Source organism: Heptranchias perlo, unplaced genomic scaffold (assembly GCF_035084215.1).
Source record: "Heptranchias perlo isolate sHepPer1 unplaced genomic scaffold, sHepPer1.hap1 HAP1_SCAFFOLD_56, whole genome shotgun sequence".
Lineage (NCBI taxonomy): Eukaryota > Metazoa > Chordata > Chondrichthyes > Hexanchiformes > Hexanchidae > Heptranchias > Heptranchias perlo.
The window spans coordinates 4,094,239-4,238,417 of NW_027139581.1; the positions used below are offsets into that span (position 1 = coordinate 4,094,239).

At 47.0% G+C, this 144,179-nt stretch overlaps 2 protein-coding genes, 1 long non-coding RNA gene, 2 other non-coding genes and 1 gene segment (V, D, J or C); 1 reads left to right on the plus strand and 5 right to left on the minus strand.

The window, feature by feature from the left end:
• Positions 1–31,807: 31,807 nt before the first annotated feature.
• On the plus strand, positions 31,808–76,545 carry LOC137315764 (zinc finger protein 271-like; the record flags this gene model as incomplete). The annotated part of the gene is made up of 4 exons (XM_067980255.1): positions 31,808–33,313; positions 55,255–55,508; positions 56,377–56,869; positions 76,153–76,545. Coding segments are annotated over 4 exons (2,646 nt in total), but the record flags the coding sequence as incomplete, so codon positions are not given.
• Positions 41,767–44,398, minus strand: LOC137315702 (zinc finger protein 551-like). 2 transcript variants are annotated; one of them, XM_067980216.1, is made up of 2 exons: positions 44,119–44,398; positions 41,767–42,854 (listed from the first exon to the last, which is right to left on the minus strand). In XM_067980216.1, the coding sequence occupies exon 2, from the start codon at positions 42,743–42,745 to the stop codon at positions 41,960–41,962; it is 786 nt and encodes a 261-aa protein (XP_067836317.1). In that variant the 5' UTR covers positions 42,746–42,854; positions 44,119–44,398; the 3' UTR covers positions 41,767–41,959. The 2 variants fall into 2 exon arrangements, with proteins under 2 accessions (XP_067836317.1, XP_067836316.1); XM_067980215.1 differs by having other exon boundaries at positions 43,476–44,398.
• trnat-cgu (transfer RNA threonine (anticodon CGU)) lies at positions 51,479–51,550 on the minus strand. Its single transcript has one exon. It is a non-coding gene; the product is annotated as a tRNA-Thr (tRNA).
• A 36,413-nt stretch (positions 76,546–112,958) lies between the features above and the next one.
• trnaf-gaa (transfer RNA phenylalanine (anticodon GAA)) lies at positions 112,959–113,041 on the minus strand. The gene has a single exon. It is a non-coding gene; the product is annotated as a tRNA-Phe (tRNA).
• Positions 113,042–119,683: 6,642 nt separating this feature from the next.
• Positions 119,684–120,538, minus strand: LOC137315707 (uncharacterized). The gene is made up of 2 exons (XR_010961458.1): positions 120,326–120,538; positions 119,684–120,186 (listed from the first exon to the last, which is right to left on the minus strand). It is a non-coding gene; the product is annotated as an uncharacterized lncRNA (long non-coding RNA).
• Positions 120,539–122,335: 1,797 nt separating this feature from the next.
• LOC137315706 (Ig heavy chain C region-like) lies at positions 122,336–141,019 on the minus strand. The segment is given in 7 exon segments: positions 122,336–122,786; positions 130,298–130,606; positions 131,617–131,937; positions 132,051–132,359; positions 139,001–139,050; positions 140,290–140,620; positions 140,911–141,019. Coding segments are annotated over 7 exon segments (1,758 nt in total).
• Between the last annotated feature and the right edge of the window lie 3,160 nt (positions 141,020–144,179).

Consider the following 144,179-nt stretch of genomic DNA (forward strand, 5'->3'; position numbering starts at 1 on the left):
GCTGTACCTGCCCCGGGAGTGTTTGATGGGACAGTGCAGAGGGAGCTTTACTCTGTATCTCACCCGTGCTGTCCCTGCCCCGGGAGTGTTTGATGGGACAGTGCAGAGGGAGCTTTACTCTGTATCTAACCCTGTACCTGCCCTGGGAGTGTTTGATGAGACAGTGTCGAGGGAGCTTTACTCTGCATCTAACCCTGTACCTGCCCTGGGAGTATTTGATGAGACAGTGTAGAGGGAGCTTTCCTCTGTATCTAACCCTGTACCTGCCCTAGGAGTGTTTGATGGGACAGTGTAGAGGGAGCTTTACTCTGTATCTAACCTGTGCTGTACCTGCCCTGGGAGTGTTTGATGGGACAGTGTCGAGGGAGCTTTACTCTGTATCTAACCCGTGCTGTACCTGCCCCGGGAGTGTTTGATGGGACAGTGCAGAGGGAGCTTTACTCTGTATCGAACCCGTGCTGTCCCTGCCCCGGGAGTGTTTGATGGGACAGTGCAGAGGGAGCTTTACTCTGTATCTAACCCTGTACCTGCCCTGGGAGTGTTTGATGAGACAGTGTAGAGGGAGCTTTACTCTGTATCTAACCCTGTACCTGCCCTGGGAGTGTTTGATGAGACAGTGTAGAGGGAGCTTTACTCTGTATCTGACCCGTGCTGTACCTGCCCTGGGAGTGTTTGATGGGACAGTGTGGAGGGAGCTTGACTCTGTATCTAACCCGTGCTGTACCTGCCCCGGGAGTGTTTGATGGGACAGTGAAGAGGGAGCTTTACTCTGTATCGAACCCGTGCTGTACCTGCCCCGGGAGTGTTTGATGGGACAGTGTAGAGGGAGCTTTACTCTGTATCTAACCCGTGCTGTACCTGCCCTGGGAGTGTTTGATGGGACAGTGCAGAGGGAGCTTTACTCTGTATCTAACCCGTGCTGCACCTGCCCCGGGAGTGTTTGATGGGACAGTGCAGAGGGAGCTTTACTCTGTATCGAACCCGTGCTGTACCTGCCCTGGGAGTGTTTGATGGGACAGTGTAGAGGGAGCTTTACTCTGTATCTGACCCGTGCTGTACCTGCCCTGGGAGTGTTTGATGGGACAGTGTAGAGGGAGCTTTACTCTGTATCTAACCCGTGCTGTACCTGCCCCGGGAGTGTTTGATGGGACAGTGTAGAGGGAGCTTTACTCTGTATCTAACCCGTGCTGTACCTGCCCCGGGAGTGTTTGATGGGACAGTGCAGAGGGAGCTTTACTCTGTATCTAACCCGTGCTGTACCTGCCCCGGGAGTGTTTGATGGGACAGTGTAGAGGGAGCTTTACTCTGTATCTAACCCGTGCTGTACCTGTCCTGTGAGTGTTTGATGGGACAGTGCAGAGGGAGCTTTACTCTGTATCTAACCCGTGCTGTACCTGCCCCGGGAGTGTTTGATGGGACAGTGTAGAGGGAGCTTTACTCTGTATCTAACCCGTGCTGTACCTGTCCTGTGAGTGTTTGATGGGACAGTGCAGAGGGAGCTTTACTCTGTATCTAACCCGTGCTGTACCTGCCCTGGGAGTGTTTGATGGGACAGTGCAGAGGGAGCTTTACTCTGTATCTAACCCGTGCTGTACCTGCCCTGGGAGTGTTTGATGGGACAGTGTCGAGGGAGCTTTACTCTGTATCTAACCCGTGCTGTACCTGCCCTGGGAGTGTTTGGGACAGTGTGGAGGGAGCTTTACTCTGTATCTAACCCGTGCTGTACCTGCCCTGGGAGTGTTTGATGGGACAGTGCAGAGGGAGCTTTACTCTGTATCTAACCCGTGCTGTACCTGCCCTGGGAGTGTTTGATGGGACAGTGTCGAGGGAGCTTTACTCTGTATCTAACCCGTGCTGTACCTGCCCTGGGAGTGTTTGGGACAGTGTGGAGGGAGCTTTACTCTGTATCTAACCCGTGCTGTACCTGCCCTGGGAGTGTTTGGGACAGTGTACAGCAATCAATAACCAATGATTAACACTATTCACCCCTATTTATTAAAATCTGGGATATAGTTTCTGAACAGCTTTATCAACGGAGCCTCTCACTTTTCCTCTCCCCAAAATGTATCACTTCACATTTCTCTGCATCAAATTTCATCTGCCATCTATCTGTCCAATTTATTATCCAGTGTCCGTGACACTGAAGTCACTTCCAGTCCTCTTCACAGTTCCCCACACTCCCTATCTTGGTGGCATTTGAATTATCTGGAGATTTTCATCTTGTGCCCTATGTTCCCGAGCCCAGTTCATTTCCCTGCATTGAGAAGAGCAATGGTCCCAACACTGATCCTGGGGGACACCACTGTTTACATCCCTCCAGTCTGAACAATATCCATTATCCACGACTCTCTGTTTTCTGCCCTTTCCCCATCTTCCTGTCCACGCTGCCCCACTCCCTTCAATTCCGTGAGCCTTAATTTTATCAACAAGCCTCCTGTGCGGCACCTTCTCAAACACCTTTAGACAATCCATCTACACAACACCCACTGCATTCCCTTTATCACCACACTGTGTTATTCCTCAAATAATCCCTGCTGTCTGTCCTGAATTCATCCATTTTACTAACAAATGTTGAAATGTTTGCTCCACCCCACAGGGTTCCATCTGTTTAAAGCCACACAGAGAGAGGTGGGAGAGGCCCATTGTTGGACAGTGTGAGCTGAGGGGTGGGAGAGGCCCATTGTTGGACAGTGTGAGCTGAGGGGTGGGAGAGGCCCATTGTTGGACAGTGTGAGCTGAGGGGTGGGAGAGGCCCATTGTTGGACAGTGTGAGCTGAGGGGTGGGAGAGGCCCATTGTTGGACAGTGTGAGCTGAGGGGTGGGAGAGGCCCATTGTTGGACAGTGTGAGCTGAGGGGTGGGAGAGGCCCATTGTTGGACAGTGTGAGCTGAGCAGGCGCAGGAGACGCAGACTTGCGAAAACACCGAGTGCCGCCCCAGACCCCAATATAAAACAGTGAACATTATCCCCCAGACCCCAATATAAAACAGTGAACATTATCCCCTCAGACCCCAATATAAAACAGTGAACATTATCCCCCCCAGACCCCAATATAAAACAGTGAACATTATCCCCCCCAGACCCCAATATAAAACAGTGAACATTATCCCCCCAGACCCCAATATAAAACAGTGAACATTATCCCCCCCAGACCCCAATATAAAACAGTGAACATTATCCCCCCCAGACCCCAATATAAAGCAGTGAACATTATCCCCCCAGACCCCAATATAAAACAGTGAACATTATCCCCCCAGACCCCAATATAAAACAGTGAACATTATCCCCCCCAGACCCCAATATAAAACAGTGAACATTATCCCCCCCAGACCCCAATATAAAACAGTGAACATTATCCACAGACCCCAAAAAAAACAGTGAACATTGTCCCCCCAGACCCCAATATAAAACAGTGAACATTATCCCCCCAGACCCCAATATAATACAGTGAACATTATCCACAGACCCCAAAAAAAACAGTGAATATTATCCCCCCCAGACCCCAATATAAAACAGTGAACATTATCCACAGACCCCAAAAAAAACAGTGAACATTATCCCCCCCAGACCCCAATAGAAAACAGTGAACATTATCCCCCCAGACCCCAATATAAAACAGTGAACATTATCCCCCCCAGACCCCAATATAAAACAGTGAACATTATTCCCCCCAGACCCCAATATAAAACAGTGAACATTATCCCCCCAGACCCCAAAAAAACAGCGAACATTATCCCCCAGACCCCAATATAAAACAGTGAACATTATCCCCCCCAGACCCCAATATAAAACAGTGAACATTATCCCTCCCAGACCCCAATAGAAAACAGTGAACATTATCCCCCCCAGACCCCAATATGAAACAGTGAACATTATCCCTCCCAGACCCCAACATAAAACAGTGAACATTATCCCCCCCAGACCCCAACATAAAACAGTGAACATTATCCCCAGACCCCAATATAAAACACTGAACATTAACCCCCCCAGACCCCAATATAAAACAGTGAACATTATCACCCCCAGACCCCAAAATAAAACAGTGAATATTATACCCCCCAGACCCCAATATAAAACAGTGAACATTATCCCCAGACCTCAATATAAAACATTGAACATTATCCCCCCCAGACCCCAATATAGAACAGTGAACATTATCCCCCCCAGACCCCAATAAAAAACAGTGAACATTATCCCCCCAGACCCCAAAAAAAACAGTGAACATTATCCCCCCAGACCCCAATAGAAAACAGTGAACATTATCCCCCCAGACCCCAATATAAAACAGTGAACATTGTCCCCCCAGACCCCAAAAGAAAACAGTGAACATTATCCCCCCAGACCCCAATATAAAACAGTGAACATTATCCCCCCCAGACCCCAATATAAAACAGTGAACATTATCCCCACCAGACCCCAATATAAAACAGTGAACATTATCCACAGACCCCAATATAAAACAGTGAACATTGTCCCCCCAGACCCCAATAGAAAACAGTGAACATTATCCCCCCAGACCCCAATATAAAACAGTGAACATTATCCCCCCAGACCCCAATATAAAACAGTGAACATTATCCCCCCAGACCCCAATATAAAACAGTGAACATTATCCCCCCCAGACCCCAATATAAAACAGTGAACATTAACCCCCCAGACCCCAAAAAAAACAGCGAACATTATCCCCCAGACCCCAATATAAAACAGTGAACATTATCCCCCCCAGACCCCAATAGAAAACAGTGAACATTATCCCCCCAGACCCCAAAAAAAACAGTGAACATTATCCCCCCAGACCCCAATATAAAACAGTGAACATTATCCCCCCCAGACCCCAAAATAAAACAGTGAACATTATCCCCCCCAGACCCCAATATAAAACAGTGAACATTATCCCCCAGACCCCAATATAAAACAGTGAACATTATCCCCCCAGTCCCCAATATAAAACAGTGAACATTATCCCCCAGACCCCAATATAAAACAGTGAACATTATCCCTCCAGACCCCAATATAAAACAGTGAACATTATCCCCCCCAGACCCCAATATAAAACAGTGAACATTATCCCCCCCAGACCCCAATATAAAACAGTGAACATTATCCACAGACCCCAAAAAAAAGTGAACATTATCCCCCCCAGACCCCAATAGAAAACAGTGAACATTATCCCCCCCAGACCCCAATATAAAACAGTGAACATTATCCCCCCCAGACCCCAATATGAAACAGTGAACATTGTCCCCCCAGACCCCAATAGAAAACAGTGAACATTATCCCCCCAGACCCCAATATAAAACAGAGAACATTATCCCCCCCAGACCCCAATATAAAACAGTGAACATTATTCCCCCCAGACCCCAAGATAAAACAGTGAACATTATCCCCCCCAGACCCCAAAAAAACAGCGAACATTATCCCCCAGACCCCAATATAAAACAGTGAACATTATCCCCCCCAGACCCGAATATAAAACAGTGAACATTATCCCTCCCAGACCCCAATAGAAAACAGTGAACATTATCCCCCCCAGACCCCAATAGAAAACAGTGAACATTATCCCCCCCAGACCCCAAGATAAAACAGTGAACATTATCCCCCCCAGACCCCAATATAAAACAGTGAATATTATCCCCCCAGACCCCAATATAAAACAGTGAACATTATCCCCCAGACCCCAATATAAAACAGTGAACATTATCCCCCCAGACCCCAATATAAAACAGTGAACATTATCCCCCCCAGACCCCAATATAAAACAGTGAACATTATCCCCCCCAGACCCCAATATAAAACAGTGAACATTATCCACAGACCCCAAAAAAAACAGTGAACATTGTCCCCCCAGACCCCAATATCAAACAGTGAACATTATCCCCCCAGACCCCAATATAATACAGTGAACATTATCCACAGACCCCAAAAAAAACAGTGAATATTATCCCCCCCAGACCCCAATATAAAACAGTGAACATTATCCACAGACCCCAAAAAAAACAGTGAACATTATCCCCCCCAGACCCCAATAGAAAACAGTGAACATTATCCCCCCAGACCCCAATACAAAACAGTGAACATTATCCCCCCCAGACCCCAATATAAAACAGTGAACATTATCCCCCCCAGACTCCAAGAGAAACAGTGAACATTATCCCCCCCAGACCCCAATATAAAACAGTGAACATTATCCCCCCCAGACCCCAATATAAAACCGTGAACATTATCCCCCCCAGACCCCAATATAAAACAGTGAACATTGTTCCCCCCAGACCCCAATATAAAACAGTGAACATTATCCCCCCAGACCCCAATATAAAACAGTGAACATTATCCCCCCAGACCCCAATATAAAACAGTGAACATTATCCCCCCCAGACCCCAATATAAAACAGTGAACATTATCCCCCCAGACCCCAATATAAAACAGTGAACATTATCCACAGACCCCAAAAAAAACAGTGAACATTGTCCCCCCAGACCCCAATATAAAACAGTGAACATTATCCCCCCAGACCCCAATACAATACAGTGAACATTATCCACAGACCCCAAAAAAAACAGTGAATATTATCCCCCCCAGACCCCAATATAAAACAGTGAACATTATCCACAGACCCCAAAAAAAACAGTGAACATTATCCCCCCCAGACCCCAATAGAAAACAGTGAACATTATCCCCCCAGACCCCAATATAAAACAGTGAACATTATCCCCCCCAGACCCCAATATAAAACAGTGAACATTATTCCCCCCAGACCCCAATATAAAACAGTGAACATTATCCCCCCAGACCCCAAAAAAACAGCGAACATTATCCCCCAGACCCCAATATAAAACAGTGAACATTATCCCCCCCAGACCCCAATATAAAACAGTGAACATTATCCCTCCCAGACACCAATATAAAACAGTGAACATTATCCCCCCAGACCCCAATAGAAAACAGTGAACATTATCCCCCCAGACCCCAATATAAAACAGTGAACATTGTCCCCCCAGACCCCAATATAAAACAGTGAACATTATCCCCACCAGACCCCAATATAAAACAGTGAACATTATCCACAGACCCCAATATAAAACAGTGAACATTGTCCCCCCAGACCCCAATAGAAAACAGTGAACATTATCCCCCCAGACCCCAATATAAAACAGTGAACATTATCCCCCCAGACCCCAATATAAAACAGTGAACATTATCCCCCCCAGACCCCAATATAAAACAGTGAACATTAACCCCCCAGACCCCAAAAAAAACAGCGAACATTATCCCCCAGACCCCAATATAAAACAGTGAACATTATCCCCCCAGACCCCAATATAAAACAGTGAACATTATCCACAGACCCCAAAAAAAAGTGAACATTATCCCCCCCAGACCCCAATAGAAAACAGTGAACATTATCCCCCCCAGACCCCAATATAAAACAGTGAACATTATCCCCCCCAGACCCCAATATGAAACAGTGAACATTGTCCCCCCAGACCCCAATAGAAAACAGTGAACATTATCCCCCCAGACCCCAATATAAAACAGAGAACATTATCCCCCCCAGACCCCAATATAAAACAGTGAACATTATTCCCCCCAGACCCCAAGATAAAACAGTGAACATTATCCCCCCCAGACCCCAAAAAAACAGCGAACATTATCCCCCAGACCCCAATATAAAACAGTGAACATTATCCCCCCCAGACCCGAATATAAAACAGTGAACATTATCCCTCCCAGACCCCAATAGAAAACAGTGAACATTATCCCCCCCAGACCCCAATAGAAAACAGTGAACATTATCCCCCCCAGACCCCAAGATAAAACAGTGAACATTATCCCCCCCAGACCCCAATATAAAACAGTGAATATGATCCCCCCAGACCCCAATATAAAACAGTGAACATTATCCCCCAGACCCCAATATAAAACAGTGAACATTATCCCCCCAGACCCCAATATAAAACAGTGAACATTATCCCCCCCAGACCCCAATATAAAACAGTGAACATTATCCCCCCCAGACCCCAATATAAAACAGTGAACATTATCCACAGACCCCAAAAAAAACAGTGAACATTGTCCCCCCAGACCCCAATATCAAACAGTGAACATTATCCCCCCAGACCCCAATATAATACAGTGAACATTATCCACAGACCCCAAAAAAAACAGTGAATATTATCCCCCCCAGACCCCAATATAAAACAGTGAACATTATCCACAGACCCCAAAAAAAACAGTGAACATTATCCCCCCCAGACCCCAATAGAAAACAGTGAACATTATCCCCCCAGACCCCAATACAAAACAGTGAACATTATCCCCCCCAGACCCCAATATAAAACAGTGAACATTATCCCCCCCAGACTCCAAGAGAAACAGTGAACATTATCCCCCCCAGACCCCAATATAAAACAGTGAACATTATCCCCCCCAGACCCCAATATAAAACAGTGAACATTATCCCCCCCAGACCCCAATATAAAACAGTGAACATTGTTCCCCCCAGACCCCAATATAAAACAGTGAACATTATCCCCCCAGACCCCAATATAAAACAGTGAACATTATCCCCCCCAGACCCCAATATAAAACAGTGCACATTATCCCCCCCAGACCCCAATATAAAACAGTGAACATTATCCCCCCAGACCCCAATATAAAACAGTGAACATTATCCACAGACCCCAAAAAAAACAGTGAACATTGTCCCCCCAGACCCCAATATAAAACAGTGAACATTATCCCCCCAGACCCCAATACAATACAGTGAACATTATCCACAGACCCCAAAAAAAACAGTGAATATTATCCCCCCCAGACCCCAATATAAAACAGTGAACATTATCCACAGACCCCAAAAAAAACAGTGAACATTATCCCCCCCAGACCCCAATAGAAAACAGTGAACATTATCCCCCCAGACCCCAATATAAAACAGTGAACATTATCCCCCCCAGACCCCAATATAAAACAGTGAACATTATTCCCCCCAGACCCCAATATAAAACAGTGAACATTATCCCCCCAGACCCCAAAAAAACAGCGAACATTATCCCCCAGACCCCAATATAAAACAGTGAACATTATCCCCCCCAGACCCCAATATAAAACAGTGAACATTATCCCTCCCAGACCCCAATAGAAAACAGTGAACATTATCCCCCCCAGACCCCAATAGAAAACAGTGAACATTATCCCCCCCAGACCCCAATAGAAAACAGTGAACATTATCCCCCCCAGACCCCAATATAAAACAGTGAACATTATCCCTCCCAGACCCCAACATAAAACAGTGAACATTATCCCCCCCAGACCCCAACATAAAACAGTGAACATTATCCCCAGACCCCAATATAAAACACTGAACATTAACCCCCCCAGACCCCAATATAAAACAGTGAACATTATCACCCCCAGACCCCAAAATAAAACAGTGAATATTATACCCCCCAGACCCCAATATAAAACAGTGAACATTATACCCAGACCTCAATATAAAACATTGAACATTATCCCCCCCAGACCCCAATATAGAACAGTGAACATTATCCCCCCCAGACCCCAATAAAAAACAGTGAACATTATCCCCCCAGACCCCAATATAAAACAGTGAACATTATCCCCCCAGACCCCAATAGAAAACAGTGAACATTATCCCCCCAGACCCCAATATAAAACAGTGAACATTGTCCCCCCAGACCCCAAAAGAAAACAGTGAACATTATCCCCCCAGACCCCAATATAAAACAGAGAACATTATCCCCCCCAGACCCCAATATAAAACAGTGAACATTATTCCCCCCAGACCCCAAGATAAAACAGTGAACATTATCCCCCCCAGACCCCAAAAAAACAGCGAACATTATCCCCCAGACCCCAATATAAAACAGTGAACATTATCCCCCCCAGACCCGAATATAAAACAGTGAACATTATCCCTCCCAGACCCCAATAGAAAACAGTGAACATTATCCCCCCCAGACCCCAATAGAAAACAGTGAACATTATCCCCCCCAGACCCCAAGATAAAACAGTGAACATTATCCCCCCCAGACCCCAATATAAAACAGTGAATATTATCCCCCCAGACCCCAATATAAAACAGTGAACATTATCCCCCAGACCCCAATATAAAACAGTGAACATTATCCCCCCAGACCCCAATATAAAACAGTGAACATTATCCCCCCCAGACCCCAATATAAAACAGTGAACATTATCCCCCCCAGACCCCAATATAAAACAGTGAACATTATCCACAGACCCCAAAAAAAACAGTGAACATTGTCCCCCCAGACCCCAATATCAAACAGTGAACATTATCCCCCCAGACCCCAATATAATACAGTGAACATTATCCACAGACCCCAAAAAAAACAGTGAATATTATCCCCCCCAGACCCCAATATAAAACAGTGAACATTATCCACAGACCCCAAAAAAAACAGTGAACATTATCCCCCCCAGACCCCAATAGAAAACAGTGAACATTATCCCCCCAGACCCCAATACAAAACAGTGAACATTATCCCCCCCAGACCCCAATATAAAACAGTGAACATTATCCCCCCCAGACTCCAAGAGAAACAGTGAACATTATCCCCCCCAGACCCCAATATAAAACAGTGAACATTATCCCCCCAGACCCCAATATAAAACAGTGAACATTATCCCCCCCAGACCCCAATATAAAACAGTGAACATTGTTCCCCCCAGACCCCAATATAAAACAGTGAACATTATCCCCCCAGACCCCAATATAAAACAGTGAACATTATCCCCCCCAGACCCCAATATAAAACAGTGAACATTATCCCCCCCAGACCCCAATATAAAACAGTGAACATTATCCCCCCAGACCCCAATATAAAACAGTGAACATTATCCACAGACCCCAATATAAAACAGTGAACATTGTCCCCCCAGACCCCAATATAAAACAGTGAACATTATCCCCCCAGACCCCAATACAATACAGTGAACATTATCCACAGACCCCAAAAAAAACAGTGAATATTATCCCCCCCAGACCCCAATATAAAACAGTGAACATTATCCCCCCAGACCCCAATATAAAACAGTGAACATTATCCCCCCCAGACCCCAATATAAAACAGTGAACATTATTCCCCCCAGACCCCAATATAAAACAGTGAACATTATCCCCCCAGACCCCAAAAAAACAGCGAACATTATCCCCCAGACCCCAATATAAAACAGTGAACATTATCCCCCCCAGTCCCCAATATAAAACAGTGAACATTATCCCTCCCAGACCCCAATAGAAAACAGTGAACATTATCCCCCCCAGACCCCAATAGAAAACAGTGAACATTATCCCCCCCAGACCCCAATAAAAAACAGTGAACATTATCCCCCCCAGACCCCAATATAAAACAGTGAACATTATCCCTCCCAGACCCCAACATAAAACAGTGAACATTATCCCCCCCAGACCCCAACATAAAACAGTGAACATTATCCCCAGACCCCAATATAAAACACTGAACATTAACCCCCCCAGACCCCAATATAAAACAGTGAACATTATCACCCCCAGACCCCAAAATAAAACAGTGAATATTATACCCCCCAGACCCCAATATAAAACAGTGAACATTATACCCAGACCTCAATATAAAACATTGAACATTATCCCCCCCAGACCCCAATATAGAACAGTGAACATTATCCCCCCCAGACCCCAATAAAAAACAGTGAACATTATCCCCCCAGACCCCACTATAAAACAGTGAACATTATCCCCCCAGACCCCAATAGAAAACAGTGAACATTATCCCCCCAGACCCCAATATAAAACAGTGAACATTGTCCCCCCAGACCCCAAAAGAAAACAGTGAACATTATCCCCCCAAACCCCAATATAAAACAGTGAACATTATCCCCCCCAGACCCCAATATAAAACAGTGAACATTATCCCCCCCAGACCCCAATATAAAACAGTGAACATTATCCACAGACCCCAATATAAAACAGTGAACATTGTCCCCCCAGACCCCAATCGAAAACAGTGAACATTATCCCCCCAGACCCCAATATAAAACAGTGAACATTATCCCCCCAGACCCCAATATAAAACAGTGAACATTATCCCCCCAGACCCCCAAAAAAACATCGAATATTATCCCCCAGACCCCAATATAAAACAGTGAACATTATCCCCCCCAGACCCCAATAGAAAACAGTGAACATTATCCCCCCAGACCCCAATATAAAACAGTGAACATTATCCCCCCAGACCCCAATATAAAACAGTGAACATTATCCCCCCCAGACCCCAATATAAAACAGTGAACATTAACCCCCCAGACCCCAAAAAAAACGGCGAACATTATCCCCCAGACCCCAATATAAAACAGTGAACATTATCCCCCCAGACCCCAAAAAAAACAGTGAACATTATCCCCCCAGACCCCAATATAAAACAGTGAACATTATCCCCCCCAGACCCCAAAATAAAACAGTGAACATTATCCCCCCCAGACCCCAATATAAAACAGTGAACATTATCCCCCAGACCCCAATATAAAACAGTGAACATTATCCCCCCAGACCCCAATATAAAACAGTGAACATTATCCCCCAGACCCCAATATAAAACAGTGAACATTATCCCTCCAGACCCCAATATAAAACAGTGAACATTATCCCCCCCAGACCCCAATATAAAACAGTGAACATTATCCACAGACCCCAAAAAAAACAGTGAACATTATCCCCCCCAGACCCCAATATAAAACAGTGAACATTATCCTCCCCAGACCCCAATATGAAACAGTGAACATTGTCCCCCCAGACCCCAATCGAAAACAGTGAACATTATCCCCCCAGACCCCAATATAAAACAGAGAACATTATCCCCCCCAGACCCCAATATAAAACAGTGAACATTATTCCCCCCAGACCCCAAGATAAAACAGTGAACATTATCCCCCCAGACCCCAAAAAAACAGCGAACATTATCCCCCAGACCCCAATATAAAACAGTGAACATTATCCCCCCCAGACCCCAATATAAAACAGTGAACATTATCCCCCCCAGACCCCAATATAAAACAGTGAACATTATCCCCCCCAGACCCCAATATAAAACAGTGAACATTATCCACAGACCCCAATATAAAACAGTGAACATTATCCCCCCCAGACCCCAATATAAAACAGTGAACATTAACCCACCAGACCCCAAAAAAAACAGCGAACATTATCCCCCAGACCCCAATATAAAACAGTGAACATTATCCCCCCAGACCCCAAAAAAAACAGTGAACATTATCCCCCCAGACCCCAATATAAAACAGTGAACATTATCCCCCCCAGACCCCAAAATAAAACAGTGAACATTATCCCCCCCAGACCCCAATATAAAACAGTGAACATTATCCCCCCAGACCCCAATATAAAACAGTGAACATTATCCCCCAGACCCCAATATAAAACAGTGAACATTATCCCTCCAGACCCCAATATAAAACAGTGAACATTATCCCCCCCAGACCCCAATATAAAACAGTGAACATTATCCACAGACCCCAAAAAAAACAGTGAACATTATCCCCCCCAGACCCCAATATAAAACAGTGAACATTATCCTCCCCAGACCCCAATATGAAACAGTGAACATTGTCCCCCCAGACCCCAATCGAAAACAGTGAACATTATCCCCCCAGACCCCAATATAAAACAGAGAACATTATCCCCCCCAGACCCCAATATAAAACAGTGAACATTATTCCCCCCAGACCCCAAGATAAAACAGTGAACATTATCCCCCCAGACCCCAAAAAAACAGCGAACATTATCCCCCAGACCCCAATATAAAACAGTGAACATTATCCCCCCCAGACCCCAATATAAAACAGTGAACATTATCCCCCCCAGACCCCAATATAAAACAGTGAACATTATCCCCCCCAGACCCCAATATAAAACAGTGAACATTATCCACAGACCCCAATATAAAACAGTGAACATTGTCCCCCCAGACCCCAATCGAAAACAGTGAACATTATCCCCCCAGACCCCAATATAAAACAGTGAACATTATCCCCCCAGACCCCAATATAAAACAGTGAACATTATCCCCCCAGACCCCCAAAAAAACATCGAATATTATCCCCCAGACCCCAATATAAAACAGTGAACATTATCCCCCCCAGACCCCAATAGAAAACAGTGAACATTATCCCCCCAGACCCCAATATAAAACAGTGAACATTATCCCCCCCAGACCCCAATATAAAACAGTGAACATTAACCCCCCAGACCCCAAAAAAAACAGCGAACATTATCCCCCCAGACTCCAAAATAAAACAGTGAACATTATCCCCCCCAGACCCCAATATAAAACAGTGAACATTATCCCCCAGACCCCAATATAAAACAGTGAACATTATCCCCCCAGACCCCAATATAAAACAGTGAACATTATCCCCCAGACCCCAATATAAAACAGTGAACATTATCCCTCCAGACCCCAATATAAAACAGTGAACATTATCCCCCCCAGACCCCAATATAAAACAGTGAACATTATCCACAGACCCCAAAAAAAACAGTGAACATTATCCCCCCCAGACCCCAATATAAAACAGTGAACATTATCCCCCCCAGACCCCAATATGAAACAGTGAACATTGTCCCCCCAGACCCCAATCGAAAACAGTGAACATTATCCCCCCAGACCCCAATATAAAACAGAGAACATTATCCCCCCCAGACCCCAATATAAAACAGTGAACATTATTCCCCCCAGACCCCAAGATAAAACAGTGAACATTATCCCCCCAGACCCCAAAAAAACAGCGAACATTATCCCCCAGACCCCAATATAAAACAGTGAACATTATCCCCCCCAGACCCCAATATAAAACAGTGAACATTATCCCTCCCAGACCCCAATAGAAAACAGTGAACATTATCCCCCCCAGACCCCAATAGAAAACAGTGAACATTATCCCCCCCAGACCCCAATATAAAACAGTGAACATTATCCCCCCCAGACCCCAATATCAAACAGTTAATATTATCCCCCCAGACCCCAATATAAAACAGTGAACATTATCCCCCAGACCCCAATATAAAACAGTGAACATTATCCCCCCAGACCCCAATATAAAACAGTGAACATTATCCCTCCCAGACCCCAATAGAAAACAGTGAACATTATCCCCCCCAGACCCCAATAGAAAACAGTGAACATTATCCCCCCCAGACCCCAATATAAAACAGTGAACATTATCCCCCCCAGACCCCAATATAAAACAGTTAATATTATCCCCCCAGACCCCAATATAAAACAGTGAACATTATCCCCCAGACCCCAATATAAAACAGTGAACATTATCCCCCCAGACCCCAATATAAAACAGTGAACATTATCCCCCCCAGACCCCAATATAAAACAGTGAACATTATCCCCCCCAGACCCCAATATAAAACAGTGAACATTATCCACAGACCCCAAAAAAAACAGTGAACATTGTCCCCCCAGACCCCAATATCTAACAGTGAACATTATCCCCCCAGACCCCAATATAATACAGTGAACATTATCCACAGACCCCAAAAAAAACAGTGAATATTATCCCCCCCAGACCCCAATATAAAACAGTGAACATTATCCACAGACCCCAAAAAAAACAGTGAACATTATCCCCCCCAGACCCCAATAGAAAACAGTGAACATTATCCCCCCAGACCCCAATACAAAACAGTGAACATTATCCCCCCCAGACCCCAATATAAAACAGTGAACATTATCCCCCCCAGACTCCAAGAGAAACAGTGAACATTATCCCCCACAGACCCCAATATAAAACAGTGAACATTATCCCCCCCAGACCCCAATATAAAACAGTGAACATTATCCCCCCCAGACCCCAATATAAAACAGTGAACATTGTTCCCCCCAGACCCCAATATAAAACAGTGAACATTATCCCCCCAGACCCCAAAAAAACAGCGAACATTATCCCCCAGACCCCAATATAAAACAGTGAACATTATCCCCCCCAGACCCCAATATAAAACAGTGAACATTATCCCTCCCAGACCCCAATCGAAAACAGTGAACATTATCCCCCCCAGACCCCAATAGAAAACAGTGAACATTATCCCCCCCAGACCCCAATAGAAAACAGTGAACATTATCCCCCCCAGACCCCAATATAAAACAGTGAACATTATCCCTCCCAGACCCCAACATAAAACAGTGAACATTATCCCCCCCAGACCCCAACATAAAACAGTGAACATCATCCCCAGACCCCAATATAAAACACTGAACATTAACCCCCCCAGACCCCAATATAAAACAGTGAACATTATCACCCCCAGACCCCAAAATAAAACAGTGAATATTATACCCCCCAGACCCCAATATAAAACAGTGAACATTATCCCCAGACCTCAATATAAAACATTGAACATTATCCCCCCCAGACCCCAATATAGAACAGTGAACATTATCCCCCCCAGACCCCAATAAAAAACAGTGAACATTATCCCCCCAGACCCCAATATAAAACAGTGAACATTATCCCCCCAGACCCCAATAGAAAACAGTGAACATTATCCCCCCAGACCCCAATATAAAACAGTGAACATTATCCCCCCAGACCCCAATATAAAACAGTGAACATTATCCCCCCCAGACCCCAATATAAAACAGTGAACATTATCCACAGACCCCAATAGAAAACAGTGAACATTGTCCCCCCAGACCCCAATAGAAAACAGTGAACATTATCCCCCCAGACCCCAATAGAAAACAGTGAACATTATCCCCCCAGACCCCAATATAAAACAGTGAACATTATCCCCCCAGACCCCAATATAAAACAGTGAACATTATCCCCCCAGACCCCAAAAAAAACATCGAATATTATCCCCCAGACCCCAATAGAAAACAGTGAACATTATCCCCCCCAGACCCCAACAGAAAACAGTGAACATTATCCCCCCAGACCCCAATATAAAACAGTGAACATTATCCCCCCCAGACCCCAATATAAAACAGTGAACATGAACCCCCCAGACCCCAAAAAAAACAGCGAACATTATCCCCCAGACCCCAATATAAAACAGTGAACATTATCCCCCCCAGACCCCAATAGAAAACAGTGAACATTATCCCCCCAGACCCCAAAAAAAACAGTGAACATTATCCCCCCAGACCCCAATATGAAACAGTGAACATTATCCCCCCCAGACCCCAATATAAAACAGTGAACATTATCCCCCCAGACCCCAATATAAAACAGAGAACATTATCCCCCCCAGACCCCAATGTAAAACAGTGAACATTATCCCCCCCAGACCCCAATATAAAACAGTGAACATTATCCCCCCCAGACCCCAATATAAAACAGTTAATATTATCCCCCCAGACCCCAATATAAAACAGTGAACATTATCCCCCAGACCCCAATATAAAACAGTGAACATTATCCCCCCAGACCCCAATATAAAACAGTGAACATTATCCCCCCCAGACCCCAATATAAAACAGTGAACATTATCCCCCCCAGACCCCAATATAAAACAGTGAACATTATCCACAGACCCCAAAAAAAACAGTGAACATTGTCCCCCCAGACCCCAATATCAAACAGTGAACATTATCCCCCCAGACCCCAATATAATACAGTGAACATTATCCACAGACCCCAAAAAAAACAGTGAATATTATCCCCCCCAGACCCCAATATAAAACAGTGAACATTATCCACAGACCCCAAAAAAAACAGTGAACATTATCCCCCCCAGACCCCAATAGAAAACAGTGAACATTATCCCCCCAGACCCCAATACAAAACAGTGAACATTATCCCCCCCAGACCCCAATATAAAACAGTGAACATTATCCCACCCAGACTCCAAGAGAAACAGTGAACATTATCCCCCACAGACCCCAATATAAAACAGTGAACATTATCCCCCCCAGACCCCAATATAAAACAGTGAACATTATCCCCCCCAGACCCCAATATAAAACAGTGAACATTGTTCCCCCCAGACCCCAATATAAAACAGTGAACATTATCCCCCCAGACCCCAAAAAAACAGCGAACATTATCCCCCAGACCCCAATATAAAACAGTGAACATTATCCCCCCCAGACCCCAATATAAAACAGTGAACATTATCCCTCCCAGACCCCAATCGAAAACAGTGAACATTATCCCCCCCAGACCCCAATAGAAAACAGTGAACATTATCCCCCCCAGACCCCAATAGAAAACAGTGAACATTATCCCCCCCAGACCCCAATATAAAACAGTGAACATTATCCCTCCCAGACCCCAACATAAAACAGTGAACATTATCCCCCCCAGACCCCAACATAAAACAGTGAACATTATCCCCAGACCCCAATATAAAACACTGAACATTAACCCCCCCAGACCCCAATATAAAACATTGAACATTATCACCCCCAGACCCCAAAATAAAACAGTGAATATTATACCCCCCAGACCCCAATATAAAACAGTGAACATTATCCCCAGACCTCAATATAAAACATTGAACATTATCCCCCCCAGACCCCAATATAGAACAGTGAACATTATCCCCCCCAGACCCCAATAAAAAACAGTGAACATTATCCCCCCAGACCCCAATATAAAACAGTGAACATTATCCCCCCAGACCCCAATAGAAAACAGTGAACATTATCCCCCCAGACCCCAATATAAAACAGTGAACATTATCCCCCCAGACCCCAATATAAAACAGTGAACATTATCCCCCCCAGACCCCAATATAAAACAGTGAACATTATCCACAGACCCCAATAGAAAACAGTGAACATTGTCCCCCCAGACCCCAATAGAAAACAGTGAACATTATCCCCCCAGACCCCAATAGAAAACAGTGAACATTATCCCCCCAGACCCCAATATAAAACAGTGAACATTATCCCCCCAGACCCCAATATAAAACAGTGAACATTATCCCCCCAGACCCCAAAAAAAACATTGAATATTATCCCCCAGACCCCAATAGAAAACAGTGAACATTATCCCCCCCAGACCCCAACAGAAAACAGTGAACATTATCCCCCCAGACCCCAATATAAAACAGTGAACATTATCCCCCCCAGACCCCAACATAAAACAGTGAACATTAACCCCCCAGACCCCAAAAAAAACAGCGAACATTATCCCCCAGACCCCAATATAAAACAGTGAACATTATCCCCCCCAGACCCCAATAGAAAACAGTGAACATTATCCCCCCAGACCCCAAAAAAAACAGTGAACATTATCCCCCCAGACCCCAATATAAAACAGTGAACATTATCCCCCCCAGACCCCAATATAAAACAGTGAACATTATCCCCCCAGACCCCAATATAAAACAGAGAACATTATCCCCCCCAGACCCCAATATAAAACAGTGAACATTATTCCCCCCAGACCCCAATATAAAACAGTGAACATTATCCCCCCAGACCCCAAAAAAACAGCGAACATTATCCCCCAGACCTCAATATAAAACAGTGAACATTATCCCCAGACCTCAAAATAAAACAGTGAACATTATCCCCCCCAGACCCCAATATGGAACAGTGAACATTATCCCCCCCAGACCCCAATATAAAACAGTGAACATTATCCCCCCAGACCCCAATAGAAAACAGTGAACATTATCCCCCCAGACCCCAATATCAAACAGTGAACATTGTCCCCCCAGACCCCAATAGAAAACAGTGAACATTATTCCCCCAGACCCCAATATAAAACAGTGAACATTATCCCCCCAGACCCCAATAGAAAACAGTGAACATTATCCCCCCAGACCCCAATATAAAACAGTGAACATTGTCCCCCCAGACCCCAATATAAAACAGTGAACATTATCCCCCCAGACCCCAAAAAAAACAGCGAATATTATCCCCCAGACCCCAATATAAAACAGTGAACATTATCCCCCCCAGACCCCAATATAAAACAGTGAACATTATCCCCCCCAGATCCCAATATAAATCAGTGAACATTATCCACAGACCCCAATATAAAACAGTGAACATTGTCCCCCCAGACCCCAATATAAAACAGTAAACATTATCCCCCCCAGACCCCAATATAAAACAGTGAACATTATCCCCCCCAGACCCCAATATAAAACAGTGAACATTAACCCCCCAGACCCCAAAAAAAACAGCGAACATTATCCCCCAGACCCCAATATAAAGCAGTGAACATTATCCCTCCCAGACCCCAATATAAAACAGTGAACATTATCCCCCCCAGATCCCAATATAAATCAGTGAACATTATCCACAGACCCCAATATAAAACAGTGAACATTGTCCCCCCAGACCCCAATATAAAACAGTGAACATTATCCCCCCCAGACCCCAATATAAAACAGTGAACATTATCCCTCCCAGACCTCAATATAATACAGTGAACATTATCCACAGACCCCAAAAAAAACAGTGAATATTATCCCCCCCAGACCCCAATATAAAACAGTGAACATTATCCACAGACCCCAAAAAAAACAGTGAACATTATCCCCCCCAGACCCCAATAGAAAACAGTGAACATTATCCCCCCAGACCCCAATATAAAACAGTTAACATTATCCCCCCCAGACCCCAATATAAAACAGTGAACATTATCCCCCCCAGACTCCAAGAGAAACAGTGAACATTATCCCCCACAGACCCCAATATAAAACAGTGAACATTATCCCCCCCAGACCCCAATATAAAACAGTGAACATTATCCCCCCCAGACCCCAATATAAAACAGTGAACATTGTTCCCCCCAGACCCCAATATAAAACAGTGAACATTATCCCCCCAGACCCCAAAAAAACAGCGAACATTATCCCCCAGACCCCAATATAAAACAGTGAACATTATCCCCCCCAGACCCCAATATAAAACAGTGAACATTATCCCTCCCAGACCCCAATCGAAAACAGTGAACATTATCCCCCCCAGACCCCAATAGAAAACAGTGAACATTATCCCCCCCAGACCCCAATAGAAAACAGTGAACATTATCCCCCCCAGACCCCAATATAAAACAGTGAACATTATCCCTCCCAGACCCCAACATAAAACAGTGAACATTATCCCCCCCAGACCCCAACATAAAACAGTGAACATTATCCCCAGACCCCAATATAAAACACTGAACATTAACCCCCCCAGACCCCAATATAAAACAGTGAACATTATCCCCCCAGACCCCAATATAAAACAGTGAACATTATCCCCCCCAGACCCCAATATAAAACAGTGAACATTATCCACAGACCCCAATAGAAAACAGTGAACATTATCCCCCCAGACCCCAAAAAAAACATCGAATATTATCCCCCAGACCCCAATAGAAAACAGTGAACATTATCCCCCCCAGACCCCAACAGAAAACAGTGAACATTATCCCCCCAGACCCCAATATAAAACAGTGAACATTATCCCCCCCAGACCCCAATATAAAACAGTGAACATTAACCCCCCAGACCCCAATATAAAACAGAGAACATTATCCCCCCCAGACCCCAATGTAAAACAGTGAACATTATCCCCCCCAGACCCCAATATAAAACAGTGAACATTATCCCCCCCAGACCCCAATATAAAACAGTTAATATTATCCCCCCAGACCCCAATATAAAACAGTGAACATTATCCCCCAGACCCCAATATAAAACAGTGAACATTATCCCCCCAGACCCCAATATAAAACAGTGAACATTATCCCCCCCAGACCCCAATATAAAACAGTGAACATTATCCCCCCCAGACCCCAATATAAAACAGTGAACATTATCCACAGACCCCAATAAAAAACAGTGAACATTGTCCCCCCAGACCCCAATATCAAACAGTGAACATTATCCCCCCAGACCCCAATATAATACAGTGAACATTATCCACAGACCCCAAAAAAAACAGTGAATATTATCCCCCCCAGACCCCAATATAAAACAGTGAACATTATCCACAGACCCCAAAAAAAACAGTGAACATTATCCCCCCCAGACCCCAATAGAAAACAGTGAACATTATCCCCCCAGACCCCAATAGAAAACAGTGAACATTATCCCCCCCAGACCCCAATATAAAACAGTGAACATTATCCCACCCAGACTCCAAGAGAAACAGTGAACATTATCCCCCCCAGACCCCAATATAAAACAGTGAACATTATCCCCCCCAGACCCCAATATAAAACAGTGAACATTGTTCCCCCCAGACCCCAATATAAAACAGTGAACATTATCCCCCCAGACCCCAAAAAACAGCGAACATTATCCCCCAGACCCCAATATAAAACAGTGAACATTATCCCCCCCAGACCCCAATATAAAACAGTGAACATTATCCCTCCCAGACCCCAATCGAAAACAGTGAACATTATCCCCCCCAGACCCCAATAGAAAACAGTGAACATTATCCCCCCCAGACCCCAATAGAAAACAGTGAACATTATCCCCCCCAGACCCCAATATAAAACAGTGAACATTATCCCTCCCAGACCCCAACATAAAACAGTGAACATTATCCCCCCCAGACCCCAACATAAAACAGTGAACATTATCCCCAGACCCCAATATAAAACACTGAACATTAACCCCCCCAGACCCCAATATAAAACAGTGAACATTATCACCCCCAGACCCCAAAATAAAACAGTGAATATTATACCCCCCAGACCCCAATATAAAACAGTGAACATTATCCCCAGACCTCAATATAAAACATTGAACATTATCCCCCCCAGACCCCAATATAGAACAGTGAACATTATCCCCCCCAGACCCCAATAAAAAACAGTGAACATTATCCCCCCAGACCCCAATATAAAACAGTGAACATTATCCCCCCAGACCCCAATAGAAAACAGTGAACATTATCCCCCCAGACCCCAATATAAAACAGTGAACATTATCCCCCCAGACCCCAATATAAAACAGTGAACATTATCCCCCCCAGACCCCAATATAAAACAGTGAACATTATCCACAGACCCCAATAGAAAACAGTGAACATTGTCCCCCCAGACCCCAATAGAAAACAGTGAACATTATCCCCCCAGACCCCAATAGAAAACAGTGAACATTATCCCCCCAGACCCCAATATAAAACAGTGAACATTATCCCCCCAGACCCCAATATAAAACAGTGAACATTATCCCCCCAGACCCCAAAAAAAACATTGAATATTATCCCCCAGACCCCAATAGAAAACAGTGAACATTATCCCCCCCAGACCCCAACAGAAAACAGTGAACATTATCCCCCCAGACCCCAATATAAAACAGTGAACATTATCCCCCCCAGACCCCAATATAAAACAGTGAACATTAACCCCCCAGACCCCAAAAAAAACAGTGAACATTATCCCCCCCAGACCCCAATATAAAACAGTGAACATTATCCCCCCCAGACCCCAATAGAAAACAGTGAACATTATCCCCCCAGACCCCAAAAAAAACAGTGAACATTATCCCCCCAGACCCCAATATAAAACAGTGAACATTATCCCCCCCAGACCCCAATATAAAACAGTGAACATTATCCCCCCAGACCCCAATATAAAACAGAGAACATTATCCCCCCCAGACCCCAATATAAAACAGTGAACATTATTCCCCCCAGACCCCAATATAAAACAGTGAACATTATCCCCCCAGACCCCAAAAAAACAGCGAACATTATCCCCCAGACCCCAATAGAAAACAGTGAACATTATCCCCAGACCTCAAAATAAAACAGTGAACATTATCCCCCCAGACCCCAATAGAAAACAGTGAACATTATCCCCCCAGACCCCAATATAAAACAGTGAACATTGTCCCCCCAGACCCCAATATAAAACAGTGAACATTATCCCCCCAGACCCCAAAAAAAACAGCGAATATTATCCCCCAGACCCCAATATAAAACAGTGAACATTATCCCCCCCAGACCCCAATATAAAACAGTGAACATTATCCCGCCCAGACCCCAATATAAAACAGTGAACATTATCCCCCCCAGATCCCAATATAAATCAGTGAACATTATCCACAGACCCCAATATAAAACAGTGAACATTGTCCCCCCAGACCCCAATATAAAACAGTGAACATTATCCCCCCCAGACCCCAATATAAAACAGTGAACATTATCCCCCCCAGACCCCAATATAAAACAGTGAACATTAACCCCCCAGACCCCAAAAAAAACAGCGAACATTATCCCCCAGACCCCAATATAAAGCAGTGAACATTATCCCTCCCAGACCCCAATAGAAAACAGTGAACATTATCCCCCCAGACCCCAATATAAAACAGTGAACATTATCCCCCCCAGACCCCAACAGAAAACAGTGAACATTATCCCCCCCAGACCCCAATATAAAGCAGTGAACATTATCCCTCCCAGACCCCAATAGAAAACAGTGAACATTATCCCCCCCAGACCCCAATATAAAACAGTGAACATTATCCCTCCCAGACCCCAACATATAACAGTGAACATTATCCCCCCCAGACCCCAATAGAAAACAGTGAACATTATCCCCCCCAGACCCCAATATAAAACAGTGAACATTATCCCCCCAGACCCCAATATAAAACATGAACATTATCCCCCCAGACCCCAAAATAAAACAGTGAACATTATCCCCCCCAGACCCCAATAGAAAACAGTGAACATTATCCCCAGACCTCAATATAAAACAGTGAACATTAACCCCCCCACACCCCAATATAACACAGTGAACATTATACCCCCCAGACCCCAATATAAAACAGTGAACATTATCCTCCCAGACCCCAATATAAAACAGTGAACATTATCCCCAGACCTCAATATAAAACAGTGAACATTATCCACCCCAGACCACAATAGAAAACAGTGAACATTATCCCCCCAGACCCCAATATAAAACAGTGAACATTATCCCCCCCAGACCCCAACAGAAAACAGTGAACATTATCCCCCCAGACCCCAATATAAAACAGTGAACATTATCCCCCCAGACCACAAAATAAAACAGTGAACATTATCCCCCCCAGACCCCAATATAAAACAGTGAACATTATCCCTCCCAGACCCGAATATAAAACAGTGAACATTATCCCCCCAGACCCCAATAGAAAACAGTGAACATTATCCCCCCAGACCACAATATAAAACAGTGAACATTATCCCCCCAGACCCCAATAGAAAACAGTGAACATTATCCCCCCAGACCCCAATAGAAAACAGTGAACATTATCCCCCCAGACCACAATATAAAACAGTGAACATTATCCCCCCGAGACCCCAATAGAAAACAGTGAACATTATCCCCCCAGACCCCAATATAAAACAGTGAACATTATCCCCCCAGACCACAATATAAAACAGTGAACATTATCCCCCCCAGACCCCAATATAAAACAGTGAACATTATCCCTCCCAGACCCTAATATAAAACAGTGAACATTATCCCCCCCAGACCCCAATATAAAACAGTGAACATTATCCCCCCCAGACCCCAATATAAAACAGTGAACATTATCCCCCCAGACCCCAATATAAAACAGTGAACATATCCCCCCCAGACCCCAATATAAAACAGCGAACATTATCCCCCAGACCCCAATATAAAACAGTGAACATTATCCCCCCCAGATCCCAATATAAAACAGTGAACATTATCCCCCCCAGACCCCAATATAAAACAGTGAACATTATCCCCCCCAGACCCCAATATAAAACAGTGAACGTTATCCCCCCCAGACCCCAACATAAAACAGTGAACATTATCCACAGACCCCAATATAAAACAGTGAACATTATCCCCCCAGACCCCAATATAAAACAGTGAACATTATCCCCCCAGACCCCAACAGAAAACAGTGAACATTATTCCCCCAGACCACAATATAAAACAGTGAACATTATCCCCCCCAGACCCCAATATAAAACAGTGAACATTATCCCCCCCAGACCCCAATATAAAACAGTGAACATTATCCCCCCAGACCCCAATATAAAGCAGTGAACATTATCCCCCCCAGACCCCAATATAAAACAGTGAACATTATCCCCCCCAGACCCCAATATTAAACAGTGAACATTATCCCCCCCAGACCACAATATAAAACAGTGAACATTATCCCCCCCAGACCCCAACATAAAACAGTGAACATTATCCCCCCCAGACCCCAATATAAAACAGTGAACATTATCCCCCCCAGACACCAATATAAAACAGTGAACATTATCCCCCAGACCCCAATATAAAACAGTGAACATTATCCCCCAGACCCCAATGTAAAACAGTGAACATTGTCCCCCCAGACCCCAATGTAAAACAGTGAACATTATTCCCCCCAGACCCCAATATAAAACAGTGAACATTATCCCCCCCAGACTCCAATATAAAACAGTGAACATTATCCCCCCAGACCCCAATATAAAACAGTGAACATTATCCCCCCAGACCCCAATATAAAACAGTGAACATTATCCCCCAGACCCCAATATAATACAGTGAACATTATCCCCCAGACCCCAATATAAAACAGTGAACATTATCCCCCCAGACCCCAATATAAAACAGTGAACATTATCCCCCCAGACCACAATATAAAACAGTGAACATTATCCCCCCAGACCCCAACAGAAAACAGTGAACATTATCCCCCCAGACCCCAATATAAAACAGCGAACATTATCCCCCCCAGACCCCAATATAAAACAGTGAACATTATCCCCCCCAGACCCCAATATAAAACAGTGAACATGATCCCCCAGACCCCAATATAAAACAGTGAACATTATCACCCCCAGTCCCCAATATAAAACAGTGAACATTATCCCCCCCAGACCCCAATATAAAGCAGTGAACATTATCCCCCACAGAGCCCAATATGAAACAGTGAACATTATCCCCCCCAGACCCCAATATAAAACAGTGAACATTATCCCCCCCCAGACCTCAATATAAAACAGTGAACAATATCCCCCCCAGACCCCAATATAAAACAGTGAACATTATCCCCCCCAGACCCCAATATAAAACAGTGAACATTATCCCCCCCAGACCCCAATATAAAACAGTGAACATTATCCCCAGACCCCAATATAAAACAGTGAACATTATCCCCCCCAGACCCCAATATAAAACAGTGAACATTGTCCCCCAGACCCCAATATAAAACAGTGAACATTATCCCCCCCCCAGACCTCAATATAAAACAGTGAACATGATCCCCCCCAGACCCCAATATAAAACCGTGAACATTATCCCCCCCAGACCCCAATATAAAACAGTGAACATTATCCCCCCCAGACTCCAATATAAAACAGTGAACAGCATCCCCCCCAGACCCCAATATAAAACAGTGAACATTATCCCCCCCAGACCCCAATATAAAACAGTGAACATTATCCCCCCCAGACCCCAATATAAAACAGTGAACATTATCCCCCCCAGACCCCAATATAAAACAGTGAACATTATCACCCCCAGACCCCAATATAAAACAGTGAACATTATCCCCCCCCCAGACCTCAATATAAAACAGTGAACATTATCCCCCCCAGACCCCGATATAAAACAGTGAACATTATCCCCCCCAGACCCCAATATAAAACAGTGAACATTATCCCCCCCAGACCCCAATATAAAACAGTGAACATTATCCCCAGACCCCAATATAAAACGGTGAACATTATCCCCCCCAGACCCCAATATAAAACAGTGAACATTATCCCCCCCAGACCACAATATAAAACAGTGAACATTATCCCCCCCAGACCCCAATATAAAACAGTGAACATTATCTCCCCCAGACCCCAATATAAAACAGTGAACATTATCCCTCCCAGACCCCAATATAAAACAGTGAACATTATCCACAGACCCCAATATAAAACAGTGAACATTATCCCCCCAGACCCCAATATAAAACAGTGAACATTATCCCCCCAGACCCCAACAGAAAACAGTGAACATTATCCCCCCAGACCACAATATAAAACAGTGAACATTATCCCCCCCAGACCCCAATATAAACCAGTGAACATTATCCCCCCCAGACCCCAATATAAAACAGTGAACATTATCCCCCCAGACCCCAATATAAAGCAGTGAACATTATCCCCCCCAGACCACAATATAAAACAGTGAACATTATCCCCCCCAGATCCCAATATTAAACAGTGAACATTATCCCCCCCAGACCACAATATAAAACAGTGAACATTATCCCCCCCAGACCCCAATATAAAACAGTGAACATTATCCCCCCCAGACCCCAATATAAAACAGTGAACATTATCCCCCCCAGACCCCAATATAAAACAGTGAACATTATCCCCCCCAGACACCAATATAAAACAGTGAACATTATCCCCCAGACCCCAATATAAAACAGTGAACATTATCCTCCAGACCCCAATATAAAACAGTGAACATTATCCCCCCCAGACCTCAATATAAAACAGTGAACATTATCCCCCCCAGACCCCAATATAAAACAGTGAACATTATCCCCCAGACCCCAACATAAAACAGTGAACATTATCCCCCCCCCAGACCTCAATATAAAACAGTGAACATTATCCCCCCCAGACCCCAATATAAAACCGTGAACATTATCCCCCCCAGACCCCAATATAAAACAGTGAACATTATCCCCCCCAGACTCCAATATAAAACAGTGAACATTATCCCCCCCAGACCCCAATATAAAACAGTGAACATTATCCCCCCCAGACCCCAATATAAAACAGTGAACATTATCCCCCCCAGACCCCAATAAAAAACAGTGAACATTATCCCCCCCAGACCCCAATATAAAACAGTGAACATTATCCCCCGCCCAGACCTCAATATAAAACAGTGAACATTATCCCCCCCAGACCCCGATATAAAACAGTGAACATTATCCCCCCCAGACCCCAATATAAAACAGTGAACATTATCGCCCCCAGACCCCAATATAAAACAGTGAACATTATCCCCAGACCCCAATATAAAACAGTGAACATTATCCCCCCCAGACCCCAATATAAAACAGTGAACATTATCCCCCCAGACCACAATATAAAACAGTGAACATTATCCCCCCCAGACCCCAATATAAAACAGTGAACATTATCTCCCCCAGACCCCAATATAAAACAGTGAACATTATCCCTCCCAGACCCCAATATAAAACAGTGAACATTATCCACAGACCCCAATATAAAACAGTGAACATTATCTCCCCAGACCCCAATATAAAACAGTGAACATTATCCCCCCAGACCCCAACAGAAAACAGTGAACATTATCCCCCCAGACCACAATATAAAACAGTGAACATTATCCCCCCCAGACCCCAATATAAAACAGTGAACATTATCCCCCCCAGACCCCAATATAAAACAGTGAACATTATCCCCCCAGACCCCAATATAAAGCAGTGAACATTATCCCCCCCAGACCACAATATAAAACAGTGAACATTATCCCCCCCAGATCCCAATATTAAACAGTGAACATTATCCCCCCCCCAGACCTCAATATAAAACAGTGAACATTATCCCCCCCAGACCCTGATATAAAACAGTGAACATTATCCCCAGACCCCAATATAAAACAGTGAACATTATCCCCCCCAGACCCCAATATAAAACAGTGAACATTATCCCCCCAGACCACAATATAAAACAGTGAACATTATCCCCCCCAGACCCCAATATAAAACAGTGAACATCATCTCCCCCAGACCCCAATATAAAACAGTGAACATTATCCCCCCCAGACCCCAATATAAAACAGTGAACATTATCCCCCCCAGACCCCAATAGAAAACAGTGAACATTATCCCCCCCAGACCCCAATAGAAAACAGTGAACATTATCCCTCCCAGACCCCAATATAAAACAGTGAACATTATCCCCCAAACCCCAATATAAAACAGTGAACATTATCCCCCCCAGACCCCAATATAAAACAGTGAACATTATCCCCCAGACCCCAATATAAAACAGTGAACATTATCCCCCAGACCCCAATATAAAACAGTGAACATTATCCCCCCAGACCCCAATATAAAACAGTGAACATTATCCCCCCAGACCCCAATATAAAACAGTGAACATTATCCTCCCCAGACCCCAATATAAAACACTGAACATTATCCCCCAGACCCCAATATAAAACAGTGAACATGATCCTCCCCAGACCCCAATATAAAACAGTGAACATTATCCCCCAGACCCCAATATAAAACAGTGAACATTATCCCCCCCAGACCCCAATATAAAACAGTGAACATTATCCCCCAGACCCCAATATAAAACAGTGAACATTATCCCCCCAGACCCCAATATAAAACAGTGAACATTATCCTCCCCAGACCCCAATATAAAACACTGAACATTATCCCCCCCAGACCCCAATATAAAACAGTGAACATGATCCTCCCCAGACCCCAATATAAAACAGTGAACATTATCCCCCCCAGACCCCAATATAAAACAGTGAACATTATCCCCCCCAGACCCCAATATAAAACAGTGAACATTATCCCCAGACCCCAATATAAAACAGTGAACATTATCTCTTTCCTCCTCCCCCCCCCCCCCCCCCACCGCCCCCCCGCACCTGCTCAAAACCAGACCTGAATGATGATGGATCAGGGAACGTCTGTCAAGGAAGTAGAAATGTTTACGGGTCACAGAGCGTCTCATTCAAAGAAAAATTGGGATGTGTTCGTGAGCGTTTGTATAAGAGGGAGAATTGGAGATGGGTCAAGGAGAGCCCATCACCAAAATTGGGAGATGTTGCAGATGGGCAGTATATAGGGAGGGACAGAGTGTTGGGAAGAGGGGGAGAGAGCACGTGCACACAGACAGAGTCAGTAACTTCAGGGGAGGAGAGAGAGGGGAACCAGTGAGTGCAGAACTGAACCCAGTCAGAGTCAGCACCTTCAGGGGTGGAGAGAGAGGGGAACCAGTGAGTGCAGAACTGAACCCAGTCAGAGTCAGCACCTTCAGGGGAGGAGAGTGAGGGGAACCAGTGAGTGCAGAACTGAACCCAGTCAGAGTCAGCACCTTCAGGGGAGGAGAGAGAGGGGAACCAGTGAGTGTGGAACGGAACCCAGTCAGAGTCAGCACCTTCAGGGGAGGAGAGAGAGAGGAACCACTGGGTGTGGAACTGAACCCAGTCAGAGTCAGCACCTTCAGGGGATGAGAGAGAGAGGAACCAGTGGGTGCAGATCAGAACCCAGCCAGAGTCAGCACCTTCAGCGGGAGGGAGAGTTAACTCAGATGGAAGGAAATATGTTGGGGATGGTGCGATGGGTTTGGATTTCAGCACAGGGAGGAGGGAGACTGTGTGGGATTGGGATTTGCAGTCTGCGGGAATGAGCGGGAAGAATATTCTGTAGAAACGAGAATTGTCTGTTCTGAATTTCTATCCTGTATTTACAGTGAGGACTTTTGTAAACTCCTTTTCCAGGGGATTGGAAGGGGAGGATTCACAGACGGGAAACTCAAACCAAACCTCATGTCAATCTGACCGAGTCACTCGATTCATCAGGACCTGAATATCATCGGCCTTTGAATGTGGAAGGAGAAATGTTTGTCTGTTCTGTCTGTGGGAAAAGATTTCAAACATCAGTGTGAGTGGAAAATCACCGAGACTCTCAGACCCGAGTGAGAGTGTTCCAGTGCACTGAGTGTGGAAAGAGCTTTAACCAGTTACACAGCCTGAAAATATATCGCACCATTCACAGCGGGGAGAAACCGTCCACGTGTTCTGTGTGGACGAGGCTTCAACTGATCGTCCAACCTGGAGAGACACAAGGACACCCGGACCACGGAGAAACCGTGGAAATGTGGGGACTGTGGGAAGGGATTCAATTACCCATCCCAGCTGGAAACTCATCGACGCAGTCACACTGGGGAGAGGCCGTTTACCTGCTCCGCATATGGGAAGGGATTCACTCAGTCATCCACCCTGTTGAAACACCAGCGAGTTCACACCAAGGAGAGGCCGTTCACCTGCTCCGTGTGTGGGAAAGGATTCACTTGTTCATCCAGCCTCATTTCACACCAACTTGTTCACAGTGATAGGAGACCTTTTAAATGTTCTGACTGTGAGAAGAGGTTTAAAAGCAGGAATGCTCTACTGAGACATGAACGTACTCACACTGGGGAGAGGCCGATTACCTGCTCCGTGTGTGGGAAGGGATTCACTCAGTCATCCACCCTGCTGATTCACCAGCGAGTTCACACCGGGGAGAGGCCGTTCACCTGCGCAGAGTGTGGGAAGGGATTCGCTCAGTCAGCCGCCCTGCTCATTCACCAGCGAGTTCACACTGGGGAGAGGCCGTTTACCTGCTCCGTGTGTGGGAAGGGATTCGCTCAGTCATCCGCCCTGCTGAGACACCAGCGAGTTCACACCGGGGAGAGGCCGTTCACCTGCTCCGTGTGTGGGAAGGGATTCGCTCATTCAGCCGACCGGCTGAAACACCAGCGAGTTCACACTGGGGAGAGACCGTTCACCTGCTCCGTGTGTGCGAAGGGATTCACTTGTTCATCCAGTCTCATTGAACACCAACTTGTTCACACTGATAAGAGACCTTTTAAATGTTCTGACTGTGAGAAGAGGTTTAAAAGCAGGAATGCTCTACTGAGACACCAATGTACTCGCACTGGGGAGAGGCCGTTTACCTGCTCCGCATGTGGGAAGGGATTCACTCAGTCATCCGCCCTGCTGAGACACCAGCGAGTTCACACCGGGGAGAGGCCGTTCATCTGCGCAGAGTGTGGAAAGGGATTCAATCATTCAGGCGACCGGATGAAACACCAGCGAGTTCACACTGGGGAGAGACCGTTCACCTGCTCCGTGTGTGGGAAGGGATTCACTTGTTCATCCAGTCTCATTGAACACCAACTTGTTCACACTGATAAGAGACCTTTTAAATGTTCTGACTGTGAGAAGAGGTTTAAAAGCAGGAATGCTCTGCTGAGACACCAATGTACTCACACTGGGGAGAGGCCGTTTACCTGCTCCGTGTGTGGGAAGGGATTCACTCAGTCAACCAACCTGCTGATTCACCAGCGAGTTCATACTGGGGAGAGGCCGTTCACCTGCTCCGTTTGTGGGAAGGGATTCACTCAGCCAACCAACCTGCTGATTCACCAGCGAGTTCACACTGGGGAGAGGCCGTTTACCTGCTCCGTGTGTGGGAAGGGATTCACTCAGTCATCCAACCTGCAGTCACACCAGCGAGTTCACATGTTACCACAGGAGTTGGATTCTGTTGTTAATCACATCCAGGACTGAACTATGTTCATTCTGATAGTTGGGGTTGTCGAAAACTTAAACTTAATGTTACCTATTATATACAATGCATTAACTCCCAATCGCTTCATTCAGACAAGCAAGAGTTTATTAAGAAACTTGTACAAGAGGAAGTGTCCCTCAAACACTGGTTCATGATACGTCTTCGCTGAGTTCAAGAAACAGCTCACGTTTATACAGTTCATTAACAACGGCCACCTGTCATGGAATATGGGCGTACACGTACATTCTTTATTGGTTCAGGTAGTTTGTCAATCGAAATAGGAAACCCACCCTCTGGTTCCCATGGCCGTCTGGTGATTTTGGACACAGGCCTGGGAAAGTGCTTTTCCCTCAGAAACTGTCTTTATTATCAGTAAGTCTGTACCGAGTCTCAAGGCTATATGGTCATTCAGTTCTGTTAGTCAGACAGTTATCAGCATGAGAGAGAGCTCAAAGTAATAACACAATTGTGCTTCTGTGTGATTTTCATGAGAAACTATTCTGTGAGCTTTAAATTGAATTAGCTGGTCAGTTAATATGGTCAAATATCCATCATGCATTTCTACATTCGTGGGTTAGGTGTATTAGAGAGAGTTAATATGGTCAGGTATCTTTTATGCATTTCTACAGGGTTTGTTTCTGATAATAACCCCTATAACTGGGCTGGAGTTTAATGTTCGCTATCAGTCTCAAATAAATCAGCTTTCTTTTAAATACAGTGTAGCATTGTTTAAAAAGGGAGAAAGGGATAGACTGAGTAATTACAGGCCAGTCAGCCTAACCTCGGTGGTGGGCAAATGATTGGAAACAATTCTGAGGGACAGAATTAATCGTCATTTAGAAAGGCACGGATTAATCAAGGACAGTCAGCATGGATTTGTTCAGGGAATGTCGTGTCTGACTAACTTGATTGACTCTTATGAGGAGGTAACAAGGAGGGTCGATGAGGGCAACGCGTTTGATGCAGTATACATGGATTTTAACACGTCTTTTGACAAGGTCCCACGTGGCAGACTGGTCAAAAAAGTAAAATCCCTTGGGATCAAAGGGAAAGTGGCTAGTCGGATCCAAAATTGGCTCAGTGGCAAGAAACAAAGGGTGATGGTTGACGGATGTTTTTGCAACTGGAAGGCTGTTTCCAGTGGGGTTCCTCAAGGCTCAGTACTGGGTCCCTTGCTTTTTGTGGTATATATTAATGATTTACACTTGAATGTGGAGGACTTGATCAAGAAGTTTGCAGATGATACATAAATTGGCCGTGTGGTTGGGAGTGAGGAGGAAAGCTGTAGACTGCAGGAAGATAGCAATGCACTGGTCAGGTGGGCAGAAAAGTGGCAAATGGAATTCAATCCAGAGAAGTGTGAGGTAATGCAATTGGGGAGGGCAAACAAGGCAAGCATCTGTCCATGACTGTATTGGTAGGAGTGACCACCGCACAGTCCTTGTGGAGACCAAGTCCCGTCTTCACACTGAGGACACCATCCAACGTGTTGTGTGGCACTGCCATCGTGCTAAATGGGATAGATTCAGAACAGATCTTGCAGCTCAAAACTGGGCATCTGTGAGGCGCTGTGGGCCATCAGCAGCAGCAGAATTGGAATCCAACACAATCTGTAACCTCATGGCGCGGCATATTCCTCACTCGTATGCACATACGAATTAAAAGCAGGAGTAGGCCATTCGGCCCCTCGAGCCTGATCTGTCATTTGATAAGATCATGGCTGATCTGATTGTGACATCAACCCTACTTTCCCGTCTACCTACTATAACATTTGACTCCCTTGATAATCAGGAATCTATCTAACTCAGCCTTAAAAATATTCAATGACCCTGCCTCCCCCGCTCTCTGGGGAAGGGAGTTCCACAGACTCACAACCTTCAGGGAAAAAAATTCTCCTCATCTCCATCTTAAATGGGAGACCCCTTATTTTTAAACTGTGGCCCCTAGTTCTAGTCTCTCCCGCAAGGGGAAACATCCTCTCAACATCTATCCCTTCTCGTCCCCTCAGGATCTTATGTGTTTCAATAAGATCACCTCTCATCCTTCTAAACTCCAATGTGTACAGGCCCAACTTGTCCAACCTTTCCTCATAAGATAACCCCCTCATCCCAGGAATCAGTCGAGTGAACCTTCTCTGAACCGCCTCCAAAGCAATTATGTCCTTTCTTAAATAAGGAGACCAAAACTGCGCACATTATTCTAGATGTGGTCTCAAGAATGCCCTGAACAACTGTAGTAAAACATTTCCACTTTTATATTCCATTCCCCTTGTAGTAAATGACAACATTCCATTTGCCTTCCTAATCACTTCTTGTACCTGCATACTAACTTTCTGTGATTCATGTACTACGATACCCAGATCCCTCTGTACTTCAGAGTTCTGCAATCTCTCTCCATTTAAATAATATACTGCTTTTCTATTCCTCTTGCCAAAGTGGACAAGTTCACATTTTCCCACATTATACTCCATCTGCCAAATTTTTGCTCACTCACTTAACCTATCGATATCCCTTTATAAACTCCTTATGTCCTCTTCACAACTTACTTTCCGAACTACCTTTGTCTCATTCTCAAATTTAGCAACAATACATTTGGTCCCTTCATCCAAATCATTGATATAGATTGTAAATAGTTGAGGCCCAAGCACTGATCCCTGTGGCACTCCACTTGTTACATCTTGCCAACCTGAAAATGACCCATTTATGCCGACTCTCTGTTTCCTGTTTGCTAACCAATCCTTTATCCATGCAAATATGTTACCCCCTTCACCATGAGTTCTTATTTTGTGTAGTCACCTTTGGTGTGGCACCTTGTCAAAAGCCTTCTGGATCTCCAAGCACACCACATCCACAGGGTCCCCTTTTTCCACGTTGCTTGTTACTTTCTCAAAGAACTCTAATAAATTAGTCAAACACGATTTCCCTTTCATAAAGCCGTGTTGACTCTGCCTGATTGCATTGAGATTTTCTAAGTGCCCTGCTAGAACCTCCTTAATAATAGATTCTCGCATTTTCCCCATGACAGATGTTAAGCTAACTGGCCTGTAGTTTCCGGCTTTCTGTCTCCTTCCTTTCTTGAATAGAGGAGTTATATTCGCTATTTTCCAATCTGATGGGACCCTTCCAGAACCTAGGGAATTTTGGAAAATTAATACCAATGCACCAACTATCTCTGCAGCCATTTCTTTTAATACCCTCGGATAAAGTCCGTCAGGACCGAGGAACTTGTCAGCTTTTAGATCTAATATTTTTTTCAAAACCCTTTCCCTGGTGATTGTAAATGTTTTAAGTTCCTCCCTCCCTTTCACCTCTTGATCCACAATTATTTCTGGCATGTTATTTGTATCCTCTACAGTGAAGACGGACGCGAAATATCTGTTCAATTCATCCACCATTTCCTTATTCTCCATTATTAATTCCCCAGACTCACTCTCTGGAGGACCAACACTCATTTTACTTACTCTTCTTTTTAAATACCTGTGGAAACTCTTACTATCTGTTATTATATTTCCAGCTAGCTTTCTCTCGTACTCAAATCTCTCCCTCATTATTCTTTTAGTCATTCTTTGCTGTTTTTTAATATTTTGACCAATCTTCTGACCTGTCACTAATCTTTGCGGAATTGTATGCTTTTTCATTCAATTTGATACTATCTTTAACTTCCTTAGTTGGACACGGATGGTACGTCCTTCCCCGAGAGTCTTTCTTTCTCACTGGAATGTATCTTTGCTGAGTGTTATGAAATATCCCATTAAATGTCTGCCACTGCATCTCTACTGACATATCCCTTAACCTCAGTTCCCAGTTCACAAGTCAGGAGTGTGATGGAATACTCTCCACTTGCCTGGACGAGTGCAGCTCCAACAACACTCAAGAAGCTCGACACCATCCAGGACAAAGCAGCCCGCTTGATTGGCATCTCATCCACCACCCTAAACATTCACTCCCTTCACCACTGGCACATTGTGGCTGCAGTGTGTACCATCCACAGGATGCACTGCAGCAACTCGCCAAGGCTTCTTCGACAGCACCTCCCAAACCCATGACCTCTACCACCTGGAAGGACAAGAGCAGCAGGCACATGGGAACAACACCACCTGCACGTTCCCCTCCAAGTCACACACCATTCCGACTTGGAAATATATCGCTGTTCCTTCATCGTCGCTGCGTCAAAATCCTAGAACTCCCTTCCTAGCTGCACTGTAGGAGAACCTTCACCACATGGACTGCATGGTTCAAGAAGGCGGCTCACCACCACCTTCTCAAGGGCAGTTAGGGATGGGCAATAAATGCTGGCCCTCCAGCGACACCCACATCCCATGAACGAATGAAAAATACCTAACTCACACATACAAACAACACACATGCTACAAACGGTCAGAAATTACACACATACAAACAACACAGGCAGATTACACACAGACACAAACTGTAAACAAACAAACACAGACACAAACTACACACACAAATACGACACACTACACAGACACATATTAGACACACAAACTACACACAAACAACACACATTCGAGACACAGAAGGAAATTACAAGCATGCTACACACAGATACAACCGACTGAAGACAATTTACACACGCAGGCAGACATTTTCCGACTGCACCCTCTGCACTGTATAAAGAGATTCTAACCTTGGGACTGTACACGGGGATTCTAACCCTGGGACTGTACATGGGGATTCTAACCCTGGGACTGTACACGGGGATTCTAACCCTGGGACTGTACATGGGGATCGTGGCAAATGGAATTCAATGTAGACAAATGTGAGGTCATCCACTTTGGATCAAGAAAGGATAGAACAGGGTACTTTCCAAATGGTAAAAAGTTAAAAACAGTGGATCTCCAAAGGGACTTAGGGGTTCAGGTACATAGATCATTGAAGTGTCATGAACAGGTGCAGAAAATAATCAAGAAGGCTAATGGAATGCTGGCCTTTATATCTAAAGGACTAGAGTACAAGGGGGCAGAAGTTATGCTGCAGCTGTACAACACCCTGGTTAGACCACACCTGGAGCACTGTGAGCACTTCTGGGCACCGCTCCTTCGGAAGGACATATTGGCCTTGGAGGGAGTGCAGCGTAGGTTTACTGGAATGATACCTGGAATGCAAGGGTTAAGTTACGAGGAGAGATTACATAAATTGGGGTTGTATTCTCTCGAGTTTCCAAGGTTAAGGGGTGATCTGATCGAAGTTTATAAGATATTAAGGGGAACAGATAGGGTGGATAGAGAGAAACTATTTCCGCTGGTTGGGGATTCTGGGAGGAGGGGGCACAGTCTAAAAATTAGAGCCAGACCTTTCAGGAGTGAGATTAGAAAACATTTCTACACACAAAGGGTGGTAGAAGTTTGGAACTCTCTTCCACAAACGGCAATTGATACTAGCTCAATTTCTAAATTTAAATCTGAGATAGATAGCTTTTTGGCAACCAAAGGTATTAAGGGATATGGAGTTAGATCACAGATCAGCCATGATCTTATCAAATGGCGGAGCAGGCACAAGGGGCTGAATGGCCTACTCCTGTTCCTACGTTCCTGTGGGATTCGAACCCTGGGACTGTACATTGGGATTCTAACACTGGGATTGTACACTGGGATTCTAACCCTGGGAGTGTAGATGGGGATTCTAACCCTGGGAGTGAAGATGGGGATTCTAACCCTGGGAGTGTAGATGGGGATTCAAACACTGGGAGTGTCGATGGGGATTCTAACCCTGGGAGTGTAGATGGGGATTCTAACCCTGGGAGTGTCGATGGGGATTCTAACCCTGGGAGTGTAGATGGGGATTCTAACCCTGGGAGTGCAGATGGGGATTCTAACCCTGGGAGTGTCGATGGGGATTCTAACACTGGGAGTGTCGATGGGGATTCTAACACTGGGAGTGTAGATGGGGATTCTAACCCTGGGAGTGCAGATGCGGATTCGAACCCTGGGAGTGTAGATGGGGATTCTAACCCTGGGAGTGTAGATGGGGATTCTAACCCTGGGAGTGTAGATGGGGATTCTAACCCTGGGAGTGTAGATGGGGATTCTAACCCTGGGAGTGTAGATGGGGATTCTAACCCTGGGAGTGTAGATGGGGATTCTAACCCTGGGAGTGCAGATGGGGATTCTAACCCTGGGAGTGCAGATGGGGATTCTAACCCTGGGAGTGTCGATGGGGATTCTCACCCTGGGAGTGTCGATGGGGATTCTCACCCTGGGAGTGTCGATGGGGATTCTAACCCTGGGAGTGTAGATGGGGATTCTAACCCTGGGAGTGTCGATGGGGATTCTAACCCTGGGAGTGTAGATGGGGATTCTAACCCTCGGGACTTTAAAATGGAAGTCGACCCTGGGGTTGTTACTTCAGAAATCTCTGGGAATCAGACTCACCCCAGCGCGTGTCAGCAGCTTGAGGGAAGGAGCTGAGAGAACGGTGAGAAACCCCTGTGTGCAGCGTGAGAACACATTAAATGAGTCAATGATTTTGTCTCCTGGTGACTGGAACCAGGTTGGGAACAGAGACCCTGAAACCCCGCCAACTGCCACAGGTAAGGAGGTGCACTGTAACTTTAACTATAAATATATACAGAAAGTGGAGTCACTGTCCCTTTAAATATTTGCACCACTCCAACAGGTAAGAAGTGGCACTGTACCTTTAACAATAAACACGCACAGAAAGGGGTTAAATGATGCAGGGAGGAGGGTCGTGTGGAGCATTATCACCGGCTTAGACCAGTTGGGTCGAATGGCCTGTTTCTCTGCTGTAATCTCGAAGTAATTCTATGTAAAAGAAGGGAACCACTGTCCCTTTAAAGATCCGCCTCAGCCCCACGGTTGAGGAGAAGCACTGTGCGTTTAACTACCACAAAAACACAACCTGGAGTCGAAGACAGCACTTTAACTGCCAACGGCAGAGACAGTGCGCTCACTGTCCCTTTAAGAATGGCGACAGTCTCCTGTTGCTGCCGGTTAATGGCGGCCCAGCGAGCCTGGCGCGGGGCGGAGACCGCTCCATGTGGCGGCCGAGCCCCGGGCTCCAATGTTCCGAACAAGTTCCATTTATTTTCGCTGATCCCCCCGTTTCCCCCACCGTCCCCCCGGACCCCGCCAATCGCCAATAAAATGGTTCCAATGGCGGTCCGCGTTACCCAGAGTGCAGCGCGAATGCGAATACGCCCTATTCCCTATTAAAGGAGTCCAACGCGCAGGCGCGAGAGTGACTTCTGTCCGGAGCCGCGGGTCTGGTGGAGGTAAAAGAGCCCGGGGGGCAGGAGATTAATAAACCGGGCAAGCCCACGCCGCAGGGTTTATAAAGATAGAGCGCGGCCTCAGATTCCATCGGAGCGGGCGTGTTCACCAGGATTGAAGCCGTGAGCCTCATTCTCCGATAACAGGCGCGGGTCTCCCACCGCCATTTTTGTAGAGGAAGGTCAGGACGTTTGTCAGCAGAATTGCGCAGGCGCAGCCTTCCTGGTACAGGAACAAACAGTGGGCGGGGCTCCAGGCTCCCCGTGAGTGGGGACAAAGAGTGGGCGGGGCTTTAGGATCCCAGTGACCGGGAACAAAGAGTGGGCGGGGCTTCAGGGTCCCAGTGACCGTGAACAAAGAGTGGGCGGGGCTTCAGGGTCCCAGCGACAAGGAACAAAGAGTGGGCGGGGCTTCAGGGTCCCAGTGACCAGGAACAAAGAGTGGGCGGGGCTTCAATGTCCCAGCGATCAGGAACAAAGAGTGGGCGGGGCTTCAATGTCCCAGCGATCAGGAACAAAGAGTGGGCGGGGCTTCAGGGTCCCAGTGACTGTGAACAAAGAGTGGGCGGGGCTTCAGGGTCCCAGTGACAGGGAACAAAGAGTGGGCGGGGCTTTAGGATCCCAGTGACCAGGAACAAAGAGTGGGCGGGGCTTCAGGGTCCCAGTGACCAGGAACAAAGAGTGGGCGGGGCTTCAGGGTCCCAGTGCCTCATTTATTTTATTCTCACTCTGCTCACAGGGGGTTTCTCACCACGACTGAAGGTGCCGACTTCCACTGGGGTCACAGATCCACAGGCTGTGGTCAAGCTCCAAGACCAGTTAAGTGGCAACTCTTCACCCTTGAGTCGGGACAGTGAGTGGCAGCAGGATATTTGACTGCAGAAGCGTCACACATTGGTTGGGGAGGGGATCACACTCACCTGTTACAGCCCTCACCCCTACAGTGGAGTAATTAACAGACTGGGTTCAGTGTTTATTGATCCCGGGCCTGTTACCGATACCTTCCCTGGATACTGAGGTTAGGAGAAGGAATCTGGGAGGTATGGGGAGCTGGGACTTGTCCATGAGAGTAACCGAAGGTATGAGAACTGAAATAATCCAGAGTTAGAAAGGAGAAACGACCCAAAAATGGAACAGTGGGTAACAGGACGTCAAATAGTCTCCTCTTACCTTGGAGAACTCAAGGACTTGACAAACTGTGTGTTTGAAGCAAAGCTGATTTATTTCACATGTATCAAAATATTAAATTGCAGCGTGTTACCGATCCCTTCCCTGGATACCACGGCTACATGTAATTAACATCAGCAGAAACAATCCCCAACTGCGAAAATGAACATGGTTCAGTCCTGGATGTGATTAACAGCGGCAATAGCAGCAGAATCCAACCACTGCAGTCACTTGTGGACTCGCTGGTGTGACAGGAGATGGGATGACTGAGTGAATCCCTTCCCACACACGGAACAGGTGAACGGCCTCTCCCCAGTGTGAAGTCGCTGGTGTCTCAGCAAGTGGGATGACTGAGTGAATCCCTTCCCACATGCGGAGCAGGTGAACGGCCTCTCCCCAGTGTGAGTACGTTGGTGTTTCAGCAGATGCTTAGTGCTTTTAAAGCTCTTCTCACAGTCAGAACATTTAAAGGGTCTCTTATTGGTGTGAACAAGTTGGTGTTTACTGAGGCTGGCTGAAAAACTGAATTTGCTTCCACACACGGAGCAGGTGAACGGCCTCTCCCCAGTATGAACTCGCTGGTGTCTCAACAGGTTGGAAGCCTGAGTGAATCCCTTCCCACACACAGAGCAGAGGTACGGCCTCTCTGCAGTGTGAACTCGCTGGTGTGTCAGTAGGTTGCAAGACTGAGTGAATTGCTTCTCACACACGGAGCAGGTGAACGGTCTCTCCCCAGTGTGAACTCGCTGGTGTGTCAACAGATCCTTTGTGTTTTTAAAGCTCTTCTCACACTCAGAACATTTAATCAGTCTCTTATCAATGTGGACAAATTTGTGTTCAATGAGGTGGGATGATTTAGTGAATCCCTTCCCACACACGGAGCAGATGAACGGCCTCTCCCCAGTGTGACTGCGTCGATGAGTTTCGAGCTGGGACGGGCAATTGAATCCCTTCCCACAGTCCCCACATTTCCACGGCCTCTCCCCTCTGTGAATGGTGCTTTTTCCTTCCATACTCAAAGGCCGATGATATTCAGGTCCTGATGAATCGAGTGTCTCTATCAGATCTTGACGTGATGTTTGATTTGAGTTTCTGGTCTGTTAATCCTCCCCTTCTAGTGCCCTGTAAAAGGAGTTTACAAAAGTCATCACTGTAAATACAGGATAGAAATTCAGAACAGACAATTCCAGTTTCAATGGAACATTCTTTCATCTCTTGTTCCCCCAAAGCTGTAAATCCCCGTCCCACACACTCTCCCTCCTCCCTCTGCTGAAATCCAAACCCATCGCACCATTTCTAAATTCCATACTCCATATCCAGTTTTCTCACTCCCACGACTCCGGCTGAGTTCAGTTCGACACTCACAGGTTCCCCTCTCTCTCCTCCCCTGAAGGTGCTGACTCTGACTGGGTTCAGTTCTGTACTCATTGGTTCCCCTCTCTCTCCTCCCCTGAAGGTGCTAACTCTGACTGGGTTCAGTTCTACACTCACAGGTTCCCCTCTCTCTCCTCCCCTGAAGGTGCTAACTCTGACTGGGTTCAGTTCTACACTCACAGGTTCCCCTCTCTCTCCTCCCCTGAAGGTGCTGACTCTGACTGGGTTCAGTTCTACACTCATTGGTTCCCCTCTCTCTCCTCCCCTGAAGGTGCTAACTCTGACTGGGTTCAGTTCTACACTCACAGGTTCCCCTCTCTCTCTTCCCCTGAAGGTGCTGACTCTGACTGGGTGCAGTTCTACACTCACTGGTTCCCCTCTCTCTCCTCCCCTGAAGGTGCTGACTCTGGCTGGGTTCAGTTCTATAATGACTGGTTTCTCCTCCTGAAGAGATGAGGTCAGTAACGTTCTGAGAATTGATGATCTTCAGTGATGGGGACATGGTCGAGGGGGAAGTAGCAGGAGTTGTCTCTCTTTAAGGAAAGGGTTAATCAGACTGGCAACAGAGCTTTGCAAACTGCCTTGAAGTGAACTGATGAAAAGCGCTGATATAATATTGCTGATGATTTGTCTTTATATTTTTGTGATGTTGATTTTTAGCCTGTGTGTTAAATAGGTAAGTATGATTCTCTCACACCCCCTGACTCGTCTCCATTTCTCTTCGTTTATAGACGATCCCTGACGCATGATTTCTCCTTCATTTCCGGAAGCTGCCTGCTCCAACATGATTTCTCCATCATTTAAAGACGCTCCCTGACCCATCATGATTGCTCCTTCGATACAAATGCTCCTTGACACATTGTTATTTTTCTTTCATTTACAGACGCTGCCTGATGCATCATGATTTCACCTTCAATTGCAGACACTCCCAGATCATCACCGTTTCTCCTTTATTTACAGACACTCCCTGACCCAATCACTTTTTCTCCTTCATTTGCAGACGCTCCTTTACCGTCACCGTTTCTCATCGTTTACAGACGCTCCCTGACAGTCCTGCAGTTTGGCGCATGCGCGGGGCCCACGGGCCGCTTGCTGCGTTTCCGCTTCAACCGACGGGTCACTAACGGGAGGAAAGGGGGATAATGGAGGGCGGGTAGTGGAGGGGGGATGATGCCGCCTGTTTTCTCTCGGGTCCTGGGCCCGACACTCGGTGTTTCTGGGCCCTGCGATCCCCGCCCTTTATTAACCCGCTCTCTCCAGCTCTTTCCCCTCCGCCTCTCCCTCAGTCGCCGCCCGCCCCCCGCGCATGCTCAGCTCACACTGCCCGGGTGATCGACGGGAGCTCCGGGCCAATAGGAAGAGCGGGGGCGGGGCTGGAGGACCGAGCTGGCGGCGGGTCCTCCAACCAATGGGAGTGAGTGAGGGGCGGGACTTGCGGCACCGAGTGGGCGGGGCTGAGCCCGGATCTCCCTCATTGGCTGAAACTCTGCAACATTTTTAAACCTGATTGATCTCAAACTCCAGGAGAAAACTGGACCTTTCTGTTGTGGTTCAAACAGATGGAACCCTGTGGGGCGGAGCAAAGATTTCAACATTAGTTAGTAAAATGGATCAATTCAGGACAGAGAGCAGGGAGTAATGGGGGAATAACACAGTGTAATTAATAAATAAAAATAAAAAGAACACAATGTGGTTTGTGCTAACAGGTGGGAAAACATTCATCAGGCTTTTTAAAGGGACAGTGACAGTCAACCGGCTTTTTAAACGGACGGTAACGTTTCTCCGGCAGTCAGCTCCAATATCCCAAAATTTATTTATTTTACGTAATTTCTTCTTGAACCGCTTTTATTTTCCTAAATATCCCACTATATTGTGCCCGAGTCCCTTCTATCATTTCACAATTATCCCAACTTGAGAGCAGTATTGTTGGACTGACAAGATTTGTCAATGTAAATTTTTTTTTTTCGAAAAGAATTCTTGATACACAGCAATCAATAGGAACCATTTAGACTGGACTTCTTTTATTTTAAAATATAATTTGATTATCCCCTTAAATTACCAGTGAATTTTTCTCCCTCGAGTGCTTGAATAGCAACTCATATAAATTTTTCTTATCAATTCCAATTTAGAAACAAATTATGTCCAGGCTTTGTGGTTTTTATAGTAGAGATGAAGTGCTCATAATTAATTTTGGATGTAACTCCCATATCTTCCCACCTCGAGCACTCTGTCTCAGAAGACAATAAATAGGTTAAAACAAAACAAATCAAAATGTTTTCAAAGGAAGAGGATCAGGTTGATATCACCACGCTGTGACATTTGGTATCTGCTGATGTCTGCAGCTAAAGTCTTAAATCTTTAACATCACTGGATCGTTTCATGCACCAAATTTGTCCAGCAAAGGTTGCATCATAACTTTGTAATTACTCTTGGTAATCAGGGTCACCTGTTTTAAAAGAAACACAGAAAATCCATTGCGGCTCTTCTTGAGAGCCCAAGGGGTTAATTTGTCAAATCATCTTTTATTATTTATTTTGTCCAAAGGAATAATCCCTTTACCCGAAACCAAATCAGAAAACAAAACAGGAGAGAGGAATTGCCTAGTCTTTTTCTCTTTCTCTCTCTCTCTCTGGAGCACGCAGCCTGTCTGAAATAAACACTGTCTCTCCCACATACAGATGTCCGTGGGACTGCGGACTGGAATTTCTAACTCCAAGTCCTAATCTCTGTGTTTTCAAGATGTCCAAATCTATCTCTTTTACGATTATCCACCTCCATTCCATGTCTCGCTTTGTTTCAAGACTTGAGTTAGGAGGTGTTAATATAATTGTTGAATTTTCTTAGCATTCTCAACGCGAGTTATATAATTTGTCAGGGAAGGTCTCCCCTCGTTGGTCAGATTTATATTGTATCTATTATTCGTGAATAGCCCCCGAACATGTCGAACTTCGTTATCATACTGTGGCGGGGTAAAACTGATAGGCGTTTAGTACCCTGTGTCAGTACATAGCTCAAGTAATGGACTTCCAATTGTCTAACATATGCTTTCTTTTGATACGATTTGTTTTACATTTCTTTCTTATCAATTTTTTTCACTGTAGCATTGTCTGGGTGCCTTTGGCATTTCCGAGTAATTGGGTCAACTTTAATACCAATTTGTTACCTCATGTTCATCTGTGTAATGGTTAGCCTCAGACAGTTCTCAACTGACTGGGTCATTTCTATCTGTTTGAACTGCTCTTGGCATAATAGTCTGGCTTCTTGGGATGGAAGGGGTTAACATTAACTTGCTCTTGTGGTAGGAGTAATTTGATACTACTCCCTCTGAGATTAAGTTTCCACAATAAAAATTTCTCTTCACACAGTTTTGACTGATTTTTTTTTTCACTTCTCACATTTGTGGATTGCTTTCACTTTATCTTTTTACACTATTTTTGAGATTTATTTTAATCATAGTGTTTAATCAATCACAATAGCACAAAATGCTTCGAAGATCAGTTTAATTTATAACTAGAGATTGTAACTTTCCGAGTAATTCTTTAAATCTGCACTTTATCTTTCTTTACAATTAAAACCTCATTTTGTCTTGGTGAATTGGAAACAGATATCGGTGTCCTTGGGAAGGTTAAACTTTTCTAAGCATACGTCAACGTAATTTGCACGTAAATTCTTTTTTAAAAAAATTCATACTGGTAAACAACATCTTCCATCGTACATTTTAGTTTATAGTTAGTCTTTCACACTATTCTTTTGAGATTTATTTTAATCATAGTGTTTAATCAATCACAATAGCACAAAATGCTTCGAAGATCAGTTTAATTTATAACTAGAGATCATCCTGCAATTGTAACTTGTAATTCTTTAAATCTGCACTTTATCTTTCTTTACAATTAAAACGTCATTTTGTCTTGGTGAATTGGAAACAGATATCGGTGTCCTTGGGAAGGTTAAACTTTTCTAAGCATACGTCAACGTAATTTTCACATAAATTTTTTTTTTTTTAAATTCATACTGGGAAACAACATCTTCCATCGTACATTTTAGTTTATAGTTAGTCTTCGTAAGTTTTATAATTTGCTCGTCATACACAACTATAGCTTTCCAATTCATTTTTTTTTCACACAGTTTTAGTGGGTTTGATTATAACCAACTCTCTGAGCTGTTCCAGGTTTCCGACTTTTCCTATCACGGTGATACCAGATAACTTTTTTTTTGTATCTGTCCCGTTATTTTTTTTTAACCTCTTTTTTTTTAACCACAGCCAATCACAAGATAAAAATTCAAAATGCCAATTTTTAGAAGATCCCATGTCTGGAATTTGACATGCTCACATTTTATAAGAATCAGAATTTAATCGGTCACTTAACCTCAATAACTCCAATTTTAATTCAGCAATATCAGAATTAAACACAAGACAAAACAAATACATAAACACGTAAGACGCAGTAAGAAGGGGCGTGGCCCACAACACCGAAAAAAACACTCACAATCAGGACAGGCTTTTTAAAGAGACAGTACACCCTTTCTTTTCCGGGTCTCTGTCTTTTAAACATTTTAATTGATTCTTTTTTTCTAATTCCCTTATCCTAGTTTCTAATTCCCTAATTTTATCCTTATCTTCGCTCCACTTTCTAGTGGAGGTTCCTACTTGCCCTATTAGTCCAGGTAGTTGGTGGACTAGTAATACTCCTGCCTTTTTTGTCTTATCCTTCTTTTCCCCATCTATCCACTTTCTCTGTTGTTCTAAGGTCTGAGAAATATCCCAGCCATCCTTTTGTATCTGTTTAATTAATGAGTGTCTGTCTGTCATATACTTCTCGATAAGGGAACCTGCAGGTCCCCATCTAGGTTGTTCACTTGTCATCTTTACTATCGTGCTCTGTTCTCACTATATCCTTCGGGTCACGGTCTAACCACCGGGTTTTCTTTTCACTCAAACCTTTCGTGTCCCGGTCTAACCACCGGATTTTCTTTTCTGATATCTCAGCCTCTCGCTATATCTTTCCTTAATTTACACTTTCATACTGTTCAGTGACACTCTTTTTACATCTCCATTATGTACCTGGTACTTTCTCATTACTATTAATGGGACCTTGCTGTGCGCAAATTTGGAAGCCTGAACGGTAATCCTTCCTCCCTCAACGAACACCAACAAAAAACAGATTAACTGGCCATCCATTTCATTGTTGCATGTGGGATCTTTCTGCCAATCCTCCTCTGCGTCCTTATCAAGGCTTCTCTCACTCTCCATCTCTCTTCTTGTGTCTCGCTCTCTGTTTCTCTTTCTTTCTGTATCTCTCTCTCTCTCTCTGTCTGTTTAGAGCTGCTGAATTAGCCCGGGTCTGCTCACAGCTCGATTCTGCGTATTCACAACTTGCAAATTATTGTGGTTCTGACATCGAGGTGAAGGGTGCGCCTGTCTGTCAGTGTGTGTACCTGTTTGTGTATCAGTGTCTGGGTGTGTAGGTCGCTCTATATGTGTGTGTGTAATGTGTCTCACTTCTTCAACGTTTTTCAGATTGTCTCTCTGTCTTTTAAAGGCAGTTAAAGTTGGGCCTCCCCGGTCTCCCGCGAGACAGACTATACGAACGAGGAACTGCCGTGAGTCGGTCAAGGACAATCACCACGGATGGCGTTAGATGCGCTTCAATTTTCAGTGACTCTATTTCAACCATTTAGTTCATTACAATTCGCTAAATTTAGTGGTGCTCCCGAGCCACTCTTGGTGATGGACATGGAAGTTCCCCACCCAGAGTGCCCCTGCTCCCGTCACTGCCTCCTCTAAGTGGTGCTCAACATGGAGGAGGACTGATTCATCAGCTGAGGGAGGGCGGTAGGTGGTAATCAGCAGGAGGTTTCCTTGCCCATGTTTGACCTGATGCCATGAGATTTCATGGGGTCCGGAGTCAATGTTGAGGGCTCCCTCCTGACTGCATATCACTGTACCGCCACCTCTGGTGGGTCTGTCCTGCCGGTGGGAATGGACATCCCCAGGGATGGTGATGGAAGAGTCTGGGACGTTGGCCGAAAGGTATGATTCTGTGAGTATGGCTATGTCAGGCTATTCTTGGGACAGCTCTCCCAATTTTGTTACAATCCCAAGATGTTTGTGAGGAGGACTTTGCATTGTCGACTGGGCTTGGTTTGCCTTTGTTCTGTCCGGTGCCTCGTGGTCCGCGATAGCCTTTCAGTGTATTTTCCGCATCAAATATTAGAGATAAATTGCAAGAGAAATGAATGTGAAGCTTTTGAAGGCAGCGAAAGTGCAACCTCCCCGTTGGAGAATTGAACCCCCGGTCACTTGCGTGATAAGTGGTGATACTCACCAGTACACTAACGAAGAACTGGTGTGGGTCAGTAAAGGACACTCACCACAGATGGCGTTAAACATGCTTCAAATTTCAGTGAATCTATTCTAACCATTTATTTGATGACCTTTCATCTCTGCGGTTCAATCTACACGTGTGTCTGTCTGTCAGTGAGTGTACCTGTGTGTGTGTGTGTGTGTGTGTTAGTATCTGTCTGTGTATCAGTGTCTGCGTGTGTACATGGCTGTGTATGTGTGTGTCTAAAATGAAAATGCTAGAATCCATTATTAAGGAAATTATCCTTCCTCCCTCAACTAACAAAACCAAAACGCAGATTGACTGACCATCCATTTCATTGTTGTATGTGGGATATTTCTGGTAAACCTCCACTTGGAGATATATTGCAAGAGGAATGAAAGTGAAGCTTTTAAAGGCAATAAAAATGTAACCTCCCGGTGGGGAAATTGAACCCTACTTTCCACTTGCCACTGTTGAAAGAAGACTGACCTTTCACATTTCCATCTCTCTGTTCGTCAAGGTCCAGAATAACGTGATGTGGGGAGAGCGGGAGGGAGTGACAGAGAGAGAAAGACAGAGAAAGAGAGAACCACTCAGAAAAGCTTAGAAAAAGTGAGACACACACACACACACATACACACACACACATTTAGACACATTAAACACGCAGGCATATATATATATATATATATATATACACACAGACACACAAGCACATTACACACGCAGGCATACATACATATATAAACATTTTAGACTCGAATTTTTGGAGCAAAACCAGACGAAAGTTCAAGTTTATTGGAAAGCTTTGCGCACAAGGGGAGAGTGGGAAGCTTCCTCAAGCTCGCACCTCACTCTCAAAGGAACATCAGCACTAAACATACACACAGGCACATTACACACACCGGCTTTTATATGTACACATACACTCAGGCACATTACACAAAGAGGCATAATCGTTAAATCTCTCTCTCTCTCTCTCCCTCCATGTTTCAATGTGTGTCTCACGATCAGGCTTTGTGTGTGTGTCTCTCTCTGTCTCCGTCTCTCTCTGTCTCTCTCTCTCTGTTTTTCTCTCTCTCCCTCTATGTTTCAATGTGTGTCTCACGATCAGGCTTTGTGTGTGTGTCTCTCTCTGTCTCCGTCTCTCTCTGTCTCTCTCTGTTTTTCTCTCTCTCCCTCTATGTTTCAATGTGTGTCTCACAATCAGTCTTTGTGTGTGTCTCTCTCTGTCTCTGTCTCTCTGTCGCTCTCTCTCTGTCTCTTTGTCTCTCCCCTCCCGCTCTCTAATACCCGCAGATCTGAGAATCACAGGGTCAAAGAAGGAAACAGATCGGAACACATTTGTGCTCTGCAACAGACGGGCCCCAAGAATTCAGTCCCCAAACAGTCTCCGCTCAATAATATTCTGAAAGTGACAATCACCTGTTTCATTCTTTTTCTGTTCTATTTTTCTCTGTCGTTTTTGAAGAAGACGCGAGGCAAAGAAGTAAAATTTGTAATTGGCGTCTTAAAAATGCTTCCTCCCCGTCGGGGAGCTGAATCCCTGGCTGAGGGGGGATATCTCACCACGATGGAGAATATCCAATTGGAAATGATTTTTCCGAAGCCTTTTAATCGCCCCACGTCCCCGTGTCTCGCCATCTCAGGGAGGAGGTCAAAGTCGCCAGAAAAACTTTGACCATTGAACGATTCAACCGGAGCCGTTTTCCTGGGAGTCGGTTTTGAAACAGGACACAGGCTCAATGTGTTCCAATCTGTTTCCTTCTTTGACCCTGTGATTCTCAAATCTGCGGGTATTGGACAGATGGAGGGAGAGAGACTGACACAGACTCAGACAGACCGAGAGAGTCTCTTTCTGTCCCAGTGTCTCTCTCTCTTTCTGAGTGTCTCTCTTTTCCTCGCACCCCACATCACTTTATTCTGGATCTTAACGAACAGAGAGATGGAAATTTGAACGGTGAGTCTTCTTTCAACAGTGGCCCGTGGAAAGTTCAACAAACTGTCATCAATTCGGTCATTTCGTTAAAATTTATAGCCTGAAGCAGGTACGGACGGGGATCGAACCCGCGCTCTTCGGTTTACGAGACCGACGCCTTTCCACTTGGCCACCGCACCTCATAAATCAAACGCGGATGATAATGTTCTTCAGCGGGTGAAGTCATGTCAACAGGTTCATGCAACTGATTGCGACAATCGACTGATTGAGGAACAATGGATTTCAACAATTCCGCCTTAACGAATAATTTCATCACAGTTTATTTAACGGGCTATTGTGGAAAGAGTCAAAGAGAGAGAGAGATGGAAAGAGAGAGAAAGAGAGAGAGAGAGACAGATAGAGAGAGAGAGATGGACAGATGGAAAGGTAGACACAGATGGAGACAAGGGAGCGGGGCGGAGCGGGGGGGCGGAGCGGGGGGGCGGAGGTGGGTTGGAGAGAGAGACCTGAATAGAGTTTAAAATCGCTGGAATATCAGTGAAATTAAATTGTCCAAACTGGGATGATCCGAGTTAGTCTTTCAATGTATTTTCCACATGAAATATTGGAAATAAATTTCTTTCTGTTTGTCTCTCTCTCTCTCTCTCTCTCCCTCTCTGTTTCGAGCGGCTGAATTAGCCCGGGTCTGCTCACAGCTCGATTCTGTGTATTCATAACTTGCACATTATTAGTGTTCTGAAATCGAGGTGAAGAGTGAGGCAGAGAGCAGGTTTTAAAATCGCTGGAATATCAGTGAAATTGAATTGTGCAAAGTGGGATGGTCCGAGTTCGACTTTCAGTGTATTTTCCACATCAAATATTGGAGATCAATTGCAAGTGAAAGTTTTTCGGACGGAGTGAGGTGCACAGTGGTGTTCCCTTTAGGTCGGTATTGGGACCACTGTTTTTTTGATATATATGAATGACATGGACTTGGGTGTACAGGGCAAAATGTTAAAAATTGCAGATGACACAAAACTTGGAAGTGCAGTAAACAGTGAGGAGGACAGTGATAGACTGCAACAAATATATATTCTTAAGGCACAAAAACCCAACAGGAAAAGTGGTCCAACCGTGGCTAACAAGACAAATTAAAGATAGTATTAAATCAAAGGAAGAGGCAATAAAGTTGCCAGAAAAAGCAGTAAGCCTGAGGATTGGGAGCATTTTAGAATTCAACAAAGGAGGACCAAGAAATTGATAAAGAGGGAAAATAGAAAATGAGAGTAAACTGGCAAGAAACATAACGGACTCTAAAAGCTTCTCCAGGGATGTAAAAAGCTGAAGACGAGCGGTCGTGCTGGAAGGACCAGGATGACCGAGTGGTTCAGGCTTTGGATTTAAGATCCAGTGGATTTATCCCCGCGTGTTTCCGAACCCCACTCCTCGCAGCTGTTACTTCGGTTACATTTTGATCCTGCTCATTGTCACTCTTCTTCATTTGCATGATAGAAATGTTACCGCACGGAAGGATCGTTGCAATTTTAAGTGAACAGCATTTAACTGAAATCAAGTCGTTGTGACCGAGTGGTTTCGGCGATCGACTGAAAATCCACTCGGGTCTCCCCGCGCAGGTTTGAATCCTGCCGACTGCGGTTCAGAGCTTTCTTTCTCAAAGCTTTCATCTCTGTATTTCAATCTGTCCGTGTGGGTGCGTGTGTCAATTCTTCAACTCTTTTCAAAGTCTCTTTCTCCACTCCCGACATCATTTCATTCTGGACCTTGACTGACGAAGAGATGAAAGAAATGACACTCCGGCACATTACACACAAATTCAAAACGCAGGATGACCGAGTGGTTAAGAGTTTAAACGTCAGATTCAATGGGTTTTACCAGCGTGGGTTCAAACCCCACTCCTAATAGTTGTTATTACGGTTGTATTTTGACTCATTTTCACTCTTCTCCCATTTCCATCACACCGTCAGAGAAAGGTTACAGCACGAAATGGGGCCATTCGGCCCATCGAATCTGTGCCTCGTCTGTGCAAGATCAATCCAGCTCGTTCCTTTTCTTGTAGCCCTGCATTTTTTTCCTTCCAAGTACTTATCCAATTCCCTTTTGAAGGCCATGATTGAATCTGCCTCCGTCACCCCCTCGGGCAGTGCATTCCAGATCACAACCACTCGCTGTGTTAAAAAGCTGTTCCTCACGTCACCTTTGGTTCTTTTGCCAATCACCTTAAAGCTATGTCCTCTAGTTCTTGACCCTTCCACCAATGGGAACAGTTTCTCTCTATCTACTCTGTCTGGACCCTTCATGATTTTGATCACCTCGATCAAATCTCCTCGCAACCGTCTCTGTTCCAAGAATCACAAACCCAGCTTATCCAGTCTACCCACGTAACTGAAGTCCGTCATCATTGGAATCGTTCCAGTAAATCTCTTCTGCATCCTCTCGAAGACGTTCACATCTTTCCTAAAGTGCGGTGCCCAGAACTGGACACAATATTCCATTTGTGGTCAAACCAGTGTTTTATAAAGGTTCATCATGACTTCCTTTCTTTTGTACTTGTGCCTCCATTTGTCAAGCCTCGGATCGCGTTGCTTCTTTAAACGGTTTCTCAACCTGCCCTGCCACCTTTAACGATTTGTGCACATAAACCCCCAGATCTCTCTGTTCCTTTATCCCTTTTAGCGTTGTGCCCTCCAGTTTACATTGCGTCTCGTCATTCTTCCTACCAAAATGTATCAATTCGTATGATTCTGCTTCAAATTTCATCTGCCACGTGCCCGCCCAAGCCACCAGCCTCTCTGTTTCATTTTGACGTCTATCACTATCCTCTTCACTGTTTACGACCTTTCCCAGTTTTATGTCATCTGCAAATTTTGAAATTGTGCCCTGCACAGCCAAGTCCAAGTCATTAAATAAATATCAAGAAAAGCAGTGGTCCCAGCACTGACTCTCGGGAACACCACTGTACACCTTCCTCCAGTCCGAAAAACAACCGTTTACCACTACTCTCTGCTTCCTGTCACTTAGTCAATTCTGTATCCATGTTGCTACAGCCCCCTTCATTCCATGGGCCGCAGTCTTGATGATAAGCCGACCGTGCGGCATTTCATCAAAAGCCTATTGAAAGTCCATATACACCACATCAACCACATTGTTATCGGAAGAGATATCTGTGTGGAGACTTCGTTTTAGGAAGGAGGCAATCGGCCGCCTCTGTGAGATGTTACAAGAGGACCTTCAGCCACCTTCTACTTCCTGCAGGGCCTCGTCAGTGGCATGTGGGTCATTTCATTCTGGCCCCGGTGACATGTGCAACATCACCCAGAGCGCGGCGAGAGTCTGAATTCATCAGGTCACAAATACACAATCACCCAGAGCCCTGTGAGAGTCTGAGTTCATCAGGTCACAGATACACAATCACCCGGAGCCCTGTGAGAGTCTGAATTCATCAGGTCACAGATACACAATCACCCAGAGCCCTGTGAGAGTCTGAATTCATCAGGTCACAGATACACCATCACCCAGAGCCTTGCGAGAGGGAATTCATGAGGTCACGGGCGCGATATTCCGCGCGGTTTCCCAGTTCATCAACCTTGACATGTCCCCAGCGCGGCAAAGGGAAAGGTCTCCCGTGTTCCACAGGATCGCTGGATTCCCCAAAGGGAGAGGTCTACCGTGTTCTGCAGGATCGCTGGATTCCCCAAAGGGAGAGGTCAACCGTGTTCCACTGATCGCTGGATTCCCAAGAGCGCACGGGCTGTCGATGGTACCCATGTGATGTGGAAGGCACCCAATGAGGCACCTGTCACTAACATCAACAGGAAGGTGTTTAATTGGTTAAATGTGAGGATCCTTTGCGATGCCGACCTGTGGATCATGAGTGTAAATACAGATCACAGGGGAAGTGCCCATGATGCCTTCGTCCTTCGCCACTCAGACTTGCAATGATACCTTCACCGGAGAGCAGCAAGGATCTGGATGGATATCAGGTGACAAGGGCTACCCGCTGAAGCCGTGGCTGATGACACCCTACCACAGGACCAATAGCACAGCACAGGAGAGGAACAACCGTGCCCACGTGTGCTCGCGCCAAGTTGTGGAGAGGAGAATCGGGGAGTTGAAATCACGCTTTCGATACTTGGACAGGTCGGGGGATCTTTGCCGTACTCACCTGTCAAGGTGTCCAGGGTTGTGGTTGTCTGATGCGCATTGCACAACTAAACACTGCGGGAAGGGCAGACCTTTGACCAGAACGACGAGATGCCGCTGGGAATTGACGAGATGCAGGATGACAACACGGATGTTGCTGGGGCCTTGGTTGGTTCCCCCATCCCCACCCCCGAGGAAACCGTGGCTGCAGGGGACAGGGCAGCGAGAGACCACCCAGTGGCTGATGCTTTTAGACGTCGATGAAAGTGGCTAATTGCCTCCCCGCCCCCTCCCAGGAAAGCAGATAACGGGACAAGCAAGATTGAAAGTGAAACAGTGAGCTTTTATTGCAGCATCAAAAAATTGGTGCAAAACTTTACATTAACATTTGAGGTAGTTAGTTATTGCAAAACTTTATTGTGAACATTGAGGTGTGCAGTGCAAAACTTTAAATAAAAATTACGTTAACTTATTCATTTTCTTGTTTGAAAGTATTTGTGATGTTAACATGGTTTGTATTCTGAAAATCTTCGAACAATTACAAATGACTTCTGATTAAGTTTGAAGGGCAGCAGCAGCAGCGAAAATTATCACACAAACAATCAGAAGAGATTCATTCCATCACAAAATATCAACAAGCGAATCAAAACAAACAATCGAAACATCAACCGAACAAACAGCAATCAGATTTACAGACGCCCCCTTGCGGCATGCTCGAGGGTCGCTGTGACACTCTGAACAAGAGGAGGTGAACTCTTCACTCGAGGAGCATCCTATTTCCTCCTGGCCCCCATCCCTCCCTGTGATCGAGCCCCTCTTGAGCCAAGGGCACGACCTCGGTGTCTTGTAAAATGGCTGTAATCAGGGAGCTCGGAGCTGGAGTGCTGCTGTTCCACGGGGACATGAGCAAAAGCAGCGTCAGGTGCAGAATTAGCTCCTGGCTCTTGGGCCTGCAATTTGTCTGTAGCAGGAGGTGGCACGGGGGTTGTCACGGGCTTCGGGTGCAGCACAGCCGTGCTCGCATTCAACTCCATGAAATGGACGAGAACCTGGTGAATATTTGTCAGCTGGGCAATGTTCTGTCCAGTATGGACCAGCTGGGCAATGTTCTGTTCAGTATGGGCCAGCTGGGCAATGTTCTGTCCAGTATGGGCCAGCTGGGCAATGTTCTGTCCAGTATGGGCCAGCTGTACATTGTTCTGTCCAGTTTGGGCCAGCTGGGCGCTAATGTTCTGTCCAGCGTCCTAGATCTCCTGTCTCATGGAGCCGAAATAGTCATGGTACTTGTCGCTCTCATCAGCTCTCAATCGTCTCACTTGTTGACCGTTGATGTCCTCTCCCAATTCATCATCCACAGGGTGGGGTGGGGGGAGGAGGAGCTGGGGAGCTGACATCTACGCCGTCTCACGGGGGACTGGGGCGCATCTACCCCACTCGCATCGATCCCTCAACCCCAGACAGGTCGGACTCAGCTGGCGGCTGCCTGTGAGAGGGGGATTATGTGTGTCTCGCACAGAGCCAGAGGGGCCGGGAGTTGGAGAGGCGGTGAGGTGAGGCTCCTCATGGTCAAGCGCTCCCCCCACATCAACACCCTGAGGTTGACAGGTGGGCTCAGGAGTGAAGACACCACTTCACCTGCCCTCACCTCCCACCTCCCACCACCGTCCCGCCCCCCACAGGGCCCGCATCGTCCTCATCCTCCAGAAACCGTCAACGTTCTTCCTCTTCCCGCTCATTAAACGTCAAAACTCTCTGCAGCTCAAACAACATCACTCTCTGCGGCTCAAACAACATCACCCTCTGCAGCACAAACACCATCACTCTCTGCAGCCCAAACACCATCACTCTCTGCAGCACAAACTCCATCACCCTCTGCAGCCCAAACACCATCACTCTCTGCAGCACAAACACCATCACCCTCTGCAGCCCAAACACCATCACTCTCTGCAGCCCAAACACCATCACTCTCTGCAGCACAAACACCATCACTCTCTGCAGCCCAAACACCATCACTCTCTGCAGCACAAACACCATCACTCTCTGCAGCCCAAACACCATCACCCTCTGCAGCCCAAACACCATCACTCTCTGCAGCACAAACACCATCACTCTCTGCAGCCCAAACACCATCACCCTCTGCAGCCAAAACACCATCACCCTCTGCAGCACAAACACCATCACTCTCTGCAGCACAAACACCATCACCCTCTGCAGCCCAAACACCATCACCCTCTGCAGCACAAACACCATCACCCTCTGCAGCACAAACACCATCACCCTCTGCAGCACAAACACCATCACCCTCTGCAGCACAAACACCATCAACCTCTGCAGCACAAACACCATCACCCTCTGCAGCCCAAACACCATCACCCTCTGCAGCACAAACACCATCACTCTCTGCAGCACAAACACCATCACTCTCTGCAGCCCAAACACCATCACCCTCTGCAGCACAAACACCATCACTCTCTGCAGCACAAACATCATCACCCTCTGCAGCACAAACACCATCACCCTCTGCAGCCCAAACACCATCACCCTCTGCAGCACAAACACCATCACCCTCTGCAGCCGCCGATTCACCACCTTCTGCAGCCCGAGTGTCCTCAGACGGCTGTGAACCTGTGGGAAGGAAGAACAAAATGTTCCACTGGTGAAGCATGTTCATCGGTCACATCACAGACGCCCACACGCTGCACGAGCATGGTCAGACTCGAATCTCCTTTTCCCATCCTTCAGACAACACGCAGGTTTTAAACATGCAGCTGGCCAATAGAGGAATGTGAAACTCACCTTTCCTCGCTGCAGTGTCTGATCGGTCACCAGGCACGAAACTGGAAGTGTTGCCCTGCAGCTGAGTGGCCCTTTCTTCATGCTCGGTCATCTCCCTCATAAAGGCTGAACCGCCGCCGGTCTTCGACCTCTCACGGTTGTTAACAGCCATTTTACACGACAGGACATTAACAAATAAAAATCAGTTTGTGCTTGTTTGTGTGAGAGAGATAAGTTGGGGGTTTGGAGACAGGGTCTAATTCACTAATTGTAATTTAACACCTCAAATCTCTGGAGTAGGGATAAAAGATCTCTAAAAGCATTTAGTGAGGCCCGTCCACAATGGCAACTGAGTTTTACGACCAGTTGCCATTAGATTGAACCTTGACCACACCACCCAGAAACAACCTGAGTTTATGCATTAGTTAAACTCAGCACATTTAAATCTGAACTTTTGAATTTCTAAAACTCTCTATACATCCTAGCCGACTGCATTAAATCATTGATTTTTTGCGGCCCTGTTCCGCTCTCCGTGACACGGTGCTGTTCGTGCTCAGAACCTGTGCCACCTCCTTCCACACCAACACGCTAACTTTCTGTGCCGCCCGAGACTTCCGTTCCCCAGAAGCCGCCGAAGCCTCACCTCAACCTCATTGAGGAGTGTGGAGAGGTCTTCATCAAAAAATTACTGACCATTGTATTACCAGCCCCCTTGTATACTTACTGAACATTGTATTTCCAAAACGCATGTATCCTTACTGACCATTGTATTATCACTTCCATGTATCCTTACTTTTTTTAAAATTCGTTCATGGGATGTGGGCGTCGCTGGCGAGGACAGTATTTTTTGCCTATCCCTAATTGCCCTGGAGAATGTGGTGGTGAGCCGACTTCAGGAACAGCTGCAGTCGAAGTGGTGAAGGTTCTCCCACAGTGCTGTTAGGAAGGGAGTTCCAGGATTTTGACCCAGCGACGATGAAGGAACGGCGATATATTTCGAATTGGGGATGGTGTATGACTTGGAGGGGTACGTGCAAGTGGTGTTGTATCCATGTGGCTGCTGCCCTTGTCCTTCTTGGCGGTCGAGGTCGCGGGATTGGAGTTGTTGTCGAAGATGCCTTGGCGAGTTGCTGCAGTGCATCCTGTGGATGGTACACACTGCATCCATGGTGCGCTGGTGGTGAAGGGAGTGAATGTTTAGGGTGGTGGATGGGGTGCCAATCAAGCGGGCTGCTTTGTCCTGGATGGTGTCGAGCTTCTTGAGTGTTGCTGGAGCTGTACGCATCCAGGCAAGTGGAGATTATTCCATCACACTCCTGACTTCTGCCTTGTAGATGGTCGAAAGTGTTTGAGGTGTCAGGAGGTGAGTCACTCGCCGCAGAATACCCAGCCCCTGACCTGCTCTTATAGCCACATTATTTATGTGTCTGGTCCAGTTCAGTTTCTGGTCAATAGTGACCCCCAGGATGTTGATGGTGGGGGATTCGGCGATGGTAATGCCGTTGAATGTCAAGGGGAGGTGGTTAGATTCTCTCTTGTTGCCGATGGTCATTGCCTGGCACTTGTCTGGCGCGAATGTTACTTGCCACTTATAAGCCCAAGCCTGGATTTTGTCCATGTCTTGCTGTATGCGGGCACGGACTGCTTCATTATCTGAGGGGTTGCGAATGGAACTGAACACTTTGCAATCAAAAGCGAAAATCCCCATTTCTTACCTTATGATGAAGGGAAGGTCTTTTCTGAAGCAGCTGAAGATGGTTGGGCCTTGGACACTGCCCTGAGGAACTCCTGCAGCAATGTCCTGGGCCTGAGATGATAGGCTTTCATCAACAGCTACCATCTTCCTTTGTGCTCGGAATGACTCCAGCCACTGAAGAGTTTTCCCCCTGATTCCCATTGACTTCAATTTTACTCGGGCTCCTCGGTGCCACTTTCGGTCAAAAGCTGCCTTGATATCGAGGGCAGTCACTCTCACCTCACCTCTGGAATTCAGTACTTTTGTCCATATTTGGACCAAGGCTGTAATGAGGTCCGGAGCCGAGTGGTCCTGGCGGAACCCAAACTGAGCATCGGTGAGCAGGTTATTGGTGAGTAAGTGCCGCTTGATAGCACTGTCGCCGACACCTTCCATCACTTTGCTGATGATGGAGGGTCGGCTGATGGGGCCGTAATTGACCGGAGTAGATTTGTCCTGCTTTTTGTGGACAGGACATACCTGGGCAATTTTCCACGTTGTCGGTTAGATGCCAGTGTTGTAGCTGTACTGGAACAGTTTGGCTGGAGGCGCGGTTAGGTCTGGAGCATAAGTCTTCAGCACGACAGCCGGGATGTTGTCGGGGCCCATCGCCTTTGCTGTATCCAGTGCACTCAGCCTTTTCTTGATATCACGTGGAGTGAATCCAATTGGCTGAAGACGGGCTTCTGTGATGGTGAGGATATCGGCAACGCTTCAGCCTTGTCTTTTGAACTCACGTGCTCGACTCTGTCATCATTGAGGATGGGGATGTTTGCAGAGCCTCCTCCTCACATTAGTTGCTTAATTGTCCACCACCATTCACGACTGGATGTGGCAGGACTGCAGAGCTTTGATCTGATCCGTCGTTTGTGGAATCGCTTAGCTCAGACTGCAGCATGTTTCTTCCACTGTTCCACATGCATGTAGTCTTGAGTTGTAGCTTCACCAGATTGGGACCTCATTTTTAGATATGCCTGGCGCTGCTCCTAGCATGCTTTTCTATACTCCTCATTGAACCAGGGTTAATCCCCTGGCTTGTTGGTAATGGTAGAGTGAGGAATATGCCGGGCCATGAGGTTACAGATTGTGCTGGAATACAATTCTGCTGCTGCTGATGGCAAACAGCGACTCATAGATGCCCAGTTTTAAGCTGCAATAACTGTTCTGAATCTATCCCATTCATCATGGTGATAGTGCCACACAACACGTTAGATGGTGTCCTCAGTGCGAAGACGGGACTTCGTCTCCACGAGAACTGTGCGGTGGTCACTCCTACCAATACTGTCATGGACAGATTCATCTGCGACAGGTAGATTGTTGAGGACGAGGTCAAGTAGGTTTTTTCCCTTGTGTTCGTTCGCTCACCACCTGCCGCAGGCCCAGTCTGGTAGCTGTGTCCTTCAGGACTCGGCTAGCTCGGTCAGTAGTGCTGCTACCGAGCCACTCTTGGTGATGGACATAGAAGTCCACCCCCGCCCACCAGAGTACATTTTTTCCCCCTGCTACCCTCAGTGCTTCCTCCAAGTGGTGCTCAACATGGAGGATGCCTGATTCATCAGCTGAGGGAGGGCGGTAGTTGGTAATCAGCAGGACGTTTCCTTGCCCATGTTTGATCTGATGCCACGGGGTCCGGAGTCAATGTTGAGGACTCCCAGAGCCAGTCTCTCCTAACTGTATATCACTGTACCGCTACCTCTGGTGGGTCTGTCCTGCCGGTGGGACAGAACACACCCAGGGATGGTGATGGAAGAATCTGGGTCGTTGGCCGAAAGGTATGATTCTATGAGTATGGCTATGTCAAGCAGTTGCTTGACTAGTCTGTGGGACAGCTCTCCCAATTTTGGCACAATTCCTCAGCTGTTTGTGAGGTGGACTTTGCAAAGTCGACTGGGCTTGGTTTGCCTTTGTCGTGTCTGGTGCCGGCTGGTCCGCCCGGTTTTATTCTTATTGTGATTTTTTTTAAGCTAGATTGCACCACTGAGTGACTTTATTGGCCATTTCATAGTGTGATTAAGAATCAACCACATTGCTGTGGATCTGGGGTCACTTGAAGGCCAGACCGATTATTGATAGCAGGATTCCTCCCCTAAAAGACATTAGTGAACCAGAAGGGTTTTTCATGACAATCCGGTAGTTTCATGGCCACCTTCACTGATACTAGTTTTTTTTTAAATTCCAGATTTGATTTAATTAATTGATGTTAAATTCCCCACTTCTTGTGATCGGGATTTGAACTTAAAACTACAGATTACTAATTCATTCAAAAATCCACAATGCTACCGCACGCTGGTACGACTTATGGTATTATCAGCCCCCATGTATACATGCTGACCATTGTATTATCAGCAACCATATTTATCAATTGACAATTGTACCATCAGGCCCCATGTATTATTACTGACCATTGTATTATCAGCCCCAATGTATACTTTCTGATCATTTTATTATCAGCTCCCATGTATCCTTGTTGACCATTGTATTATTTGACACCAAACATACTTACTGACAATTGTATTATCAGCACCCATGTATCCCGACTGACCATTATATTATCAGCCCTCACGAGTACTTACTGACCATTGCATTATCAGCCCCATGTATCCTGACTGAAACATTGTGCTATCTGCCCCATGTATTCTAACTGACCGTTGTATTATCAGCTACCATGTATATTTACTGACCATTGCATGATCAACCCCCATGTATCATGACTGACCATTATATTATCAGCCCTCATGTGTACTTAGTGACCATTGTATTATCAGCAGCCATGTATATTTACTGACCACATGATTATCAGGCACCAAATATACTGACTGACCATTCTATTATCAGCCCCCATGTATTCTTGTTGACCATCGTATTATCAGCCCCCATGTATCCTTAAAGCCCATTTTATTATCAGCCCCATATATCCTTACTGAACATTGTATTATCAGCCCCATGTATCCTAACTGAACATTGTATTATCAGCCCCATGTATCTTACTGCCCATTAGATTATCGCTCCCATGGATCCTTACAGAGCATTATATTTTCACCCCCATGTATCCCTGGAGACCATGGCATTATCACACCCCATGTGTCCTTAATACCCATTATATTTTCACCCCCATGTATCCCTAGAGACCATGGCATTATCACACCCCATGTATCCTTACTGCCCATTATATTTTCACCCCCATGTATCCCTAGAGACCATGGCATGATCACACCTCATGTATCCTTAGTGACCATTCAATTATCACCCACATGTTTCCTCAGTGACAATTGTACTATCACCCACATGTATCATAATTGACCATTGCATTACCTGACTCCAAGTCTTCTTATCGACCATTGCATTATCACATCCCAACTATCCTTATTGACCGTTGTATTATCAACCCAAACATTCTTAGTGAACATTGCATTATCTGTCCAATTTACACTTACTGACCATTGCTGTATCACACCCCATGTATCGTTTCTGACCATTGTAGTGTCAACCTCAGGTATTCTTACTGACCATTGTATTATCAGCCCCGTGGATTTTTACTCACCACAGTATTTTCCGCAACCAAGTATCCTGACTGACTATTGCAATACCACCGCTATGTATTCTTACTGACCATTGTATTATCAACTCCAAGTATTCTTACTGACCATTGTCTTATCTCCATCAAAGTAACCTTACTGACCATTGTATTATCACGCCCATGATTTCTTCCTGACCATTGAATTATCACACTCACGTATCATTATTGACCGTTGTATTGTAACTCCCCATGAGTCCTTACTGACCATTTCATTATCACACCCCTTTTATCCTTAATGACCATTGTGTTATCACCCCCGATGCATCCTTACTGACGATTGCATTATCGGCCCTCACGTATCCATACTGACGATTGCATTATCAATTTGAAGTCATTGGGAATCAGGGGGAAGACTCTCCAGTGGCTGGAGTCATACCTCGCACAAAGGAAGATGGTAGTGGTTGTTGTAGGCCAATCATCTCAACCCCAGGACATTGCTGCAGGAGTTCCTCAGGGCAGTGTCCGAAGCCCAACCATCTTCAGCTGCTTCATCAATAACCTTCCGTCCATCACAAGGTCAGAAATGGGGACGTTCACTAATGATTGCACAGAGCTCGGTTCCATTCGCAACCCCTCAGACAATGAAGAAGTCCGTGCCCGCATGCAGCAAGACCTGGACAACATCCAGGCTTGGGCTGATAAGTGGCAAGTAACATTTGCGCCAGACAAGTGTCAGGCAATGACCATCTCCCCTTGACATTCAACGGCATTACCATCGCTGTATCCCTCACCATTGACCAGAAACTTAACTGGACCAGCCAGGTAAATACTATGGGTACAAGAGCAGGTCAGACGCTGGGTATTCTGTGGCGAGTGACTCACCTCCTGATTCCCCAAAGTCTTTCCACCATCTGCAAGGCACAAGTCAGGAGTGTGATGGAACACTCTCCACTTGCCTGGATGAGTGCAGCTCCAACAACACTCAAGAAACTTGACACCATCCAGGACAAAGCAGCCCGCTTGATTGGCACCCCATCCACCACCCTGAACAGTCACTCCCTTCACCACCGGATCACAGTGGCTGCAGTGTGTACCATCCACAGGAAGCACTGCAGCAACTCACCAAGTCTTCTTCGACAGCACCTCCCAAACCCGTGACCTCTACCACCGAGAAGAACAAGGGCAGCAGGCACATGGGAACACCACCACCTGACATTCCCCTCCAAGTCACACACCACCCCGACTTGGAAATATATCGCCATTCCTCCATCGTCGCTCGGTTAAAATCCCTGAACTCTCTACCGAATAGCACCGTGGGAGAACATTCAACACACAGACTGCAGCGGCTCAAGAAGGCGGCTCGCCACCACCTTCTCAAGCGCAATTAGGGATGGGCAATAAATGCTGGCCTTGCCAGCGAGGCCCACATCCCATGAACGAATAAAAAAAGAAAAAGTATACAGTAAATGGAAGGATAATGAGAGGGTCAGAGGAACAAAGGGATCTTAGAGTGCATGTCCACAAATCCCTGAATGTAGCAGGACAGGTAGATAAGTTGGTTAAAAAGGGAGACAGGATACTTTCCTTAATTAGCCGAGGCATAGAATATAAGAGCAGAAAGGTTATGCTCGAACTGTATAAAACAATAGTTAGGCTACAGCTAGAGTACTGCATACAGTTCTGGTCACCACATTACAGGAAAGATGTGATTGCACCCGGGAGGGTACAGTGGAGATTTAAAAAGATAATGCCAGGGCTGGAGAATTTGAGCTATGAGGAAAGATTGGATAGGCTGGGGTTGTTTTCTTTGGAACAGAAGAGGCTGAGGGGAGATTTAATTGAGGTGTATAAAATTATGAGGGGCGAGATGGAGTGGATAGGAAGGACCTATTTTCCTTCACAGAGGGGTCAGTGACCAAGGGGCATTGATTTAAAGTATTGGCGGAAGGATTAGAGGGGACTTGAAATTTTTTTTTCATCCAGAGGGTGGTGGGGGTCTGGAACTCACCACCTGAAAGGGTGGTCGAGGCAGCAACCTTCATCACATTGAAAGGGAACCAGGATATGCACTTGAAGTGCCGTAACCTACAGGGCGATGGACCAAGAGCTGGAAAGTGGGATTAGGCTGGATAGCTCTTTATCAACTAGCATGGACAAGATGGGCCGATTGGCCTCCTTCGTCTCATAAATTTCTATGATTCTCCCCACCTCAACATCACTCTCCTCACACTGACCCCTGCGACAGGTGAAGAGGGGACATTTACCAGACTCCCCACTAAAAACCCTCAGTGTCCCTCTCCAGGATGAAGAGGGGACATTTACCACACTCCCCACTATTGACCCTCAGTGTCCCTCTCATGGGTGAAGAGGAGACATTTACCAGACTCCTCACTATTGACCCTCAGTGTCCCTCTCACGGGTGAAGAGGGGACAATTACCAGACTCCCCACTATAGACCCTCAGTGTCCCTCTCACAGGTGAAGAGGGGACATTTACCAGACCCCCCACTATAGACCCTCAGTGTCCCTCTCACGGGTGAAGAGGGGACATTTACCAGACTCCCCACTAAAAATCCTCAGTGTCCCTCTCCAGGATGAAGAGGGACATTTACCAGACTCCCCACTATTGACCCTCAGTGTCCCTCTCATGGGTGAAGAGGGGACATTTAACAGACTCCCCACTATTGACCCTCAGTGTCCCTCTCACGGGTGAAGAGGGGACATTTACCAGACTCCCCACTATAGACCCTCAGTGTCCCTCTCACAGGTGAAGAGGGGACATTTACCAGACCCCCCACTATAGACCCTCAGTGTCCCTCTCACGGGTGAAGAGGGGACATTTACCAGACTCCCCACTATAGACCCTCAGTGTCCCTCTCACGGGTGAAGAGGGGACATTTACCAGACTCCCCACTATAGACCCTCAGTGTCCCTCTCAGGGCTGAAGAGGGGACATTTACCAGACTCCCCACTATTAACCCTCAGTGTCCCTCTCACGGGTGAAGAGGGGACATTTACCAGACTCCCCACTATTGACCCTCAGTGTCCCTCTCACGGGTGAAGAGGGGACATTTACCAGACTCCCCACTATAGACCCTCAGTGTCCCTCTCCCGGGTGAAGAGGGGACATTTACCAGACTCCCCACTATTGACCCTCAGTGTCCCTCTCCCGGGTGAAGAGGGGACATTTACCAGACTCCCCACTGTTGACCCTCAGTGTCCCTCTCACAGGTGAAGAGGGGACATTTACCAGACTCCACACTGTTGACCCTCAGTGTCCCTCTCACAGGTGAAGAGGGGACATTTACCAGACTCCCCACTGTTGACCCTCAGTGTCCCTCTCACAGGTGAAGAGGGGACATTTACCAGACTCTCCACTGTTGATCCTCAGTGTCCCTCTCCCGGGTGAAGAGGGGACATTTACCAGACTCCCCACTGTTGACCCTCAGTGTCCCTCTCACAGGTGAAGAGGGGACATTTACCAGACTCCCCACTGTTGACCCTCAGTGTCCCTCTCACGGGGTGAAGAGGGGACATTTACCAGACTCCCCACTATTGACCCTCACTCTCTCACATTGACCTGGTCCTGGACTCGGTCTTCCTGTACCAAAATGGCCGCGCATGCGCCGTGACGCTCCCTCCTCCTGTACCAAGATGGCGGCCGGTTCCCCCGGTAACCCGGGCCTGTGTTCGGGGAGAAGCCTTCAGCTGCCGCCCGGCTGAAGACACGAGGGACCAGAGGGTCCTTTTCGTTCCCTGCGGCCGCACTCCATCTTTAAACGACCTACGGCGGGGCCTCTCTCCGGTTTATGAATCTCCGGACCGGGCGCTCGCCGACCGTCTTCAGACCTCCGACTCCGTCTGTGGACCGCTCAGAGCCTCACCCGCGCCTGCGCGCTGAGCTCCGGGGACAGGTAAAGGGCGGGGTCTCCCGCGCGGGGCAGCAGGGGCGGTTTTTTTTATTTGTTCACGGGATGTGGGCGTCGCTGGCGAGGCCGACATATATTGCCCATCCCTAATTGCCCCTTGAGAAGGTGGTGGTGAGCCGCCTTCTTGAACCGCTGCAGTCCGTGTGGTGAAGGTTCTCCCACAGTGCTGTTAGGAAGGGAGTTCCAGGATTTTGACCCAGCGACGATGAAGGAACGGCGATATATTTCCAAGTCGGGATGGTGTGTGACTTGGAGGGGAACGTGCAGGTGGTGTTGTTCCCATGTGCCTGCTGCTCTTGTCCTTCTAGGTGGTAGAGGTCGCGGGTTTGGGAGGTGCTGTCGAAGAAGCCTTGGCGAGTTGCTGCAGTGCATCCTGTGGATAGTGCACACTGCAGCCACGGTGTGCCGGTGGTGAAGGGAGTGAATGTTCAGGGTGGTGAATGGGGTGCCAATCAAGCGGGCTGCTTTATCTTGGATGGTGTCGAGCTTCTTGAGTGTTGTTGGAGCTGCATTCATCCAGGCAAGTGGGGAGTATTCCATCACACTCCTGACTTGTGCCTTGTAGATGGTGGAAAGGCTTTGGGGAGTCAGGAGGTGAGACACTCGCCACAGAATACCCAGCCTCTGACCTGCTCTTGTAGCCACAGTATTTATATGGCTGGTCCAGTTAAGTTTCTGGTCAATGGTGACCCCCAGGATGTTGATGGTGGGGGATTCGGCGATGGTAATGCCGTTGAATGTCAGGGGGAGGTGGTTGGACTCTCTCTTGTTGGAGATGGTCGTTGCCTGGCACTTATTTGGCGCGAATGTTACTTGCCACTTATGAGCCCAAGCCTGGATGTTGTCCAGGTCTTGCTGCATGCGGGCTCGGACTGCTTCATTATTTGAGGGGTTGCGAATGGAACTGAACACTGTGCAGTCATCAGCGAACATCCCCATTTCTGACCTTATGATGGAGGGAAGGTCATTGATGAAGCAGCTGAAGATGGTTGGGCCTAGGACACTGCCCTGAGGAACTCCTGCAGCAATGTCCTGGGGCTGAGATGATTGGCCTCCAACAACCACTACCATCTTCCTTTATGCTCGGTATGACTCCAGCCACTGGAGAGTTTTCCCCCTGATTCCCATTGACGGTTCCAACCGTCAATGAAACGTCAGAGCCCGCTGGCCCGCCCCCTCCGCACACAGTCAGGCCCCGCCCAAACATGGTCAGGCCCCGCCCAAACATGGTCAAGCCCCGCCCACTCACAGTCAGGCCCCGCCCCCACACTGAGCCAGGACCCGCCCCCCACACAGTCAGGCCTCACCCCCACTCCCTGAGTCAGGCCCCGCGCCCACTCGCTGTTTCAGGCCCCGGCCCCCACACACACAGTCAGGCCCCGCCCCCACAACACAGTCAGGTCCCGCCCTCACACACAGTCAGGCCCCACCCACATACAGACAGTCAGGCCCTGCCCCCACAGTCCCCGCCCTCACACACAGACAGGCCCTGCCCCCCACACAGCCCCCACCACACACAGTCAGGCCCCGCCCAAACATTGTCAGGCCCCGCCCTCACACAGTCAGGCCCCGCCCCCACACTGAGCCAGGCCCCGCCCCCACTCCCTGAGTCATGCCCCGCCCCCACAACACAGTCAGGTCCCGCCCTCACACACAGTCAGGCCCTGCCCCCACAGTCCCCGCCCTCACACACAGACAGGCCCCGCCCCCCACACAGCCCCCGCCCACACATGGTCAGGCCCGGCCTCCCATTCGGAGTCAGGCCCCGCCCCCCACACCCGTGAGAGGGATGCTGAGGGTCGAGAGTGGGGAGTCTGGTAAATGTCCCCTCTTCACCCGTGAGAGGGACACTGAGGGTCTATAGTGGGGAGTCTGGTAAATGTCCCCTCTTCACCCGTGAGAGGGACACTGAGGGTCTGTAGTGGGGAGTCTTGTAAATGTCCCCTCTTCACCTGTGAGAGGGACACTGAGGGTCTATAGTGGGGAGTCTGGTAAATGTCCCCTCTTCACCAGTGAGAGGGACACTGAGGGTCAATCGTGGGGAGTCTGGTAAATGTCCCCTCTTCACCCGTGAGAGGGACACTGAGTGTCTGTAATGGGGAGTCTGGTAAATGAGGGGGTTAGCTCATGAGGAAAGGTTGGACAAGTTGGTCCTGTGTGCACTGGAGTTTGGAAGAATGAACGATGATTTCATTGAAACAGATAAGATCCTGAGGGGACGAGAAGGGATAGATGCTGAGAGGATGTTTCCCCTTGTGGGAGAGACGAGAACTCGGGGTCACAGTTTAAAAATAAGGGGTCTCCCATTTAAGACGGAGATGAGGAGAATTTTTTTCTCTGAGAGTCGTGAGTCTGTGGAAATCCCTTCCCCAGAGAGCGGTGGAGGCAGGGTCATTGAATATTTTTAAGGCTGAGTTCGATAGATTCCTGATTAACAAGGAGTCAAATGTGATCGTAGGTAGACGGGAAAGTAGGGTTGCGGTCAGAATCAGATCAGCCATGATCTTATCAAATGACAGAGCAGGCTCGAGGGGCCGAATGGCCTCCTCCTGCTCTTAATTCATATTTTCGGATGTTCCTACCTTTTGTGCTGTATGCCTCCATTAATAAAGCCCAGGATCCCGTCTTTTTTTAACGGCCTTCTCAACTTCTCCTGCCACCTTCAAAGATTTGTGTACATACATCCCCAGGTCTCTCTGGTCCGGCACCCCCTATAAAATGTACTATTTAGTTTATATTTTGCCTCTCCTCATTATTCCTTCCAAACTGTATCACTTCACACTTCTCTGTGTTAAATTTAAGCCGCCATGTGTCTGCCCATTTCACCGGTCTGTCTCTGTCCCCCTCACTCTGTTTCTATGCTCCACCTGGTTTACCACATTTCCCAGTTTCTTGTCATCTTCAAACTGTGAAATTGTGCCCTGTAAACCCAAGTGCCAACCTCACGTGGACAGGGCCCGCCTGTCCCTTTCATAATGAGTGAGGGGATGAGCTGGAAATCCCTTGATGAAGTTTTCTGGGGTGGGGGAGAGCGAGCAGTCTCTTTATTCTGATCATTGAGGGCGATCTCCATCACCCAGCGGGCCCCGCGGGTGTGAAACCGCTCGATGTGGCGCTGGGCCGCGGGCTCTTGTGTTTCTGTCCATTGGATTGATTCCCGCTCCGCCCCGATCCCGCCCGTCGGATCAGTGAAATCTCCAATTAATCACAGTCAATGGCGACAGGAACTACCCATAACGCCCCGCGGGAGTGAATACGCCCTATCCCGTTTAAAGGGGCCCAGCGCGGAGGCGCGGAGGAGACGCTGCGCTGTCGCCAGTCGGAGCTGCGGGTCCGGATGCAGGTGGACGGGAGCCGGGGGGCCGGGGATTAATAAACCGGGGGAACAGATTTCAAACATCAGTGTGAGTGGAAAATCACCGAGACACACACACCCGAGTGAGAGTGTTCCAGTGCACTGAGTGTGGAAAGAGCTTTAACCAGTTACACAGTCTGAAAAAACATCGCACCATTCACAGAGGGGAGAAACCGTCCACGTGTTGTGTGTGTGGACGAGGCTTCAACTGATCGTCCAACCTGGAGAGACACAAGGACACCCGGACCACGGAGAAACCGTGGAAATGTGGGGACTGTGGGAAGGGATTCAATTACCCATCCCAGCTGGAAACTCATCGACACAGTCACACTGGGGAAAGGCCGTTCACCTGCTCTCTGTGTGGGAAGGGATTCACTGAGTCTTCCACCCGACTGACACACAGAGATTCTACACTGCTGAAAGACCTTTTAAATGCTCTGACTGTGGGAACAGCTTTAAAAACTCTGCAGATCTGATTCCACACCAGCGAGTTCACACTGACGAGAAACCTTTCAGTTGCTCTCAATGTGGGAAGAGGTTCAGGATATGATCCAACCTCATTGCACACCAGCGAGTTCACACTGGGGAGAGGCTGTTCACCTGCTCCATGTGTGGGAAGGGATTCACAACGACATCCCACCTGCGGAGACACCAGCGAGTTCATTTGTGACTGCAGGGTTTGGATTCTGCTGTTGTTGCTGCTGTTAATCACATCCAGGACTGAACCATGTTCATTCTGACAGTTGGGGTTTGTTTCTGCTGATGTTAATGACCCCGATAACTGGGCTGGAGTTTAATATTCTGGATACATGTTCAATAAATCAGCTTTGTTTTAAACACATTGTTGTAGATTTTGGTCTTTCCCACCTGAATGTTTAGCATCACCTGACTGGAGCTCAGAAAGGACAATCTGGGGGAAGGATCGTCCGATGGGAACGGAACTTCAGCCCGGACACAGTCCTCCAGGGCCACACTGAGAGGCAAACGGCACTTTGGGCTTTCTTCTCTCTCTTCATTGACAGCAGAGTCGCCGTGTGCGTTAATCTTGAGGCGTGAGAGTAATGTGTCCCAGCCGCTCTCTTCCATGTTCCAGAGCTCCAGGCACGGAACAGAAGGCTCCTTTACAACTGTGTTTAGATCAGGAAGAACAACGGGGAATGCTGGAAACATGCTGTAAATCAGAGATTGGTGTAAAACTGGGATCTGTTCCTGACTGAAAGGGAAACGGCAGGTTTAAGTTTCCAGTCTAAAACTGACTGGGAATTATTTTACAAAGATTGAACCTGTTTGTGTTACAGTCCTGTGTCTACTATATTAAGGCGGGTGTTAACTCATTCAAAATAAACCTGTTTAAAATAAATGGGTTAAAGTTTGCATTAAAATAGCGGAGGGAGGAATTGGCAGGAGCCTGTTAAGGGCTGGTACAATTATCCACCAATCATTTCATCTCCAGATAAAGAAGGACCTGCAGTGTGTTTCCAGATTCCCTGTTTTATTGATGTGAGTGAGTTAGACACCATTAACCCATTTCGGATCAATATGTTTACAGGAGTTTACAGGAGACCGAGGACAAATATCACCCACAATTGAGGGAGACAAAATCAGCCATTAGAGAAGCTGAGATATGTTTGGTGTTTAAAGAGATGGGACGGGTGCTCTGTGAGCCACTTGCCTGGATCTTCAACAGCTCAATAGAGTCAGGGATTGTTCCCTGAGATTGGAAGGTAACTCACTGAGTTCCCATTCTCAAAAAAGGGAATAAATCCGAGCCAGGGAACAAGAGGCCCGTCAGTGAGACCTCGACCATAGGGAAGATTCTTGAAGGAATCCTAAGAGATTCTGTTTATGATCACGGGGAAAGAGGAGGGGCCGTTACAGACACTCAACACAGCTTCCAGAAAATAAGGTCGCGTCTTACAAATATGCTTGAATTTTTGAAGAAGTTGCTGGGTCACTGGATGAGGATAATCCGGTTCACATTGTCTATCTCAGGGGTTATTTGAAGAAGTTGCTGGGTCAGTGGATGAGGATAATCCGGTTCACATTGTCTGTCTCAGGGGTGTTTTTTGAAGAAGTTGCTCGGTCAGTGGATGAGGATAATCCGGTTCACATTGTCTGTCTCAGGGGTGTTTTTTTGAAGAAGTTGCTAGGTCAGTGGATGAGGATAATCCGGTTCACATTGTCTGTCTCAGGGGTGTTTTATGAAGAAGTTTCTGGGTCAGTGGATGAGGATAATCCGGTTCACATTGTCTGTCTCAGGGGTGTTTTATGAAGAAGTTGCTGAGTCAGTGGATGAGGATAATCCGGTTCACATTGTCTGTCTCAGGGGTGTTTTATGAAGAAGTTGCTGGGTCAGTGGATCAGGATAATCCGGTTCACATTGTCTTTCTCAGGTGGGTCAAAATTATTTTCTGTGGTGGGCCTGATCCGATATCCTGACACTTGGCCTGGGCCACATTAAGCAAAACTTATTAAACTAGAAATAGATCAAGATGAACGATGTCGGTCCTCACAGCACACAGAAAAAATGAGGCCTCGAAGTTTCTCTCAGAATGACAGGCCTGAACTCGAGTTGGAAAACACAGTTGGAAAACATTGATCAATTGAACCAGACTGGGCGGGGCCTGAGGTGCGAGTTGGTGAAGGAAAAGTGGCGACCGGTGAACTTCGCTCCCTGTCTGAGGGCCCGGGCACTCGGGTTTCTGTATAATTTATTGATTGATTTTGTTTAATGTTTATTGTCCCTCCGGCCCCAATCTCGATGCGATGACGAAATTTCTGTTCACCGATTCGGACCTTCAATGGCGGAGAGATTACCCAGAATCCCCCGCGGCCCAGAAAGTGCCCGATCAGTGACTACAGGAGCCCAGTGCGCAGGCGCGGGACTGGGCTGTGCTCTGAGCATGCGCGGTGCGAGTGGTGGAGACAGACTGAGGCGGAACAGGCGGGTCGGGTTCCGGTCGGAGACGGTGGGCGCGGGGGAGGAATTGGACCTGTGGGTGGGCAGGGAAGCTTCATAAACACCCGGTGTAGGCCTCAGGTCCCGAATAAGAGCCCACAGGCCCCGTGTTCACACCGCGGTGACAGGCCCGACCGGCGTCCGCCCGGGTGAGCGGGGAACTGTCCGCCATCTTGGTCAGAAGTTGAGGGATCACGGCGCATGCGCTTCCACATTGGTGCAAAGTGTGGGCGGGGCTTCAGGGTCCCAGTGACCGGGAACGAAGAGTGGGCGGGGCTTCAAGGTCCCAGTGACCGGGATGTGGAGATGCCGGTAATGGACTGGGGTTAACAATTGTAAACAATTTTACAACACCAAGTTATCGTCCAACGATTTTATTTTTAATCCCAGGAACAAGGTCCCAGTGACCGGGAACGAAGAGTGGGCGGGGCTTCAGTGTCACAGTGACCAGAAACAAAGAGTGGGCGGGGCTTCAGGGTCCCAGTGACCAGGAACAAAGAGTGGGCGTGGCTTCAGGGTCCCAGTGACCAGGAACAAAGAGTGGGCGGGGCTTCAGGGTCCCAGTGACCAGGAACAAAGAGTGGGCGGGGCTTCAGGATCCCAGTGACCAGGAACAATGAGTGGGCGGGGCTTCAGGGTCCCAGTGACCAGGAACAATGAGTGGGCGGGGCTTCAGGGTCCCAGTGACTGGGAACAAAGAGTGGGCGGGGCTTCAGGGTCCCAGTGACCAAGAACAATGAGTGGGCGGGGCTTCAGGGTCGCTGTGACCATGAACAAGGAGTGGGCGGGGCATCAGTGTCCCAGTGACCGGGCACAATGAGTGGGCGGGGTTTCAGTGTCCCACTGACCAGGAACGATGAGTGGGCGGGGCTTCAGTTTCCCAGTGACCAGGAACAAGGAGTGGGCGCGGCATCAGTGTCCGAGTGACTGGGAATAATGAGTGGGCGGGGCTTCAGGGTCCCAGTGACCAAGAACAATGAGTGGGCGGGGCTTCAGGGTCGCAGTGACTGGGAACAAAGAGTGGGCGGGGGTTCAGGGTCCTCGTGACCAGGAACAAAGAGTGGGCGGGGAGACAGGGTCCGAGTGACCAGGAGCAAAGAGTGGGCGGGGCTTCAGTGTCCCAGTGACCGCGAACAAAGAGTGGGCGGGGCTTCAGGTTCCCAGTGACTGGGAACAAAGAGTGGGCGGGGCTTCAGGGTCCCAATGACCGGGAGCAAAGTGTGGGCGGGGCTTCAGGGTCCCAGTGACTGGGAACAAATAGTGGGCGGGGCTTCAGGGTGCCTGTGACTGGGAACAAAGAGTGGGCGGGGCTTCAGGGTCCCAGTGACAGGGAACAAAGAGTGGGCGGGGCTTCACGGTCCCAGTGACCGGGATCAAAGAGTGGGCGGGGCTTCAGGGTCCTGTGACTGTGAACAAAGAGTGGGCGGGGCTTCAGGGTCCCAGTGATGGGGAACAAAGAGTGTGCGGGGCTTCACGGTCCCAGTGACCGGAAACAAAGAGTGGGCGGGGCTTCAGGGTCCCAGTGACTGGGAACAAAGAGTGGGCGGGGCTTCAGGGTCCCTGTGACTGTGAACAAAGAGTGGGCGGGGCTTCAGAGTCCCTGTGACTGGGAACAAAGAGTGGGCGGGGCTTCAGGGTCCCTGTGACTGGGAACAAAGAGTGGGCGGGGCTTCAGTGTCCCAGTGACTGTGAACAAAGAGTGGGCGGGGCTTCCGGGTCCCTGTGCCTCATTTATTTTCCTCTCACTCTGCTCCCAGGGGGTGGAGAACTGAACCCGACCAGAGTAGAGGGAGGGAGGAAACTGGGAGTGGAGGGAAGAAATGATGGAGATGGTGCGATGGGTTTGGATTTCAGCACAGGGAGGAGGGAGAGTGTGTGGGACGGGGATTTACAGTCTGGGGGAATGAGCGTGAAGAATGTTCCATCGAAACTAGAATTGTCTGTTCTGAATTTCTATCCTGTATTTGCAGTGAGGACTTTTGTAAACTCCTTTTACAGGGTATTAGAAGGGGAGGATTTGCAGACGGGAAACTCAAATCAAACATCTCGTCAGGATCTGACAGTCCCTCGATTCATCAGGACCTGAATATCATCGGCCTTTGAATGTGGAAGGAGAAATGTTTGTCTGTTGTTTCTGTGGGAAAAGATTTCAAACATCAGTGTGAGTGGAAAATCACCGAGACTCTCAGACCCGAGTGAGAGTGTTCCAGTGCACGGAGTGTGGAAAGAGCTTTAACCAGTTACACAGTCTGAAAAAACATCGCACCGTTCACAGCGGGGAGAAACCGTCCACGTGTTCTGTGTGTGGACGAGGCTTCAACTGATCGTCCAACCTGGAGAGACACAAGGACACCCGGACCACGGAGAAACGGTGGAAATGTGGGGACTGTGGGAAGGGATTCAATTACCCATCTAAGCTGGAAACTCATCGACGCAGTCACACCGGGGAGAGGCCGTTCATCTGCTCCGTGTGTGGGAAGGGATTCACTGATTCATCCACCCTGCTTACACACGAGCGAGTTCACACTGGGGAGAGACCGTTCACCTGCTCCGTGTGTGGGAAGGGATTCACTCAGTCATCCCACGAGCTGAGACACCAGCGAGCTCACTCCAGGGAGAGGTCGTTCACCTGCTCCGTGTGTGGGAAAGGATTCACTCAGTCATACAGCCTCAGTGAACACCAACTTGTTCACACTGATAAGAAAACGTTTAAATGTACTAACGGTGAAGAGCTTCAAGAGGACATGGGACCTGCTGAAACATGAACGGGTTCACAGTGGGGAGAGGCCGTTCACCTGCTCCGTGTTTGGGAAGAGATTCACTCTGTCATCCCACTGGCTGAGACACCAGCGAGTTCACCTGTGATGCAGGGGTTGGATTCTGCTGTCATTGCTGCTGTTAATCACATCCAGGACTGAACTGTTCATTCTGACAGTTGGGGTTTGTTTCTGATATTAATAACCCCGAGAACTGGGCTGGAGTTTAATATTCTGGATATATGTACTCCAGAGGGGCTCTGACCGAGGCTCTGTGGAACTGAAGCATAACTTCCTCCCCTTTGTATTCCAGCCCTCGAGATAAAGGCCAACATTCCATTAGTCTTTGTGATTACTTTTTGTATCTGGGCACTAGCTTTTAGTGATTTGTGTGCACAGACACCCAAATGCCTTTGCTCCTCCACAGTTCCCAGTCTCTCACTTTAAGAAAATACTCCAATGTTTCCTTCTGGTATCCAAAGTGGATGATCTCACACTTCCCCACACTGAACTCCATCTGCCACAGTTTTGTCCACTCACTTAATCTGTCCCTTTGTAACTTCCTGCTCCCATCCACACAACTTACTGTGTCTCCTAACTTAGTGTCATCTGGAAACTTGGATATAAAACTCTCTATTCCTTCATCCAAGTTATTGATAAATATGGTGAAAAGCTGAGACCCCAGTCCAGATCCCTGGGGAACACCACTTGTCACATCCCACCAATCAAAGAACGTTCCCTTTATCCCCACTCTCTGTCTCCCACCTCCCAACACAAGTCACAAGGTCACTTTCAATTTTGTGCACTTTTATTTTTGCGAATAATCTCTTGTGCTGAACCCTATCAAATGCCTTCTGGAAGTCCACACAGACAATGTCCATCGACATTCCCTGTCCAGCCTGTTAGTGACTTCAAAAAACTCATCTTGATTAGTCAGACATGACCCACCCTTCACAAATCCACGCTGACTCTCTTTGATCAGCTCAGACTTGTTCAAGTCCTCAATCATTCTGTCTCTGGTGATAGATTCCAGTAACTTCTCCACTCCTGACGTTAAACTGACAGATCTGTCGTTTCCTTTTCTCTCTCTTCCTCCTCTCTTAAATATTGGAGTGATATTTTCATATCCAAAGGCACAATTCCCGAGTCCAGAGAGCTTTGGGTAACTATGACTAATGTTTCTGTAATTTCCCCACCTGTTTCCTTTAATACCCTGAGGGAAAACCGTCAGGCCCTGGAGATTTCATTCTTTCTTTGCAGTTATTTATTTATCAATTTCCAGAGATAATTGATTCATATTTTAATACTAAACATTGATTATCAGATGGGTTTAATTTGTATTCTTTTAGTTACTTTTTATTGCTCACTTTAGTATAATTCACCTGTTTCTTTCTCTTATTCAATCAGTTTTTATTAATTTCCTTTTTATTACTCACTCCTTTCATACAAACCTCAGATTCCCCAGTCTAAGTTCCCTCGGTTAACTTGAGGTTTTTACCCCCACCACTAACTGGAAGATCAACTTCAGGCAACTACTGGGGAGATCACATGACGGGGCACCGGGGAGATCACATGACGGGGCACCGGGGAGACCATAAGAGATAGGAGCAGGAGCAGGCCATTCAGCCCCTCGAGCCTGCTCCGCCATTCAATGGCTGATCTGATTTTTACCTCAACTCCTCTTTCCCGCCCTTTCCCCATATCCTTTGACCCCCTCGCTGATCAACAATTTTCTAACTCAGCCTTGAATGTATTCAATGACTCAGCCTCCACAGCTTTTGGGGTAAAGATTTCCAAAGAATCACGACCCTGTGGGAGAAGAAATTCCTCCTCATTTCTGTCTTAAACGGGCGACCCCTTATTCTCAGACAATGACCCCGAGTTTTAGATTCCCCCTGAGGGATAACATCCTCTCAGCATCGATCCTGTCGAGTCCCCTCAGAATCTTGTATGTTTCAATAAGATCTCCTCTCATTTTTCTAAACTGCAATGAGTATGGACCCAACCTGTTCAATCTTTCCTCATAAGACAACCCTTCCATACCCGGGATCAACCTCGTGAACCTTCTCTGAACTGCCTCCAATGCAAGTATGTCCTTCCTTAAATAAAGGCACCAGAACTGTACGCAGTACTCCAGGTGTGGTCTCACCAGCACCCTGTACAGTTGTAGCATGACTTCCCTGCTTTTATACTCCATCCCCCCAGAAATAAAGGCCAATATTCTGTTTGCATGCTGCACCTGTATGTTGACTTTTTGTGTTTCATGTACGAGGACACCCAGATCCCTCTGTACTGCAGCATTCTGTAGTATTTCTCCATAGAAATAATATTTTGCTTTTTTATTTTTCCTCCCAAAGTGGATGACTTCACATTTTCCCACATTATATTCCAACTGCAAAATGTTTGCCCATTCACTTAACCCGTCAATATCCCTTTGCAGACACTTTGTGTCCTCATCTCAACTTGCTTTTCCACCTATCTTTGTATCATCAGCAAATTTGGCCACAAGACACTCTGTTCCTTCATTGAAGTCATTGATATATATTGTAAATAGTTGAGGCCCCAGCACTGAGCCCTGCGGCACCCCACTAGTTACAGATTGCCATTTTGAAAATGACCCTTTTATCCTGACTCGTTGTTTTCTGTTAATTAGCAAATCCTCTATCCATGCCAGTATATTACCCCCAACACCATGAGCTCTTCTCTTGTGCAGTAATCTTTTATGTGGCACCTTATCGAATGCCTTTTGGAAATCCAAATATACTGCATCCATTGGTTCCCCTTTATCCACCCTGCTCGTTACATTCTCAAAGAACTCTAATCAATTGTCAGACATGTTTTCCCTTTCATAAAACCATGTTGACTCCCCTTCATTGTATTATGAGTCTCCAAATGTCCTGCTACTACTTCCTTAACAATGGAATCTAGCATTTTCCCCAATGACAGATGTTAGGCTAACTGGTCTATAGTTACCTGCTCTCTGTCTCACTCCCTTCTTGAATAGGGTGTTATGTTTGCGGTTTTCCAATCCGCTGGGACCTTTCCAGAATCTAGTGAATTCTGGAAGATTACAACCAATGCATCCACTATCTCTGCAGCCACTTCCTTTAAGACCCTTGGATGCAAGCCATCAGGTCCAGAGGACTTGTCAGCCTTTAGACCCATTAGTTTACCTGGTACTTTTTCTCTAACCGGTCTCTCTCCGGTGAGACTGTGCCGGTGTGTCAGTAAATGGGATGATCGAGTGAATCCCTTTCCACACAGAGCTGGTGAACGGATTCTCCCCATTACGAAGATTCAGATGTGGCAGTAGGTGAGATGAGCGAGTGAATCCATTCCCACACTCAGCTGGCGAACGGCCTCTCCCCGTGTGACTGGGTCGATGAGTTTCCAGCAACTGAATCCCTTCCCACAGTCCCCACATTTGAACTGTTGATTCCCGGCACATCTGTGTTTGTGTCTCACGGGCCAGACGATTGGCTGAAAGGATTTTCACACACAGAACACGTGACCAGTTTGTCACCGCTGTGATTGGTGATTTTTCCTTCGACATCCAAAGGCCGATGATATTCAGGTCCTGATGAATCGAGTGACTGTCAGACCTTGACGTGATGTTTGGTTTGAGTTTCCCATCTGTAAATCCTCCCCTTCTAATATCCTGTAAAAGGAGTTTACCAAAGTTCCTACTTTAATTACAGGATAGAATTTCAGAACAGACAATTCTCGTTTCTTGTCTCCAGTTTCAAATTCTACTGTCACATTTTATTTGATTTCACTCCTGTGAAGCACCTTGGGATGTTTTACTTCATTAAATGCTCTGTATAAATACAAGTTGTTGGTGTTTCTGTCGAATATTCTGTCCCCTCCTGTCCCTCCTAATCTGTAAATTCCCCATTCCACACACTCTCCCTCCTCCCTCCGTCCTTACTGTCTGAAATCAACATTCATTACACCATCTGTGATTTTGTATAAGAAGATAAGAACATAAGAAATAGCAGCAGGAGTAGGCCATTCGGCCCCTCGTGCTTGCTCCGCCATTCAATATGATCACGGCTGATCTTCGACCTCAACTCCACTTTCCCGCCCGATCCCCAGATCTCTTGATTCCCCGACAGTCCATCATGAGGTCAGAATTGAGGATGTTCGCTGATGATTGCACAGTGTTCAGTTTCATTCGCAACCCCTCAGGTAATGAAGCAGTCCGAGCCCGCATGCAGCAAGACCGGGACAACATCCAGGCTTGAGCTCATAAGTGGCAATTAACATTCACGCCAGACAAGTGCCAGGCAATGACCATCTTCAACAAGAGAGAGTCTAACCACCTCACCATAACATTCAACGGCATTACCATCGCCGAATCCCCCACCATCAACATCCTGGAGGTCACCATTGACCAGAAACTAACTGGACCAGTCATATAAATACTGTGGCTACAAGAGCAGGTCAAGGGCTGGTTATTCTGCGGCGAGTGTCTCACCTCCTGACTCCCCAAAGCCTTTCCACCATCAACAAAGCACAATTCAGGAGTGTGATGGAATACTCTCCACTTGCCTGGATGAGTGCAGCTCCAACAACACTCAAGAAGCTCGACACCATCCAGGACAAAGCAGCCCTCTTGATTGGCACCCCATCCACCACCCGAAACATTCACTCCCTTCACCACCGGCGCACCGTGGCTGCAGTGTGTACCATCCCCAGGATGCACTGCAGCAACTCGCCAAGGCTTCTTCGACAGCACCTCCCAAACCCGCGACCTCTACCACCGAGAAGGACAAGAGCAGCAGGCACATGGGAATACCACCACCTCCATGTTCCCCTCCAAGTCACACACCATCCCGACTTGGAAATATATCGCCGTCCCTTCATCGTCGCTGGGTCAAAATCCTGGAACTCCCTTCCTAACAGCGCTGTGGGAGAACCTTCACCCGACGGACTGCAGTGGTTCAAGAAGGCGGCTCACCACCACCTTCTCAAGGGCAGTTAGTGATGGACAATAAACGCTGGCCTTGCCAGCGATGCCCACATCCTATGAACGAAAACAAAATGTAAACCGTGCTGTCGTTGCCCTGGGAGTGTTTGATGGGACAGTGCAGAAGGAGCTTTATTCTGTATCTAACCCGTGCTGTACCTGCCCTGGGAGTGTTTGATGGGACAGTGTAGAGGGAGATTTACTCACATATCCTCTCCATCACCAAGACCGCCTCCTTTCACCTTCGTAACATTGCGCAGCTCCAGCTCACCTCAGCTCATCTGTTGCTGAAACCCTCATCCATGCATTTGTTGCCTCGAGACTTGACTATTCCAATGATCTCCTGGCCGGCCTCTCATCTTCCACCCTCCATAAACTTGAGCTGATCCAAAACTCTGCTCCCCGTATTCCAACTCGCACCAATTCCTGTTCATCCATCACCCCCTGTGCTTGCTTTTGGTCGGTCTGGGAACACCTCGATTTTAAACTTCTCATCCTTGTTTCCAAATTCTTCCACGGCCTCGCCCCTCCCTATCTCTGTATCCTCCTCCAGCCCTACAACCCTCCGAGATTTCTGCCCTTGTCCTAAATCACTCCACCATTGGCGGCCGTGCCTTCAGCTGCCTTGACCCGAATCACTGGAATTCCCTCCCTAAACCTCTCCGCATCTCCGCCTCTCTCTCCTCCTTTAAGACGCTCATTAAATCTTACCTCTTTGACCAAGCTTTTGGTCACCTGTCCTAATATCTACTTATGTGGCTCAGTGTCAAATTTTGTTTGATAATTGCTCCTGTGAAACGCCTTGGGAACTTTTATTATGTTAAAGGCGCTACATAAATGCAAGTTGTTGTTGTTGTATGTAAACTGCTCTGTGCCTGACCTGGGAGTCCTGGATACTGACAAGAGGTGCTCGGACTGATTAAATGTCCCATTTCCAGGCTCTGACACCCATCACCTCGATGAACACAAAGATTCACCTGAAGAAGGTCACACAAATCCATCAGCTTCTCCCCGGACACAGATACTGAGGGACAGGGAGTGTCCGGGACAGTGACAAGTCTAACTCAATAAGCTATAAATTGATCCTGGACCTCTTAGAATCATAGAATTATCGAAAATTTACGGCACAGATGGAGGCCATTCGGCCCATCGTGTCCGCGCCGGCTGATAAACGAGCCACCCAGCCTAATCTCATTTTCCCGAGTTTGGTCCGTAGCCCTGCAGGTCACGGCTCTTCTGGTGCACATCCAGGTATTTTTTTAATGAGTTAAGCGTTTCTGCCTCGACCGCCCTCTCAGGCAGTGAGTTCCAGGCCCCCACCGCCCTGTGGTTGAAAATATTTTCCTCATTTTCGCTCTAATCCTTCTACTAATAAATTTAAATCTATGCCCCCTGGTTATTGATCCCTCCGCTCAGGGAAATAGGTCCTTCTGATCCACTCTACCTAGGCCCTACATAATTTTGTACACCTCAATCAAATCACCCCTCAGCCTCCTCTGTTTCAAGGAAAACAACCACAGACTATCCAATCTGTCATCACAGCTAAAATTCTCCAATCCTGGCAAAATCCTTGTAAATCTCCTCTGCACCCTCTCCAGTGCAATTACATCCTTCCTGTAATGTGGTGACCAGAACTGTGCGCAGTACTCAAGCTGTGGCCTAACTAGTGTTTTATACAGTTCCAGCATAACATCCCTGCTGTTTTATTCTGTGCCTCAGCTAATAAAGGAAAGCATTCCATCTGCCTCCTTAACCACCTTATCGACCTCTCCTGCTACCATGTCGAACGAAGCTAGTTGATTTTTTGAGGAGCTAATTAATGTGGTAGATTAGGAGTGTCTATGGATGTTATTTATATGAACTTCCAGAAGGCGTTCGACAAGGTTCCACATAAGAGTCTGTTGACAAAATCGAGAGTGCATGGAATTGGAGACAACCCATTGGCTTGGACAGGGAATTGGTTAGGAGGTAGGAGACAGAGAGTGGGGATAATGGGTATGGACTCAAATCAGCAGGATGTGACCAGTGGTGTCCCCAGGGATCTGTACTGGGGATTCAGCTTTTCACTGTATTTATAAATGACTTGGATGAAGGAATAGACAGCCGAAGTTCGCTGACGACAGTAAGTTAGGAAGCACAATAAATATTGTAGATGGGAGCAGATAGTTGCAAAGGGACGTTGAAAGATTAAATGAATGGGCAAAACTGTGGCAGATGGAGTTCAATGTGGAAAAGTGTGAGGTCATCCACTTTCGACCTAAGAAAGATAGATCAGATTATCTAAATGGTGAGATGCTGGGAACTGTGGAAGAGCAGAGAGATTGTGGGGTCCAAGTCCAGAAATCACTAAAAGCTGAAGAATTGGTCCAAAAAATAATTGAAAAGACAAATGGAACTTTGAGCCTGATCAAAAAGGGCTGGAACACAAAGGGTGGAAGTTATGTTAAAGCTGTGCTGAGCTCTGGTTAGACCCCATCTGGAGACTGAATTCAGTTCTGGGCAGCGCACCTCAGGAAGGATATCTGGGCCTTGGAGGGGGTACAGCACAGATTCACCAGAATGACACCGGGGCTAAAAAGTTTAAATTATGAGGACAGACTGCACAGACTAGGTTTGTATTCCCTTCAGTACAGAAGATTAAGGGCTGATCCAATGGTCGTATTTAAGATGATTAAAGGATTTGATGGGGAAGATAGAGAGAAACTATTTCCTCTGGTGGGGGAGTCCAGAACAATGGGCCATAACCTTAAAATTAAAGGTAGTCTGTTCAGGGGTGATGTCAGGAATCATTTCTTCACACAAAGGGCAGTGGAAATCTGGAACCTTCTCCTGCAAAAAGCTGTTGAGGCTCGGGATCAATTGATAATTTCAAAACTGAGATTGATCGATTTTTGTTCGGGGCGGGTATTAAGTGTTCAAATCCAAGGCGGGTAAATGGAGTTAATATACAGATCGAACTTGATCTAATAGAATGGGGGAACACGCTCGAGGGTTTAAATGGCCGACTCCTGTTCCTCTGTTCCCAAGGAGACGGAAAATGATTCTTAAAATATGATTCTCTGGTCCTCACTCCACGGGCTGCATGTGTGCCCCGCCCGCCCGCTTTGTGCAAACACATGAAACAAGAGCCTGGCGGACGGGAGCTTCATCCACCCGCCCCAGGCCGCACCAGAGGACTGAACGGGGCTAAAAACCAACAGGAATCAAGCGGGACTGATCTCCGCGGACTTCCCCACCTCTACCGTCCCTGTTAGTCACTAAATCAGGGCGGTGAAAGATGAAAACCGGCCTCACTGTGTTTGTATCACAGAGATGAGGGGATTGGGCAGAACACCAGACCAACACCTTGTGATGATGGAAAGTCTTCTCTTTATTTAATAAATTTAACAATTCCAGTAAAGGGATATTTCACCACATTCTTCAACTCCTCTCTGAATTTAGTCTGGGTCACGGCATAAATACACGTGTTGGTGCAGCAACTCAGGAGCTGGAGCATAAATCCCAGTTCTTGTACGTATTGAGGTAGATACACAGGAATAAAGTCTAACCCATATAATCGGTACCATACAAAAAACAACAGAAACACCGCCCATAACAGGATAAAATTCCCCGATATAACAAACAGTAAAATGATGGATTTCCTTCTCTTCTCCATCTCTGGGTCACTGGGACTCTCCCCACTGCTGTGGGCCCGGAGTCTCCTGCGGACTCTGCTCGACACTAAAATGTGTCTGACGGTTAAAGCATTGAGCAGCAGAATCAGAACAAATGGAACAAATGGTGTTACAATATAATGAAGGAATTCAATTACTGCCCACACCTGTGAATCCAGAACATCCAATGATACAAAACAAAACCAGGGAGAATTACGAATCCAATATTCACCTCCAAGCATAAAGTACCAGAAAGTGTTCTTCACACAGAACAGCACACTCACTGTTCCCAGAACCACAGCCGCCGTTTTCTCGGTGCAATATTTTGTTTTCAGCTTCTGGAAACAAATGGCCACAAATCGATCAAAGGTGAAAGTGACTGTGAACCAGACAGAACAGTCTGTGGCTGCGTAAAGCAGGACGGCGTGGATATTACACACTTTAAAGTTCCACATGAACATAAATTGAGTCCAATAAAGAATAGGAATTTGCCTGAATATCAGATCAGTGATAACGACCAGTAGATCCGCCGCTGCCATGGACACCAGGTAACGGGTGACACATTTGGAGAGACCACATCTTCCTCGAGACAGGATCACAATCGTCACTAAGTTCACTGTCAGGAAGAAAAACAGGGAATTATACTTCAGACTGAGATTAAAAGCAGCAGACTGGTCGAATTCAGGGTGAAATGTTCAATTATTATTGAATCCAGGGACAGAATCTTATTCCTTTACCTGTGAAAGAACTTTCTGCTCTGTAGAGGGTTTATTGTAAAACACCGCCCTGGTGTAGCAGGAAACCAAAACCACCAGCAGGTCCCAGCTCCAATCCAGGGCCTGTACTGGGTCGGCAGTTCGAAGCTCCAATGGCCTCAATGACCTTGTGTTTGGAGGGAAATCGGACAGGGTTCCTCGTCCTGGTCACAGTCCTGTGACCCTGCTGGGAACTGCGCATGTCTGGACGATGGATGAACATATTTGGACTGGGCTGTGATTCCCTCCGAGGGGAAATTGTTCCATTTTTAAAATGACCATCTGAAAACAGGAAAGTCTTGTATTTGTATCACGCCTTTCACGAACTCAGAATGTCCCAAAGCGCTTCACAGCCAATGGATTAGTTTTGAAGTGTGATTCAATCAATAATTAATTTCACTGCAATTTGCACCATACAGCTGCTTCAACAAACATCCCAAGGAACTTCACAGAGGCGTGAGGAAAATGGACGTCAAGCCAAAGAATGAGAGATTCGGAGCAGTGAGGGAAAGCTTGGGTGTGAAGGAGGGTCTTAAAGGGGGAGAGGGAGGTGGAGAGGATGAAATGTTCTAGGAGAAAATTTCAGAGCGTGAGACGTCCGCGGCTCAATTCACGGTCACCACTGGTGGAGTGAAGGGAGAGGAGGATGGACAAGAGACTGGAGTCACGGTCACCACTGGTGGAGTGAAGGGAGAGGAGGATGGACAAGAGACTGGAGTCACGGTCACCACTGGTGGAGTGAAGGGAGAGGAGGATGGACAAGAGACTGGAGTCACGGTCACCACTGGTGGAGTGAAGGGAGAGGAGGGTGGACAAGAGACTGGAGTCACGGCCTTCATTGGTGGAGTGAAGGGAGAGGAGGGAGGACAAGAGACTGGAGTCATGACCACCACTGGTGGAGTGAAGGGAGAGGAGGATGGACAAGAGACTGGAGTCACGGCCACCACTGATGGAGTGAAGGGAGAGGAGGATGGACAAGAGACTGGAGTCACGGCCACCACTGTTGGAGTGAAGGGAGAGGAGGGTGGACAAGAGACTGGAGTCACGGCCACCACTGGTGGAGTGAAGGGAGAGGAGGATGGACAAGAGACTGGAGTCACGGCCACCACTGATGGAGTGAAGGGAGAGGAGGATGGACAAGAGACTGGAGTCACGGCCACCACTGTTGGAGTGAAGGGAGAGGAGGGTGGACAAGAGACTGGAGTCACGGCCACCACTGTTGGAGTGAAGGGAGAGGAGGATGGACAAGAGACTGGAGTCACGGCCATCACTGATGGAGTGAAGGGAGAGGAGGATGGACAAGAGACTGGAGTCACGGCCACCACTGCTAGAGTGAAGGGAGAGGAGGATGGACAAGAGACTGGAGTCACGGCCACCACTGGTGGAGTGAAGGGACAGGAGGGTGGACAAGAGACTGGAGTCACGGTCACCACTGGTGGAGTGAAGGGAGAGGAGGGTGGACAAGAGACTGGAGTCACGGCCATCACTGGTGGAGTGAAGGGAGAGGAGGATGGACAAGAGACTGGAGTCACGGTCACCACTGGTGGAGTGAACGGAGAGGAGGGGGGACAAGAGACTGGAGTCACGGCCACCACTGGTGGAGTGAAGGGAGAGGAGGGTGGACAAGAGACTGGAGTCACGGTCACCACTGGTGGAGTGAAGGGAGAGGAGGATGGACAAGTGACTGGAGTCACGGTCACCACTGGTGGAGTGAAGGGAGAGGAGGATGGACAAGAGACTGGAGTCACGGTCACCACTGGTGGAGTGAAGGGAGAGGAGGGTGGACAAGAGACTGGAGTCACGGCCTTCATTGGTGGAGTGAAGGGAGAGGAGGGAGGACAAGAGACTGGAGTCATGACCACCACTGGTGGAGTGAAGGGAGAGGAGGATGGACAAGAGACTGGAGTCACGGCCACCACTGATGGAGTGAAGGGAGAGGAGGATGGACAAGAGACTGGAGTCACGGCCACCACTGTTGGAGTGAAGGGAGAGGAGGGTGGACAAGAGACTGGAGTCACGGCCACCACTGGTGGAGTGAAGGGAGAGGAGGATGGACAAGAGACTGGAGTCACGGCCACCACTGATGGAGTGAAGGGAGAGGAGGATGGACAAGAGACTGGAGTCACGGCCACCACTGTTGGAGTGAAGGGAGAGGAGGGTGGACAAGAGACTGGAGTCACGGCCACCACTGTTGGAGTGAAGGGAGAGGAGGATGGACAAGAGACTGGAGTCACGGCCATCACTGATGGAGTGAAGGGAGAGGAGGATGGACAAGAGACTGGAGTCACGGCCACCACTGATAGAGTGAAGGGAGAGGAGGATGGACAAGAGACTGGAGTCACGGCCACCACTGGTGGAGTGAAGGGACAGGAGGGTGGACAAGAGACTGGAGTCACGGCCATCACTGGTGGAGTGAAGGGAGAGGAGGGTGGACAAGAGACTGGAGTCACGGCCACCACTGGTGGAGTGAAGGGACAGGAGGGTGGACAAGAGACTGGAGTCACGGCCACCACTGGTGGAGTGAAGGGACAGGAGGGTGGACAAGAGACTGGAGTCACGGCCACCACTGGTGGAGTGAAGGGAGAGGAGGATGGACAAGAGACTGGAGTCACGGTCACCACTGGTGGAGTTAACGGAGAGGAGGGTGGACAAGAGACTGGAGTCACGGCCACCACTGGTGGAGTGAAGGGAGAGGAGGATGGACAAGAGACTGGAGTCACGGCCACCACTGGTGGAGTGAAGGGAGAGGAGGGTGGACAAGAGACTGGAGTCACGGTCACCACTGGTGGAGTGAACGGAGAGGAGGGTGGACAAGAGACTGGAGTCACGGCCACCACTGGTGGTGTGAAGGGAGAGGAGGATGGACAAGAGACTGGAGTCACGGCCACCACTGGTGGAGTGAAGGGAGAGGAGGGTGGACAAGAGACTGGAGTCACGGCCACCACTGTTGGAGTGAAGGGAGAGGAGGGTGGACAAGAGACTGGAGTCACGGTCACCACTGGTGGAGTGAAGGGAGAGGAGGATGGACAAGTGACTGGAGTCACGGTCACCACTGGTGGAGTAAAGGGAGAGGAGGATGGACAAGAGACTGGAGACACGGTCACCACTGGTGGAGTAAAGGGAGAGGAGGATGGACAAGAGACTGGAGTCACGGCCATCACTGGTGGAGTGAAGGGAGAGGAGGGTGGACAAGAGACTGGAGTCACGGCCACCACTGGTGGAGTGAAGGGAGAGGAGGGTGGACAAGAGACTGGAGTCACGGCCACCACTGGTGGAGTGAAGGGAGAGGAGGGAGGACAAGAGACTGGAGTCACGGCCATCACTGGTGGAGTGAAGGGAGAGGAGGGTGGACAAGAAACTGGAGTCACGGCCATCACTGGTGGAGTGAAGGGAGAGGAGGATGGACAAGAGACTGGAGTCACGGTCACCACTGGTGGAGTGAAGGGAGAGGAGGGTGGACAAGAGACTGGAGTCACGGTCACCACTGGTGGAGTGAAGGGAGAGGAGGATGGACAAGAGACTGGAGTCACGGTCACCACTGGTGGAGTGAAGGGAGAGGAGGATGGACAAGAGACTGGAGTCACGGTCACCACTGGTGGAGTGAAGGGAGAGGAGGATGGACAAGAGACTGGAGTCACGGTCACCACTGGTGGAGTGAAGGGAGAGGAGGATGGACAAGAGACTGGAGTCACGGCCACCACTGGTGGAGTGAAGGGAGAGGAGGATGAACAGGAGACTGGAGTCACGGTCACCACTGGTGGAGTGAAGGGAGAGGAGGGTGGACAAGAGACTGGAGTCACGGCCTTCATTGGTGGAGTGAAGGGAGAGGAGGATGGACAAGAGACTGGAGTCACGGTCACCACTGGTGGAGTGAAGGGAGAGGAGGGTGGACAAGAGACTGGAGTCACGGCCACCACTGGTGGAGTGAAGGGAGAGGAGGGTGGACAAGAGACTGGAGTCACGGCCACCACTGATGGAGTGAAGGGAGAGGAGGATGGACAAGAGACTGGAGTCATGACCACCACTGGTGGAGTGAAGGGAGAGGAGGGTGGACAAGAGACTGGAGTCACGGCCACCACTGATGGAGTGAAGGGAGAGGAGGATGGACAAGAGACTGGAGTCACGGCCACCACTGTTGGAGTGAAGGGAGAGGAGGGTGGACAAGAGACTGGAGTCACGGCCACCACTGTTGGAGTGAAGGGAGAGGAGGATGGACAAGAGACTGGAGTCACGGCCATCACTGATGGAGTGAAGGGAGAGGAGGATGGACAAGAGACTGGAGTCACGGCCACCACAGATAGAGTGAAGGGAGAGGAGGATGGACAAGAGACTGGAGTCACGGCCACCACTGGTGGAGTGAAGGGACAGGAGGGTGGACAAGAGACTGGAGTCACGGCCATCACTGGTGGAGTGAAGGGAGAGGAGGGTGGACAAGAGACTGGAGTCACGTCCACCACTGGTGGAGTGAAGGGACAGGAGGGTGGACAAGAGACTGGAGTCACGGCCACCACTGGTGGAGTGAAGGGACAGGAGGGTGGACAAGAAACTGGAGTCACGGCCACCACTGGTGGAGTGAAGGGAGAGGAGGATGGACAAGAGACTGGAGTCACGGTCACCACTGGTGGAGTGAACGGAGAGGAGGGTGGACAAGAGACTGGAGTCACGGCCACCACTGGTGGAGTGAAGGGAGAGGAGGATGGACAAGAGACTGGAGTCACGGCCACCACTGGTGGAGTGAAGGGAGAGGAGGGTGGACAAGAGACTGGAGTCACGGTCACCACTGGTGGAGTGAACGGAGAGGAGGGTGGACAAGAGACTGGAGTCACGGCCACCACTGGTGGAGTGAAGGGAGAGGAGGATGGACAAGAGACTGGAGTCACGGCCACCACTGGTGGAGTGAAGGGAGAGGAGGGTGGACAAGAGACTGGAGTCACGGCCACCACTGTTGGAGTGAAGGGAGAGGAGGGTGGACAAGAGACTGGAGTCACGGTCACCACTGGTGGGGTGAAGGGAGAGGAGGATGGACAAGAGACTGGAGTCACGGCCACCACTGGTGGAGTGAAGGGAGAGGAGGATGGACAAGAGACTGGAGTCACGGCCACCACTGGTGGAGTGAAGGGAGAGGAGGGTGGACAAGAGACTGGAGTCACGGCCATCACTGGTGGAGTGAAGGGAGAGGAGGGAGGACAAGAGACTGGAGTCACGGTCACCACTGGTGGAGTGAAGGGAGAGGAGGATGGACAAGTGACTGGAGTCACGGTCACCACTGGTGGAGTAAAGGGAGAGGAGGATGGACAAGAGACTGGAGTCACGGTCACCACTGGTGGAGTAAAGGGAGAGGAGGATGGACAAGAGACTGGAGTCACGGCCATCACTGGTGGAGTGAAGGGAGAGGAGGGTGGACAAGAGACTGGAGTCACGGCCACCACTGGTGGAGTGAAGGGAGAGGAGGGTGGACAAGAGACTGGAGTCACGGCCACCACTGGTGGAGTGAAGGGAGAGGAGGGAGGACAAGAGACTGGAGTCACGGCCATAACTGGTGGAGTGAAGGGAGAGGAGGGTGGACAAGAGACTGGAGTCACGGCCACCACTGGTGGAGTGAAGGGAGAGGAGGGTGGACAAGAAACTGGAGTCACGGCCATCACTGGTGGAGTGAAGGGAGAGGAGGGTGGACAAGAGACTGGAGTCACGACCACCACTGGTGGAGGAAAGGGAGAGGAGGATGGACAAGAGACTGGAGTCACGGTCACCACTGGTGGAGTGAAGGGAGAGGAGGATGGACAAGAGACTGGAGTCACGGTCACCACTGGTGGAGTGAAGGGAGAGGAGGGTGGACAAGAGACTGGAGTCACGGCCACCACTGGTGGAGTAAAGGGAGAGGAGGGTGGACAAGCGACTGGAGTCACGGCCACCACTGGTGGAGTGAAGGGAGAGGAGGATGGACAAGAGACTGGAGTCACGGCCACCACTGGTGGAGTGAAGGGAGAGGAGGATGGACAAGAGACTGGAGTCACGGTCACCACTGGTGGAGTGAAGGGAGAGGAGGATGGACAAGAGACTGGAGTCACGGCCACCACTGGTGGAGTGAAGGGAGAGGAGGGAGGACAAGAGACTGGAGTCACGGCCATAACTGGTGGAGTGAAGGGAGAGGAGGGTGGACAAGAGACTGGAGTCACGGCCACCACTGGTGGAGTGAAGGGAGAGGAGGGTGGACAAGAAACTGGAGTCACGGCCATCACTGGTGGAGTGAAGGGAGAGGAGGGTGGACAAGAGACTGGAGTCACGACCACCACTGGTGGAGGAAAGGGAGAGGAGGATGGACAAGAGACTGGAGTCACGGTCACCACTGGTGGAGTGAAGGGAGAGGAGGATGGACAAGAGACTGGAGTCACGGTCACCACTGGTGGAGTGAAGGGAGAGGAGGGTGGACAAGAGACTGGAGTCACGGCCACCACTGGTGGAGTAAAGGGAGAGGAGGGTGGACAAGCGACTGGAGTCACGGCCACCACTGGTGGAGTGAAGGGAGAGGAGGATGGACAAGAGACTGGAGTCACGGCCACCACTGGTGGAGTGAAGGGAGAGGAGGATGGACAAGAGACTGGAGTCACGGTCACCACTGGTGGAGTGAAGGGAGAGGAGGATGGACAAGAGACTGGAGTCACGGTCACCACTGGTGGAGTGAAGGGAGAGGAGGATGGACAAGAGACTGGAGTCACGGTCACCACTGGTGGAGTGAAGGGAGAGGAGGGAGGACAAGAGACTGGAGTCACGGTCACCATTGGTGGAGTGAAGGGAGAGGAGGGTGGACAAGAGACTGGAGTCACGGCCATCACTGATGGAGTGAAGGGAGAGGAGGATGAACAAGAGACTGGAGTCACGGTCACCACTGGTGGAGTGAAGGGAGAGGAGGGTGGACAAGAGACTGGAGTCACGGTCACCACTGGTGGAGTGAAGGGAGAGGAGGGAGGACAAGAGACTGGAGTCACGGCCATCACTGATGGAGTGAAGGGAGAGGAGCGTGGACAAGAGACTGGAGTCACGGCCACCACTGGTGGAGTGAAGGGAGAGGAGGATGGACAAGAGACTGGAGTCACGGCCACCACTGGTGGAGTGAAGGGAGAGGAGGATGGACAAGAGACTGGAGTCACGGCCACCACTGGTGGAGTGAAGGGAGAGGAGGGTGGACAAGAGACTGGAGTCACGGCCATCACTGGTGGAGTGAAGTGAGAGGAGGGAGGACAAGAGACTGGAGTCACGGTCACCACTGGTGGAGTGAAGGGAGAGGAGGATGGACAAGTGACTGGAGTCACGGTCACCACTGGTGGAGTAAAGGGAGAGGAGGATGGACAAGAGACTGGAGTCACGGTCACCACTGGTGGAGTAAAGGGAGAGGAGGATGGACAAGAGACTGGAGTCACGGCCATCACTGGTGGAGTGAAGGGAGAGGAGGGTGGACAAGAGACTGGAGTCACGGCCACCACTGGTGGAGTGAAGGGAGAGGAGGGTGGACAAGAGACTGGAGTCACGGCCACCACTGGTGGAGTGAAGGGAGAGGAGGGAGGACAAGAGACTGGAGTCACGGCCATCACTGGTGGAGTGAAGGGAGAGGAGGGTGGACAAGAGACTGGAGTCACGGCCACCACTGGTGGAGTGAAGGGAGAGGAGGGTTGACAAGAAACTGGAGTCACGGCCATCACTGGTGGAGTGAAGGGAGAGGAGGGTGGACAAGAGACTGGAGTCACGACCACCACTGGTGGAGGAAAGGGAGAGGAGGATGGACAAGAGACTGGAGTCACGGTCACCACTGGTGGAGTGAAGGGAGAGGAGGATGGACAAGAGACTGGAGTCACGGTCACCACTGGTGGAGTGAAGGGAGAGGAGGGTGGACAAGAGACTGGAGTCACGGCCACCACTGGTGGAGTAAAGGGAGAGGAGGGTGGACAAGCGACTGGAGTCACGGCCACCACTGGTGGAGTGAAGGGAGAGGAGGATGGACAAGAGACTGGAGTCACGGCCACCACTGGTGGAGTGAAGGGAGAGGAGGATGGACAAGAGACTGGAGTCACGCTCACCACTGGTGGAGTGAAGGGAGAGGAAGATGGACAAGAGACTGGAGTCACGGCCACCACTGGTGGAGTGAAGGGAGAGGAGGATGGACAAGAGACTGGAGTCACGGTCACCACTGGTGGAGTGAAGGGAGAGGAGGATGGACAAGAGACTGGAGTCACGGTCACCACTGGTGGAGTGAAGGGAGAGGAGGATGGACAAGAGACTGGAGTCACGGTCACCACTGGTGGAGTGAAGGGAGAGGAGGGAGGACAAGAGACTGGAGTCACGGTCACCACTGGTGGAGTGAAGGGAGAGGAGGGTGGACAAGAGACTGGAGTCACGGCCATCACTGATGGAGTGAAGGGAGAGGAGGATGAACAAGAGACTGGAGTCACGGTCACCACTGGTGGAGTGAAGGGAGAGGAGGGTGGACAAGAGACTGGAGTCACGGTCACCACTGGTGGAGTGAAGGGAGAGGAGGGAGGACAAGAGACTGGAGTCACGGCCATCACTGATGGAGTGAAGGGAGAGGAGGGTGGACAAGAGACTGGAGTCACGGCCACCACTGGTGGAGTGAAGGGAGAGGAGGATGGACAAGAGACTGGAGTCACGGCCACCACTGGTGGAGTGAAGGGAGAGGAGGGTGGACAAGAGACTGGAGTCACGGCCACCACTGCTGGAGTGAAGGGAGAGGAGGGAGGACAAGAGACTGGAGTCACGGCCATCACTGATGGAGTGAAGGGAGAGGAGGGTGGACAAGAGACTGGAGTCACGGTCACCACTGGTGGAGTGAAGGGAGAGGAGGGTGGACAAGAGACTGGAGTCAGGGCCACCACTGCTGGAGTGAAGGGAGAGCAGGATGGACAAGAGACTGGAGTCACGACCACCACTGCTGAAGTGAAGGGAGAGGAGGATGGACAAGAGACTGGAGTCACGGCCATCACTGGTGGAGTGAAGGGAGAGGAGGATGGACAAGAGACTGGAGTCACGGCCACCACTGGTGGAGTGAAGGGAGAGGAGGGAGGACAAGAGACTGGAGTCACGGCCACCACTGGTGGAGTGAAGGGAGAGGAGGGTGGACAAGAGACTGGAGTCACGGTCACCACTGGTGGAGTGAAGGGAGAGGAGGATGGACAAGAGACTGGAGTCACGGCCATCACTGGTGGAGTGAAGGGAGAGGAGGATGGACAAGAGACTGGAGTCACGGCCATCACTGGTGGAGTGAAGGGAGAGGAGGGTGGACAAGAGACTGGAGTCACGGTCACCACTGGTGGAGTGAAGGGAGAGGAGGGTGGACAAGAGACTGGAGTCACGGCCATCACTGGTGGAGTGAAGGGAGAGGAGGATGGACAAGAGACTGGAGTCACGGCCATCACTGGTGGAGTGAAGGGAGAGGAGGATGGACAAGAGACTGGAGTCACGGCCATCACTGGTGGAGTGAAGGGAGAGGAGGGTGGACAAGGGACTGGAGTCACGGTCACCACTGGTGGAGTGAAGGGACAGGAGGGTGGACAAGAGACTGGAGTCACGGCCACCACTGGTGGAGTGAAGGGAGAGGAGGGTGGACAAGAGACTGGAGTCACGGTCACCACTGGTGGAGTGAAGGGAGAGGAGGATGGACAAGAGACTGGAGTCACGGTCACCACTGGTGGAGTGAAGGGAGAGGAGGGTGGACAAGAGACTGGAGTCACGGCCACCACTGGTGGAGTGAAGGGAGAGGAGGATGGACAAGAGACTGGAGTCACGGTCACCACTGGTGGAGTGAAGGGAGAGGAAGATGGACAAGAGACTGGAGTCACGGCCACCACTGGTGGAGTGAAGGGAGAGGAGGATGGACAAGAGACTGGAGTCACGGTCACCACTGGTGGAGTGAAGGGAGAGGAGGATGGACAAGAGACTGGAGTCACGGTCACCACTGGTGGAGTGAAGGGAGAGGAGGATGGACAAGAGACTGGAGTCACGGTCACCACTGGTGGAGTGAAGGGAGAGGAGGGAGGACAAGAGACTGGAGTCACGGTCACCACTGGTGGAGTGAAGGGAGAGGAGGGTGGACAAGAGACTGGAGTCACGGCCATCACTGATGGAGTGAAGGGAGAGGAGGATGAACAAGAGACTGGAGTCACGGTCACCACTGGTGGAGTGAAGGGAGAGGAGGGTGGACAAGAGACTGGAGTCACGGTCACCACTGGTGGAGTGAAGGGAGAGGAGGGAGGACAAGAGACTGGAGTCACGGCCATCACTGATGGAGTGAAGGGAGAGGAGGGTGGACAAGAGACTGGAGTCACGGCCACCACTGGTGGAGTGAAGGGAGAGGAGGATGGACAAGAGACTTGAGTCATGGCCACCACTGGTGGAGTGAAGGGAGAGGAGGATGGACAAGAGACTGGAGTCACGGCCACCACTGGTGGAGTGAAGGGAGAGGAGGGTGGACAAGAGACTGGAGTCACGGCCATCACTGGTGGAGTGAAGGGAGAGGAGGGAGGACAAGAGACTGGAGTCACGGTCACCACTGGTGGAGTGAAGGGAGAGGAGGATGGACAAGTGACTGGAGTCACGGTCACCACTGGTGGAGTAAAGGGAGAGGAGGATGGACAAGAGACTTGAGTCACGGCCACCACTGGTGGAGTAAAGGGAGAGGAGGATGGACAAGAGACTGGAGTCACGGCCATCACTGGTGGAGTGAAGGGAGAGGAGGGTGGACAAGAGACTGGAGTCACGGCCACCACTGGTGGAGTGAAGGGAGAGGAGGGTGGACAAGAGACTGGAGTCACGGCCACCACTGGTGGAGTGAAGGGAGAGGAGGGAGGACAAGAGACTGGAGTCACGGCCATCACTGGTGGAGTGAAGGGAGAGGAGGGTGGACAAGAGACTGGAGTCACGGCCACCACTGGTGGAGTGAAGGGAGAGGAGGGTGGACAAGAAACTGGAGTCACGGCCATCACTGGTGGAGTGAAGGGAGAGGAGGGTGGACAAGAGACTGGAGTCACGACCACCACTGGTGGAGGAAAGGGAGAGGAGGATGGACAAGAGACTGGAGTCACGGTCACCACTGGTGGAGTGAAGGGAGAGGAGGATGGACAAGAGACTGGAGTCACGGTCACCACTGGTGGAGTGAAGGGAGAGGAGGGTGGACAAGAGACTGGAGTCACGGCCACCACTGGTGGAGTAAAGGGAGAGGAGGGTGGACAAGCGACTGGAGTCACGGCCACCACTGGTGGAGTGAAGGGAGAGGAGGATGGACAAGAGACTGGAGTCACGGCCACCACTGGTGGAGTGAAGGGAGAGGAGGATGGACAAGAGACTGGAGTCACGGCCACCACTGGTGGAGTGAAGGGAGAGGAGGATGGACAAGAGACTGGAGTCACGGTCACCACTGGTGGAGTGAAGGGAGAGGAGGATGGACAAGAGACTGGAGTCACGGTCACCACTGGTGGAGTGAAGGGAGAGGAGGATGGACAAGAGACTGGAGTCACGGTCACCACTGGTGGAGTGAAGGGAGAGGAGGGAGGACAAGAGACTGGAGTCACGGTCACCACTGGTGGAGTGAAGGGAGAGGAGGGTGGACAAGAGACTGGAGTCACGGCCATCACTGATGGAGTGAAGGGAGAGGAGGATGAACAAGAGACTGGAGTCACGGTCACCACTGGTGGAGTGAAGGGAGAGGAGGGTGGACAAGAGACTGGAGTCACGGTCACCACTGGTGGAGTGAAGGGAGAGGAGGGAGGACAAGAGACTGGAGTCACGGCCATCACTGATGGAGTGAAGGGAGAGGAGGGTGGACAAGAGACTGGAGTCACGGCCACCACTGGTGGAGTGAAGGGAGAGGAGGATGGACAAGAGACTGGAGTCACGGCCACCACTGGTGGAGTGAAGGGAGAGGAGGGTGGACAAGAGACTGGAGTCACGGCCACCACTGCTGGAGTGAAGGGAGAGGAGGGAGGACAAGAGACTGGAGTCACGGCCATCACTGATGGAGTGAAGGGAGAGGAGGGTGGACAAGAGACTGGAGTCACGGTCACCACTGGTGGAGTGAAGGGAGAGGAGGGTGGACAAGAGACTGGAGTCAGGGCCACCACTGCTGGAGTGAAGGGAGAGCAGGATGGACAAGAGACTGGAGTCACGACCACCACTGCTGAAGTGAAGGGAGAGGAGGATGGACAAGAGACTGGAGTCACGGCCATCACTGGTGGAGTGAAGGGAGAGGAGGATGGACAAGAGACTGGAGTCACGGCCACCACTGGTGGAGTGAAGGGAGAGGAGGGAGGACAAGAGACTGGAGTCACGGCCACCACTGGTGGAGTGAAGGGAGAGGAGGGTGGACAAGAGACTGGAGTCCCGGTCACCACTGGTGGAGTGAAGGGAGAGGAGGATGGACAAGAGACTGGAGTCACGGCCATCACTGGTGGAGTGAAGGGAGAGGAGGATGGACAAGAGACTGGAGTCACGGTCACCACTGGTGGAGTGAAGGGAGAGGAGGGTGGACAAGAGACTGGAGTCACGGTCACCACTGGTGGAGTGAAGGGAGAGGAGGGTGGACAAGAGACTGGAGTCACGGCCATCACTGGTGGAGTGAAGGGAGAGGAGGATGGACAAGAGACTGGAGTCACGGCCACAACTGGTGGAGTGAAGGGAGAGGAGGATGGACAAGAGACTGGAGTCACGGCCATCACTGGTGGAGTGAAGGGAGAGGAGGGTGGACAAGGGACTGGAGTCACGGTCACCACTGGTGGAGTGAAGGGACAGGAGGGTGGACAAGAGACTGGAGTCACGGCCACCACTGGTGGAGTGAAGGGAGAGGAGGGTGGACAAGAGACTGGAGTCACGGCCACCACTGGTGGAGTGAAGGGACAGGAGGATGGACAAGAGACTGGAGTCACGGCCACCACTGGTGGAGTGAAGGGAGAGGAGGATGGACAAGAGACTGGAGTCAGTGCCACCACTGGTGGAGTGAAGGGAGAGGAGGGTGGACAAGAGACTGGAGTCACGGTCACCACTGGTGGAGTGAAGGGAGAGGAGGATGGACAAGAGACTGGAGTCACGGCCACCACTGGTGGAGTGAAGGGAGAGGAAGGTGGACAAGAGACTGGAGTCATGGTCACCACTGGTGGAGTGAAGGGAGAGGATGATGGACAAGAGACTGGAGTCACGGTCACCACTGGTGGAGTGTAGGGAGAGGAGGGTGGACAAGAGACTGGAGTCACGGACACCACTGGTGGAGTGAAGGGAGAGGAGGATGGACAAGAGACTGGAGTCACGGTCACCACTGGTGGACTGAAGGGAGAGGAGGGTGGACAAGAGACTGGAGTCACGGCCACCACTGGTGGAGTGAAGGGAGAGGAGGATGGACAAGAGACTGGAGTCACGGCCACCACTGGTGGAGTGAAGGGAGAGGAGGGTGGACAAGAGACTGGAGTCAGGGCCACCACTGGTGGAGTGAAGGGAGAGGAGGATGGACAAGAGACTGGAGTCACGGCCACCACTGGTGGAGTGAAGGGAGAGGAGGATGGACAAGAGACTGGAGTCACGGCCACCACTGGTGGAGTGAAGGGAGAGGAGGATGGACAAGAGACTGGAGTCAGGGCCACCACTGCTGGAGTGAAGGGAGAGCAGGATGGACAAGAGACTGGAGTCACGACCACCACTGCTGGAGTGAAGGGAGAGGAGGATGGACAAGAGACTGGAGTCACGGCCACCACTGGTGGAGTGAAGGGAGAGGAGGGAGGACAAGAGACTGGAGTCACGGCCATCACTGATGGAGTGAAGGGAGAGGAGGGTGGACAAGAGACTGGAGTCACGGTCACCACTGGTGGAGTGAAGGGAGAGGAGGGTGGACAAGAGACTGGAGTCACGGCCATCACTGGTGGAGTGAAGGGAGAGGAGGATGGACAAGAGACTGGAGTCACGGCCATCACTGGTGGAGTGAAGGGAGAGGAGGGAGGACAAGAGACTGGAGTCACGGCCACCACTGGTGGAGTGAAGGGAGAGGAGGATGGAGAAGAGACTGGAGTCACGGTCACCACTGGTGGAGTGAACGGAGAGGAGGGTGGACAAGAGACTGGAGTCAGGGCCACCACTGGTGGAGTGAAGGGAGAGGAGGATGGACAAGAGACTGGAGTCACGGCCATCACTGGTGGAGTGAAGGGAGAGGAGGATGGACAAGAGACTGGAGTCACGGCCATCACTGGTGGAGTGAAGGGAGAGGAGGGAGGACAAGAGACTGGAGTCACGGCCGCCACTGGTGGAGTGAAGGGAGAGGAGGATGGACAAGAGACTGTAGTCACGGCCACCACTGGTGGAGTGAAGGGAGAGGAGGATGGACAAGAGACTGGAGTCACGGCCACCACTGGTGGAGTGAAGGGAGAGGAGGGTGGACAAGAGACTGGAGTCACGGCCATCACTGGTGGAGTGAAGGGAGAGGAGGGAGGACAAGAGACTGGAGTCACGGCCACCACTGGTGGAGTGAAGGGAGAGGAGGGTGGACAAGAGACTGGATTCACGGCCATCACTGGTGGAGTGAAGGGAGAGGAGGGAGGACAAGAGACTGGAGTCACGGCCATCACTGGTGGAGTGAAGGGAGAGGAGGGAGGACAAGAGACTGGAGTCACGGCCACCACTGGTGGAGTGAAGGGAGAGGAGGGTGGACAAGAGACTGGAGTCACGGCCATCACTGGTGGAGTGAAGGGAGAGGAGGGAGGACAAGAGACTGGAGTCACGGCCACCACTGGTGGAGTGAAGGGACAGGAGGATGGACAAGAGACTGGAGTCACGGCCATCACTGGTGGAGTGAAGGGAGAGGAGGGTGGACAAGAGACTGGAGTCACGGTCACCACTGGTGGAGTGAAGGGAGAGGAGGGTGGACAAGAGACTGGAGTCACGGTCACCACTGGTGGAGTGAAGGGAGAGGAGGGTGGACAAGAGACTGGAGTCACGGCCACCACTGGTGGAGTGAAGGGACAGGAGGGTGGACAAGAGACTGGAGTCACGGTCACCACTGGTGGAGTGAAGGGAGAGGAGGGTGGACAAGAGACTGGAGTCACGGCCATCTTTGGTGGAGTGAAGGGAGAGGAGGGTGGACAAGTGACTGGAGTCACGGCCACCACTGGTGGAGTGAAGGGAGAGGAGGGACAAGAGACTGGAGTCACGGCCATCACTGATGGAGTGAAGGGAGAGGAGGATGGACAAGAGACTGGAGTCACGGTCACCACTGGTGGAGTGAAGGGAGAGGAGGATGGACAAGAGACTGGAGTCACGGCCACCACTGATGGAGTGAAGGGAGAGGAGGATGGACAAGAGACTGGAGTCACGGTCACCACTGGTGGAGTGAAGGGAGAGGAGGGTGGACAAGAGACTGGAGCCACGGCCACCACTGGTGGAGTGAAGGGAGAGGAGGATGGACAAGAGACTGGAGTCACGGTCACCACTGGTGGAGTGAAGGGAGAGGAGGATGCACAAGAGACTGGAGTCACGGCCACCACTGGTGGAGTGAAGGGAGAGGAGGATGGACAAGAGACTGGAGTCACGGCCACCACTGGTGGAGTGAAGGGAGAGGTGGATGGACAAGAGACTGGAGTCACGGTCACCACTGGTGGAGTGAAGGGAGAGGAGGATGGACAAGAGACTGGAGTCACGGCCATCACTGGTGGAGTGAAGGGAGAGGAGGGTGGACACGAGACTGGATTTACAGGAATAGAGTGTTGAGATTGAAGGGCGGCCCGGAGTTGGTGCACGATGGGATACAGGCAGCATTGTTTTAGGTGAATTGAAGTTTACAGAAGATGGAGGATGGGAGTCCAGCCGGGGGAGTATTTTTATAATCGAGTCTGGAGGTGATAAAGATTTGAATGAGGCTTTCAAATGTTGATGTTAGGGAGGAGGCAGGTGATGTCACAGCGGCGGTCTTTGTGATGCGGAATAAATGCGGTGGGAAACAAGCGGTTTCTGCAGGCTATTTGTCCTGGTATTGGTGAACTAACCCTGGGGTCCGTACTTCAAATCCCACCAACGTAAATCGTGAAATTTAATTGAAGAAATCTGGTAATTCTATCGCAAAAATAGCCATGCAAAACTGCGAAACGGTCTCTAAAACCTAACTGCATCCCACTCTACCCAGACCGACCTACATGTAACTCCATTCCCGAATGAGTGATTGACATTTGATGCCCTCTGATGTTGTCCAGCAAGGCAGCCAATTGTAAACAATCGCTACAAGTTTCAATGATTGCAATAAATTCAGATGGATCTGCCATCAGCGACCGAGGGATCGTAAGACTAAACCAATCTCAGTCCGTTCAGCATTTCACAGTTCTCTTCAATAATATCTGAGAGATAGTTCTCAAGATGGACATTTGTCCTGAAGACCAGTTAAGCACAAGCCTGACATAATCGTACTCACAGAATCATGTCAATGAGCAAACATCGCTGATTCCTCCATCTCCATCTTGTCCCACCAGCAGCATAGACCCAAAAGATGTCCAGACCAATGATACAAGGGGGCAGGGATGGAGGAACGCAGAGTTACTGAGACAGGGAGGGGTGTAGCTCTGTTGGAAATTGAACACGCGGAGAACAATCCCAGCTTCTCCAGTCTCTCCACATAATTGAAGTCCCTTAACCCTGGTATCATTCTAGTAAATCTCCTCTCCACCCTCCCCAGGACCTTGACTTCCTTCCTGAAGCGAGATGCCCAGAATTGGACACAATTGGACAGCTGAGGCCTGACCAGTGATTTATGACCAGTGGTTAGACAACACTTGGAGCACTGTGCGCAATTGTGGTCTCCATATTATATGAAGGGTTCAGATGCACTGGAGAGAGTGCAAAAATAATTACAAGGATGATACCAGAACTGAGAGGACATAGTTATCAGGAAAGGCTCAACAGGCTGGGGCTCTTTTCTCGAAAAAAGGGAAGGCTGAGGGGGGACATTGTAGAGATCTTGAAAATTTTTGAGGGCTTGGTGAGGTGGACGGAGAGAAAATGTTCCCATTTGTCGCGGGGGGCTGAGGTGGATGGCGGTCAACACTGGGGGTCATAAATATAATATAGTCACCAATCAATCCAACAAGCAATTCAGGAGAAACTTATTTACCCAGAGAGTGTTTTGAATGCAGAACTTGCTACCACAAGGAATAGTTGAAGCGAATAGAATAGATGCATTTAAGGGGAAGTACATGAGGGAGAAATAAATTGAAGGATATGCTGATAGGGTGAGATGAAGTCGAATGGGAGGAGGCTCGTGTGGAGCATAAACACCGGCATAGACCAGTTGGGCCGAATGGCCTGTTTGTGAGCTGTAGTTTCTATGTAACACAAGGATAAGAATTTTTAAATTGAGACGTTGCTCGACCGGGAGCCAATGTCGGTCAGGAAGCACAGGGGTGATGGGTGAATGGGATTTAATGTCAGTTAGTAAACGGGCAGCAGAGTTTTGGATGAGCTCAAGTTTATGGAGGGTGGTGGGTGGGATGGCGGCCAGAAGAGCATTGGAAAAGTCGAGTTTGGAGGGAACAAAACCATGGATCAGGAATTCAGCAGAAGATGGGCTGAGGCTGGGGCAGAGACAGGCGATGTTCGGGAGGTGGAAGTAGGCGGTCTTGGTGATGGAGAGAATATGGAGTCAGAAGCTCAGCTCAGGGTCAAACAGAACGCCTACTGGTCCGGTTCAGCCTCAGACTGTGGCCAGGGAGGGGGATGGAATCAGTTGTGAATGAACGGAATTTGTGATTGGGGCCGAAGACAATGGCTTCAGTCTTTCTAATGTTTGAATGGATGAAATTTTTGCTCATCCAGTACTGGATGTCGGACAAGCAGTGTGAGAAATCAGAGAGAGTGAAGGGGTGGAGAGAGGCGGTGGTGAGGGACAGCTGGGTGTCATTGACATGTGGAATCTGACTTTGTGTTTTCGGATGATGTCACCGAGGGTAAGCTTGAATATGTGAAATAGGAGGAGGCCAGGGATTGTTCCTTGTGGGACACCAGAGATAACGGTGTGTGGGCGGGAAGATGAATCATTGCAGGAGATTCTCTGGCCAAGCCTGGATCAAAAGGAATGGAACCAGGCGAGGGCAGTTGGAAAACGGACGAGAGGCGTTGGAGGTGGCTGGTGTGGACACCCGTGTCAAAGGCTGCAGACGGGTGGAGAAGGAAGAGGAGGGATAGTTTTCCACGGTCAGTCACATGGGATGTCTTTTGTGACTTTGATTCGGGCCGTTTCAGTGCTGCGTCAGCGGTGGAAACCTGATTGGAGAGGTTGCTAATGCATTTGCAGGAAAGATGGGCACAGATTTTGGAAACGACAACACGTTCAAGGAGAGGAAAGGGAGGTTGGAGATGGGGGCCGGAATTTACAAGGACCGAGGGGTCATGGATTTTTTTTTGAGGATGGGGTGATGACGGCAGATTTGAAGAGGAGACGAGAGAGAACCGTGAATAAAAGGGTTAACTTTGCCCCTTTGGACATTACATTTGGACATTGTAAGTTTAAACTGCAAAGGCAGCAATGTGCAGAAACTTTGAGAAGCTTCAGTTTTCAACAACAACTGATCTGAATGAAAGTAACGATGAGCAGAAGCTTCGAAAAGCTTCGAACTGGCTTTTGTTTCTCAAAACAACTGATCAGAACCTTAACAGATAACAACTTGGAAAAAACAATGCTGAAACAGTTAGAAACCCCTGGGAAAGACAATTCAAGTTACTTGTTCACAGGTAACAGGAGTTTTAAGGTCTGCTGGTTATAGTTAATGACACTGATCTGTGGAAACCAGCGCTAACAGATAGGTCACCAATACACTCTGAAATATTGGACAATATCCAATAATGATTCAGCTCCAGGCAGCTGTCTTACTCTATGAACACATATTTCTGATCCGATACTAGGGTTCAGTGCAGAGAGCAGACGGCAAACTGTTCAATAAAGAGAATCGTCCACCAACATTCCTTGTGTACGAGACTCAAATAACAGGCAAATCCTAAAAAATGACCATCAGTTGAAGAAAGTCATAAAAAGGACAGACTGTTCATTGGACTGGGACCAATGAATCGGGAACTGTTCACATGTTACATGAAGGAAACAAGGTGCATTACCAGACATTGAACAAGAGGATTACACTGAATACAATTAATAACCGGGTCTAAAGGACAAGGACAGTAAATACAGTTAAATATGGTTTACAGAATTAATTGCTGAAATAATGACTTACCAGGAACACCAACAGCAGCGAGGAGCGGATAGTAAAACTTTTGTACATGATAAATTGCCCACAGAATCCGAAGCTCAGTTGGAACAAACAAGAACATGATTTCATTATCTGTGAGATCCAATGATCACTGTTTGTTCTGGAGGCAAAGCTGCATCAAACACTCTGCTGTGACGCCTTGAAAACAGTCCTTATTTATGGCCTGAGGGAACTCTCCAGTGAGACAATTAAACGACACATTGACATTAATTAAGGTCAGTAAACAAACAGGTCGGCTTAATCCCTCAACACCATCACTCCATATTGACAATTATAGATAAACAAGCATTTTACTGATGTGACGTGAAGCTACCGAAAGTTCTGAATATTAGTAAAAGAAAATGACGTAAAAAAGAAAATATGAATCCCGCAGTCTTACAGTGCTGATGTGAAGAGAGAGCAGCTTCACTGACAGAGTTCAGATTATTTCTGTGATATGAATTCAGCCGGCAATTTCAGAATGTTTCAAATACGTTTTCTGGGGTGGAGTAAACAAAAGTGCAAAAGACAACAAGGATAGATTGAAGCAGATCAAGTAATGGTCAGTCAGGATATATTGGGACTGATAATATAATGGTCAGTAAGGATACATGGGGGCTGATAATACAATGGTCAGTAAGGATACATGGGGACTGATAATACAATGGTCAGTTAGGGTACAGGGGGACTGATAATATAATGGTCAGTAAGGATACATTTGGTGTGATAATGCAATGTCCTGTACGGATACATGTGGGTGACAACTGAATGTTCCTCAAGGATTCTTGAATGCAGATAATGCAATGATCAGTGAGGAAACACGGGGTTTGCTAATGCAATGGTCAGAAAGAACACATTTGTATGATAATGTAACGGTCAGCATGAACACAGCGGAATGATAATACAGCAGTCAGGAAGAATACCTGGGGTTTATCCGACAATGGTCAGTAAGGATGCGTGGAGTGTGATACTGCCATGGTCAGTAACTGTAAATGGGGCAGATAATATAATGATCACTAATAATGTGTAGGGGTGATAATGCAACGGTCAGCACGGATACTTGAGATGTGATAATGCAATGGTCGATAAGGATACTTGGATGCAGATGATGCAATGGTCAATTATGATACATGGGGGTTATAATACAATGGGCAGTAAGGATACTTGGGGGCTGATAATATAATGGTCAGTAAGGAGAGATGGGATTGATAATACAATGGTCAGTAATTATACATGGGGTGTGATAATGCAATGGCAATAAGGATACATCGGTGGTAATAATACAATGATCAGTAAAAATACACGGGGGTGATAACACAATGATCCATAATAATACACGGGGCTGATAATACACTATTCATTAAGGAAACATTGGGCCCTTAATTCAATCGTCGGTTAGAATACATGGGATCTGACATTTACATGCTCATTTAGGATATTTTAGGCAAATAATGCAATGGTCAGTGAGGAGACATGGGGGCTGATAATGGAGTGGTCTGTAAGAACACATGGTGGTGGTAATACAATGGTCAGTAAAGATAATTGGACACAGATATTACAATTGACAGTACGAATACATGCGAGTGATAATGCAATGGTCAGTAAGAATACATGACGGTTCATAATACAATCGTCAGTCAGGATACATGGGATTGATAATACAGTGGTCAGTAAGTATACATGGGGGCCGATAATACAGTGGTCAGCAAGTATACATGGGGCCTGAAAATACATGGGGGCTGAAAATACAATGGCCAGTTAGTATACACGGGGGCCGATAATACAATGGTCAGTCAGTCAAGATGGGTGCTGATAATATAATGGTCAGTAAGTATACATGGGGTCTGATATTACAATGGTCAGTAAGGATACATGGGGGCTGATAATATAATGGTCAGTAAGGATACATGGGGTCTGATAGTACAATGGTCAGTAAGGACACATAGGGGCTGATAATACAATGGTTTCTAAGGATGCATGGGGTCTGATAATACGGTAGTTACTAAGGATGCATGGGGCCTGACAACACAATGGTCAGTAATTATACATGGGGGCTGATATTACAATGGTCAGTCAGGATACATGGAGACTGATAATATAATGGTCAGTAAGTATACATGGAGTCTGGATTTACAATGGTCAGTAAGTATACATGGGGGCTGATAATAAAATGCTCAGTGACTATACATGGGGTCTGATATTACAATGGTTAGTCAGGATACATGGGGGCTGATAATACAATGGTCAGTAAGGATACATGGGGTCTGATAATATACTGGTCAGGAAGTATACATGGGGTCTGATAATACAATGGTCAGTAAGGATACATGGGGGCTGATAATACAATGGTCAGTATGGATACATGGGGTCTGATAATATACTGGTCAGGAAGTATACATGGGGTCTGATAATACAATGGTCAGTAAGGATACATGGGGGCTGATAATATACTGGTCAGGAAGTATACATGGGGTCTGATAATACAATGGTCAGTAAGGATACATGGGGGCTGATAATACAATGGTCAGTCACGATACATGGGGGCTGATAATACAATGGTCAGTCACGATACATGGGGGCTGATAATACAATGGTCAGTAATGATACATGGGGGCTGATAATACAATGGTCAGTCACGATACATGAGGGCTGATAATACAATGGTCAGTATGGATACATGGGGTCTGATAATATACTGGTCAGGAAGTATACATGGGGTCTGATAATACAATGGTCAGTAAGGATACATGGGGGCTGATAATACAATGGTCAGTCACGATACATGGGGGCTGATAATACAATGGTCAGTCACGATACATGAGGGCTGATAATACAATGGTCAGTATGGATACATGGGGTCTGATAATATACTGGTCAGGAAGTATACATGTGGTCTGATAATACAATGGTCAGTAAGGATCCATGAGGGCTGATAATACAATGGTCAGTATGGATACATGGGGTCTGATAATATACTGGTCAGGAAGTATACATGGGGTCTGATAATACAATGGTCAGTAAGTATACATGGGGTCTGATAATACAATGGTCAGTAAGGATACATCGGGGCTGATAATACAATGGTCAGTAAGTATACATGAGGGCTGATAATACAATATTTACCAAGGATACATGGGGGCTGATGGTTACAAAGGATGCATGTGGCCTGAAAATATAATGGTTACGAAGGATTCATGGGGCCTGATAATTCAATGGTCAGTAAGGATGCATGGGGCCTGATAATACAATGGTTACTGAGGATACATGGGGGCCGATAATAGTGGTCAGTGTGTAGACATGGGGGCCGATAATACAATGGTCAGTAATTATCCACGGGGAGTATTAATACAATGGTCAATAAGTATACAAGGGTGCTGACAATACAATGGCCAGTACGTATACATGGGGGCTGATAATAGAATGGCCAGTAAGTTTACACGGCGGCTGATAATTGAATGGTCAGTAAGTGTACACGGGGGCTGACAATACAATGGCCAGTACGTATACATGGGGGCTGATAATACAATAGTCTTTAAGTACACATGGGAGTGATAATATAATGGTGAGTAAGGATACATGGGAGTGATGATAGAATGGTCCGTACGTATACATGGCGGATGATAATAAAATGCTCAGTAAGTATACATGGCGGCTGATCATACAATGGTCAGTAAGTATACATGGGGGTTGATAATACAATGGTCTTTTAAGTATACATGGGGGCTGATAATACAATTGTCAGTAAGTACAAATGGGGGCTGATAATACAATGGTCAATAAGTATACGCGGCGGCTGATAATGCAATGGTCAGTAAGTGTACACGTGGACTGATAATACAATGGTCAGTAAGGATACATGGGAGTGATAATACAATGGTCAGTAAGTATACATGGGGACTGATAATACAATGGTCAGTAAGGATACATGGGAGTGACAATACAATGGTCAGTAAGTATACATGGGGTCTGATAACACAATGGTCAGTAAGGATACATCGGGGCTGATAATACAATGGTCAGTAAGTATACATGGGGTCTGATAACACAATGGTCAGTAAGGATACATCGGGGCTGATAATACAATGGTTTCTAAGGATGCATGGGGTCTGATAATACGGTAGTTACTAAGGATGCATGGGGCATGACAACACAATGGTCAGTAATTATACATGGGGGCTGATATTACAATGGTCAGTCAGGATACATGGAGACTGATAATATAATGGTCAGTAAGTATACATGGAGTCTGGATTTACAATGGTCAGTAAGTATACATGGAGGCTGATAATAAAATGCTCAGTGACTATACATGGGGTCTGATATTACAATGGTTAGTCAGGATACATGGGGGCTGATAATACAATGGTCAGTAAGGATACATGGGGTCTGATAATATACTGGTCAGGAAGTATACATGGGGTCTGATAATACAATGGTCAGTAAGGATACATGGGGGCTGATAATACAATGGTCAGTATGGATACATGGGGTCTGATAATATACTGGTCAGGAAGTATACATGGGGTCTGATAATACAATGGTCAGTAAGGATACATGGGGGCTGATAATATACTGGTCAGGAAGTATACATGGGGTCTGATAATACAATGGTCAGTAAGGATACATGGGGGCTGATAATACAATGGTCAGTCACGATACATGGGGGCTGATAATACAATGGTCAGTCACGATACATGGGGGCTGATAATACAATGGTCAGTAATGATACATGGGGGCTGATAATACAATGGTCAGTCACGATACATGAGGGCTGATAATACAATGGTCAGTATGGATACATGGGGTCTGATAATATACTGGTCAGGAAGTATACATGGGGTCTGATAATACAATGGTCAGTAAGGATACATGGGGGCTGATAATACAATGGTCAGTCACGATACATGGGGGCTGATAATACAATGGTCAGTCACGATACATGAGGGCTGATAATACAATGGTCAGTATGGATACATGGGGTCTGATAATATACTGGTCAGGAAGTATACATGGGGTCTGATAATACAATGGTCAGTAAGGATACATGAGGGCTGATAATACAATGGTCAGTATGGATACATGGGGTCTGATAATATACTGGTCAGGAAGTATACATGGGGTCTGATAATACAATGGTCAGTAAGTATACATGGGGTCTGATAATACAATGGTCAGTAAGGATACATCGGGGCTGATAATACAATGGTCAGTAAGTATACATGAGGGCTGATAATACAATATTTACCAAGGATACATGGGGGCTGATAATATAATGGTTACAAAGGATGCATGTGGCCTGAAAATATAATGGTTACGAAGGATTCATGGGGCCTGATAATTCAATGGTCAGTAAGGATGCATGGGGCCTGATAATACAATGGTTACTGAGGATACATGGGGGCCGATAATAGTGGTCAGTGTGTAGACATGGGGGCCGATAATACAATGGTCAGTAATTATCCACGGGGAGTATTAATACAATGGTCAATAAGTATACAAGGGTGCTGACAATACAATGGCCAGTACGTATACATGGGGGCTGATAATAGAATGGCCAGTAAGTTTACACGGCGGCTGATAATTGAATGGTCAGTAAGTGTACACGGGGGCTGACAATACAATGGCCAGTACGTATACATGGGGGCTGATAATACAATAGTCTTTAAGTACACATGGGAGTGATAATATAATGGTGAGTAAGGATACATGGGAGTGATGATAGAATGGTCCGTACGTATACATGGCGGATGATAATAAAATGCTCAGTAAGTATACATGGCGGCTGATCATACAATGGTCAGTAAGTATACATGGGGGTTGATAATACAATGGTCTTTTAAGTATACATGGGGGCTGATAATACAATTGTCAGTAAGTACACATGGGGGCTGATAATACAATGGTCAATAAGTACACGCGGCGGCTGATAATGCAATGGTCAGTAAGTGTACACGTGGACTGATAATACAATGGTCAGTAAGGATACATGGGAGTGATAATACAATGGTCAGTAAGTATACATGGGGTCTGATAACACAATGGTCAGTAAGGATACATCGGGGCTGATAATACAATGGTCAGTAAGTATACATGGGGTCTGATAACACAATGGTCAGTAAGGATACATCGGGGCTGATAATACAATGGTCAGTAAGTATACATGGAGTCTGATAATACAATGGTCAGTTAGAAAGCATGAGGCAGATCTTGCCAGAAATTGTTCGGAGCGTCGAATCAAAGTTCACCGCCGCTCCTTCGATTTAAATTAACGAAATTCCTTCCGGCGGGCTCTTCGGCGTCGAATTGTTTGAATTGGACCATGAATCCAATCCTGCTCTGTCCCCCGAGCCTCTGAGCAGCGTTCGTTGCCGCGGCTGGAAATGTCTGTGAGAGGAGAAGACACGCCCACAAAATCTGTCAGGAAGTGAAGTCACGCCCACAGCTCCAGCCTTCATTGCTCAAAGAGCTGAGCAGACTTCTCATTGAAAGTTAGTGTTCTTCATGCAATTGTAAATTCAAAATAAACTTTTTATAAAAAGCCGAATTTAAATGCATTTTTAAAAAGCAGTGGAAACTTAAATAAACAGTCTTTAAAAAGGAGTGTAAAATAAAATGAACTGTTTTTGAAAAGGCTGTTTTTGCACTGAGAAAAATGATGGAACAGCAAAAGATGAATGAGAAGAGGTGAAACAAATGTTGTGATGAAGACCTCTCCACACTCCTCAATGAGGTTGAGGTGAGGCTTCGGCGGCTTCTGGGGAACGGAAGTCTCGGGCGGCACAGAAAGTTAGCGTGTTGGTGTGGAAGGAGGTGGCACAGGTTCTGAGCACTAACAGCATCGTGTCACGGAGAGCGGAACAGGGCCGCAAAAAATCAATGATTTAATGCAGTCGGCTAGGATGTATAGAGAGTTTTTGAAATTCAAAAGTTCAGATTTAATTGTGCTGAGTTTTCCTAATGCACAAACACAGGGTGTTTCTGGGTGGTGTGGTCAAGGTTCAATCCAATGGCAACTGGTCGTAAAACTCAGTTGCCATTGTGGACGGGCCTCACTAAATGCTTTTCGAGATCTTTTATCCCTACTCCAGAGATTTGAGGTGTTAAATTACAATTAGTGAATTAGACCCTGTCTCCAAACCCCCAACTTATCTCTCTCACACAAACAAGCACAAACTGATTTTTATTGTTCAATGTCCTGTAGTGTAAAATGGCTTTTAATAACCGTGAGAGGTCGAAGACCGGCGGCGGTTCAGCCTTTATGAGGGAGATGACCGAGCATGAAGAAAGGGCCACTCAGCTGCAGGGCAACACTTCCAGTTTAGTGTCTGGTGACCGATCAGACACTGGAGCGAGGAAAGGTGAGTTTCACATTCCTCTATTGGCCAGCTGCATGTTTAAAACCTGCGTGTTGTCTGAAGGATGGGAAAAGGAGATTCGAGTCTGACCATGCTCGTGCAGCGTGTGGGCGTCTGTGATGTGACCGATGAACATGCTTCACCAGTGGAACATTTTGTTCTTCCTTCCCACAGATGCACAGCCGTCTGAGGACACTCGGGCTGCAGAAGGTGGTGACTCGGCGGCTGCAGAGAGTGATGGTGTTTTTGCTGCAGAGGGAAAAAAAATCAGGGCTACGGGGGGGGCAGTGGGAATAACTGGAATGCTCTTGCATGGAGCCGGCACGGACCGAATGGCCGAATCGCCTCCTTCCGTGCTGTCACCTTTCCATGTTTCTCTGATGCAAATTGAAGAAGATTTACAGTGAGCAGTATCAAAATGCAACAACTACCAGGAGTGGGGTACGAACCCACGCGGGTATAAAGCCATGGGAGTTTCAGTCCAACGCTTTAACCACTCGGCCATCCTGGTCGTTTCGCAGTTTGGCGTGGTGTGTAATATTCTTGAGTCTCACTGCTTCATTTACATTGTCAGTCAAAGTCCAGGATGAAATGATGTGTGGAGCGGGGAAAGTGTGACAGAGAGAAACTCTGAAAAGCGTTGAAGAAGTGACACACACGCTCTGACACATGACACACACACACACACACACACAGCCACGGACACCTCTATGTGTGAGTGTGTGATGTGTCTGTCCGTGCGATCCGCGTCCGTGCCGGCTTCAATTTTTAATGAAATGACCCATTTGATGTCAGTTTGTTGAACTTTCCACGGGCCACTGTTGAAAGAAGACTCACCGTTCACATTTCCATCTCTCTGTTGGTTAAGATCCAGAATAAAGTGATGTGGGGTGCGAGGAAAAGAGTGATAAAGAGAGACACTCAGAAAGAGAGAGAGACACTGGGACAGAAAGAGACTCTCTCGGTCTGTCTGAGTCTGTGTCAGTCTCTCTCCCTCCATCTGTCCAATACCCGCAGATTTGAGACTCACGGGGTCAAAGAAGGAAACAGATTGGAGAAAATTGAGCCTGTGTCCTGTTTCAAAACCGACTCCCAGGAAAACGGCTCCGGTTGAATCGTTAAATGGTCCAAGTGTTTCCGGCCAGTTTGACCTCCTCCCTGAGATGGCGAGACACGGGGACGTGGCGCGATTAAAAGGCTTCGGAAAAATCATTTCCAATTGGATATTCTCCATCGTGGTGAGATATCCCCCCTCAGCCAGGGATTTAGCTCCCCGACGGGGAGGAAGCATTTTGAAGACGCCAACTACAAATTTTACTTCTTTGCCTCGCTTCGTCTTCAAAAGCGACAGAGAAAAATAGAACAGAAAAAGAATGAAACAGGTGATTGTCACTTTCAGAATATTATTGAGCGGAGACTGTTTGGGGACTGAATTCTTGGGGCCCGTCTGTTGCAGAGCACAAATGTGTTCCGATCTGTTTCCTTCTTTGACCCTGTGATTCTCAGATCTGCGGGTATTAGAGAGAGGGAGGGGAGAGACAAACAGACACAGAGAGAGAGAGAGAGAGAGACAGACAGACAGAGAGAGAGAGAGACGGAGACAGAGAGAGAGAGGGGGAGAGACAAACAGACAGAGAGAGAGAGATACAGAGAGAGAGAGAGGGAGAGAGACAAAGACTGATCCTGAGAGACACCTTGAAACATGAAGGTGGGGGGAGAGATTTAACGATTATTCCTGTGTGTGTAATATACCTGTTTGTGTGTGTGTCTCACTTTTTCCAACGTTCTCTCTTTCTCTCTCTGTCACTCTCTCCCGCGCTCCCCACATCACGTTATTCTGGACCTTGACGAACAGAGAGATGGAAATGTGAAAGGTCAGTCTTCTTTCAACAGTGGCCCGTGGAAACCAGGGTTCAATTTCCCGACCGGGAGGTTATTGTTTTTTTGCCTTTAAAAGCTTCACTTTCATTTCTCTTGCAATTTATCTCCAAGTGGAGGTTTACCAGAAAGATCCCACATACAACAATGAAATGGATGGTCAGTCAATCTGCGTTTTGGTGGTGTTAGTTGAGGGAGGAAAGATAACTTCCTTAATAATGGATTCTAACATTTTCATTTTAGGCACAGACACACACAGCCATGTACACACGCAGACACTGATACACCGATAGATACTCACACACAAAGGTACACACACTGAGAGACAGACACACACAAAGGTACACAGACAGAGAGACAGACACACACAAAGGTACACAGACAGAGAGACAGACACACACAAAGGTACACACACTGAGAGACAGACACACACAAAGGTACACAGACAGAGAGACAGACACACACAAAGGTACACAGACAGAGAGACAGACACACACGCGTAGATTGAAACGCAGAGATGAAAGGTCATCAAATAAATGGATAAAATAGGTTCACTGAAATTTGAAGCGTGTCTCCCGCCGTCTCTGGTGAGTGTCCTTTCTGTGGCCACGCCGGCTCCTCGTTAATACAGTGCTGAGTATCCCCGCCTGTCACTCGGGGGACCGCGGGTCAATTCGCACGACGGGGAGATTATAAATTTGCTGCCTTTAAATGGTTCGCATTCATTTCTCTTGCAGTTTTCTGAGTGCTTCTGTGTCTTTCCTTCTCTCTGTCACTCTTTCCTCATCCCCAACAGCATTTTAGTCAGGACTTTGACGAACAAAGTGATGAAAAATGACACAGAGCCGCAGAACTGGTCCAGTTGTCAGCCGTCGCTCAGTGGGGAGCACTCTCGGCAGCGAGCACACAATCTGCTGAAAGAAGGCTTGTCTTTCACATTTCCATCTCTTTGTCAGTAAAGATGAAATGATGTGGGGAGCGGGGGAAAGAGTGACAGAGGGAAAGAACGATAGAGAGACACTCGGAAAAGCTTTGAAGAAGTGAGACACACACAGACAGACACATGAGACACACAGCCATCATAGAATCTAAGAAAATTTGCGGCACAGAAGTAGGCCATTCGGCCCATCGTGTCCACGCCATCTGAGAAACGAGCCACCCAGCCGAATCCAACCTTCCCGCATTTGGTCCGTAGCCCTGCAGGTCACGGCTCTTCAGGTGCACATCCAGGTATTTTTGAAATGAGTTGAGGGTTTCTGCCTCTATCACCCTCTCAGGCAGTGAGTTCCAGATCCCCACCACATTCTGGGTGGAAATGTTTTCCACATTTCCGCTCTAATCCTTCTACCAATCACTTTAAATCTATGCCCCCTGGTTAATGAACCCTCCGTTAATGGAAATAAGTCCTTCCTATCCACTCTATCAAGGCCCCTCATAATTTTGTACACCTCAATCAAATCTCCCCTCAGCCTCCTCTGTTCCAAGGAAAACAACCCCAGCCCATCCAATCTGTCATCATAGCTAAAATTCTCCAGTCCTGGTAACATCGTTCTAAATCTCCTCTGCACCCTCTCTAATGTAATTACTTCCTTTCTGTAATGTGGTGACCAGAACTCTGCGCAGTACTCAAGCTGTGGCCTAACTAGTGTTTTATACAGTTCCAGCATAACCTCCCTGCTTTTATATTCTATGCCTCCTCTAATAAAGGAAAGTATCCCGTATGCCTTCTTAACCACCTTATACCTGTCCTGCTACCTTCAGGGATCGGTGGACATGCACTTCAAAGTCCCTCAATTCCTCGACACCTTTCAGTATCCTCCCATTTATTGTGTATTCCCTTGCCTTGTTTGCCCTCCCCAATTGCATTAACTTTACACTTCCCTGGACTGAACTCCATTTGCCACCTATTTGCCCACCTGACCAGTCCATTCATATCTTCCTGCTTTCGTTTTCCAAAATTCACTGGATACAGGCGTATTGCCAGAGGATTGGAGGACTGCTAATGTTGCACTGTTGTTTGAAAAGGGACCGAAAGATAGGCCAGTCATTCTCACCTCGTGGTGGGCAAATTATCGGAATCAATTCTGAAGGACAGGATAAACTGTCATTTAAAAGGACAGTCAAGGACAGTCAGCACGGATTTGTTAACGGGAGGTTGCGTCTGACTGACTTGATTGAATTTTTCGAGGAGGTGACCGGGAGGATCGATGGGGGTAGCGCAATTGATGTAGTGTACATGGATTTTAGGATGGCTTTTGACAAGGTCCCACATGGCAGATTGGTCAAAAAAGTAAAGGCCCATGGGATCCAAGGGAATGTGGCAAATTGGATCCAAAATTGGCTCAGTTGCAGCGAGGAAAGGGTTAACGTCGACGGGTGTTTTTGTGACTAGAAGGCTGTTTCCAGTGGGGTGCCGCAGGGCTCCGGTATTAGGCTCTTTGCTTTTTCTTGTGCACATTAACGATTTGGACTGAAACGTAGGGGGCATGATTAAGAAATTTGCGGATGACACAAAGATATGCCGTGCGGTTGATAGTGAGGAAGAAAGCTATAGACTGCAGGAAGATATCAATGGATGGTCAGATGGGCAGAAAAGTGGCAAATGGAATTCAATCCGGTGAAGTGTGAGGTAATGCATTTGGAAAGGGCAAACAAGGCAAGGGAGTACACAATAAATAGGATGATACTGAGAGGTGCAGAGGAATTGAGGGACCTTGGAGTGCATGTCCACAGATCTCTGAAGGTAGCAGGACAGGTGGATATGGTGGTTAAAAAGACATACGGAATGCTTCGCTTTATTAGCCGAGGCATAGAATGCAAAATCATGGATGTTATGTTAGAACTGTATAAAACACTAGTTAGGCCACAGCTTGAGTACTGCGCACAGTTCTGGTCACCAAATTACAGGAAGGATGTAATTGCACGAGAGAGGGTGCAGAGGAGATTTAGTAGGATGTTGCCAGGATTGGAGAATTTTAGCTATGATGACAGATTGGATAGGCTGGGGTTGTTTTCCTTGGAAAAGAGGAGGCTGAGGGGTGATTTGATTGAGGTGTACAAAATTATGAGGGGCCGAGATAGAGTGGATAGGAAGGACCTATTTCCCTTGGCGGAGGCGTCAATAAGCAAGGAGCATAGATTTAAAGTGATTGGTATTATTTTTCGGATTAGAGCGGAAATGAGGGGAAAAAAAAATTCACCCAGAGGTTGGTGGGGGTCTCGAACTCACTGCCTGAAAGAGTTGTTTGAGGCAGAAACCCTTAACTCATTTCAACAATACCTGGATGTGCACCTGAAGAGCCGTGACCTGCAGGGCTACGGACCAAATGCGGGAAAGTGGGATTAGGCCGGGTGTCTCGGTTCTCAGCCAGCGCAGACAGGAAAGGCCGAATTGCCTCCTTCTGTGCCATAAATTTTCAATGCTTCTATAAACAATAAAATGTATTGAGATATTGAAGCAGACTGTAAATATTGTATTGGACATTGAAATTCCTCCAGAGCCGATGAATGAGATGAAGTGGTAAAATAATGGGATAACACTGGAACAGAACAGGGGGTTGAAATTAAAGTAAAGAGGGGCACAGATATTTGGATTTTCAATGTACAGGGTTAGGTTCCTTTGAGTTAACAATTAAATTGGGCTGGGGGGAAATAATACTCAGCAAAAAATTATCCATAAGGTGGATATTAGCAACAGGATAACTGGAGAATCTTTAAAGTCCATGATTTCTTGATAATATGGCACACTTTAATTTCCTGTACAGGGTATTATGATTTTCTTTGTCTATATCATAATGTATAATATTAACCCAATGAAACTTGGAGCAATATGTACTTGTCTATCTGTGCTTATGTAAATCTGATGATGATAAAATATAAACTCAGGATGATCTTCGGCAGCCAAGGAGAAAGTTGAGGGTTAAAGTGAAAATTGAACCAGAGTGGTTTCACTCAGGTTCAAGAGGAGGGACTTTAAGAATATGGTTTAAAACTAGTTAAGTGTCCCACCTCGCATAGCTCGCATAGCGCCCGAGACATTTAGCAAGAGGGTGATGTTGAGGGGGGCATGGTTCAGCGTCTCAAGAGATGTGGGAACCAATGACCTCCGCATTCCTCAGAGGAACAAATAGCTTGTAAACAGCGATAAAGGTTAATAACTACTCATATCGGAATCACGTGGAAGTAATTATTGGAGGATTAAAAACCCCTTTGTTGCCACAGTAACAGAAAAATCTGCTAATATTGTGTATCATTTGTCGTTCGGGTTCTAATTATTTGTGGTGCATTGACCACATTAAACAGCTGACTGTTCGCAAACTTGGCGCCCGATTTGACCCTCGGCTGAGCCTCCAACCCTGTGTCGTCTTCATCACCAAGACCGCCTACTTCCACTTCCGTCACATCGCCCGTCTCCGCCCTTGCCTCAGCTATCCATGTCTTTGTTACCAATAGACTCAACTATTCCATTGATCTCCTGGATTATCTCGCACGTTGCACCCTCTGTAAACTTGAGCTCATCCAAAACTTTGTTGCCCATATCCTATCTCGCACCAAGTCCCGTTCACCCATCACCCCTGTACTCGCTGACCCACATTGGCTCCCAATCCAACAATGCTTCTATGGCCTCACCCCTCCCTTTCTTTGTAACTTCCTCCAGCACTAAAACCCCCTGAGATCTCTGTTCCTCTTGCGCATCCCCGATTTTAATCGCTCCACCATTGGCGGTCGTACCTTCGGCTGTCTACGCCCTACACTGTGGAGTTCCCTCCCTAACCCTCTCTGCTTCTCTATCTCTCTCTCCTCCTTTAAGATGCTCCTTAAAACCTTCCTCTTTGATTAAGCTTTTGGTCACCTGTCCTAATATCTCCTTATGTGTCTTGGTGTCAAGTTGTGTTTGATAATCGCTTCTGTGAAGCGCCTTGTGGAGTTTTATTGCGTTAAAGGCGCCATATAAATGCAAGATGTTGTTGTTTTTATTGTTAACAGAATTTAGCATGTGACTGCGGCGGACCATAACGTGAGAGGAGACTGCGAGGTGCGCCTGGTCACTGCACAGTCATTTCGCCTCTGGAGCTTGACATGAAAAGATAGAGGTCGCTTTTCTCTGATGGGACACTAGGTGGCGCAGTGGATCCTTAACTGAAGGGTCCTGGGTTCAAACACAACCCAAACAGGACGGATGCAAAATATCTGTCAGGGAAAAAGAATTGAGATCGGCAAAATATAACAGTGTGGCTTAATCTTGGAGAAAGAAATTCAGCAAAGTCCAAATTAGTCCATTTGTCATTCAAGATTTATTAACAATTTAAAAGTTTACAATTTACAAAGAAGTTTTAAAAAGTTAACACGAACTGAATGTAACAACTTAGTGTCACATTGAGAATAGAACAGAGCCGGTCTGAGCTGCCAGCTGTCTTCACAACTGTAATAGACAGCAGAGAATGAAAACAGAGGCTCAACATAAAGGGAAGGAAACAACTGTGGATAAGGAATGAGAAAAGTTAATTATTTACACATGAATTATTAAAACAAAGGTGAAAGCGGACTCAAACTCTAAGAATCATTTACATTAGAGCGATGGTTATCTCACACATTAATAAACATTTCAATCAGAAAGACGGAAATCCCGTTTATGTTTTTCTCAGCTATAGATGTCGATATATTAACTGACGGCGTTTCACTTTGAGAATCACCAGGAGGAATTCTTCTTTTCATAATATAGAGATGTTAATAAACAGATGTGCAAAATCCACGCCGAAATTCAACCGATCACTTTACCTGTAAAAGAGGGATAAAAGAATGAAGCAGATATTTAATGGTCCGTGCATTTATTTCAGGGTTTTTATGAATGAAACTTTTAGAGGCTTTTCAAACCGCTTCATTCAGATCAAAGTGTCACTGGATTGAATCTTCTCACCTTCACCAGAGTGACGACAGCGCTGTAGAAAATGCTCAGGAAGAACAGAATGATGAATGTGGAAGCGGTTGTCCAGATGTTGCCGCTCTCTTCCTCATAGTCTTCAACCCAGGCCTGGTTTATGGAATCTACGGGGATGGAGAGGAGGAAATATATTCAGATCGTTTATTAAACCAGGATATATTATTATTATTAGTTTCTTTCTATCCTTACTGTATTATATTGGTCTCTAATTTAATTTCCAAGGTGTATCTTTTGTTCAGTTAATCCCGCTCAGTAATCTGTCTCTGTTCCTAACTTCACAGCCTCGCTTCCTTTATGATCCTCATACATTCCGTGTTGGTAAAGGTGATTTTTTTTCTTAATTGTCAGACACTAATGTATTTTCAATCGATTTCGTAGATCGATCATTCGGGGATATTATGGTGAGATATCGAGGGATGTTCAGTGATTTATGTCGATTATTTTATCGATAGGTTTCGATAACTCCTATTTGACGGCTGGCATGGTGCTGGGTAAGAGATCGGATGTTAGTTCCAATCTTGGTCGTTTATTTGTGATGGAAATACTTTGAACATTATCTATCTGTATCAGTTTCCAACTGAGATCATTGCTTCAGTGCATGTATAGGACCGGAATAGGGAGCAGGAAGATGTTATGGTATCAAAGTTTCTCAGAATACCAAGAACTGGGTTTTAGAAAATAGGTCCATTTCGTGTATTTTTAACGATCAGTTCAGTGAGATTAGTTAGTTTTCCCACTTCAGGATATGAAAGTGGCTTTTCCCGGCTGTCAGAAATTCGGACAGCTCTGGGCACGGCCTGTGACAATGAACGACCACCTGCTCTGGAATATTGATCTCCAGCGGTTTCTAATGTGCTCTGTTTCAGGGCAATCGTTATCACCTCAAAGACTAGGTCAATGTAGTTTAGATTATTGACGCCAAACCTCTCATCTCAAGTTTAGTCAGGCAATGTTTTCTCAATCCCCCTGAATAGATATTTTTATTCATAAATAGTTATTTAATAAGTTGATTTATTTGATGTAAAGCGACGTTTATATTTGCAGACCATGTGGTTCTGTTATTTAGAAACTGACTGCCCGCTGGTCCCGGGGGTTCGTGGACAACAGAAGGGCAGTGTCTGTCTCTCTTTCATGAGGACAGGAGAGATGGTCTGTGCCGACCAATGCCCTTCCGTCACTACTGTCTACATTCAATGCAGTGAAGATAGAAATGCAACATTTTATTGGATAGAAATGATCCTCTGCATGTTGCTTTAATGGTCTTCTGTTAAATTAGTTGGAGTGGCCTCACACTGGTTCCCAACGGGCATTGTCTAACAGCTCAAAACTGGCTTCAATCGGAAGAAATCGGTGTAATGACGAAGAGAAGCCGCAATGTATTGTTTTTGTGGGAATTGGAAACAGCCATTGTATTGTGTATGGAAGCGGTTTTCTTATGTTAGGGTTAAGGGGTCTGGTAGTGGAAGCACCTTTAGTCTGCATTTAGCTTGTGCTGTGAATAAGCTGGAAGGGCGGAATATAGAAGGTTAACGGGTGATTTGAATGAGATTTTTAAGATTTTGAAAGGAATTGATAGGGTAGATAGAGAGAAACTTTTCCCGCTGGCGGGGGAGACTAGGACAAGGGGACATAACCTTAAAATCAGAGCCAGGCCATTCAGGAGAGACGTTAGGAAACATTTCTTCACACACCGGGTGGGAGAAGTGTGGAACTCTCTCCCACAAAAAGCAGTCGATGCTCAATTAATAATTTTAAAGCTGATTTATTTTTGCTAGCCAAGGGTATTACGGGATCTGGAGCCAAGACGGGTGGATGGAGTTAGGATACAGATCAGCCATGATCTCAATGAATGGCGGAACAGGCTCGAGGGGCTGAATGGCCTCCTCCTGTTCTTGCGTTCCAACGGAATGTTGGCGCATTGGGTCTCCAAAGGGAACATATCCTGCTCCCGACCAACAAAAATAATTCAATTCCCATACATTTGACTCGTTAACAGAAAAAGGGTCTTTATTTGCTTTTAATTAAGGAATTGAAAAAAGATAATCTCATTGACAAGAATTCACGGTGTCCATCAGTACAAGGGAAATGTTCACAAAACTCGGTTTACCGCTCGATTTATTAACCGTTCTGCTCATTATCTTCAAGGGAATGGCTTCATGTCCGACCACACAGGAGTAAGAAGCACCGCTGGTCCAATCCTCCGTCTTAATGGATAACATGCTGTACATGAAGAAGGAGCTACTGTCGTTCTCCGCCATCACCTCAGTGTTCTTGTAGCCGCTGGAATTCAGCGTCTTGTTATTAACGGTCCACTTGACAAAGATCTCTCTGGGAGAGAAACCTCTCACTAAGCAGGTGAGGGTCATAGACCGCTGAGCGGAGATTTCTTCTGCTAACGGGAGGAGGACAAACACAGACGGTTCCTGTGAATTTGGATCTACAGAAAAAAATGTTTGGATATTAATAAGTGAGAGGCGATCATAGAGGGAATAAAGCGCAGCTTTAGGTTGTGAAGATTCACTTTGCACTCGGAGATATCGTTCCCTTGCCTAATTTTAAAAACTCTGTTTGTTGCTTTGTGCACGAGTCACTTAAGGTGACATCTCTCCTCTCCTCTACGTGCCTTGAGAAGGCCATCGTTTGAGAAATGTAACTGAGTGGCTTGTAGATAATTTGAGAGGACAACTCCATCGTCCTGGAGCAAAGCCACATGTGGCGAAGATCGCATAGGGGTGATAGCCTCCCTTCGGATATAGACAGTAAAAGGAAAATGGACAAAAAGTTCGGATTTTTAACAGTCAGTTCAGGAACATAGGAACAGAAGGAGGCCATTCAGGCCCTCGAGCCTGTTCCGCCATTGAATTATAACATGGCTGATCTGTGTCTCAACTGCATTTACCCGCTTGGTTCCATATCTCTCAATAACTTTTATTACAGTATCATAATATGGTACAGCACAGAAGGAGGCCATTCGGCCCAACGTACCTATTCCGGCTCTTTGAAAGTGCAATCCAATTATTCCCATTACCCTGCTCTTTCCCGATAACTGTCCATTTTTTTCATTTCAAGTATTAACCAATTCCGTTTTGAAAGTTACGATTGAATCTGCTTCCACCACCCTTTCAGGCAGAACATTCAGATCATTACATCTCGGTGCGAAAAAAATGTTTCCTCATGTCGCCTCTGGCTCTTTTGCCAACCACTTTAAATCTGTGTCCTCTGGTTACCAAACCTTCTGCCACTGGAAACAGTTTCTCCTTATTTACCTGATCAAAACCCTTCATGATTTTGAACACCTCCATAACATCTCCCCTTAACATTCTCTGTTCTAAGGAGAACAATCCCGGCTTCTCCAGTCTCCAAATAACCGAAATCTCTCATCCCTGGTGCCATTCTAGTAAATCTCGTCTGCACCCTCTCTGAGGCCTTGACATCCTTTATAATGTGTGGTGCCCAGAATTGAACACAACACTCCAGCTGAAACCTAACCAATGATTTATAAAGATTTAGCATAACTTATTTGCTTCTGTACTCTGTGCCTCTATTACAAAAGCCGAGGATCGCATATGGTTTATTAACAGCATTCTCAACTTCTCCTGCCACCTTCAAAGATTTCTGTACGTACAATCCCAGGTCTCTCTGTTCCTGCACTCCGTTTAAAATTCTACCATTTAGTTTATATTGTGTCTCTTCATTCTCCCTCCCAAAGAATGCAACACTTCATACTTCTCTGCGTTAAATTACATCTGCCATGTCTCTGCCCATTTCACCAGTCTGTCTATGTCCTCCTAAAGTTAGTTGCTATCCTTCACATTATTTACATTTCCGAGTTTCGTGTCATCAGCAAACTTTGTAATTGTACCCAGTATACCCAAGTCCATGTCATTAATGTATATCAAAAAGAGCAGAGGTCCTCATGCTGATTCCTGGAGAACACCACTCTATACTTCCCTCCAGTCTGAAAAACTACCGTTCAACAATACTCTTTGCTTTCTGTCCCTTAGCGACATAGGAAAGAAAAGGGGATGAGTTCCTGCGGTCAGTGTTTCCGGAGCCAGGGAGGAAGTTGAAAAGCAGGACCTCAAAGGTAGTAATCTCTGGATTACCCCCAGTGCCACCCGCTGGTGAGTACAGAAATTGGAAGATAAGGCAGGTTAATGCGTGGCTACAGACATGGCGCAGGATGGATGGCTTCAGAGTCTTGGGGCAGTGGGACCAGTTTTGGGATCGGAGTGCAAGGGTGGTGGAAGCAAATTCAATCGTGGCTTTTAAAAAGGAATTGGACAAATACTTCAAGGGAAAAAAATTGCACTGGTACTGGGCAAGCGTGGGGAAATGAGACTAACTGGATTGCTCTTTTTAAGAGCCGGCAGGGGCACGATGGGCCGAATGGCTTCCATCTGAGCTGGAACCATTCTATGATTAGCCAATTTTGCATCCACGCTGCCGCTGTCCCTTTAATCCAGGGGGCTTTAATTTCGCTTACAGGTCTATTATGTGGTACTTTATCAAATGCCTTCTGGAAGTCCATATACACAACATCAACCACATTACCCTCATAACCCTTCCCGTTACTTCATCAAAGAGCTCAATCAAGTTATCAAACACGATTTTCCTTTAACAAATCCGTGATGACTTTCATTTACCAGCCCACAATTTTCCAAGTGCCAATTAATTTTGTCCCGGATTATTCTCTCTCTAAGTTTCCCCACCACCGACATTCGGCTGACTGGTCTGTAACTGCCGGGTTTACCTTTTTGAACAGGCCTGTAACATTTGCAATCCTCCAATCCTCCGGCGCCATTCCCATGTCGAAGGAGGATTGGAAGGTTGTGGTGAGAGCCTCCGTAATTTCCACCCTTACTTCCCTCAGTAACCGAAGTTGCATCCCATCTGGACCGGGTGACTTTTCTACTTTGAGTACTGCCAATCTTTTAAGTACCTCGTCTATCTATTTTTATCCTATCCCATATCGCTACTGACCCCCCTTTTACTGTTACAGTGGCAGCATCCTTTTCTCTCGTGAAGACCAATGCGGTGCATTCATTTAGTACCTCAGCCATGCCCTCTTCCTCCAGATGAAGATTTCTTTTTTTTGTCCCCAATCGGTCCCACCCTTCCTTTCACTACCCTTTTGCTTTTTACATCTTTAGAAAAGACTTTTGGGTTCCCTTTTGTGCTGGCCCCTAATCTATTCTCATATTCTCTTTGCCGCTCTTATTTCCTTTTTCAATCTCCTCTGTACTTTCTGCATTCAACTTAGTCCTAAACTGTATTCTGTGCCTTACATTTGTCATAAGCCTCCTTTTTCTGTTTCATTGTAATCTCTATATCATTAGTCATCAAATGAGCTCTAGTTTTGGATGCCCTTCCTTTCCCCCCGTGGGACTGGATGTGAACCATTACCTCCTTGAAGGCCTCCCATTCTTCAATTACTATTTTGCAAACCAATCTTTGATTCCTATCTACCAGGACTAAGATCCCTATTTAACTCACTGAAATTAACCCTCCTCCAGTTAAATATTTTCACATTAGATTGTTCCTTGTCCTTTTCCATGACTATTCTAAATCTAATGATATTATGATCACTGTTCCCCAAATGCTCCCTCACTGAATCATGCTTCACTTGCCCCACTTCATTCCCAGAACTAGATCCAGCATTGCTTCCTTCCCCGCTGGGCTGGAAACACATTGTTCAACAAAGTTCTCTTGTACACATTTCAGGAATTCCTTCCCCTCTTTGCCTGATACATTGTTACTGTCCCAGCCTATATTGGGATAATTGAAGTCCCCATTATCACTAATCTATCGTTCTTGCATCTTTCCGTAATTTGCCTGCAAATTTGCTCCTGTATCTCCTTCCCATTATCTGGTGGCCTATAGTACACACCTAGTAGTGTAATAGCTCCTCCATTGTTCTTTAATTTGACCCCCCCCCCCCCCCCCCGCGCTCACCTTCATCATCACTTTCCCGTGCTATAATAGTTTATTTGATCAATACTGCCATTCCTCCTTTCTTTCCTTCACTATCTTTCCTGAAAACCGTGTAGGCAGGAATATTAAGTACCCATTCCCCCCAATCTTTGAGCCATGTCTCTGCTATTGCCATTATATCACAGTCCCATGTGGCGACTTGAGCCTGCAGCTCACCAACCTTATTTACCACGCTACGTGCATTTACACACATGCACTCGAAGCTCATCTTAGACTGCCTAATTTCCCCCTGTATGATCCCTCCTATTTCTGAAGTACTCTTTGCTCAAGTGCTATTTGTCCCTCCCAGTCCTCTGTGCACCTTGCTTCTTCTCTATAATATTTCATCCTGGTGCCCACCCTATTGTCAAATTTGTTTAAACCCTCCCCCATAGCAGTAGTTAACTTCCCAGCTCTGTTGAGGTGCAACCCGTCCACCTTGAACAGATCCCTCCTGCCCCACAACTGCTCCCAATGTCCCAGGTATCTGAAACTCACCTGCTGCTACATTTGTCCAGGCGATAGCCTGTCTTATTCGGCTATTCCTTTACTCACGAGCGTTTGGCACTGGGAGTAATCCAGATTTTACTACCTTTGAGGTGCTGCCTTTTAACTTCCTCCCTTGCTCCTGAAACACTGACTGCAGGACATTTTCCTTCCTATGTCATCGGTTCCCACATGGACCATGATTTCTGGCTGTTCCCCTTCCCTCCTCAAAATGTTCTGCATCTCTCAATGTTGTCCTTTACCCTGGCACCAGGGAGACAACACGCATGCAGGACGCACGACGGCGCTTGCGGAAACGCCAGTCTATCTTCCTGAACACAAGAACATAAGAAATACGAGCAGGAGTTGGGCATACGGCCCCTCGAATCTGCTCCACCATTCAATAAGATCCTGGCTGATCTTCAACCTCAACTCCACTTTCCCGCACGATCCCCATATCCTTTGATTCATAGAAACATAGAAAATAGGAGCAGGAGTAGGCCATTCGGCCCTTCATGCCTGCTCCGCCATTCAAAATGATCATGGCTGATCGTCTAACTCAGTGCCCTGTTCCCGCTTTATCCCCATATCCCTTGATCCCTTTAACATTAAGAAATATATCTATCTCCTTCTTGAATACATCTAATGACTTGGCCTCCACTGCCTTCTGTGGTAGAGAATTCCAGAGGCTCACCACCCTCTGAGTGAAGAAATTTCTCCTCATCTCGGTTCGAAATGGCATATCCCGTATCCTGAGACTGGGACACCTGGTTCTGGACTCCCCAGCCAGCGGGAACATCCTCCCTGCATCTAGCCCGTCTTGTCCTGTTAGAATTTTATATGTTTCGATAAGATCACCTCCCATTCTTCTAAACTCTCGTGAATATAGGCCTAGTCGTTCCAATCCCTCCTCATACGCCAATCCTGCCATCCCAGGAATCAGTCTGGTAAGCCTTCGTTGCACTCCCTCCATGGCAAGGACAGCCTTCCTCAGATAAGGAGAACAAAACTGCACACAGTGCTTCAGATGTGGTCTCAGCAAGGCTCTGTATAACTGCAGTAAGATGTGCCTGCTCCTGTACTCAAATCCTCTTGCAATGAAGGCCAACATACCATTGGCCTTCCAAACTGCTTGTTGCTTTCAGCGACTGGTGTACAAGGACACCCGGGTCTCGTTGCACCTCCCCTTTTCCCAAACTGTCACCATTCAGATAATAATCTGCCTTTCTGTTTTTACAACCAAAGTGGATAACCTCACATTTATCCCACGTTATACTGCATCCGCCATGGTAGTGCCCACTCACCCAACTTGTCTAAATCACTCTTTGCACCCTCCTTACAGCTCTAATTCCACCCCAGCTTTGTGTCGTCTGCAAACTTGGAAATGTTACATTTAGTTCCCTCATCCAAATCATTGATATATATTGTGAATAGCTGGGGCCCAAGCACTGATCCCTGTGGTACCCCACTGGTCACTGCCTGGCACCCGGAAAAAGACCCGTTTATTCTTATTCTCTGTTTCCTGTCTGTCAAACAATTCTCAATCCATGCCAATATATTCCCCCCAATCCCATGTGCTTTAATTTTGCACACGAACCTCTTGTGTGGCACCTTATCAAAAGCCTTCTGAAAATCCAAATACACCACATCTACTGGTTCTCCCTTATCTATTCTACTAGTTACATCCTCAAAAAACTCCAGTAGATTTGTTAAGCATGATTTCCCTTTCATAAACCCATGCCGACTTTGTCCGTTCACGTGAATGCCTTCCAAGTGTTCTGTTATCACATCTTTCACAATAGACGATAGCATTTTCCCCACTATTGATGTTAGGCTCACTGGTCTGTAATTCCCAGTTTTTTCTCTCCCTCCTGTTTGAAATAGTGGGGTTCCATTTGCCAGCCTCCAGCTGTAGGAACTGTACCAGAATCCATGGAATTTTGGAAGATGATCACCAATGCATCCACTATTTCAAGGGCCACTTCCTTTATTACTCTGGGATGCAGATTATCAGGCCCTGGGGATTTGTCAGCCTTTAGCCCAAATGATTTCCGAAGCCCATTATCTTTTTACCAATAATTCCCCCAGATTCAAAAATTCTATCTATCTCAGCCTTGAATATATTCAACGACTCAACATCCACATTCCTCTGGGGTAGAGAATTCCACAGATTCACAACCCTCTGAGTGAAGAAATTCCACCTCACCTCAGTCTTAAATGGTCGACCCCTTATCCTGAGACTAAGCCCCTTAGCTCCAGCCAGGGGAAACAACCTCTCAGCATCTACCCTGTCAAGCCCCCTCAGAATCTTATATTTTTCAATGACATCAACTCTCATTCTTCTAAAATCCAGAGAGTATAAGGCCATTCTACTCAATCTCTCCTCACAGGACAACCCTCTCATCCCAGGAATCAATCCAGTGAACCTTCTTTGCACCGCATCGAAGGCAAGTATATCCTTCCTCAGAGAAGGAGACCGAAACTGTAAGCAATGCTCCAGGTGAGGTCTCAACAAAGCCCTGTACAAATTTAGTAAGACTTTTGAAACCCCTATAACAACTGCATTTCTTTCGCTCGCCGTTCAGCCAAGACTTCCATGGTGCAGTGGATTTGCTCCGATTGCACGCAATCCAGCAACAAACTATTAATCTCAGTTTTGAAATTTCCAATTGACCTCCAGCCTCAGCAGCCTTTTGGGGAGAGAGTTCCAGATTCCCACTGCCGTTTGTATGAAGAAATGTTCCCTTGCATCACCCCTGAACGACCTAGCTCTAATATTAAGGTTATGGCCCCTTGTTCTGGACTCGCTCAGTTTCTCCGGTGTCAGCCAGCGAATTTACAGGCTTATTGAGTTCAATTTCGCTACTTGCCGTGGTGGGGGTAAAAGAGTTTCCTCTAATCCAAGCTCTGCAGAGGGGACCGAGAAGTGAGAAAAGCCTTTCGTTCGGAATAAAAGAGTTTCCTCTCCATTTTGTCCATTTACCAACTTTATTGTTTATTCATTCCCGGGATGTGGGCGCCTCTCGTGAGGTCGGCTTTTATTGCCCATCCATAGTTGTCCTTGAGAAAGTGATGGTGAGCCTTCTGCGTGGCCCGCTACAGTCCGTGTAGTGAAGGTACTCCCACAGTGCTGTTAAGAGGGAGTTCCGGAAATTTGAATGGGACAATGAAGGAATGGCCAAATCGGGATGAGTTGTGATTTTAAGGTGAACTTGGAGGCGATGGTGTTCCCATGCACCTGTTGGTAGGGGTCGCGGGTTTGGGAGGTGCTGCCAAAGAAGCCTGCACGAGTTGCTGCAGTGTATCCTGTAGATGGTACACACTGCAACCACAGTGAGCCGGTGGTGGAGGGAATGAATGTTTAAGGTGGTGGATGGACTAAACTATGCCATGGGGATAGACTATGCATATATTTAATGAATAGAAGTCATGTACACGCACTGAGAAGATTCACAATGTGGCACTTGTTGCTGCAACGTCACTGCTCACCTCGTTCCTTGTGTATGGACGCTCTTTTAGGAGTTGGAAGATCCTGATGGCTCACCACGCAATAGAACGTATCCCCACTCAGCCACGCTTGTGTCGAGATGTCTACTTTGCTGATCAGACTGTCGGAGCCCTCGCCAGGTTGGACGGCAATCTCTGATTTTAAAGGCTGCTGTTCTCTGGTCCAGGACACGTTGACCCCATTCGGAGCATCAGACACGACACAGGTCAAAGTCACCGTCGCCTCCAGTAAAACCTGTTCTTGTGATGGTGGCAGAATAGTGACTTCTGGTTCACCGGGTGGAGGACAATCTGTGATAGGAAAATAAATGTGAACCGATCTATTCTCTGGAGAATTGTGATGCGAACGTTCAGCCTTTATTTGATTAAAGACAAGGAAAGTCATTTTTACTTTGGGCGATATGGACTCAGCCTCCCATTATACAGTGCGCCTGATTTTCCGGGCCACTAATCAGGAATGTGACCATTAGTGATTCCCCCATTCCCTGGAACAGTTGTGTTGAAGCACAGCTCTGACGCTCTACTTGCGCACCGCCTGATGTCGGCTCACTGAGAACTAAACTGGGACCAGGTTCGCAGACTGATCCGATGACATGGCCGCAGAGGAATCCCTTCTGGGGCGAGACTCTGGAACGTCTGCAGTGCCCACTGAACTGTAACAGAGGCAGAGAGAGTCAGGCCGTCCAGGAGATGGAAGCAAGTAACTAGATACTCGGTAAAGAAAGAAAGAACTTGCATTTATCCAGCGCTTTTCATCACCTCAGGACGTCCCAGAGCGCTTTACAGACAAAAAACTACTTTTGACGTGTGGTCACTGTTGAAATGTTGGAAACTCAGCTATCAATTTGCTCACAGCAAGCTCCCACCAACAGCAATGTAATAATGACCAGGTAATCTGTTTTAGTGATGTTGGTTGAGGGATAAATGTTGGCCAGGGCACCGGGGAGAACTCCATTGCTCGCCTTCTAAATATTGCTGTGCGATCTTTAAGGTCCACCTGAGAGGGCAGATCGGGGCCTCGGTTTAACGTCTCAACAAGATGGCACCTCCCATAGTGCAGCGATCCATCAGTCCTGACTGGGAGTGTCAGCCTCGATTTTGTGCTCAAGTCTCAGGAGTGGGATTGAACCCACGACCTTCTGACTCAGAGACGATCAATAACATCAATGATATGTTCCTAATAATTGGTGAAATAAGTTATCAGTCCCCCCTTACCCCCACCCCACGGAACACTGACTGTCAATTTAGTTCGAATTTGGCACTTAGATGTATCTGGCCTCAGCTCCCGGTTTGCCTCTTACCATTAGAACTCGTGATATTTTTGCTCTGGATGCTCTTGCTCGCTTTGTGAGTGACGGAGCAGGTGTATACCGCACCGTTGAACCATTCCCTGGAGGTGATTTCCAGCCGACTATTGACGCTGAAGTTGCCGTTCTCTTCACAGGGAGGAGAGGTGACGAACCCGGACTTCACGGGCAATCCGCCCTTCAGCCACTGCACGTCGATGGGTTTTGGTCGGAATCCGGATATTAAACACACGGCCGTTACATGTTTGCTGGATAAGATTTCCTGAGGTGAACTTTGCGTGAGGATAACAGTTGGAGGGACCGCAGGCAATCCTACTGTGGGAATTCAAGGAAACAAAGGTGATTTCACCATTTTAAAATTAAATAATTCTGTATTGGAAACATCTATTATATTTTCACATCTTAGTCGCCATCGAGCTCACACCAACCTCGAAAGTGCAGCTTCACTGTCTCCCAGGCAGAACCGCTGTGCCGAACCACGCAGTAGACTTTGCTGCTCTCCATCTCTGACTCGGGGATCGTTAACTGGCTGCTCAGGGTGTAGGTTCCCTTCTTGTTGAACACTGACGGGTAGGTCATGAATCCACTAGTGATGCTTTGGTCATTTTTGGTCCAGGAAAGGATGGCTTTTTCGGGGGAATAGTTCATCGCCAAGCACCCGACCGTCACCAAACCTTCAGTATTGGGTTCTCCACAGGACGATAGCAGGGCGAAGAGTGTCGGAGCAGACGGTTCAGCTGCGAAAGAGGAACAAATTGAACACAAAAGTGAAACTCCGCGATCACATTTACGTGAAACGCCCGCATGTTTTGAATATCCGCCAGAATCTGCACCAATTGCATCATTTGAGGATCACAAACAACAATGAAAAGTGAGCCTCTGCTGATTGTGAGGCCTGACTTGAAATGGGCTCACCGAACCCCAGTCTGGTGCATCCGAAAGTCCGGAGACAGGAAAGTCCATTCGGTCCATCAAGCTCCATCCACCCAGACTCAGTACAAGGAAATTGTATCATTGACTTCGCCCAACTCCTTGTCGTCACTCCAATAACGAGGACATATTCTACCCCCTCCCTGTTCTCAAATAAAGTTCAGGCAAAAATATTAATATCACAGGTCTGGAAATTCTCCCAGGCTACTCCCTGTAAACGGAGTTTCCACTCCACTTCCCACGAAGCCTCGCAGGCGGAGCGGGAGCAGCTCTGACGAATTTCTCGGCATGTAAGTCTGAATATCCATCGAGGCCAAGAGGGGGCTAGATAAAAAATCAGGCGTATACGTTTAGAGGAACTGTTAGCAGCAGGGATGGAAAGTTGGTTGATCCACAGGAAACACAGAGAAACGGTTAACGTGTCCTTCAGATTGGAGAACGGCTGGAAAGTGAAGTCCTCCTGGTGTCAGTATTCGGGGCACTTCTGTTTACCTACATTCGATGGTTTACACTTGGCGACAGGGAATAAAATCTCGAAAGTTGCTAACGACAAAAAAGTACATGATTTGGCAAGCAGCGAGGAGGAATGTAAAAATCTTCATGAAGACAGAGGCAGGATAGGAGAATGGGCGGGCATGTGACAGATATAATTTAGTAAGTGTGCAGAATGTGGGACTGTATACTCAGGGATATGAAATTAAGTGTTCGGATATGCAAACAGATCTAAAGTGCGAATATATAATTCTTTAAAATGCGATTGTACACCAACAACATCTTGCATTTCTATCGCGCCTTTATCGTTGTAAAACGTCCCAAGGCGCTTCATAGGAGCGATTATCAAACAAAATTTGACACTGAGGCCCATGAGGAGATGTTAGGACAGGTGAACAAAAGCTTGGTCAAAGAGGTAGGTTTTAAGGAGCTTCTTAAAGGGGAGGGAGAGGTCGAGAGGCGGAGAGGTTTAGGGAGGTGATTACAGAGTTTAGGGCCAAGACAGCTAAAGGCACGGCCACCAATGGTGGAGCGATTAAAATCGGGGACACGCAGGAGGCCAGAATGGAGGAGAACAGAGACCTCGGGGGTTTGTAAGACTGGACGAGGTGACAGAGATACGGAGCGGTGAGGCCCTGTCGGACTTTGTAAACAAGGAGAAGAACTTTAAAATCGAGGCGTACCCGGACCGACAGATAATGGAGGTCAGCGAGCACAGGGATGATGGGTGAATGAAACTTGGTGCGAGTGAGGATACGGGGGCAGCAGAGTTTTGGATCAGCCCAAGTTTATGGAGGGTGGAAGTTGGGAGCGCAGGGGAGCATTGGAATAGTCAATTCTAGAGGCAATAAAGGCATGGATGAGAGTTTCAGCAGCAGAAGAGCTGAGGCAGGGGTGGAGACGGGTGATGTCATGGAGGTAGAAGAAGGGGGTCTTGGTGATGGAGCGGATATGTGTAATATATTTGTAACTTTGCTAAGGGTCATTTCAGTAATGTGGCAGGGGCAGAAACCTGATTGGAGGGGTTCAAATTGGAGGAGTTGCGGGAAAGATGAGGACAGAGACTTGGGAGGCGACAACACATTCAAGGGCCTTGGAGAGGAAAGGGAGGTTGGAGATTGGGCGGTAGTTTGCAAGGACAGAAGGGTCAAGTGTGGGTTTTTTTTTTGTAGGGGGATGATGAGGGCGGATTAGAAGGGGAGGGGGACAGTACCTGAGGAGATGGAACCGGTAACAATATCAGCTAACATTTATCGTTAACAATATTAGCTAACACTGGGGCAGGAAGGGAAGTTTGGTGGTCAGCAGTTTGGTGGGAATAGGGTCGAGGGAGCAGGAGGTGGGTCTCATGGACAGGATGAGAAGTGAGATATTTAAATCATTCTTTGGCAGCAGCGCAAAATCGACGATAACGAATTGCAGCCCATTTTGCAATAAAACCAACTTTCTTTTCTATTTAAATGAAGAGGAATTTGTTCAGTGTGGCTGTGATATAGGGGCAGAAATCCGCCTTGGGCAGTGGGGCAAAGGGGGCGGTATCGAATCGGCCGCCTGTTTGTCGCCCCGCCTGATATTCTCTCCCATTGAAGTATAATGGGACGTTGTTGCAATCCCGCCAGTTGTGAGCTACCGCCCATAGGGTATCAATTCATCATGGTCTGTGGTGCAAAACGGGCGACAGCCAATCGGTGACCCGTTTTGCATTGCCTTAAATGGAAAAGAAACTCGGGCAGGGGGAAAACGAGCTACCGATTGGCTGTCGTTGATTTTGCATTTCTCTCTCATGGTCTAAAGAACGGTTAATAGAGAAATAATGTCACCTCTTAATGTGAACCCTTTCTCTCTCATGGTCTAAAGAACGGTGGAGAGAAATAATGTCACCTCTTAATGTGAACCTTTCTCTCTCATGGTCTAAAGAACGGTGTATAGAGAAATAATGTCACCTCTTAATGTGAACCTTTCTCTCTCATGGTCTAAGGAACGGTGTATAGAGAAATAATGTCACCTCTTAATGTGAACCCTTTCTCTCTCATGGTCTAAAGAACGGTGCATAGAGAAATAATGTCACCTCTTAATGTGAACCCTTTCTCTCTCATGGTCTGAAGAACGGTGTATAGAGAAATAATGTCACCTCTTAATGTGAACCCTTTCTCTCTCATTGTCGAAAGAACGGTGTATAGAGAAATAATGTCACCTCTTAATGTGAACCCTTTCTCTCTCATTGTCGAAAGAACGGTGTATAGAGAAATAATGTCACCTCTTAATGTGAACCTTTCTCTCTCATGGTCTAAAGAACGATGTATGGAGAAATAATGTCACCTCTTAATGTGAACCCTTTCTCTCTCATGGTCTCATGAACGGTGTATGGAGAAATAATGTCACCTCTTAATGTGACCCCTTTCTCTCTCATTGTCTAAAGAACGGTGTATAGAGAAATAATGTCACCTCTTAATGTGACCCCTTTCTCTCTCATTGTCTAAAGAACGGTGTATGGAGAAAAAAATCCCACCTCTTAATGTGAACCTTTCTCTCTCATGGTCGAAAGAACGGTGCATAGAGAAATAATGTCACCTCTTAATGTGACCCCCTTTCTCTCTCATTGTCTAAAGAACGGTGTATAGAGAAATAATGTCACCTCTTAATGCGAACCCTTTCGCTCTCATTGTCTAAAGAACGGTGTATAGAGAAATAATGTCACCTCTTAATGCGAACCCTTTCTCTCTCATGGTCGAAAGAACGTTGTATCGAGAAATAATGTCACCTCTTAATGTGACCCCTTTCTCTCTCATGGTCTAAAGAACGGTGTATAGAGAAATAATGTCACCTCTTATTGTGAACCCTTTCTCTCTCATGGTCTAAAGAACGGTGTGTAGAAAAATAATGTCACCGCTTAATGTGAACCCTTTCTCTCTCATGGTCTAAAGAACGGTGTGTGGAGAAATAATGTCACCGCTTAATGTGAACCCTTTTTCTCTCATGGTCTAAAGAACGGTGTGTAGAGAAATAATGTCACCGCTTAATGTGAACCTTTCTCTCTCATGGTCTAAAGAACGGTGTGTGGAGAAATAATGTCACCGCTTAATGTGAACCTTTCTCTCTCATGATGCACCGAGCAACTTCTCCCATTTGCTTTCTTGCTGTAATCAAATATTGGGCCAAGTTTCGCGGTAATTTCTGTTTACTCCTAATGTCCCGTTACTTCAAGATACAAAAATAATAATAATATCAACAACAATAATAAAAGTAATACTAATAATGTGGTAATAATAATATTATTCATAACAGCTACAATAATAACTATTAATAATGTCAGCCAAGAAACGCCTTGTAAATGCGGGTAGGACCTTTGGACCAGAACTGTTCCCTGTCCTATTCTCCCGCCGCCCTCAACACATCTGAGTCCGGGGTCTCTGTATTATTTGTTGACCGACTGGCTCGGGTCTCAAATCACCAACACGGATGAGCTGCGTCACCTCTATTTGCTAAACTAGCGCCCTTCCGTTTCTTAAGTGATCTGTACCATAGCCTCGACTGCAGAGAAACTGTTCAATAAAACACTAAAGGTAGATTTTTGTCTTCGCTGGCTGTGTATTAAGGATAATCTCAGCGTCGCGCTGAACAACAATCTGGGGTGGGGGGAGGGGGTAGGGAAATCTGATCGGGAAAACTGGACGTCCCTCAGAATCAACCTGATCTTCCTCCTATTTAAACTAATGGAAGTAAAATCGGGAGAGTTTTGTAGCAGGTCTGCAATCCTCTCCACTCAAATTTCCTCTCTGTGCACAGAGCAGGGATTGTTTAACGCCCGGGCGGGAATCTATATCTTGCACACTTTAACTTCGAAATGTGGAATTCAGTGTAATTCAAGTTGAACTGAAACTACACAAGGATCCGTGCAAAACAGAGCAGCGCTTCGTTTAATTATCAGAGACGCTGAATATAACGGAGCAATTGGAGAAAAGAGCCTTTGGTTCGAACTTCCAACTTCGGCGGGAGCGTAATTCAGGGAAAACCAGGCGTTGTGTCATTCGGAGAGCCCATCCGCTACCGCCCGTTTTATGCCCCGCACAAGTTGAATTTTACCTCCAGAGTGCGGAAAATAAATTAATGTTGATATTAACGTCATTTTATTTAAACAATTCTGTTTGAAGTTTAAAATTGTTTCTAGTTTCCTTCCAGCCTTACCAGGTCCGTAGTTTTTAAAATTTAATTAACTAATGTAATTAATTTAACGAAGATCATTTTAACAATTCTGCTTAATTTCCAGCAATATCCGCATCGCTGCCTCCAACCTTATAATTTCCTCCACTCTGCCTAGTTTATTTCTTGTCTATTTCCAACCTTGTGAAGTCTGAAAGTTCTTTGATTAAAATATATTGCTGTTAATTTTGACTTGGTGGGACAGTGTAAAACTGGTGATTCACGTCATTGGAAATAAAAGCCGGGAGAGATGTTAAACGCGCTGTCGACTCCCCAGCACCCGTTTCGCACTGTCGCCAAAGTCAAAATTACCCCCATTCATTTTATAAATTCTGTTTGGCTTCTATACCAGTTTATCTCGTTCTGCCTATGATTTTCCACACTTCTTTAGTAAAGCCTGTCTCACTACCTAAAAGAGCCAACATTTTTGTCCAGTTTACTGACAATAAAACTGCCTCCATTGAAGAGTAAGTACTTAACAAACCAAGAGCTATTTTAAATTGAAATCTATCCAGCCACAGGCTCCACATTGTTCATTAATTAAATATAATATATAAAATCATCAAGACGAAACCAGGATACAGCAACTAATTAAAATCTGCAGTGAGACCTTATGGAGCTCAATCACAACTGAGTAAGAAAGGCGGTGATTTGTTCATAATAGATTGATTTTTCTGCCATCTCTGACATTTTCTCCTGACGGTGTTGTGTATGGTACAATTGTGGAAGGCGGTTTGTGTTTAATTGATTATATTGTAAGTTAATATTGATATTAGTTGATGCTGTATTAAATTATAATAAAATCCAATATTAATTTTAAACCTGCTTCTGCCCGCAACCTTGTGCATTGTGGAAATGTTAACAAAATTTTCGTGACCGATATTCAATATGATCGAATCGAATATTATACTAATAGATTAATACATTAGTTTTATGTAAATAAAGGCACAGAGATTAGTTTTAAATTACGCAGCGAGTTGTAATGATCTAGAATGCACTTTAAGGGCGGTGGAAGCAGATTTAAAAGTAACTTTCAAAAGGGAATTGGATAAATACTTGAAGGGAAAAAAACAGGGCTTTGAGGAAAGATTGGATATCTCTTTCAAAGAGCTGGCACAAGTACGATGGGCCGAATGGCCTCCTCCTGTTCTGAACCAACTATGATACCATGATTCATCTAGCCTCTAATAATATTATGCGCTGTCTCTCCACAATTAGAATCTCTGTAGTTTTCTGAGCTCACTGAAACAATATAGACTGCGGATTTTCACAGTGTCTTTCACATGATGGAGTCAGGAGTGGATTTTCAAGCAGTTTTCCATACGGCCGAGCGAGTACTCGACACTCAGAAAGAATTTCAGTATATCCTGAAAGTAGCCCGATGTACATGATCTCGGACTGAGCCCAAAGCATTTGGGACGACATTATAACCGAGAACTGCATTAGCCAGATGTTATCAAATTAAACATTGCAGAAACAAAAATAAACGCAGTTCAGCATCAGGTTTCTAGTTTCAAATAACCCATACTAGCAGATAAACAAGATCCCACAATAATCAAGGAGAAATGCAGGACTAAAACAGCTGCTTTGATCTATAAAAACTCAGATGCACAATCAAAAGTTACACACCAATAAATCGAAGGAAACAGTGCCAACTTTACAGGATCGTGGAAATAATTAACTCTTAAAACCAAACGAAATATAAGATTAAACATACAAATTAAACACTGCTACTAAATTAGTGCATGTTTCTTACCTGCAGTCACCGTCACCATGGTCCCTTGTCCCCAGTAGTCGAAGTAATCACTGTGTTACATTCCTTCACCTGGGTCACACAATAAGGGGCTCTGCACACGGTATAGAAAACAGTCTACATTATTTTAAGTTTTGATATTCCAGAGGCAAGGTAAAGTTACGATAGATTGATGTGATATTAAAAATCATTATATATGGTAACAAATGGTTCCATTTGATTGTTTATAAATTACTTTGATATTTGCTATGTCATACATTAGTTGATGAACATGTTTCGAAACGCCAACAATTTAGTGAAGAATTGTTATAGTTGATCTGCCGAATCCTTGCCAGGACTGCAGTGCGAGATAGCAATACATGAATATTACTTTAATATATTCGCAGTTGTATTCCAGCCGGAGCACTGCCCCAGTTTCACCCCATGAGTGTTGAAAGGGTTTTTGTATTGACAATTAATGCTGTGCCACCCAGGTATACACCATGATACACACCGTGTCAAATACTTCTGCCAACATATAGCTTTGGTATGTAGATCTAAATTCCAAACAGCTTCCAAAAAACTCGACTCAGATTCACCAGTGGATGCATTAATGTGATGCTTGTATCAGTATAACTTGTTATATGTTTATAAAAAGCCACGTTTTACTGTTAAGACACACAACCAGTCTTTGCATGGAATTTAAATTCGTCAGTTCAATGTACCCTTTATATCTGGTTTTATAAACTTGGAGATATTTCTGACAGTGATATATATGGAATGACACTAATGTTGCTGTTCATGATGGTTTTGTGATCACAGATTTCAGCAGGATCCCGCTCAGTGTTACTGTATGACGAGATGTCGATATGAAGCACTGTGGATCCACTGTAGTATCACAATGACACACGCCAGCACAAATACTGCACTCGTTCTCTGTTCAGCACTGTCTGTCAAAATTCACTTTCAAAAAACCCTTATTGCGACTGCAACCTGACTAGAAGTTCACTCAGGGTGAGAGAAAGAGAACACATCTGTGCACATCAGCGACCAGTGGTAGAATATATTGAAACAAGTATTAACTTCAAATTTCCATTCCTCACACATAGAAGTGCTGGACATACAGCAGAGTCCCTTCTCCTCATTATTGCAACAACAGTTCATATTTTATATCAGTTAACTGTCCTTAAACGAGATGCTTTGGTAAGAAATACCTTCTATTTGAAAGTACTACTATTAACATTGTACTTTATTTAATTACTAACCGTCAGGTTATAGTGGGAACGGTTGGATTTCTCCTCCTGTTTTTGTACAGGTCCAGCCCCGGTCTCCCTCCCCGTGGGTCTCTTGCACAGTAATACATGGCGGTGTCTTCGGTCTTCAAATTAGTCATTTTCAGATAAAAGGTCGTGCTGTCTTTGGAAGGGGTGAATCGATCTTGAACTCCGGGTGCGTAATAATTCGTATGTGCGGGGCTAAGATAGCTCAGTAACCACTCCAGCCCTTTCCCTGGAACTTGCTTAACCCAAGCCATGTAATAGCTGTTGATATCGAACCCAGTCACCGAACAGGACAGTGTCTGAGTCTCCGTGGGCTTTGCGGTAACGGAATCCGATTGAGTCAGCACGATGTTGCAATGGACATCTGAGAGTGGGGGAGAAAGATCGGATGTCAATTAAAACAGGCAAAATTATAGATAGTCATAAAAGTAAAACAGAATATTTAAAAGCGAGAGCTGGGTTAATCATCCCTCTTGTCGTTCATTTTTTATACAATATCTAGAACGAATTATTGAAGGTTTAATTTTTTTGTAATGCTGGAGAACTGATAAATCGGTTCTTTCCTGACGTATTTGCAATTTCGCTAAGATAATCTTCACATTACAATCAGAGGAATTTCTCCCACCCAGAGCTGAAAAGGGAAAGAGTACTCACAGGTAAAGTAAGACAGAAGTAAACAGAGGTAGAAGCCAAGCGCCATCGTTTGCTTTCTTGATCAAACCCTCTGCTCCCCAGAACAGCCTCCTGATTACTGACCTGAAGCCGAGCGCTCCACTATTTAAACTGCCTGGAGCTCCGTGATCTGAAGCCCGGGGCTGGAAATCATCCGCCTCCTTCAGCAGTAGTTTGGCTCCTCCTCTCTTTTCCTTTCTCAGCTCAACGATCTGATTTTCGATCAACAAAAAATTAGCACCAATAATCCATTTTCTGTGCTCACCTCTCAAAATTACATTTGCTTTGTATTGGCTAATTATCGATCTCGATAATACAGTTAATCCAAAACAAATTTAGTTTAAAAGATAGTATAAGGAATCTGATTCTCCCCACATTTTTATTCCCTGTACTGTTGGTGTCAGTGAATAGAATGCAAAAGGAGAGAGGAAGTGATTAATATTGTACCAATTCTACAGATGTTTAACAAACTTTGGGAAACTGGTGCCTTTATTTTCAGGTATCAGATATCGTTTCCATGCAGTTCTTTACTTAACGTGAGCTCTCCCCATCACTCGGGCCCCTGATACTAACTTTACTATCGGTAGTGGGGTAAAGTCACTCATATTGAACGATTGTAAATTGTGAAGCAATCCACCTGTCTGTGCAGGAGATTACACAGTTTCTCCAAAACTGTCACCCTCAGAATTAAATTCTCAAACGCCTTGCTTTCTAATGAGAATTACCGTATTGCACATTGTAAAGGTCCTGAACACGACAAAATTAAAGACTATTGAAACGTGTGAAACAAAAAAAAATAAACGGAGATATTGTTTTATTAATGTTAGATAGATTTCTGAATTTTTACAAGGAAAGTGAGATTATTATTTCACATGTTCTAGCTAAAGGTCTGATCTTTGATCCATTGTTGGATTAATCAGAGATGCAGCTGTTTTGGTTCCAGTGAACGTGACTCCCAGCGCTGGGTAGAATTCGTGTTGTGGGCAACAGTTAACTTGTTTCCAAATCTCTCTCTCTCTCTCTCTATTTCTCTCTGTCTCTGTCTCTGTCTGTCTGTCTATGTCTCTCACTCACACGCATACACACACACACACACACGTGTTTTTATTTCTATCGCAGAAACTGTACATGTAAATTAATTTCAAAATTTACAGCGCCTCTGCTCACTTTTGATTCCAATTAGAAATCTCCGGAACTGAATAATTAAGGACAGATTCTGCGCGCTGTGCAATTTAATTACACACAGTCAATGATGTATATATACTTTTTATGTGTATATATTAAACATATGATATTATATATGGTACGTTCCCTGGAGATAGATATATATATACATATATTTCATGTTTTAAATTTAACGTGAATGCAGTGTTGGAATTACAGTCAGACCAGATCTGTGTGTAACTATATTTCCCAGTCTCAGTGTTCGTTGCTGTTGTTCGCTTTGATTATAAACGAACAGCTTTCAGTATTCCCGAGTCCTGTAAAGAAAGAATAATTTCATAAAATGCTTGTATTTTATCGGTTATTCTGTTCCTCATATCAATAACCGCCTGTATATTTTTGCGGAAGTAGCACATATTCCCCAGCCTACTGCCGGATTACAGTAGGTTATGGAAAATATCAAGGCTAGAATGGTCTGTACTCGGAATTGAAAATTATTTCGATAATATCTCAAGGTTCTTACATTCTATAATCGCATTTTATGATATTGTGCAGGGGGGATTTGCAGACAATTAGACTTTAGATGTTATCGCATGTTAAAGACGTGCTTTTGTTGAGTAGTTAAACCTCGTTTTGTTTAAACCCATACTCAAGCCATATCTGTAAAACATTCCTTGGGGGAAGTCCGTCTTACTGTTGTCAGGAAATGGCGAAAACTCACAATGTAATTTACAAGAAGCATCTGCGGGTTCTGTGGAGTAAATCAATGAGCTGTTTCCTGAGAACTGACCGCAGAGCTGAAAGCCGAGTTCAACCTCCATTCATTGTGAGTAAAGCCGAAAGGTACACAGATCTCCCCAGCAACAAATGATACTTACGTTACAACGAACCCCATTGGTTGTATTAAGTTGTATTTAGCTGCCTTAGTTCTTTGCCGACCTGTTTTATAAGCATATCATGTACTTCTTCCATTGCTCTCCGTCTCAAATATCCCATCCAATTCATCACAATCTATCTCCTTCAATTACAATATAAAATTCTGTCATATCTGCCCTTAGACTGAGTTCACAAATGAAAATAGGTCCAACTCCTTCAGCCCAGCCTGATACCAAAATACCCTGAGACTGGGTGTCATTTTACTTGCCCTGGTCTGCACCTCCTTAGGGCCATGATGGTCCCCTCTATCTCCCCTCTATATAACCCCCTAAATTCCTCTCTATATTCCCCTCTATAATCCCTTCTATGTTCCGTCTATTTTCCACTCAATATTCCCCTATATATACTCCTATATATTCCCTCTATTTTCCCCTCTATATTCCCCTCTATATTCCTCTCTATATCCCAGTCGAAAATGCCCCTCTATTTCACCCTCTATGGTCTCCTCTATAGTCCCATCTGTATCCCCCCTCTATATTTCCTCTACATTCCACTCTACATTCCTCTCAATATTCCCTCTCTGTATCCCCATCCATTTCCCCTCTATACTTCCCCGGTATTCCACTCTACATTCCTCTCTATATTCCCTCTCCATATCCAACTCTATATTTCCCTCTATATCACCTTCTATATTCTCCTCTATATTCCCATCTATATGCCCCTTTATATCCCCCTCTGTATCCCCCTTTATATCTCTCTCTATATCCCCTCTATATTCCCCCTATATACTCTCCTCCATATCCCCCTCCAGATTCCCTTCGATAACTCCCTCTATTCTTCCCTCTATATCCCCCTATATCCCCTCTATATCCCTCCCTATAATCCCCTCTATGTCACCTCTATATCCCCCACTATAATCCCCACAATATTCCCGCTATATCCCCCTATATTGCCCCATCTATATCGCCCTCTATATCCCCTCTGCATTGCCCCTCTATAATCTCCCTATATTCCGCCGCTAAATTTCCCTCGACATCACCCTCTATATACCCCTCTTTTCCCCCCACTATATCCCCTCTGTATTCCTCTCAATATTCCACCTCTATATCCCCCTCTATATTCCCATCCATATTCCCCTCTATATTTCCCCTCTATATTCCCCTCTATATTCCAGTCTATATCCCCTTGTATATCCCCTCTATATTCCTCTC

Excerpts from the sequence above, each read along its gene's own strand:
- LOC137315702 (XM_067980216.1), bottom strand. The coding sequence starts at position 42,745 with ATGGAAGGAAAAAGCACCATTCACAGAGGGGAGAGGCCGTGGAAATGT.